Raw genomic sequence first — 123637 nt, forward strand, 5'->3', positions numbered from 1 at the left:
GACCTGTTAAACACCTTATTAAGGAGGTAAGAGCCATGGTTGGAGGTTCCCTCTTCCTGGCTGGTCCTGAGATGTCATGGATGTGTCTTCTTTCAGATGAACTTGATCCTGCAGGAGTTTTTGGTTTCTGGACAAGTGTCTGAGACGGAGCGATGCTTGCAGGAGTTGGAGGTGCCACATTTCCACCATGAGCTTGTCTATGAGGTATTGATATCTGTATCTCTGTGATGTGATGTCGTTACTCAGAAGATGCGATATGGTGAGGGTCTGGGGAAGAGGTGGTATTTCTCTTACTTTCCTCATCCCGGTGTCTCTTCATTTACAGGCTGTGGTTATGGTGCTGGAAGGCTCTGCTGAAGGCCATGTCCTGAAGGTGGTGAAGCTGCTGAAAGCTTTATGGGAGAGCGGCCTGATCACCCTGGACCAGATGAACCGGGTACTGCTCTGGTCGCTTATATGTCTGTATGTATCATATTTTGGTGCCATTCTCACTGTCCGGTGTCATCCAGGGCTTCCAGCGTGTGTACTCGGAGCTGCCGGACCTCACCCTAGATGTCCCGTTAGCCCACAACATGATGGAGAAGTTAGTAGATCTGTGCTACAAGGAGGGAGTGATTACCCAACAGCTGCTGGACCAGTGTCCCTCCAGGTGAGTGCTCCTCTTTAGAGCTGACCTGTGGACAGTTTGAGTTGTGCTTTATGGTAAAATTAGGGTAGACAACACATTAACCCTTTTGTTCTTCACTCTTGTCTACTACAGGGGCCGCAAACGCTTTGTGAGTGAGGGAGATGGCGGGCTTATTAAACAGTGACTTCACCCTGAAGTAACTGACGCTTCTGAGGGATCACAGGGCTCTCCGGGGAACATGTCATGACGATCAGTTTATCCAAAATAAAGAATGGAAAGCTGAGTACAGCCGTCTGGTGTTTGATTGTATAGAGATATTATTCAGACATTGGGGCACCTAAAGTCAAGTGTACGAGCTTATAAATGAGAGATCGCTCAAGCTCTGCCCAAAGTAGCTGCTGAGGCCTTGTAGGAGCTCATTAGAAGCTGCAGTCAGCAGAGCACTAGAGTAAGGATCGTCCAGCCGCTCTTCTGGTGTCGCTGTGTAATCATCTTTCCAGACCTGGGGAAGGGCTTGGTTGTTGATAACTCTGCTGGTTGTGGCAGGGAGGACATTAAACTGAATATTGATGGAGCACCAGGTGGTGCTCACTCACCACTAACTTCATAGACATATTATAAGAATAAACTAAATTAAAAAGGTCAGAAGTCTAGAAACATCCACCAAGTTCTGTGAGACGTCATTTCTCAACCGGTCATGGCTGTATGGGATCTAGTGACAGATCCGCCTTAAGGGCGCTGTAGACCTTTTATCCATGGAAGGGCCTACTTTGTGCAATGGGAATTCCTCACCTGGCCAGCAGAAAATGATGAAAAAGTGTAGAAAAATGTAAGGAACTGTCCTGTTTGAAATGTTCAATTCCCCAAGTTTGGAGGAAGTGCCGAAGCATTCGGACCCTTTAGATTCCTCCTTCCTATAACCAAACACCTAAGCAGAGGAAGATCAGAAATGCAGTGTCCTCTGCATCTGCACATCGCTCCACATGACATGCCTTGTGTCCTCTGCAGGTCTTCTGCCTGAATTATTGGACCCAAGATGTCTCCAGATACTGTTTTCATTAGTAGGTTTCTAGGTGCCTGCACTGTGATAACAGCTGATAATGATAGACCTTTGTTCCTTCTGTTGGTTCTGTGAAATTCCAAACCACTGGATGTGCAAACATGGTCCTCCCAGAAATAAGGCTTTCACACAAGCCTAAAAGAGTAGGGCAAGTCTCATCCTAATAAGGTTCACATAACGTGTGCAGCAAAAGAGAAGTCCTACTCCCTTCTAGTCGACAGGAGGAGGATGAGGATTATAGGTCATTAACTGAGCCGAGTACAAGAGTGGGAGATCCATGGAACAGCAATGACCAAAGGTGCGGCATTCTGGTGGACTTTGTAGACAAGTGGGAAAGTCATAAAGACAAATATGCAGAAACATGACACCTGTGGGACTGGCAGCAGAGAGCGCTAACGTCAGTACGAGCGCTGGACAGAGAGCATCCACACCAGTATGAGCGATAGTCGATGTTATGAGCGTTACAGAGCGGTGGTGTCAGTATGAGCGCTGGACAGAGATCATCGTTATGAGCGTTACAGAGCGGTGGTGTCAGTATGAGCGCTGGACAGAGATCATCGTTATGAGCGTTACAGAGCGGTGGTGTCGGTATGAGCACTGGACAGAGATCGTCATTGTTATGAGCGTTACAGAGTGGTGGTGTCGGTATGAGCACTGGACAGAGATTGTCGTTCTTATGAGCGTTACAGAGCGGTGGTGTCAGTATGAGCGCTGGACAGAGATCATCGTTATGAGCGTTACAGAGCGGTGGTGTCGGTATGAGCACTGGACAGAGATCGTCATTGTTATGAGCGTTACAGAGTGGTGGTGTCGGTATGAGCACTGGACAGAGATCGTCGTTGTTATGAGCGTTACAGAGCGGTGGTGTCGGTATGAGCACTGGATAGAGATCATCGTTATGAGCGTTACAGCGTGGTGGTGTCGGTATGAGCACTGGACAGAGATTGTCGGTTATGAGCGTTACAGAGCGGTGGTGTCGGTATGAGCACTGGACAGAGATTGTCGGTTATGAGCGTTACAGAGCTGTGGTGTCGGTATGAGCACTGGACAGAGATCGTCATTGTTATGAGCGTTACAGAGCGGTGGTGTCGGTATGAGCACTGGACAGAGATTGTCGTTGTTATGAGCGTTACAGAGCGGTGGTGTCGGTATGAGTACTGGACAGAGATCATTGTTATCAGCATTACAGAGTGGTGGTGTCGGTATGAGCACTGGACAGAGATCATCGTTGTAATGAGCGTTACAGAGTGGTGGTGTCGGTGTGAGCACTGGACAGAGATTGTCGTTGTTATGAGCGTTACAGAGTGGTGGTGTCGGTATGAGCACTGGACAGAGATTGTCGTTGTTATGAGCGTTACAGAGCGGTGGTGTCGGTATGAGCACTGACCAGAGATCATCGTTGTAATGAGCGTTACAGAGTGGTGGTGTCGGTATGAGCACTGGACAGAGATTGTCGGTTATGAGCGTTACAGAGCGGTGGTGTTGGTATGAGCACTGGACAGAGATTGTCGTTGTTATGAGCGTTACAGAGTGGTGGTGTCGGTATGAGCACTGACCAGAGATCATCGTTGTTATGAGCGTTACAGAGCGGTGGTGTCGGTATGAGCACTGGACAGAGATTGTCGGTTATGAGCGTTACAGAGCGGTGGTGTTGGTATGAGCACTGACCAGAGATCATCGTTGTTATGAGCGTTACAGAGCGGTGGTGTCGGTATGAGCACTGGACAGAGATTGTCGGTTATGAGCGTTACAGAGCGGTGGTGTTGGTATGAGCACTGGACAGAGATTGTCGTTGTTATGAGCGTTACAGAGTGGTGGTGTCGGTATGAGCACTGGACAGAGATCATCGTTATGAGCGTTACAGAGCGGTGGTGTCGGTATGAGCACTGGACAGAGATTGTCGTTGTTATGAGCGTTACAGAGCGGTGGTGTCGGTATGAGCACTGGACAGAGATTGTCGGTTATGAGCGTTACAGAGCGGTGGTGTCGGTATGAGCACTGGACAGAGATTGTCGTTGTTATGAGCTTTACAGAGTGGTGGTGTCGGTATGAGCACTGGACAGAGATTGTCGTTGTTATGAGCGTTACAGAGCGGTGGTGTCGGTATGAGCACTGACCAGAGATCATCGTTGTAATGAGCGTTACAGAGTGGTGGTGTCGGTATGAGCACTGGACAGAGATTGTCGGTTATGAGCGTTACAGAGCGGTGGTGTTGGTATGAGCACTGGACAGAGATTGTCGTTGTTATGAGCGTTACAGAGTGGTGGTGTCGGTATGAGCACTGGACAGAGATCATCGTTATGAGCGTTACAGAGCGGTGGTGTCGGTATGAGCACTGGACAGAGATTGTCGTTGTTATGAGCGTTACAGAGCGGTGGTGTCGGTATGAGCACTGGACAGAGATTGTCGGTTATGAGCGTTACAGAGCGGTGGTGTCGGTATGAGCACTGGACAGAGATTGTCGTTGTTATGAGCTTTACAGAGCGGTGGTGTCGGTATGAGCACTGGACAGAGATCGTCATTGTTATGAGCGTTACAGAGCGGTGGTGTCGGTATGAGCACTGGACAGAGATTGTCGTTGTAATGAGCGTTACAGAGGGGTGGTGTCGGTATGAGCACTGGACAGAGATTGTCGTTGTTATGAGCGTTACAGAGCGGTGGTGTCGGTATGAGCACTGGACAGAGATCGTCATTGTTATGAGCGTTACAGAGCGGTGGTGTCGGTATGAGCACTGGACAGAGATCGTCATTGTTATGAGCGTTACAGAGTGGTGGTGTCGGTATGAGTACTGGACAGAGATTGTCGGTTATGAGCGTTACAGAGCGGTGGTGTCGGTATGAGCACTGGACAGAGATTGTCGTTGTTATGAGCGTTACAGAGCTGTGGTGTCGGTATGAGCACTGGACAGAGATTGTCGTTGTTATGAGCGTTACAGAGTGGTGGTGTCGGTATGAGCACTGGACAGAGATTGTCGTTGTTATGAGCGTTACAGAGCGGTGGTGTCGGTATGAGCACTGGACAGAGATCATCGTTGTAATGAGCGTTACAGAGTGGTGGTGTCGGTATGAGCACTGGACAGAGATTGTCGGTTATGAGCGTTACAGAGCGGTGGTGTCAGTATGAGCACTGGACAGAGATTGTCGTTGTTATGAGCGTTACAGAGTGGTGGTGTCGGTATGAGCACTGGACAGAGATCATCGTTGTAATGAGCGTTACAGAGTGGTGGTGTCGGTATGAGCACTGGACAGAGATTGTCGGTTATGAGCATTACAGAGCGGTGGTGTCGGTATGAGTACTGGACAGAGATTGTCGTTGTTATGAGCGTTACAGAGCGGTGGTGTCGGTATGAGCACTGGACAGAGATCATCGTTGTAATGAGCGTTACAGAGTGGTGGTGTCGGTATGAGCACTGGACAGAGATTGTCGGTTATGAGCGTTACAGAGTGGTGGTGTCGGTATGAGCACTGGACAGAGATTGTCGGTTATGAGCGTTACAGAGCGGTGGTGTCGGTATGAGCACTGGACAGAGATTGTCGTTGTTATGAGCGTTACAGAGCGGTGGTGTCGGTATGAGCACTGGACAGAGATTGTCGGTTATGAGCGTTACAGAGTGGTGGTGTCGGTATGAGCACTGGACAGAGATTGTCGTTGTTATAAGCGTTACAGAGTGGTGGTGTCGGTATAAACACTGGACAGAGATCATCATTGTTATGAGCGTTACAGAGCGGTGGTGTCGGTATGAGCACTGGACAGAGATTGTCGGTTATGAGCGTTACAGAGCGGTGGTGTCGGTATGAGCACTGGACAGAGATTGTCGTTGTTATAAGCGTTACAGAGCGGTGGTGTCGGTATAAACACTGGACAGAGATTGTCGTTGTTATGAGCGTTACAGAGTGGTGGTGTCGGTATGAGCACTGGACAGAGATTGTCGTTGGTATGAGCACTGGACAGAGATTGTCGTTGTTATGAGCGTTACAGAGTGGTGGTGTCGGTATGAGCACTGGACAGAGATTGTCGTTGTTATGAGCGTTACAGAGTGGTGGTGTCGGTATGAGCACTGGACAGAGATTGTCGTTGTTATGAGCGTTACAGAGCGGTGGTGTCGGTATGAGCACTGGACAGAGATTGTCGTTGTTATGAGCGTTACAGAGTGGTGGTGTCGGTATGAGCACTGGACAGAGATTGTCGTTGTTATAAGCGTTACAGAGCGGTGGTGTCGGTATGAGCACTGGACAGAGATTGTCGTTGTTATGAGCGTTACAGAGTGGTGGTGTCGGTATGAGCACTGGACAGAGATCATCGTTATGAGCGTTACAGAGCGGTGGTGTCGGTATGAGCACTGGACAGAGATCATCGTTGTAATGAGCGTTACAGAGCGGTGGTGTCGGTATGAGCAGTGGACAGAGATTGTCGTTGTTATAAGCGTTACAGAGTGGTGGTGTCGGTATGAGCACTGGACAGAGATTGTCGTTGTTATGAAGTTACAGAGCGGTGGTGTCGGTATGAGCACTGGACAGAGATTGTCGTTGTTATGAGCGTTACAGAGCGGTGGTGTCGGTATGAGCACTGGACAGAGATTGTCGGTTATGAGCGTTACAGAGTGGTGGTGTCGGTATGAGCACTGGACAGAGATCATCGTTGTAATGAGCGTTACAGAGCGGTGGTGTCGGTATGAGCAGTGGACAGAGATTGTCGTTGTTATAAGCGTTACAGAGTGGTGGTGTCGGTATGAGCACTGGACAGAGATTGTCGTTGTTATGAAGTTACAGAGCGGTGGTGTCGGTATGAGCACTGGACAGAGATTGTCGTTGTTATGAGCGTTACAGAGTGGTGGTGTCGGTATGAGCACTGGACAGAGATTGTCGGTTATGAGCGTTACAGAGTGGTGGTGTCGGTATGAGCACTGGACAGAGATTGTCGTTGTTATGAGCGTTACAGAGTGGTGGTGTCGGTATGAGCACTGGACAGAGATTGTCGTTGTTATGAGCGTTACAGAGCGGTGGTGTCGGTATGAGTACTGGACAGAGATCGTCGTTGTTATGAGCGTTACAGAGCGGTGGTGTCGGTATGAGCACTGGACAGAGATCATCGTTGTTATGAGCGTTACAGAGCGGTGGTGTCGGTATGAGCACTGGACAGAGATCATCGTTGTAATGAGCGTTACAGAGCGGTGGTGTCGGTATGAGCACTGGACAGAGATCGTCATTGTTATGAGCGTTACAGAGCGGTGGTGTCGGTATGAGCACTGGACAGAGATTGTCATTGTTATGAGCGTTACAGAGCGGTGGTGTCGGTATGAGCACTGGACAGAGATTGTCATTGTTATGAGCGTTACAGAGCGGTGGTGTCGGTATGAGCACTGGACAGAGATTGTCGTTGTTATGAGCGTTACAGAGTGGTGGTGTCGGTATGAGCACTGGACAGAGATTGTCGTTGTAATGAGCGTTACAGAGCGGTGGTGTCGGTATGAGCACTGGACAGAGATTGTCGTTGTTATGAGCGTTACAGAGCGGTGGTGTCGGTATGAGCACTGGACAGAGATTGTCATTGTTATGAGCGTTACAGAGGGGTGGTGTCGGTATGAGCACTGGACAGAGATTGTCGTTGTTATGAGCGTTACAGAGTGGTGGTGTCGGTATGAGCACTGGACAGAGATTGTCGTTGTTATGAGCGTTACAGAGCGGTGGTGTCGGTATGAGCACTGGACAGAGATTGTCATTGTTATGAGCGTTACAGAGGGGTGGTGTCGGTATGAGCACTGGACAGAGATTGTCGTTGTTATGAGCGTTACAGAGTGGTGGTGTCGGTATGAGCACTGGACAGAGATCATCGTTGTAATGAGCGTTACAGAGCGGTGGTGTCGGTATGAGCAGTGGACAGAGATTGTCGTTGTTATAAGCGTTACAGAGTGGTGGTGTCGGTATGAGCACTGGACAGAGATTGTCGTTGTTATGAAGTTACAGAGCGGTGGTGTCGGTATGAGCACTGGACAGAGATTGTCGTTGTTATGAGCGTTACAGAGCGGTGGTGTCGGTATGAGCACTGACCAGAGATCATCGTTGTAATGAGCGTTACAGAGTGGTGGTGTCGGTATGAGCACTGGACAGAGATTGTCGTTGTTATGAGCGTTACAGAGTGGTGGTGTCGGTATGAGCACTGGACAGAGATCATCGTTATGAGCGTTACAGAGCGGTGGTGTCGGTATGAGCACTGGACAGAGATTGTCGTTGTTATGAGCGTTACAGAGCGGTGGTGTCGGTATGAGCACTGGACAGAGATCGTCATTGTTATGAGCGTTACAGAGCGGTGGTGTCGGTATGAGCACTGGACAGAGATTGTCGTTGTTATGAGCTTTACAGAGTGGTGGTGTCGGTATGAGCACTGGACAGAGATTGTCGTTGTTATGAGCGTTACAGAGCGGTGGTGTCGGTATGAGCACTGGACAGAGATCGTCATTGTTATGAGCGTTACAGAGCGGTGGTGTCGGTATGAGCACTGGACAGAGATCGTCATTGTTATGAGCGTTACAGAGTGGTGGTGTCGGTATGAGTACTGGACAGAGATTGTCGGTTATGAGCGTTACAGAGCGGTGGTGTCGGTATGAGCACTGGACAGAGATTGTCGTTGTTATGAGCGTTACAGAGCTGTGGTGTCGGTATGAGCACTGGACAGAGATTGTCGTTGTTATGAGCGTTACAGAGTGGTGGTGTCGGTATGAGCACTGGACAGAGATTGTCGTTGTTATGAGCGTTACAGAGCGGTGGTGTCGGTATGAGCACTGGACAGAGATCATCGTTGTAATGAGCGTTACAGAGTGGTGGTGTCGGTATGAGCACTGGACAGAGATTGTCGGTTATGAGCGTTACAGAGCGGTGGTGTCAGTATGAGCACTGGACAGAGATTGTCGTTGTTATGAGCGTTACAGAGTGGTGGTGTCGGTATGAGCACTGGACAGAGATCATCGTTGTAATGAGCGTTACAGAGTGGTGGTGTCGGTATGAGCACTGGACAGAGATTGTCGGTTATGAGCGTTACAGAGCGGTGGTGTCGGTATGAGTACTGGACGGAGATTGTCGTTGTTATGAGCGTTACAGAGCGGTGGTGTCGGTATGAGCACTGGACAGAGATTGTCGGTTATGAGCGTTACAGAGTGGTGGTGTCGGTATGAGCACTGGACAGAGATCATCGTTGTAATGAGCGTTACAGAGTGGTGGTGTCGGTATGAGCACTGGACAGAGATTGTCGGTTATGAGCGTTACAGAGTGGTGGTGTCGGTATGAGCACTGGACAGAGATTGTCGGTTATGAGCGTTACAGAGCGGTGGTGTCGGTATGAGCACTGGACAGAGATTGTCGTTGTTATGAGCGTTACAGAGTGGTGGTGTCGGTATGAGCACTGGACAGAGATTGTCGTTGTTATAAGCGTTACAGAGCGGTGGTGTCGGTATGAGCACTGGACAGAGATTGTCGGTTATGAGCGTTACAGAGCGGTGGTGTCGGTATGAGCACTGGACAGAGATTGTCGTTGTTATAAGCGTTACAGAGCGGTGGTGTCGGTATGAGCACTGGACAGAGATTGTCGTTGTTATGAGCGTTACAGAGTGGTGGTGTCGGTATGAGCACTGGACAGAGATTGTCGTTGTTATGAGCGTTACAGAGCGGTGGTGTCGGTATGAGCACTGGACAGAGATTGTCGTTGTTATGAGCGTTACAGAGTGGTGGTGTCGGTATGAGCACTGGACAGAGATTGTCGTTGTTATAAGCGTTACAGAGCGGTGGTGTCGGTATGAGCACTGGACAGAGATCATCGTTGTAATGAGCGTTACAGAGTGGTGGTGTCGGTATGAGCACTGGACAGAGATTGTCATTGTTATGAGCGTTACAGAGCGGTGGTGTTGGTATGAGCACTGGACAGAGATTGTCGTTGTTATAAGCGTTACAGAGCGGTGGTGTCGGTATGAGCACTGGACAGAGATTGTCGTTGTTATGAGCGTTACAGAGTGGTGGTGTCGGTATGAGCACTGGACAGAGATCATCGTTGTAATGAGCGTTACAGAGCGGTGGTGTCGGTATGAGCAGTGGACAGAGATTGTCGTTGTTATAAGCGTTACAGAGTGGTGGTGTCGGTATGAGCACTGGACAGAGATTGTCGTTGTTATGAGCGTTACAGAGTGGTGGTGTCGGTATGAGCACTGGACAGAGATTGTCGTTGTTATGAAGTTACAGAGCGGTGGTGTCGGTATGAGCACTGGACAGAGATTGTCATTGTTATGAGCGTTACAGAGGGGTGGTGTCGGTATGAGCACTGGACAGAGATTGTCGTTGTTATGAGCGTTACAGAGCGGTGGTGTTGGTATGAGCACTGGACAGAGATCATCGTTGTAATGAGCGTTACAGAGTGGTGGTGTCGGTATGAGCACTGGACAGAGATTGTCATTGTTATGAGCGTTACAGAGTGGTGGTGTCGGTATGAGCACTGGACAGAGATTGTCATTGTTATGAGCGTTACAGAGCGGTGGTGTCGGTATGAGCACTGGACAGAGATCATCGTTGTAATGAGCGTTACAGAGCGGTGGTGTCGGTATGAGCACTGGACAGAGATTGTCGTTGTTATAAGCGTTACAGAGCGGTGGTGTCGGTATGAGCACTGGACAGAGATTGTCGTTGTTATAAGCGTTACAGAGCGGTGGTGTCGGTATGAGCACTGGACAGAGATTGTCGTTGTTATAAGCGTTACAGAGCGGTGGTGTCGGTATGAGCACTGGACAGAGATTGTCATTGTTATGAGCGTTACAGAGGGGTGGTGTCGGTATGAGCACTGGACAGAGATTGTCGTTGTTATGAGCGTTACAGAGTGGTGGTGTCGGTATGAGCACTGGACAGAGATTGTCGTTGTTATGAAGTTACAGAGCGGTGGTGTCGGTATGAGCACTGGACAGAGATTGTCGTTGTTATGAGCGTTACAGAGCGGTGGTGTTGGTATGAGTACTGGACAGAGATTGTCGTTGTTATGAGCGTTACAGAGCGGTGGTGTCGGTATGAGCACTGGACAGAGATCATCGTTGTTATGAGCGTTACAGAGCGTTGGTGTCGGTATGAGCACTGGACAGAGATCATCGTTGTAATGAGCGTTACAGAGCGGTGGTGTCGGTATGAGCACTGGACAGAGATCGTCATTGTTATGAGCGTTACAGAGCGGTGGTGTCGGTATGAGCACTGGACAGAGATTGTCATTGTTATGAGCGTTACAGAGTGGTGGTGTCGGTATGAGCACTGGACAGAGATTGTCATTGTTATGAGCGTTACAGAGCGGTGGTGTCGGTATGAGCACTGGACAGAGATCATCGTTGTAATGAGCGTTACAGAGCGGTGGTGTCGGTATGAGCACTGGACAGAGATTGTCGTTGTTATGAGCGTTACAGAGTGGTGGTGTCGGTATGAGCACTGGACAGAGATTGTCGTTGTTATGAGCGTTACAGAGCGGTGGTGTCGGTATGAGTACTGGACAGAGATTGTCGTTGTTATGAGCGTTACAGAGCGGTGGTGTTGGTATGAGCACTGGACAGAGATTGTCGTTGTTATAAGCGTTACAGAGCGGTGGTGTCGGTATGAGTACTGGACAGAGATTGTCGTTGTTATGAGCGTTACAGAGCGGTGGTGTCGGTATGAGCACTGGACAGAGATCATCGTTGTAATGAGCGTTACAGAGTGGTGGTGTCGGTATGAGCACTGGACAGAGATTGTCGGTTATGAGCGTTACAGAGTGGTGGTGTCGGTATGAGCACTGGACAGAGATTGTCGGTTATGAGCGTTACAGAGCGGTGGTGTCGGTATGAGCACTGGACAGAGATTGTCGTTGTTATGAGCGTTACAGAGTGGTGGTGTCGGTATGAGCACTGGACAGAGATTGTCGTTGTTATAAGCGTTACAGAGCGGTGGTGTCGGTATGAGCACTGGACAGAGATTGTCGGTTATGAGCGTTACAGAGCGGTGGTGTCGGTATGAGCACTGGACAGAGATTGTCGTTGTTATAAGCGTTACAGAGCGGTGGTGTCGGTATGAGCACTGGACAGAGATTGTCGTTGTTATGAGCGTTACAGAGTGGTGGTGTCGGTATGAGCACTGGACAGAGATTGTCGTTGTTATGAGCGTTACAGAGCGGTGGTGTCGGTATGAGCACTGGACAGAGATTGTCGTTGTTATGAGCGTTACAGAGTGGTGGTGTCGGTATGAGCACTGGACAGAGATTGTCGTTGTTATAAGCGTTACAGAGCGGTGGTGTCGGTATGAGCACTGGACAGAGATCATCGTTGTAATGAGCGTTACAGAGTGGTGGTGTCGGTATGAGCACTGGACAGAGATTGTCATTGTTATGAGCGTTACAGAGCGGTGGTGTTGGTATGAGCACTGGACAGAGATTGTCGTTGTTATAAGCGTTACAGAGCGGTGGTGTCGGTATGAGCACTGGACAGAGATTGTCGTTGTTATGAGCGTTACAGAGTGGTGGTGTCGGTATGAGCACTGGACAGAGATCATCGTTGTAATGAGCGTTACAGAGCGGTGGTGTCGGTATGAGCAGTGGACAGAGATTGTCGTTGTTATAAGCGTTACAGAGTGGTGGTGTCGGTATGAGCACTGGACAGAGATTGTCGTTGTTATGAGCGTTACAGAGTGGTGGTGTCGGTATGAGCACTGGACAGAGATTGTCGTTGTTATGAAGTTACAGAGCGGTGGTGTCGGTATGAGCACTGGACAGAGATTGTCATTGTTATGAGCGTTACAGAGGGGTGGTGTCGGTATGAGCACTGGACAGAGATTGTCGTTGTTATGAGCGTTACAGAGCGGTGGTGTTGGTATGAGCACTGGACAGAGATCATCGTTGTAATGAGCGTTACAGAGTGGTGGTGTCGGTATGAGCACTGGACAGAGATTGTCATTGTTATGAGCGTTACAGAGTGGTGGTGTCGGTATGAGCACTGGACAGAGATTGTCATTGTTATGAGCGTTACAGAGCGGTGGTGTCGGTATGAGCACTGGACAGAGATCATCGTTGTAATGAGCGTTACAGAGCGGTGGTGTCGGTATGAGCACTGGACAGAGATTGTCATTGTTATGAGCGTTACAGAGGGGTGGTGTCGGTATGAGCACTGGACAGAGATTGTCGTTGTTATGAGCGTTACAGAGTGGTGGTGTCGGTATGAGCACTGGACAGAGATTGTCGTTGTTATGAGCGTTACAGAGCGGTGGTGTCGGTATGAGCACTGGACAGAGATTGTCGTTGTTATGAGCGTTACAGAGGGGTGGTGTCGGTATGAGCACTGGACAGAGATTGTCGTTGTTATGAGCGTTACAGAGCGGTGGTGTCGGTATGAGCACTGGACAGAGATTGTCGTTGTTATGAGCGTTACAGAGGGGTGGTGTCGGTATGAGCACTGGACAGAGATTGTCGTTGTTATGAGCGTTACAGAGTGGTGGTGTCGGTATGAGCACTGGACAGAGATCATCGTTGTAATGAGCGTTACAGAGCGGTGGTGTCGGTATGAGCAGTGGACAGAGATTGTCGTTGTTATAAGCGTTACAGAGTGGTGGTGTCGGTATGAGCACTGGACAGAGATTGTCGTTGTTATGAAGTTACAGAGCGGTGGTGTCGGTATGAGCACTGGACAGAGATTGTCATTATTATGAGTAGGGTTGAGCGACCTTGACCTTTTTAGAGTCGAGCCGTGTTTCGCGAAATCCGACTATCTTAGAAGTCGAGTCGAGTGGAATCGACCGATTATCGCGAAAAGTCAGGTATCGACCGAAACACGAAACCCAATGCAAGTCAATGGGGCAGCATAGTCGGCAGTGAGTGGAGGCCAGGAAAACACCTACACTGCCCATTTTAATGGCAAAAACATCCATTCTTGTTACAGAAGCTTGTCAATCGTAATTGACCTTATAATCATTGGAAGGCATTTGAAATTGGGGGTCATTTGGCTAAAGTTGTGGGGGGTAGGGCTGGTTCAAGTAATTAGTGGGCCCAGGAAATCTGGACCACGTCACGGCAGTGGAGCAGGGAGAGGTAAGTATTTCAACTTTGCAAGTGCTGTGATCCTGAGCAAGCAGGGGGGGCCCACTCGTTGGCACTGGCACAGGGCCCCTCAAAGTACAGCGGTGTGTTTGCACGGCGGGGGCGCCTCCCACTGGCAGCAACACTTTTGCGTACTATGAGAGGCCCTGTGCCAGTGATGTCGCCAACTAGTATTCCTCCCCCCACCTGATGAAGGAACCTGCACTTTCATCTGCACCTTCCTCTTTGTCCCCGTGTAAGGTGGTATGGTATGCGGGAAGAGGAACCTGACTTTCAGCAGGGTCACAATCTTGTTGTGTAGCGTGCACGGGGAATGTTGCGTTATGGGTCAATGTACCAGCAGACTCATCTATCACTGGCTGGGCAATGGGCAGGATGAGGAGGAAACACAGATATAGGCCCAAAGAATAAAGTTGGCTAAATGCAGTTCAAAATTGGTAACACAGGACTAACCAGGGGGCATTGCAGTGGAGGACAACTGGAATGAGAGGCTGACACAGAGAGTAGGCCCAAATCAGTAAGTAGTCGAAATGCAGTTCAAAATTCTCAACCGTAGTAAACAGGCGGCACAGCTTTGTTCAGTGGAGAACAGCAAGGAGTGGCAGACACCGATAGTAGGCCCCAACCCAACTAGTAGGCCAAATGCAGTCTAACATTAACAACTACTTAACGAGAGCCTGAAAATGGAATTTCAGGACAGGAAACCAGGAGAACAGCAAGGAGCGGCAGACACTGTTAGTAGGCCCCAAACCAACTAGTACGCCAAATGCAGTTGTTCCGTTTAACCACTATTTAACAAGAGCCTGAAGATAGAAGCTCAGGAAAGGCAACCTGGAGAACACCTTGGAGTGGAAGACACCGTCTCTACACCCCATACCCAATTTGTAGGCCTAATGCAGTGTAGTTTCCAACAACTACTAAACGAGAGCATTAAGATCGAAGCAATGGCGAGGAAACCTGGGGAACACCTTGGAGTTGAACACACTGTCTCTCTACACCCCATACCCAATTTGTAGGCCTAATGCAGTGTAGTTTCCAACAACTACTAAACGAGAGCATTAAGATTGAAGCAATGGAGAGGAAACCTGGGGAACACCTTGGAGTGGAAGACACCGTCTCTACACCCCATACCCAATTTGTAGGCCTAATGCAGTGTAGTTTCCAACAACTACTAAACGAGAGCATTAAGATTGAAGCAATGGAGAGGAAACCTGGGGAACACCTTGGAATTGAACACACCGTCTCTCTACACCCCATACCCAATTTGTAGGCCTAATGCAGTGTAGTTTCCAACAACTACTAAACGAGAGCATTAAGATTGAAGCAATGGAGAGGAAACCTGGGGAACACCTTGGAGTGTAACACACCGTCTCTCTACACCCTATACCCAATTTGTAGGCCTAATGCAGTGTAGTTTCCAACAACTACTAAACGAGAGCATGAAGATCGAAGCAATGGAGAGGAAACCTGGGGAACACCTTGGAGTGCAACACACCATCTCTACACCCCATACCCAATTTGTAGGCCTTATGCAGTGTAGTTTTCACCAACTACTAAACGAGAGTAGGAAGATCGAAGCAATGTGGACGAAACCTGGGGCACACCTTGTGGCGGCAGACACCGTTAGTAGGCCCTACCAAAGTTGTAGCCCCAATGCAGTTTTAAAATTCATAGAGGCTGAAAACAAGACTATTGACGCTCAGCTTTTTTCAAAGGAACACAGCTGTATTGAGTGGCGCAGACAGACACAGGTAGTAGGCCTTAAACCAAAAATGTGTCTCACTGCAGCTTAAAAAAGGTTACAGGGGTACACAAGCAGCAGTGCTCTGGGCAGTGGAGGACAATTTCAATAGTGGACCGCAGACAGACTTTGTACGCCTACTATTAAAAAAAGGATGCTCTATGCAATTAAAAATAGGTTCCAGGGGTCCACAGGCAGCAGTGGTCTGGTCAGTGGAGGAGTAGTAGAAAGAACGGGCCACAGACAGGCTTCGAAGGCCTAACATAAAAAGATATTGGGCTGTAGGCACTTTAACATTGGTTCCAGGGGTACACAGGCAGCAGTAGACAGGTCAGTGGAGGCCTAGTGGAAGAAGGGACCGCAGACAGGCTTCAAAGGCCTAACATAAAAAAATATTGGAAGAAACAACCACAGCCAATATAGAGTTACCCAAGAAAGGCTACCAGGCAGAGATAAGATACACAAATGCCTTTATTATATCTAATTGGCAAGAGAAAAAAATAATAATAATTATAAAATTCAAATTTCAACAATTGTGCGCACAACAGGACAATAGTAACTCATAAATAAAACAATGTGGGAGATGGTACAGGCTAACCCAATTTATACATGGAATCAAATATCAGGTACGTATAACCCCCAAAGAAAAACGTAAAATATATATGCCAAGGATCTATGTATGAGATATGATGTGAAATTTATATGTATATGAAACAACTATAAATATATGTGAGCATATACCCAATCCACACTATAATAAGATATGTGTTAATGTGTAATAAGTCACTTGGTAAAGTATTATTGCCAGGACTGAAAATGTGTGCAAAAACTGCAAAAAATTGCACAAAACTGCAACAAAAAAACTGCAAAAAAATAAAACACTTTTTAAAAAGAAATATATGTAGCCACTCAGGTGCTCCTCACACTATATTGTGCAAAAAATACATAAAGTGCGATGTGCAAAAATATATACGAAAAAGCAAGGAAGCTACAGCAACCATACAGGAGTGCATAGGAGAATAAGTGCAACTATTGTTAATAAAGTGCAACTGTTCATGATAATGTGCAATTAGCGCAAATAGGGAAATGCTATGAGTAGCTAAAAAGCTTCTAATAGAATTGTTCTGGCCGCAACTTGTAGTGTGCAGACTACACCAATGGGGAGAATTATAAGTAATTAGAAAGCTTCAAAATAGCACAGTGCCAGGTGCCAGAGTAATAATAGCGGATACAGAGCACTGCTCTGCAAGCCAATTATAGCCACAGTCCCACGGCAGAAGCTAGATACCAATGTGGCAATATAAAGGGGGGAGTATACGATATACCTGTGCAAATGGGTCAGCCCATTGATGAAGTATTGAAGAGTATTAAGAATTTAACATATAAAAGAACTCGCTCATGGTGGAGTAGAGCATTCTTAGAAAATTATATCCAACATAACCTTATCCCCAGGGGCCTGCGTATACATATAACCACATCCTTCCCTGTAAATGATGAAGAATTTATTAGAGACTGGGAGGGTATTTGCAATGTGGCCTCCAAACAATTAATGGAACTGTTGATTAAATATAACTCCAAAAATCTGATAGAAACTGATAAGCTACTGGACGAGACATTTGTCAAGGCCAAATCTTGCTTGTCTACTGAGCAAATGAATACACTGGATGGCCAATTAGAGAAGTTCATGGACCAGTGGATCAAAGACATTCGAAGTAATCAGACAAACAAGTTGATCAGAGACCAAAAGGACTTTTCAAATGGAAGGGTCTATAGGTGGCGAAGACCAAACCCAAGCAATGAAGGCCGTGATCGAAGCATCTCCGTCTCATCCAATCAGGCTGTGAGTGACATCTCTGGTGCCTCCTGCTCCGCCTCTGTGGTCACATCGGTTGCCTCAACACCTAAAAGGAAACGTGAACCACGATATGCACCTGCTAAACGTAATTTTGGATATTCCCCAGGGAATCCTAATCTTAAGGTGATTAATTTGAGTAACCATGTGTTATCTGATGTAGAAATCAATGTCCTTCAAAGGGGCCTTATGTTTTGTCCCACCGCCCAATTTAATAAGTTTACTGCTATCAAAGATTTACACCTTTTCGCAAGAAAGTTGATGTTCAAAAAATATTTTCATAATGAGGATACATTGCGGTTATTCCCCACAGAGGCGAAGCAGGAGGCATTGAGTGTACTTAACGAATTGGCCCAGGAGCATACGGAACAAATTGGAGGTAAGATTCCATCTTCTATCAGGCCTAAGTCACGTAAGTTTCCTCCCTTGTCGGCTTTTCCAACAATTGATGTTTTTGTGAAAACTGTGAGTAAGGATCTTGATAAAATTCCACAATTTCCATCTGGTGAAAATCTTAATAAAAGTGAGAAAAAAGCTCTGACAAGTTTACAGAATTTAAAGGATGTGATATTCAAACCGGCCGACAAGGGGGGTAATGTGGTGATATGGCCTAAACAGCTGTATGAGTGTGAGGTCTTTCGTCAGCTAGGGGATAAGGTATGCTACAAGAAGATGACTTTCAATCCACTAATCAAGTTCCAAGGGGAACTTGAAAAGATTTTGAAAACAGCCCTTGAGTGTGATGTAATCACCAAAGAATTATTTGCAGCTCTACACGTGTCCGAACCTGTGATACCAACTTTATACCTGTTACCTAAGGTTCATAAAAACCAAATTAATCCGCCTGGGAGACCTATTATCTCGGGTTGTGGTAATTATCTGGAAAAGATTAATAAATTCATAGATTCCAGACTTCAGCCAATGGTTACTGAGCTCCCCTCATATATAAAGGACACCAACGATTTTTTGAGGAAAATTGATGGCTTACATGTTGGTGTGGATACTCTCCTAGTATCATGTGATGTGGAGAGTCTCTACACCAACATCCGCCACCATGATGGTGTTTCTGCGACTAAATATTTTTTGGAGTCATCCTTCTTGCCGGAACCTATGAGGGAATTTGTTGTCCAGCTACTTGAATTTTCCCTATCAAAAATTTTTTTTCTTTTTAAGGGGTCCCTCTACCTACAGCTCCAGGGCACCGCTATGGGTGCTTCTTTTGCGCCAGCGTATGCAAATTTATTCCTGGGGCTGTGGGAGAGGGACCTTTTTATGTCTGGACTTATGCCATCGGTGGACCGCATCCCGTTGTGGGTGCGGTTCATAGATGACATATTTTTTATTTGGCAGGGTCCGGTGGACTCCCTGCGTGATTTCATGGAACAGCTGAACAGCAATTCTCGGAATCTGCGTTTAACATACAAATTTAATGCCAACGAGATGGAATTTCTGGACGTACGCATATACAGGAACAATGATGATTGCCTCTCCAGTGACATCTTTCGGAAAACAACAGCCGTCAACTCCTTGTTACACGCAACGTCTTCCCATCCCCAAGCGATGATTAACGCAATCCCGATTGGACAGTTTTTACGGCTGTGGAGAATATGCTCCAATGATGTGGACTTTGAGGAACAGTCGGCAATATTGAAGGAAAGATTTGTAGAGAGGGGTTATAGCCGCCGGTCAATTAAAAGGGGATATAACAGAGCAAAGAACACTACTCGGCACCAAGCACTTTATGGCAATAAACCGCAGAAAACAAGTCAGAAGGTGAGATTCATCACGCAGTACAACGGTCAGACAGAAATGATGAGAGCCCAACTACGGAAATCTTGGGGCATTTTAAAAGCAGACCCAGTACTGTCCCAATATGTGGGGGAGGGACCTAGTATAACATACCGGAGATCCAGAAATTTGAGTGACTACCTGATTAAGAGTCACTATAAATTTGAACCAACTATAACTTCTTTTCTGGACAATGGTAAACGTCCTTCTGGGTGCAGAGAATGCGGCAAATGCGTGGCTTGTCCAAATATAAAGAGAGCGGATACATTTGTAAATTCTAGTATGCCCATGTTCATTAATTTATGTGGGCATGACGACCAGACAATTTAAGGTGCGGGTCAGAGAACACGTGCGTGGAATACAGGCTGCACAAGATGTAGAGGATATATCGGTATTAAAGACACTTCCGAAACATTTTAAAATTCACCACAACTGCGATCCATCTGGTTTAAAATTTATAGGAATTGATACTATCATACTAGATGAGCGAGGTGGTGAAATTGGAATACCACTTGCCAAGATGGAGACCAAGTGGATTTGGACCTTGGATACGGTGTCACCTAAGGGACTGAATGAGAACTTGAGCTTTGTTCCCTTTTTATAAATTTTCTTAAATTTTCTTGAATATTTTATAAATTTTATGGAATACTCTTTTGTCAGGTTTTAACCATTGTCCATTTTATAAACATGTCTTTATTTAATTTCTTCTTAATTTTTTCTTAGTTAGTTCTTAATTATGGATACCACCAGTGTACACACAAAATTTATATGCGCATGTGCACGTAGTGACACATATGCATATATAAAGATTTTAACATTTTTTATTTGTGCTGTTGTATTTATCATGCCTTTTTATATATTTTTTATTTGTGGTTTTAACTTATACATTTTTTATCAATTTAGTGCCTACTCACCTTATCATGCTAATCACTCTTGACATTTACGCCGATACTTCAGGGACGGATGTTCGGATCTGGTTGTTTCGGCTGTGGGGTTGGAACCTTCTCCGGATCAAGCATGGACGTGCTGCATAAGAAACTATACATGTCTTTTTATATATATAAGCGTTGTGGGATATATATGACATATACATGTATTCAGACTATATTGTATACGTATTTGGGTGGACATGTATATAAAAATTTTTTTTCCTTTTTTTAGCCTGTCTCTAATTGCTATCATGCCACCATATCATCCAACACGTACTACATGTCTGTCTATATGGTGATTTCATTCCTTCCCCCCCCCCCCCCGCTTCATTCATGCCAAGCACACATACATCTTTACATTATAGTTTATATAGTTTGTACTTTTTTCATTTATACCGTGCTGTAGCACCATTTAATGGTTTATAGTTAGGAGTATCGGTATGCGGTACTTTGGGACTTTAATTACATCCATATAGGTCCCCAGTACACTACATATTAGATGCGGTAGAGCTTTTGTTTTGATAGGTGTGCGGGCTCCATTTACCTGCCTGAGACTCGGCCCTTGATGGTGCGCATGCCCGGTTGCTGTGAGGGAGCTCGGCCGCATGGCGTCTCTGTTGCTGTGGTGACGTCGGGTACTCTGCCCCGTACGTCCGGCTGCATGACGCGGGCGGCGGAAGCTCCGGATCGGTGCAACTGCGCATGCGCCGGTTACATCCGGGCCGCAGCGCTCGGTATGGGAATCGTATATAAGGCTCTTTATTTGATACAATGGCCACCCCCTGACGAAGGACTTAGATCCGAAACGCGCGTCGGGGTGCGCCATCTCGGGACCCGGGCTGACCCATTTGCACAGGTATATCGTATACTCCCCCCTTTATATTGCCACATTGGTATCTAGCTTCTGCCGTGGGACTGTGGCTATAATTGGCTTGCAGAGCAGTGCTCTGTATCCGCTATTATTACTCTGGCACCTGGCACTGTGCTATTTTGAAGCTTTCTAATTACTTATAATTCTCCCCATTGGTGTAGTCTGCACACTACAAGTTGCGGCCAGAACAATTCTATTAGAAGCTTTTTAGCTACTCATAGCATTTCCATATTTGCGCTAATTGCCCATTATCATTAACAGTTGCACTTTATTAACAATAGTTGCACTTATTCTCCTATGCACTCCTGTATGGTTGCTGTAGCTTCCTTGCTTTTTCGTATATATTTTTGCACATCGCACTTTATGTATTTTTTGCACAATATAGTGTGAGGAGCACCTGAGTGGCTACATATATTTCTTTTTAAAAAGTGTTTTATTTTTTTGCAGTTTTTTTGCAGTTTTTGCACACATTTTCAGTCCTGGCAATAATACTTTACCAAGTGACTTATTACACATTAACACATATCTTATTATAGTGTGGATTGGGTATATGCTCACATATATTTATAGTTGTTTCATATACATATAAATTTCACATCATATCTCATACATAGATCCTTGGCATATATATTTTACGTTTTTCTTTGGGGGTTATACGTACCTGATATTTGATTCCATGTATAAATTGGGTTAGCCTGTACCATCTCCAACATTGTTTTATTAATGAGTTACTATTGTCCTGTTGTGCGCACAATTGTTGAAATTTGAATTTTATAATTATTATTATTTTTTTCTCTTGCCAATTAGATATAATAAAGGCATTTGTGTATCTTATCTCTGCCTGGTAGCCTTTCTTGGGTAACTCTATATTGGCTGTGGTTGTTTCTTCCTGGATTACTAGTGGTTTCCACACTCTTTCTCCACAGTACGCTAGTCACTGGCACAAAAATATACACATATATATATATCTTTTTATGCAATCTTATTAATTATTGGTATACAGTGATTGGTACATCTGTGGTTGCTGTCTAATAAAAAAATATTGGACTGTAGGCACTTTAACATTGGTTCCAGGAGTACACGGGCAGCAGTAGACAGGTCAGTGTAGTAGTAGTAGAAAGAACGGGCCACAGACAGGCTTCGAAGGCCTAACATAATAAAATTGGACAGGCTGTAGGCACTTTATAATTGGTTCCAGGGGTACACGGGCAGCAGTGGTCTGGTCAGTGGAGGCCTAGTGGAAGGAGGGACCGCAGACAGGCTTCGAAGGCCTAACATAATAAAATTGGACAGGCTGTAGGCACTTTATAATTGGTTCCAGGGGTACACGGGCAGCAGTGGTCTGGTCAGTGGAGGCCTAGTGGAAGGAGGGACCGCAGACAGGCTTCGAAGGCCTAAAATAATAAATTGGGCTGGCTGTAGGCAATTTAAAATTGGTTCCAGGGGTACACGGGCAGCAGTGGTCTGGTCAGTGGAGGCCTAGTGGAAGGAGGGACCGCAGACAGGCTTCGAAGGCCTAACATAATAAAATTGGACAGGCTGTAGGCACTTTATAATTGGTTCCAGGGGTAGAAGGACTAGAAATAGGAAAACCCCAATGTGGCTAAACAAAGAAGTAAGACAGGCAATTAACAGTAAAAAGAAAGCATTTGCACTACTAAAGCAGGATGGCACCACTGAAGCTCTAAAAAACTATAGGGAGAAAAATACTTTATCTAAAAAACTAATTAAAGCTGCCAAAAAGGAAACAGAGAAGCACATTGCTAAGGAGAGTAAAACTAATCCCAAACTGTTCTTCAACTATATCAATAGTAAAAGAATAAAAACTGAAAATGTAGGCCCCTTAAAAAATAGTGAGGAAAGAATGGTTGTAGATGACGAGGAAAAAGCTAACATATTAAACACCTTCTTCTCCACGGTATTCACGGTGGAAAATGAAATGCTAGGTGAAATCCCAAGAAACAATGAAAACCCTATATTAAGAGTCACCAATCTAACCCAAGAAGAGGTGCGAAACCGGCTAAATAAGATTAAAATAGATAAATCTCCGGGTCCGGATGGCATACACCCACGAGTACTAAGAGAACTAAGTAATGTAATAGATAAACCATTATTTCTTATTTTTAGTGACTCTATAGCGACAGGGTCTGTTCCGCAGGACTGGCGCATAGCAAATGTGGTGCCAATATTCAAAAAGGGCTCTAAAAGTGAACCTGGAAATTATAGGCCAGTAAGTCTAACCTCTATTGTTGGTAAAATATTTGAAGGGTTTCTGAGGGATGTTATTCTGGATTATCTCAATGAGAATAACTGTTTAACTCCATATCAGCATGGGTTTATGAGAAATCGCTCCTGTCAAACCAATCTAATCAGTTTTTATGAAGAGGTAAGCTATAGACTGGACCACGGTGAGTCATTGGACGTGGTATATCTCGATTTTTCCAAAGCGTTTGATACCGTGCCGCACAAGAGGTTGGTACACAAAATGAGAATGCTTGGTCTGGGGGAAAATGTGTGTAAATGGGTTAGTAACTGGCTTAGTGATAGAAAGCAGAGGGTGGTTATAAATGGTATAGTCTCTAACTGGGTCGCTGTGACCAGTGGGGTACCGCAGGGGTCAGTATTGGGACCTGTTCTCTTCAACATATTCATTAATGATCTGGTAGAAGGTTTACACAGTAAAATATCGATATTTGCAGATGATACAAAACTATGTAAAGCAGTTAATACAAGAGAAGATAGTATTCTGCTACAGATGGATCTGGATAAGTTGGAAACTTGGGCTGAAAGGTGGCAGATGAGGTTTAACAATGATAAATGTAAGGTTATACACATGGGAAGAGGGAATCAATATCACCATTACACACTGAACGGGAAACCACTGGGTAAATCTGACAGGGAGAAGGACTTGGGGATCCTAGTTAATGATAAACTTACCTGGAGCAGCCAGTGCCAGGCAGCAGCTGCCAAGGCAAACAGGATCATGGGGTGCATTAAAAGAGGTCTGGATACACATGATGAGAGCATTATACTGCCTCTGTACAAATCCCTAGTTAGACCGCACATGGAGTACTGTGTCCAGTTTTGGGCACCGGTGCTCAGGAAGGATATAATGGAACTAGAGAGAGTACAAAGGAGGGCAACAAAATTAATAAAGGGGATGGGAGAACTACAATACCCAGATAGATTAGCGAAATTAGGATTATTTAGTCTAGAAAAAAGACGACTGAGGGGCGATCTAATAACCATGTATAAGTATATAAGGGGACAATACAAATATCTCGCTGAGGATCTGTTTATACCAAGGAAGGTGACGGGCACAAGGGGGCATTCTTTGCGTCTGGAGGAGAGAAGGTTTTTCCACCAACATAGAAGAGGATTCTTTACTGTTAGGGCAGTGAGAATCTGGAATTGCTTGCCTGAGGAGGTGGTGATGGCGAACTCAGTCGAGGGGTTCAAGAGCTAAGACGATGGTGCAAACAACAAGGATTTGGATTCCTGGACCACGGTGTGAATTACTGGTATGATGGACTCCTCGCCAGAGACGGACTACACCTCAACAAACCTGGGAAGCACACATTCGCCAGAAGACTCGCTACACTCATCAGGAGGGCGTTAAACTAGAAGAAGAGGGGACGGGAAGAAAAACATTAGACTCGAACAAAGACGACCCAGGAAAACATACTCAGAAGGGAGGTAAGAACATTTCTAAAACAATCCACAGTGAGGAGATTGGAACAAAACAAAATCCTCTAAACTGCATGCTCGCAAACGCCAGAAGCCTGACAAACAAGATGGAAGAACTAGAAGCAGAAATATCTACAGGTAACTTTGACATAGTGGGAATAACCGAGACATGGTTAGATGAAAGCTATGACTGGGCAGTTAACTTACAGGGTTACAGTCTGTTTAGAAAGGATCGTAAAAATCGGAGAGGAGGAGGGGTTTGTCTCTATGTAAAGTCTTGTCTAAAGTCCACTTTAAGGGAGGATATTAGCGAAGGGAATGAGGATGTCGAGTCCATATGGGTTGAAATTCATGGAGGGAAAAATGGTAACAAAATTCTCATTGGGGTCTGTTACAAACCCCCAAATATAACAGAAAGCATGGAAAGTCTACTTCTAAAGCAGATAGATGAAGCTGCAACCCATAATGAGGTCCTGGTTATGGGGGACTTTAACTACCCGGATATTAACTGGGAAACAGAAACCTGTGAAACCCATAAAGGCAACAGGTTTCTGCTAATAACCAAGAAAAATTATCTTTCACAATTGGTGCAGAATCCAACCAGAGGAGCAGCACTTTTAGACCTAATACTATCTAATAGACCTGACAGAATAACTAATCTGCAGGTGGTCGGGCATTTAGGAAATAGCGACCACAATATTGTGCAGTTTCACCTGTCTTTCACTAGGGGGACTTGTCAGGGAGTCACAAAAACATTGAACTTTAGGAAGGCAAAGTTTGACCAGGTTAGAGATGCCCTTAATCTGGTAGACTGGGACAATATCCTCAGAAATAAGAATACAGATAATAAATGGGAAATGTTTAAGAACATCCTAAATAGGCAGTGTAAGCGGTTTATACCTTGTGGGAATAAAAGGACTAGAAATAGGAAAAACCCAATGTGGCTAAACGAAGAAGTAAGACAGGCAATTAACAGTAAAAAGAAAGCATTTGCACTACTAAAGCAGGATGGCACCATTGAAGCTCTAAAAAACTATAGGGAGAAAAATACTTTATCTAAAAAACTAATTAAAGCTGCCAAAAAGGAAACAGAGAAGCACATTGCTAAGGAGAGTAAAACTAATCCCAAACTGTTCTTCAACTATATCAATAGTAAAAGAATAAAAACTGAAAATGTAGGCCCCTTAAAAAATAGTGAGGAAAGAATGGTTGTAGATGACGAGGAAAAAGCTAACATATTAAACACCTTCTTCTCCACGGTATTCACGGTGGAAAATGAAATGCTAGGTGAAATCCCAAGAAACAATGAAAACCCTATATTAAGGGTCACCAATCTAACCCAAGAAGAGGTGCGAAACCGGCTAAATAAGATTAAAACAGATAAATCTCCGGGTCCGGATGGCATACACCCACGAGTACTAAGAGAACTAAGTAATGTAATAGATAAACCATTATTTCTTATTTTTAGTGACTCTATAGCGACAGGGTCTGTTCCGCAGGATTGGCGCATAGCAAATGTGGTGCCAATATTCAAAAAGGGCTCTAAAAGTGAACCTGGAAATTATAGGCCAGTAAGTCTAACCTCTATTGTTGGTAAAATATTTGAAGGGTTTCTGAGGGATGTTATTCTGGATTATCTCAATGAGAATAACTGTTTAACTCCATATCAGCATGGGTTTATGAGAAATCGCTCCTGTCAAACCAATCTAATCAGTTTTTATGAAGAGGTAAGCTATAGACTGGACCACGGTGAGTCATTGGACGTGGTATATCTCGATTTTTCCAAAGCGTTTGATACCGTGCCGCACAAGAGGTTGGTACACAAAATGAGAATGCTTGGTCTGGGGGAAAATGTGTGTAAATGGGTTAGTAACTGGCTTAGTGATAGAAAGCAGAGGGTGGTTATAAATGGTATAGTCTCTAACTGGGTCGCTGTGACCAGTGGGGTACCGCAGGGGTCAGTATTGGGACCTGTTCTCTTCAACATATTCATTAATGATCTGGTAGAAGGTTTACACAGTAAAATATCGATATTTGCAGATGATATAAAACTATGTAAAGCAGTTAATACAAGAGAAGATAGTATTCTGCTACAGATGGATCTGGATAAGTTGGAAACTTGGGCTGAAAGGTGGCAGATGAGGTTTAACAATGATAAATGTAAGGTTATACACATGGGAAGAAGGAATCAATGTCACCATTACACACTGAATGGGAAACCACTGGGTAAATCTGACAGGGAGAAGGACTTGGGGATCCTAGTTAATGATAAACTTACCTGGAGCAGCCAGTGCCAGGCAGCAGCTGCCAAGGCAAACAGGATCATGGGGTGCATTAAAAGAGGTCTGGATACACATGATGAGAGCATTATACTGCCTCTGTACAAATCCCTAGTTAGACCGCACATGGAGTACTGTGTCCAGTTTTGGGCACCGGTGCTCAGGAAGGATATAATGGAACTAGAGAGAGTACAAAGGAGGGCAACAAAATTAATAAAGGGGATGGGAGAACTACAATACCCAGATAGATTAGCGAAATTAGGATTATTTAGTCTAGAAAAAAGACGACTGAGGGGCGATCTAATAACCATGTATAAGTATATAAGGGGACAATACAAATATCTCGCTGAGGATCTGTTTATACCAAGGAAGGTGACGGGCACAAGGGGGCATTCTTTGCGTCTGGAGGAGAGAAGGTTTTTCCACCAACATAGAAGAGGATTCTTTACTGTTAGGGCAGTGAGAATCTGGAATTGCTTGCCTGAGGAGGTGGTGATGGCGAACTCAGTCGAGGGGTTCAAGAGAGGCCTGGATGTCTTCCTGGAGCAGAACAATATTGTATCATACAATTATTAGGTTCTGTAGAAGGACGTAGATCTGGGGATTTATTCTGACGGAATATAGGCTGAACTGGATGGACAAATGTCTTTTTTCGGCCTTACTAACTATGTTACTATGTTACTATGTAAGAGAGGCCTGGATGTCTTCCTGGAGCAGAACAATATTGTATCATACAATTATTAGGTTCTGTAGAAGGACGTAGATCTGGGGATTTATTATGATGGAATATAGGCTGAACTGGATGGACAAATGTCTTTTTTCGGCCTTACTAACTATGTTACTATGTTACACGGGCAGCAGTGGTCTGGTCAGTGGAGGCCTAGTGGAAGGAGGGACCGCAGACAGGCTTCAAAGGCCTAACATAACAAAAGTGGGCTGTAGGCAATTTTAAATTGGTACCAGGGGTACACGGGCAGCAGTACACAGGTCAGTGGAGGCCTAGTGGAAGGAGGGACCGCAGACAGGCTTCGAAGGCCTAACATAATAAAATTGGACAGGCTGTAGGCACTTTATGATTGGTTCCAGGGGTACACGGGCAGCAGTGGTCTGGTCAGCGGAGGCCGATTGTAATGAGTGTCTGCCAGTTAGTAGTCCAAAACAATAAATAAATGTGAATGTTTCGCATTAAAACAAAACGAAAACACTAAAGGGTGCAATCATTAGGTACAGGGGTGGGATCCTCTGCGTAGTTTCAGACCTACTAATTTAGCGCAAAGTTTTTACTTTGGTAAATAGAGGACACTGCCCCTGACTATGTTAAATACCATTATACATGTCAACACAATGGTATTGTCAGTGGCAGGCATTGAAGGATGTCAGCGCATAGACTAAACATTGGTGGAAGTGTGAGAGATAACTGTGGAAGTGGTAGAGCAATGTTTGACCTGGGGGTGGGTGAACTCTCTTGTGGCCGGCGGTACAGGCCCAGGGCCCCTCATGTTACAACAGTGTGTCTGACGTTGGGTGCGCACCACCACCGCCAGAGACACTTTATTGTACTATGAGGGACCCAGTGGCAGTGCTGTCGACCAAAAGCGGGCACACCCACCTCTTCAGACAAACAGCACTCTCACGGGTGCTTGCGCCAAGTGGCGATACCACGGCCCCGTTTGGGGAGTTTGGCCATTTAGGGAGGTGTAAACATGTCGTATGCTGGACAATCAGCTGCAGCAATTACGAGATTGGAAAAGTCATTCAGAGTAGTCCACAGGCAATAGCTTTTCATAGGAAAGCTAGGTGTCGGCAGGGCAAGGTGGGGCAAAATAATTCGAAATCCAGTTGTGGTTCATTTTAATGAATGTTAGATCACCAACATTTCGGGTAGCCAGACGAGTCCTTTTTTCTGTTAGTATTGAACCTGCAGCACTGAATACTCTTTCTGATAGCACACTAGCTGCCGGGCAAGCAAGCTCCTGCAATGCATATTCTGCCAATTCTGGCCAGGTGTCTAATTTGGATGCCCAGTAATCAAATGGGAATGACGGTTGAGGGAGAACGTCGATAAGGGATGAAAAATAGTTTGTAACCATACTGGACAAATGTTGTCTCCTGTCACTTTGAATTGATGCTGCAGTACCTGTCCTGTCTGCGGTCATAGCAAAATCACTCCACAACCTGGTCAGAAAACCCCTCTGGCCAACGCCACTTCTGATTTCTGCCCCTCTAACTCCTCTGGTCTGCTGCCCCCTGGAGCTCGTGTGAGAACGATCACGGGCGCTGTGTGCTGGGAATGCCTGAAGCAAACGGTCAACAAGAGTTGATTGTTTGGTTGCTAATATTAGTTCCAAGTTCTCATGTGGCATAATATTTTGCAATTTGTCTTTATAGCGAGGATCAAGGAGGCAGGCCAACCAGTAATCGTCATCGTTCATCATTTTAGTAATGCGTGTGTCCCTTTTGAGGATACGCAAGGCATAATCCGCCATGTGGGCCAAAGTTCCAGTTCTCAAATCTGCGGTTGTGATTGGTTGAGGGGCAGTTTCAGGCAAATCTACATCACTTGTGTCCCTCAAAAAACCAGAACCCGGCCTTGCCACGCAACCAATTTCCAGTGCCCCCGGGAAAGCTTCCTCATTAAAAATATAATCATCCCCATCATCCTCCTCGTCCTCCACCTCCTCTTCGCCCGCTACCTCGTCCTGTACACTGCCCTGACCAGACAATGGCTGACTGTCATCACGGCTTTCCTCTTCCTCAGCTGCAGACGCCTGATCCTTTATGTGCGTCAAACTTTGCATCAGCAGACGCATTAGGGGGATGCTCATGCTTATTATGGCGTTGTCTGCACTAACCAGCCGTGTGCATTCCTCAAAACACTGAAGGACTTGACACATGTCTTGTATCTTCGACCACTGCACACCTGACAACTCCATGTCTGCCATCCTACTGCCTGCCCGTGTATGTGTATCCTCCCACAAAAACATAACAGCCCGCCTCTGTTCGCACAGTCTCTGAAGCATGTGCAGTGTTGAGTTCCACCTTGTTGCAACGTCTATGATTAGGCGATGCTGGGGAAGGTTCAAAGAACGCTGATAGGTCTGCATACGGCTGGAGTGTACGGGCGAACGGCGGATATGTGAGCAAAGTCCACGCACTTTGAGGAGCAGGTCGGATAACCCCGGATAACTTTTCAGGAAGCACTACACCACCAGGTTTAAGGTGTGAGCCAGGCAAGGAATGTGTTTCAGTTGGCAAAAGGGAGATGGCAGCCATGAAATTCCTTCCGTTATCACTCACTACCTTGCCTGCCTCAAGATCTACTGTGCCCAGCCACGACTGCGTTTCTTCCTGCAAGAACTCGGACAGAACTTCCGCGGTGTGTCTGTTGTCGCCCAAACACTTCATAGCCAATACAGCCTGCTGACGCTTGCCAGTAGCTGACCCATAATGGGACAACTGGTGTGCAACAGTGTCAGCTGCGGATGGAGTGGTTGTGCGACTGCGGTCTGTGGATGAGCTCTCGCTTCTGCAGGAGGAGGAGGTGGAGGAGGGGGTGCGAACGGCTACAGCCAATTGTTTCCTAGACCATGGGCTAGGCACAAATGTCCCGAAATTGATGTCCCCTGTGGACCCTGCATCCACCACATTCACCCAGTGTGCCGTGATGGACACGTAACGTCCCTGGCCATGCCTACTGGTCCATGCATCTGTAGTCAGGTGCACCTTTGTACTCACAGATTGCCTGAGTGCATGGACGATGCGCTCTTTAACATGCTGGTGCAGGGCTGGGATGGCTTTTCTGGAAAAAAAGTGTCGACTGGGTAGCTCGTAGCGTGGTACAGCGTAGTCCATCAGGGCTTTGAAAGCTTCGCTTTCAACTAACCGGTAGGGCATCATCTCTAACGAGATTAGTCTAGCTATGTGGGCGTTAAAACCCTGTGTACGCGGATGCGAGGCTAAGTACTTCCTTTTTCTAACCAGAGTCTCATGTAGGGTGAGCTGGACTGGAGAGCTGGAGATCGTGGAACTAGCAGGTGTGCCGGTGGACATGGCAGACTGAGAGACGGTTGGAGACGGTATTGTTTCCGCCGGTGCCCTAGATGCAGTGTTTCCTACTACGAAACTGGTGATTCCCTGACCCTGACGGCTTTGGCCTGGCAAAGAAACCTGCACAGATACTGCAGGTGGTGCGGGAAATGGTGGCCTTACAGTGACGGAAGGGATGTAGCGTTGCTGACTAGCTTCATTGGCCGAGGGTGCTACAACCTTAAGGGACGTTTGGTAGTTAGTCCAGGCTTGAAAATGCATGGTGGTTAAATGTCTATGCATGCAACTTGTATTGAGACTTTTCAGATTCTGACCTCTGCTTAAGGTAGTTGAACATTTTTGACAGATGACTTTGCGCTGATCAATTGGATGTTGTTTAAAAAAATGCCAGACTGCACTCTTTCTAGCATCGGATCCCTTTTCAGGGATTGCAGACTGAGCTTTAACCGGATGGCCACGCTGTCCTCCAACAGGTTTTGGCTTTGCCACGCGTTTTGGGCCAGATACGGGCCCGGCAGATGGAACCTGTTGCGATGTTGATGCCTGCTGCGGCCCCTCCTCCACCTCCACTTCAGAACTGCTGCCGCCTGCACCCTGTTCCCCCAATGGCTGCCAATCGGGGTCAAGAACTGGGTCATCTATTACCTCTTCTTGTAGCTCGTGTGCAACTTCGTCTGTGTCACCGTGTCGGTCGGTGGTATAGCGTTCGTGACGGGGCAACATAGTCTCATCAGGGTCTGATTGTGGATCAGTACCCTGAGAGGGCAATGTTGTGGTCTGAGTCAAAGGACCAGCATAGTAGTTACATAGTTACATAGTTATTAAGGTTGAAGGAAGACTATATGTCCATCTAGTTCAACCCATAGCCTAACCTAACATGCTCTAACATGTTGATCCAGAGGAAGGCAAAAAAAACCCATGTGGCAAAGAGTAAGCTCCACATTGGGGAAAAAAATTCCTTCCCGACTCCACATACGGCAATCAGACTAGTTCCCTGGATCAACGCCCTATCAAGGAATCTAGTGTATATACCCTGTAACATTATACTTTTCCAGAAAGGTATCCAGTCCCCTCTTAAATTTAAGTAATGAATCACTCATTACAACATCATACGGCAGAGAGTTCCATAGTCTCACTGCTCTTACAGTAAAGAATCCGCGTCTGTTATTATGCTTAAACCTTTTTTCCTCCAACCGCAGAGGATGCCCCCTTGTCCCTGTTTCAGGTCTATGATTAAAAAGATCATCAGAAAGGTCTTTGTACTGTCCCCTCATATATTTATACATTAAGATAAGATCACCCCTTAGTCTTCGTTTTTCCAAACTAAATAGCCCCAAGTGTAATAACCTATCTTGGTATTGCAGACCCCCCAGTCCTCTAATAACCTTGGTCGCTCTTCTCTGCACCCGCTCCAGTTCAGCTATGTCTTTCTTAAACACCGGAGACCAGAACTGTGCACAGTATTCTAAATGTGGTCGAACTAGTGACTTGTATAGAGGTAAAATTATGTTCTCCTCATGAGCATCTATGCCTCTTTTAATGCATCCCATTATTTTATTTGCCTTTGTAGCAGCTGCCTGACACTGGCCACTGAATATGAGTTTGTCATCCACCCATACACCCAGATCTTTTTCATTGACGGTTTTGCCCAGAGTTTTAGAATTAAGCACATAATTATACATCTTATTACTTCTACCCAAGTGCATGACCTTACATTTATCCCCATTAAAGCTCATTTGCCATTTATCAGCCCAAGCTTCTAGTTTACATAAATCATCCTGTAATATAAAATTGTCCTCCTCTGTATTGATTACCCTGCAGAGTTTAGTGTCATCTGCAAATATTGAAATTCTACTCTGAATGCCCCCTACAAGGTCATTAATAAATATGTTAAAAAGAAGAGGGCCCAATACTGACCCCTGTGGTACCCCACTGCTAACCGCTACCCAGTCCGAGTGTGCTCCATTAATAACCACCCTTTGTTTCCTATCCCTGAGCCAGCTCTCAACCCACTTGCACATATTTTCCCCTATCCCCATTATTCTCATTTTATGTATCAGCCTTTTGTGTGGCACCGTATCAAAAGCTTTTGAAAAGTCCATATACACTACATCCACTGGTTTCCCTTGGTCCAGTCCGGAACTTACCTCTTCATAGAAACTGATCAAATTAGTCTGACATGAACGGTCCCTAGTAAACCCGTGCTGATACTGGGTCATGAGGTTATTCCTCTTCAGATACTCCAGTATAGCGTCCCTTAGAATGCCCTCCAGGATTTTACCCACAGTAGAGGTTAAGCTTACTGGCCTATAATTTCCGAGTTCAGTTTTTGTCCCCTTTTTGAATATTGGCACCACATTTGCTATACGCCAGTCCTGTGGCACAGACCCTGTTATTATGGAGTCTTTAAAGATTAAAAATAATGGTCTATCAATGACTTACTTACTTCCTGCAGTACTCGAGGGTGTATCCCATCCGGGCCCGGAGATTTGTCAATTTTAGTGATTTTTAGACGCCGCCGCACTTCCTGCTGGATTAAGCCGGTGACATTTAATTGGGAATTTTTATCACTGATCATATTGTCGCCATGGGATTTTCTTGTGTAAATACTGATGAAAAAAGTCATTTAGCATATTGGCTTTTTCCTCATCCTCATCCACCATCTCACCCAGACTATTTTTAAGGGGGCCAACACTATCATTTTTTAGTTTCTTACTATTTATGTAGTTAAAGAATATTTTAGGATTATTTTTACTCTCTCTGGCAATGAGTCTCTCTGTCTCAATCTTTGCTGCCTTGATTTGCTTTTTACAGAATTTATTTAATTTTCTGTATTTATTTAATGCCTCCTCACTACCTACTTCCTTTAATTCTCTAAATGCTTTCTTTTTGTCACTTATTGCGCCCCTTACAGCTCTATTTAGCCATATTGGTTTCCTCCTATTTCTAGTATGTTTATTCCCATACGGTATATACTGTGCACAGGTCCTATCCAGGATGCTAATAAACGTCTCCCATTTTCTTTGTGTATTTTTGTGTCTCAGGATATCGTCCCAGTTAATTGCACCAAGATCCTCTCTCATCCGTTGGAAATTTGCCCTCCTGAAGTTTAGTGTCCTTGTAACCCCTCTACTACACATCTTTTTAAAGGATACATGAAAACTTATTATTTTGTGATCGCTATTTCCCAAGTGACCCCCAACCCTTATATTTGATATGCGGTCTGGCCTGTTGGTTAATATTAGGTCTAGCAGTGCCCCCCTCCTTGTTGGGTCCTGAACCAGTTGTGAAAGGTAATTGTCTCTCATAATTGTCAAAAACCGATTACCTTTGCTGGAACTGCAGGTTTCTATTCCCCAATCTATTTCAGGGTAGTTGAAGTCCCCCATAATAATGACTTCTCCTTGAGTCGCAGCTTCATCTATTTGCTTTACGAGGATATTCTCCATTGCTTCCATTATTTTTGGAGATTTATAACAAACCCCTATCAGTAATTTATTTATTATTTTTTCCCCCTCCACTTATCTCCACCCACAGGGATTCTACATTTTCATTAAATTCACCTATATTATCGCGCAGGATGGGTTTTAAGGATGATTTTACATATAGACACACCTCTCCCCCTCGCTTATCTGTACGGTCATTTCTGAACAGGCTATAGCCCTGCAAGTTAACAGCCCAGTCATGGCTCTCATCCAGCCACGTCTCAGATATCCCCACCATGTCATAATTATGCTCCAACAACATTAGTTCTAATTTGTCCATTTTGTTGGCGAGGCTTCTGGCATTAGTATACATGCACTTTATGTTCCTCTCTGTACTTCTATTTCTTAAATTATTAACTGTTCTGACCCCACCCCCCATGCCACCGCCACCCCCAACTTCCTTATTTGTGCCCAGGTCTCTGTCTGCACCATCTTCCCCTCCTATAAAATGAATACCCTCCCCCCCAATTCCTAGTTTAAACACTCCTCCAACCTTCTAGCCATTCTCTCCCCCAGCACAGCTGCACCCTCCCCATTGAGGTGCAGCCCGTCCCTAGCATAGAGCCTGTAGCCAACTGAGAAGTCGGCCCAGTTCTGCAGGAACCCAAACCCCTCTTTCCTACACCAATTGTTGAGCCACTTATTCACCTCCCTAATCTCCCGTTGCCTCTCTGGCGTGGCACGTGGTACCGGCAGTATTTCGGAAAATACCACATTGGAGGTCCTTGCTTTCAGCTTGCAGCCTAATTCCCTGAAATCATCTTTAAGGACCTTCCACCTACCTCTAACTTTGTCATTAGTGCCAATGTGCACCATGACCGCTGGGTTCTCACCAGCCCCTCCCAATAATCTGTCCACCCGATCAGCGATGTGTCGGACTTGAGCGCCAGGTAGGCAGCACACCGTTCGACGATCCCTGTCTTTGTGACAGATTGCCCTATCTGTTCCCCTAATAATTGAGTCCCCCACTACCAGCACCTGTCTGGCCTGCCCTGCTCTCCTATTTCCCTCCTTACTGGAGCAGTCACTCCTCCGGCTTTCAGAGGACATGCCTGGCTGCAGCAGTGCTACCCCTGTACTGGCACCCCCCTCATCTGCCAACTTAGCAAACTTATTGGGGTGTTCCAGATCAGGACTAGCCTCCCTGGCACTCTTCCCTCTACCCCGCTTCCTAACTGTCACGCAGCTTGCTGCTTCACTGTCCTGCAGCTCCATCCCACCATCCCCCCTCATCTGTCCCATTGAGCGTCTGCTCCGTGAGCAGAAGACTCCTCTCCATATTGTCTATGGATCTCAGTGTTGCCAGCTGCACATTTAGAGTCAAAATCTGGGTTTCCAAATGCACAACGTGCTCACATCTCGCACAGCAGTATGCACCCTCGATCGGCTGCTCAAGGACTGCATACATGTGGCAAGATGTGCACTGGAGGCATTAACAAGAGTGGAGCACATTTCCTAATGGGGATTGCACCAGACAGAACAGTTCAATAAAAAATAAATAAATAAATACAAAGTATTAATAAAAATCAGACAGCAATTCAGTAATTCCTCCCTTGGAAACTCCCTGACTCCAAAGTCACTGAATCACAAGTCACACTTACCGCCGTCCACACTTACGCTCAGGCCACACTCAGCTCGCTCACACTCGCTCTGCTGAAGATTTATAGATTTTTTTTTTTTTCTAGTTCCCCTCAACAGCAATCAACCTTGCTGTTCAAATGCACTTCCAGTAGTAGTCTGGCTGTGGCTGTGCATCAGTGCACTCCATGTCAGATTCAACTGGTAATGGGCATGGCCTGTTAACTGCTTCACTTTCTAAGCCAGGGACGGTATGTGTAAAGAGCTCCATGGAGTAACCCGTTGTGTCGCCTGCTGCATCCTTCTCTCTTGTTGTTGTTTTTGCTGAAGAGGACAAGGAAGCGACTTGTCCCTGACCGTGAACATCCACAAACGACGCGCTGCTTTTACATTTACCAGTTTCAGAAGAGGAGGCAAAAGAGCTAGAGGCTGAGTCAGCAAGGTAAGCCAAAACTTGCTGTTGCTGCTCCGGCTTTAAAAGCGGTTTTCCTACTCCCAGAAAAGAGAGCATTCGAGGCCTTAGGTGGAATATTTTTTTTCTCACGACCACCTGATGCTCCACTACCACTACCATCATTACCAGCTGACAATGAACGCCCACGGCCACAACCTCTTGCACCAGACTTCCTCATTGTTTTAAAAACTTAACCAAAGTAACTTTATTTGTTGCTGTCAAACAACTTACACAGTGACCTATAACTTCAGTATGATTTAGCTACCCCTTTACAGGTGGGTGAGACCACAAGGAAAATCAGGCACAATGTTACACACTCTGTTTTCTGTGGCACCAAATCACAGAGATGCCACACACGCAGGACTGTCACTCAAGCACAAATGTCAATATTAATCTCCCACTGATTTTTTTTTTTTTTCAGGGAGACTTTAGAAACAAAATAAAATAAAATGATTTTTTCAAGAAGAATTTAGAAACAAAATAAAATAAAATGATTTTTTCAGGGAAAATTTAGAAACCAAACAAAAAAAAAATGGGCTTTCTATGCCCCACTGAGTGAGTGATGATGCACACAGGAGTCAGGAGTGGCACACAAGCCCTGAGGCCAATATTTATCTCCCACTGATTGATTTATTGATTTTTTCAGGTAGAATTTAGAACCCAAATCAAGCAAAAAAATAAATAGGCTTTCTATGGCCCACTGAGTGAGAGATGACACAGACAGGGATGGCACTCTAGCAGAAATGCCAATCTTAATCTCCCACAAAAAAAAAACAAAAAAACACAGGCACTGTCCTACAGTTACTATCTCCCTGCAGTAATCTCAGCCAGGTATGGCAGGCAGCAATAAGGAGTGGACTGATGCACAAATTAAATAAAAAGTGTGGACAAACAAAAAAGATAGCTGTGCAGAAAGGAAGGAACAAGAGGATTTGTGCTTTGAAAAAAGCAGTTGGTTTGCACAGCGGCGTACACACAGCAATGCAGCTATCAGGGAGCCTTCTAGGGCAGCCCAATGAGCTACAGCGCTGAGGAAAAAAAAAAATGTAGCTTCCACTGTCCCTGCACACCGAAGGTGGTGTTGGACAGTGGAAATCGCTACAGCACAAGCGGTTTGGTGGTTAATGGACCCTGTCTAACGCTATCCCTGCTTCTGACGAAGCGGCAGCAACCTCTCCCTATGCTCAGATCAGCAGCAGTAAGATGGCGGTCGGCGGGAACGCCCCTTTATAGCCCCTGTGACGCCGAAGACAGCAAGCCAATCACTGCAATGCCCTTCTCTAAGATGGTGGGGACCAGGACCTATGTCATCACGCTGCCCACACTCTGCGTTCACCTTCATTGGCTGAGAAATGGCGCTTTTCGCGTCATTGAAACGCGACTTTGGCACGAAAGTCGCGTACCGCATGGCCGACCCCGCACAAGGGTCGGATCGGGTTTCATGAAACCCGACTTTGCCAAAAGTCGGCGACTTTTGAAAATGAACGACCCGTTTCGCTCAACCCTAGTTATGAGCATTACAGAGTGGTGGTGTCGGTATGAGCACTGGACAGAGATCGTCGTTGTTATGAGCGTTACAGAGTGGTGGTGTCGGTATGAGCACTGGACAGAGATCATCGTTGTTATGAGCGTTACAGAGCGGTGGTGTCGGTATGAGCACTGGACAGAGATTGTCATTGTTATGAGCGTTACAGAGTGGTGGTGTCGGTATGAGCACTGGATAGAGATCATCGTTGTTATGAGCGTTACAGAGTGGTGGTGTCGGTATGAGCACTGGACAGAGATTGTCGTTGTTATGAGCGTTACAGAGTGGTGGTGTCGGTATGAGCACTGGACAGAGATTGTCATTGTTATGAACGTTACAGAGCGGTGGTGTCAGTATGAGCACTGGACAAAGTTCGTCATTGTTATGAGCGTTACAGAGTGGTGGTGTCGGTATGAGCACTGGACAGAGATTGTCGTTGTTATGAGCGTTACAGAGTGGTGGTGTCAGTATGAGCACTGGATAGAGATCATCATTGTTATGAGCGTTACAGAGCGGTGGTGTCAGTATGAGCACTGGATAGAGATCATCGTTGTTATGAGCGTTACAGAGCGGTGGTGTCAGTATGAGCACTGGATAGAGATCATCGTTGTTATGAGCGTTACAGAGCGGTGGTGTCGGTATGAGCACTGGACAGAGATCGTCGTTGTTATGAGCGTTACAGAGTGGTGGTGTCGGTATGAGCACTGGACAGAGATTGTCGTTGTTATGAGCGTTACAGAGTGGTGGTGTCGGTATGAGCACTGGACAGAGATCATCGTTGTTATGAGCGTTACAGAGCGGTGGTGTCGGTATGAGCACTGGACAGAGATCATCGTTGTTATGAGCGTTACAGAGTGGTGGTGTCGTATGAGCACTGGATTGAGATCATCGTTATCAGCATTACAGAGCGGTGGTGTTGGTATGAGCACTGGATAGAGATCATCGTTGTTATCAGCATTACAGAGCGGTGGCGTCGGTATGAGCACTGGACAAAGATCGTCATTGTTATGAGCGTTACAGAGCAGTGGTGTTGGTATGAGCACTGGACAGAGATCATCATTGTTATCAGCATTACAGAGCGGTGGCGTCGGTATGAGCACTGGACAAAGATCGTCATTGTTATGAGCGTTACAGAGCGGTGGTGTCGGAATGAGCACTGTTGTGAATTCTGTTGTTGAACTCCCTCCTGTGGTCGTGAATGGTACTTCGGCGAGTTCTGTCCATGGACTCCCTCTGGTGGCTGTGAGTGAAGCTGCTGCTTCTCAGGTTCCTTACACAGGTGACGTGGTTTATCCTTTTGTTGGCTGCTCTATTTAACTCCACTCAGATCGTTACTCCATGCCAGCTGTCAATGTTCCTGTGCTGGTTCAGTTCGCTCTTGGATCTTTCTGGAGACCTGTCTCTTCCTGCAAGAAGCTAAGTCCCCGTTTGTTATTTTCTGTTCTTGGTTTTCTAGTCCAGCTTGCTTTCATGATTTTATTTTGCTAGCTGGAAGCTCTGGGATGCAGTGTGGCGCCTCCGCACCGTGAGTCGTTGCGGGGGTCTTTTTGCACACTCTGCGTGGTCTTTTGTAGTTTTTGTGCTGACCGCAAAGATACCTTTCCTATCCTCTGTCTATTTAGTTAATCTGGCCTCCCTTTGCTAAAACCTGTTTCATTTCTGTGTTTGTGACTTTCATCTTAACTCACAGTTAATATTTGTGGGGGGCTGCCTTTTCCTTTGGGGAAATTTCTCTGAGGCAAGGTAGGCTTTATTTTCTAGCTAGTTCTTAGGCTGTGCCGAGGCGTCTAGGACTGTTAGGTACGCTCCACGGCTATTTCTAGTGTGTGTGATAGGATTAGGGGTTGCGGTCAGCAGAGCTCCCACTTCCCAGAGCTTGTTCTGTGTTAGTTTAACCATCAGGTCGTTCCGGGTGCTCCTAACCACCAGGTCCATAACAGTACAGCTGGCCCAAAGTATTAATGCATCTCAATAGAGGGATAAGAGACGTTCTGAGACCATTTTTTTTTCTCTGCAGTGTGTTTTGTCTTTCTTTTCCCCTTAACCTCTGGGTGGTTCAGGACACAGGTGTAGATATGGACATACAAGGTCTGTCCTCTTGTGTGGATCATCTCACTGCAAGGGTACAAAACATTCAAGATTTTGTGGTTCAGAATCCGATGTTAGAGCCTAGAATTCCTATTCCTGATTTATTTTCTGGAAATAGATCTAAGTTTCTGAATTTCAAAAATAATTGTAAACTGTTTCTAGCTTTGATACCCGCTCCTCTGGTGACCCCGTTCAACAAGTAAAAATCATTATTTCGTTGTTGCGTGGTGACCCTCAAGACTGGGCATTTTCCCTTGCGCCAGGAGATCCTGCATTGCGTGATGTAGATTCGTTTTTTCTGGCGCTTGGATTGCCTTATGATGAACCAAATTCCGTGGATCAGGCAGAGAAAATCTTGCTGGCATTGTGTCAGGATGAAGCGGAGGTGTACTGTCAGAAGTTTAGAAAGTGGTCTGTGCTTACTCAGTGGAATGAGTGTGCCCTGGCGGCAATTTTCAGAAAGGGTCTTTCTTAAGCCCTTAAGGATGTCATGGTGGGATTTCCCACGCTTGCTGGTCTGAATGAGTCTATGTCCTTGGCCATTCAGATCGATCGGCGCTTGCGTGAGCGCAAAGCTGTGCACCATCTGGCGGTATTCTCTGAGCATAGGCCTGAGCCTATGCAGTGTGATAGGACTTTGACCAGAGCGGAACGGCAAGAACACAGATGTCGGAATGGGCTGTGTTTTTACTGTGGTGATTCCACTCATGCTCTCTCCGATTGTCCTAAGCGCACTAAGCGGTTCGCTAGGTCTGCCACCATTGGTACTGTACAGTCTAAATTTCTTTTGTCCGTTACTCTGATTTGCTCTCTGTCGTCCTATTCTGTTATGGCATTTGTGGATTCAGGCGCTGCCCTGAACTTGATGGACTTGGAGTTTGCCAGGCGCTGTGGTTTTCTCTTGGAGCCCTTGCAGTATCCTATTCCATTGAGAGGAATTGATGCTACGCCTTTGGCCAAGAATAAGCCTCAGTACTGGACTCATTTGACCATGTGCATGGCTCCTGCACATCAGGAGGATATTCGCTTTTTGGTGTTACATAATCTGCATGATGTGGTCGTTTTGGGGTTACCATGGCTACAGGTCCACACCCCAGTATTGGATTGGAAATCAATGTCTGTGTCCAGCTGGGGTTGTCAAGGGGTACATGGTGATGTTCCATTGCTGTCAATTTCGTCTTCCACTCCTTCTGAAGTCCCTGAGTTTTTGTCGGATTACCGGGATGTATTTGATGAGCCCAAATCCGGTGCCCTACCTCCTCATAGGGATTGTGATTGTGCTATTGATTTGATTCCTGGTAGTAAGTTTCCTAAGGGTCGACTGTTCAATTTATCGGTGCCAGAACACGCCGCTATGCGGAGTTATATAAAGGAATCCTTGGAGAAAGGCCATATTCGCCCGTCGTCTTCACCATTGGGAGCAGGGTTCTTTTTTGTGGCCAAGAAGGATGGCTCTTTGAGACCTTGTATTGATTACCGCCTTCTTAATAAGATCACAGTCAAATTTCAGTATCCTTTGCCGCTGCTGTCTGATTTGTTTGCTCGGATTAAGGGGGCTAGTTGGTTTACCAAGATAGATCTTCGAGGGGCGTATAATCTTGTGCGAATTAAACAGGGCGATGAATGGAAAACAGCATTTAATACGCCCAAGGGCCATTTTGAGTACCTGGTTATGCCATTCGGGCTTTCTAATGCTCCATCTGTTTCAGTCCTTTATGCATGACATCTTTCGAGAGTACCTGGATAGATTCATGATTGTATATTTGGATGACATTTTGGTCTTTTCGGATGATTGGGAGTCTCATGTGAAGCAGGTCAGAATGGTGTTCCAGGTCCTTCGTGCGAATTCCTTGTTTGTGAAGGGGTCAATGTGTCTCTTTGGAGTTCAGGTTTCATTTTTGGGTTTCATTTTTTCCCCTTCTACTATCGAGATGGACCCTGTTAAAGTTCAGGCCATTTATGATTGGACACAGCTGACATCTGTGAAGAGCCTGCAGAAGTTCCTGGGCTTTGCTAATTTTTACCGTCGCTTCATCGCTAATTTTTCTAGTATTGCTAAACCGTTGACTGATTTGACCAAGAAAGATGCTGATGTGGTCAATTGGTCCTCTGCGGCTGTAGAGGCTTTTCAGGAGTTGAAGCGTTGTTTTTCTTCTGCCCCTGTGTTGTGCCAGCCAGATGTTTCGCTCCCGTTTCGGGTCGAGGTTGATGCTTCTGAGATTGGAGCAGGGGCTGTTTTGTCGCAAAGAAGTTCTGATGGCTCGGTGATGAAACCATGTGCCTTCTTTTCTAGAAAATTCTCGCCTGCTGAGCGCAATTATGATGTTGGCAATCGAGTTGTTGGCCATGAAGTGGGCATTCGAGGAGTGGCGACATTGGCTTGAAGGAGCTAAACATCGCGTGGTGGTCTTGACGGATCACAAGAATTTGACTTATCTCGAGTCTGCTAAACGGTTGAATCCTAGACAGGCTCGTTGGTCGCTCTTTTTCTCCCGTTTTGATTTTGTGGTTTCATACCTTTCGGGATCTAAGAATGTGAAGGCTGATGCCCTGTCAAGGAGTTTTGTGCCTGACTCTCCGGGTTTTCCGGAGCCGGCGGGTATTCTTAAAGAGGGGGTAATTTTGTCTGCCATCTCCCCTGATTTGCGGCGCATGCTGCAGAAGTTTCAGGCTGATAGACCTTACCGTTGTCCAGCGGAGAGACTGTTTGTTCCTGATAGATGGACTAGTAGAGTTATCTCTGAGGTTCATTGTTCGGTGTTGGCTGGTCATCCTGGAATCTTTGGTACCAGAGATTTGGTGGCTAGATCCTTTTGGTGGCCTTCTTTGTCACGGGATGTGCGTTCTTTTGTGCAGTCCTGTGGGACTTGTGCTCGGGCTAAGCCCTGCTGTTCTCGTGCCAGTGGGTTGCTTTTGCCCTTGCCGGTCCCGAAGAGGCCCTGGACGCATATTTCCATGGATTTTATTTCTGATCTCCCTGTTTCTCAAAGGATGTCGGTCGGTCATTTGGGTGGTTTGTGATCGCTTTTCTAAGATGGTCCATTTGGTACCCTTGTCTAAATTGCCTTCCTCCTCTGATTTGGTGCCATTGTTTTTCCAGCATGTGGTTCATTTGCATGGCATTCCAGAGAACATCGTCTCGGACAGAGGTTCCCAGTTTGTTTCGAGGTTTTGGCGGTCCTTTTGTGCTAAGATGGGCATTGATTTGTCTTTTTCTTTGGCTTTCCATCCTCAGACTAATGGCCAAACCGAACAAACTAATCAGACTTTGGAGACATATCTGAGATGCTTTGTTTCTGCTGATCAGGATGATTGGGTGTCCTTCTTGCCTTTGGCTGAGTTCGCCCTTAATAATCGGGCCAGCTCGGCTACTTTAGTTTCTCCTTTTTTCTGTAATTCTGGTTTTCATCCTCGTTTCTCTTCAGGGCAGGTTGAGCCTTCGGACTGTCCTGGTGTGGATATGGTGGTGGACAGGTTGCAGCAGATTTGGACTCATGTGGTGGACAATTTGACATTGTCCCAGGAGAAGGCTCAACGTTTCGCTAACCGCCGGCGCTGTGTTGGTCCCCGACTTCGTGTTGGGGATTTGGTTTGGTTGTCATCTCGTCATGTTCCTATGAAGGTTTCCTCTCCTAAGTTTAAGCCTTGTTTCATTGGGCCATATAAGATTTCTGAAGTTCTTAATCCTGTGTCATTTCGTTTGGACCTTCCAGCTTCTTTTGCCATCCATAATGTGTTCCATAGGTCGTTGTTGCGGAGATACGTGGCGCCTATGGTTCCCTCCGTTGATCCTCCTGCCCCGGTGTTGGTCGAGGGGGAGTTGGAGTATGTGGTGGAGAAGATTTTGGATTCTCGTGTTTCGAGACGGAAACTCCAGTACCTGATCAAGTGGAAGGGTTATGGTCAGGAAGATAATTCCTGGGTTTTTGCCTCTGATGTTCATGCTGCTGATCTAGTTCGTGCCTTTCATTTGGCTCATCCTGATCGGCCTGGGGGCTCTGGTGAGGGTTCGGTGACCCCTCCTCAAGGAAGGGGTACTGTTGTGAATTCTGTTGTTGAACTCCCTCCTGTGGTCGTGAATGGTACTTCGGCGAGTTCTGTCCATGGACTCCCTCTGGTGGCTGTGAGTGAAGCTGCTGCTTCTGAGGTTCCTTACACAGGTGACGTGGTTTATCCTTTTGTTGGCTGCTCTATTTAACTCCACTCAGATCGTTACTCCATGCCAGCTGTCAATGTTCCTGTGCTGGTTCAGTTCGCTCTTGGATCTTTCTGGAGACCTATCTCTTCCTGCAAGAAGCTAAGTCCCCGTTTGTTATTTTCTGTTCTTGGTTTTCTAGTCCAGCTTGCTTTCATGATTTTGTCTTGCTAGCTGGAAGCTCTGGGATGCAGGGTGGCGCCTCCGCACCGTGAGTTGGTGCGGGGGTCTTTTTGCACACTGCGTGGTCTTTTGTAGTTTTTGTGCTGACCGCAAAGATACCTTTCCTATCCTATTTAGTTAATCTGGCCTCCCTTTGCTAAAACCTGTTTCATTTCTGTGTTTGTGACTTTCATCTTAACTCACAGTTAATATTTGTGGGGGGCTGCCTTTTCCTTTGGGGAAATTTCTCTGAGGCAAGGTAGGCTTTATTTTCTATCTCTAGGGCTAGCTAGTTCTTAGGCTGTGCCGAGGCGTCTAGGCCTGTTAGGTACGCTCCACGGCTATTTCTAGTGTGTGTGATAGGATTAGGGATTGCGGTCAGCAAAGTTCCCACTTCCCAGAGCTTGTCCTGTGAGTTTAACCATCAGGTCATTCCTGGTGCTCCTAACCACCAAGTCATAATAGAGCACTGGACAGAGATCATCGTTGTTATGAGTGTTACAGAGCGGTGGTGTCGGTATAAACACTGGACAGAGATCATCGTTGTTATGAGCGTTACAGAGCGGTGGTGTCGGTATAAACACTGGACAGAGATCATCGTTGTTATGAGCGTTACAAAGCGGTGGTGTCGGTATGAGCACTGGACAGAGATTGTCATTGTTATGAGCGTTATAGAGTGGGTGTCGGTATGAGCACTGGACAGAGATCATCGTTGTTATGAGCATTACAGAGCGGTGGTATCGGTATGAGCACTGGATAGAGATCATCATTGTTATGAGCGTTACAGAGCGGTGGTGTCGGTATGAGCACTGGACAGAGATCATTGTTATGAGCGTTACAGAGTGGTGGTGTCGGTATAAACACTGGACAGAGATCATCATTGTTATGAGCGTTACAGAGCGGTGGTGTCAGTATGAGCACTGGACAGAGATCATCATTGTTATGAGCGTTACAGAGCGGTGGTGTCGGTATAAACACTGGACAGAGATCATCATTGTTATGAGCGTTACAGAGCAGTGGTGTCAGTATGAGCACTGGACAGAGATCATTGTTATCAGCATTACAGAGCTGTGGCGTCGGTATGAGCACTGGACAGAGATTGTCATTGTTATGAGCGTTACAGAGCGGTGGTGTCGGTATGAGCACTGGACAGAGATTGTCGTTGTTATGAGCGTTACAGAGTGGTGGTGTTGGTATGAGCACTGGGCAAAGATCATCGTTGTTATGAGCGTTACAGAGCGGTGGTGTCGGTATGAGCACTGGACAGGGATCATCAATGTTAGGAGCGTTACAGAACGGTGGTGTCGGTATGAGCACTGGGCAAAGATCATCGTTGTTATGAGCGTTACAAAGTGGTGGTGTCGGTATGAGCACTGGACAGGGATCATCAATGTTAGGAGCGTTACAGAACGGTGGTGTCGGTATGAGCACTGGACAAAGATTGTCGTTGTTATGAGCGTTACAGAGTGGTGGTGTCGGTATGAGCACTGGACAAAGATTGTCGTTGTTATGAGCGTTACAGAGTGGTGGTGTCAGTATGAGCACTGGATTGAGATCATTGTTCTTATGAGCGTTACAGAGTGGTGGTGTCGGTATGAGTACTGGACAGGGATTGTCATTGTTATAAGCGTTACAGATCTGGACCTCGCGCTCATCTTCCGACGCTTCGGACCTCGCGCTCATCCTCCGACGCTCCGGACCTCGCGCTCATCCTCCGACGCTCCGGACCTTGCTCTCATCCTCCGACGCTCCGGACCTCGCTCTCATCCTCCGACGCTCCGGACCTCGCTCTCATCCTCTGACGCTCTGGACCTCTCGTCCATCCTCCGACACTCCGGACCTTGCTCTCATCCTCCGACTCTCCGGACCTCGCACTCATCCTCGGATGCACCGGACCTCGCTCTCATCCTCCGACGCTCTGGACCTCTCGTCCATCCTCCGACGCTCCGGACCTCGCTCTCATCCTCCGACGCTCCGGACCTCGTGCTCATCCTCCGACGCTCCGGACCTCGCGCTCATCCTCCGACACTCTGGACCTCTCGTCCATCCTCCGACGCTCCGGACCTTGCTCTCATCCTCCGACGCTCTGGACCTCTCGTCCATCCTCCGACGCTCCGGACCTCGCTCTCATCCTCCGACGCTCCGGACCTCGCGCCCATCCTCCGACGCTTTGGACCTCTTGTCCATCCACCGACGCTCCGGACCTCGTGCTCATCCTCCGACGCTCTGGACCTCTCGTCCATCCTCCGACGCTCCGGACCTCGCTCTCATCCTCCGACGCTCCGGACCTCGGGCTCATCCTCCGACGCTCCGGACCTCGGGCTCATCCTCCGACGCTCCGGACCTCGTGCTCATCCTCCGACGCTCCGGACCTCTCGTCCATCCTCTGACGCTCTGGACCTCTCGTCCATCCTCCGACGCTCTGGACCTCGCTCTCATCCTCCGACGCTCCGGACCTCGGGCTCATCCTCCGACGCTCCGGACCTCGCTCTCATCCTCCGACGCTCCGGACCTCGGGCTCATCCTCCGACGCTCCGGACCTCGCTCTCATCCTCCGCTGCTCTGGACCTCGCGCTCATCCTCCGACGCTCCGGACCTCGTGCTCATCCTCCGACGCACTGGACCTCTCGTCCATCCTCCGACGCTCTGGACCTCGCTCTCATCCTCCGACGCTCTGGACCTCGTGCTCATCCTCCGACGCTCTGGACCTCTCGTCCATCCTCCGATGCTCTGGACCTCGCTCTCATCCTCCGACGCTCTGGACCTCGCTCTCATCCTCCGACGCTCTGGACCTCTCGTCCATCCTCCGACGCTCTGGACCTCGCTCTGATCCTCCGACGCTCCGGACCTCGCTCTCATCCTCCGACGCTCTGGACCTCGCTCTCATCCTCCGACGCTCTGGACCTCGCTCTCATCCTCCGACGCTCCGGACCTTGCTCTCATCCTCCGACGCTCCGGACCTCGCTCTCATCCTCAGACGCTCCGGACCTCGCTCTCATCCTCTGACGCTCCGGACCTCTCGTCCATCCTCTGACGCTCCGGACCTCGCTCTCGTTCTCCGACGCTCCGGACCTCGCTCTCATCCTCCGACGCTCTGGACCTCTCGTCCATCCTCCGACGCTCCGGACCTCGTGCTCATCCTCCGACGCTCCGGACCTCTCGTCCATCCTCCGACGCTCCGGACCTCGTGCTCATCCTCAGACGCTCCGGACCTCATGCTCATCCTCCGACGCTCCGGACCTCGTGCTCATCCTCCGACGCTCCGGACCTCTCGTCCATCCTCCGACGCTCCGGACTTCGCTCTCATCCTGCGACGCTCCGGACCTCTCGTCCATCCTCCGACGCTCTGGACCTCTCGTCCATCCTCCGACGCTCCGGACCTCGTACTCATCCTCCGACGCTCCGGACCTCGCTCTCGTTCTCCGACGCTCCGGACCTCGTGCTCATCCTCCGACGCTCCGGACCTCTCGTCCATCCTCCGACGCTCCGGACCTCGTCCATCCTCCGACGCTCCGGACCTCGTGCTCATCCTCCGACGCTCCGGACCTCGTGCTCATCCTCCGACGCTCCGGACCTCGCTCTCGTTCTCCGACGCTCCGGACCTCGTGCTCATCCTCCGACGCTCTGGACCTCTCGTCCATCCTCCGACGCTCTGGACCTCTCGTCCATCCTCCGACGCTCTGGACCTCTCGTCCATCCTCCGACGCTCCGGACCTCGTGCTCATCCTCCGACGCTCCGGACCTCGAGCTCATCCTCCGACGCTCCGGACCTCGTGCTCATCCTCCGACGCTCCGGACCTCTCGTCCATCCTCCGACGCTCCGGACCTCGCATTAATCCTCTGGTAGCACGTGTCATATGACGTCACTGCCTCAGGCTTCTCCCCTCCGAGGCTGCCGCTGTGGTCATTTGGCGCCTTGTATTGGAGAAAGGGAAAAGGCGAACACTTATGCGCATGTGCAAAAGCCGACAGCGTCACGCACAGCACGCAGAGAGGTCTTCACATACGACTTCCGAGAGTACAAAAATGGCGTCCAGCACCTACTTGTTTCCGGTAACTTCTCCACGTGTCACATGTCACTTCCGACTTCCGCTCAGCCAATCAGGAAGCGCGGCGGCCGGTAAGTTACAGCTGGGCGCTGGTTACCTGGCAACAGCTCCGGTCTCTGGGGTCGCTCGCCATTGTGTCTGGTCCGATCTCTAGTGTGCAGAGGGATCGGCCGATGGAGACCGACCGACCGCAGATCTCGGCTGGTGACGGCTCCTGGTCGTGTGCGGTAGAGTAAGGTCTGCTGGGGCTTGTGGTCCTCCGCGGGTCCTCACCGTTCTGTTTTCTTGCAGGTCTCAGGATGAGCCGGGATCGGAGGCGTCATGGCGGCAGTGAGGGTCGTCCCCCGCCCCCCAGACGGGCGCCGAGACCCCCGGAGCAGAGCCGCGTGCTGCCGCTGGCCGTGCTGTCCGCGCTGCTGGCGGTCGGGGCGTTCGGGTACAGCCGGTACCGGAGGTGGAGCCTGGAGGGGAAGGTGGCGGCGCTGCACCCGGCGGCCCCGCTGCTGAGCCCGGGGAGCGGCCCGGTGTACACCGGAAACACCGACCCCGTATACACCGCCGACCCCGTATACACCGCGCTGTACTGGGGGACGTACCGGCCGCAGCTGTACCTGGGGATGAAGACGAGGAGCCGGCGGGGGGTGGTGACAGGTGACGAGTGCGGAGACCCCCATAGTATATATAATATACCGCCCCCTGTATACACCGCCGACCCCGTATACACCGCCGACCCCGTACACACCGCCGACCCCGTATACACCGCCGACCCCGTATACACCGCCGACCCCGTACACACCGTGCTGTACTGGGGGACGTACCGGCCGCAGCTGTACCTGGGGATGAAGACGAGGAGCCGGCGGGGGGTGGTGACAGGTGACGAGTGCGGAGACCCCCATAGTATATATAATACACCACCCCCCGTATACACCGACCCCGTATACACCGCCGACCCTGTATACACCGCCGACCCCGTACACACCGCGCTGTACTGGGGGACGTACCGGCCGCAGCTGTACCTGGGGATGAAGATGAGGAGCCGGCGGGGGGTGGTGACAGGTGACGAGTGCGGAGACCCCCATAGTATATATAATACACCACCCCCCGTATACACCGACCCCGTATACACCGCCGACCCTGTATACACCGCCGACCCCGTACACACCGCGCTGTACTGGGGGACGTACCGGCCGCAGCTGTACCTGGGGATGAAGACGAGGAGCCGGCGGGGGGTGGTGACAGGTGACGAGTGCGGAGACCCCCATAGTATATATAATACACCACCCCCCGTATACACCGACCCCGTATACACCGCCGACCCCGTACACACCGCGCTGTACTGGGGGACGTACCGGCCGCAGCTGTACCTGGGGATGAAGACGAGGAGCCGGCGGGGGGTGGTGACAGGTGACGAGTGTGGAGACCCCCATAGTATATATAATACACCACCCCCCGTATACACCGACCCCGTATACACCGCCGACCCCGTATACACCGCCGACCCCGTATACACCGCCGACCCCGTATACACCGCCGACCCCGTACACACCGCGCTGTACTGGGGGACGTACCGGCCGCAGCTGTACCTGGGGATGAAGACGAGGAGCCGGCGGGGGGTGGTGACAGGTGACGAGTGTGGAGACCCCCATAGTATATATAATACACCGACCCCGTATACACCGCCGACCCCGTACACACCGCGCTGTACTGGGGGACGTAGCGGCCGCAGCTGTACCTGGGGATGAAGACGAGGAGCCGGCGGGGGGTGGTGACAGGTGACGAGTGCGGAGACCCCCATAGTATATATAATACACCACCCCCCGTATACACCGACCCCGTATACACCGCCGACCCCGTATACACCGCGCTGTACTGGGGGACGTACCGGCCGCAGCTGTACCTGGGGATGAAGACGAGGAGCCGGCGGGGGGTGGTGACAGGTGACGAGTGCGGAGACCCCCATAGTATATATAATACACCGCCCCCCGTATACACCGCCGACACCGTATACACCGCCGACCCCGTACACACCGCGCTGTACTGGGGGACGTACCGGCCGCAGCTGTACCTGGGAATGAAGACGAGGAGCCGGCGGGGGGTGGTGACAGGTGACGAGTGCGGAGACCCCCATAGTATATATAATATACCGCCCCCCGTATACACCGACCCCGTATACACCGCCGACCCCGTACACACCGCCGACCCCGTACACACCGCCGACCCCGTATACACCGCCGACCCCGTACACACCGCGCTGTACTGGGGGACGTACCGGCCGCAGCTGTACCTGGGAATGAAGACGAGGAGCCGGCGGGGGGTGGTGACAGGTGACGAGTGCGGAGACCCCCATAGTATATATAATACACCACCCCCCGTATACACCGACCCCGTATACACCGCCGACCCCGTACACACCGCCGACCCCGTATACACCGCCGACCCCGTACACACCGCGCTGTACTGGGGGACGTACCGGCCGCAGCTGTACCTGGGGATGAAGACGAGGAGCCGGCGGGGGGTGGTGACAGGTGACGAGTGCGGAGACCCCCATAGTATATATAATACACCACCCCCCGTATACACCGACCCCGTATACACCGCCGACCCCGTATACACCGCCGACCCCGTACACACCGCGCTGTACTGGGGGACGTACCGGCCGCAGCTGTACCTGGGGATGAAGACGAGGAGCCGGCGGGGGGTGGTGACAGGTGACGAGTGCGGAGACCCCCATAGTATATATAATACACCACCCCGCGTATACACCGACCCCGTATACACCGCCGACCCTGTATACACCGCCGACCCCGTACACACCGCGCTGTACTGGGGGACGTACCGGCCGCAGCTGTACCTGGGGATGAAGACGAGGAGCCGGCGGGGGGTGGTGACAGGTGACGAGTGTGGAGACCCCCATAGTATATATAATACACCACCCCCCGTATACACCGACCCCGTATACACCGCCGACCCCGTATACACCGCCGACCCCGTACACACCGCGCTGTACTGGGGGACGTACCGGCCGCAGCTGTACCTGGGGATGAAGACGAGGAGCCGGCGGGGGGTGGTGACAGGTGACGAGTGTGGAGACCCCCATAGTATATATAATACACCACCCCCCGTATACACCGACCCCGTATACACCGCCGACCCCGTATACACCGCCGACCCCGTACACACCGCGCTGTACTGGGGGACGTACCGGCCGCAGCTGTACCTGGGGATGAAGACGAGGAGCCGGCGGGGGGTGGTGACAGGTGACGAGTGCGGAGACCCCCATAGTATATATAATACACCACCCCCCGTATACACCGACCCCGTATACACCGCCGACCCCGTATACACCGCGCTGTACTGGGGGACGTACCGGCCGCAGCTGTACCTGGGGATGAAGACGAGGAGCCGGCGGGGGGTGGTGACAGGTGACGAGTGCGGAGACCCCCATAGTATATATAATACACCGCCCCCCGTATACACCGCCGACACCGTATACACCGCCGACCCCGTACACACCGCGCTGTACTGGGGGACGTACCGGCCGCAGCTGTACCTGGGGATGAAGACGAGGAGCCGGCGGGGGGTGGTGACAGGTGACGAGTGCGGAGACCCCCATAGTATATATAATACACCACCCCCCGTATACACCGACCCCGTATACACCGCCGACCCCGTACACACCGCGCTGTACTGGGGGACGTACCGGCCGCAGCTGTACCTGGGGATGAAGACGAGGAGCCGGCGGGGGGTGGTGACAGGTGACGAGTGTGGAGACCCCCATAGTATATATAATACACCACCCCCCGTATACACCGACCCCGTATACACCGCCGACCCCGTATACACCGCCGACCCCGTATACACCGCCGACCCCGTATACACCGCCGACCCCGTACACACCGCGCTGTACTGGGGGACGTACCGGCCGCAGCTGTACCTGGGGATGAGGACGAGGAGCCGGCGGGGGGTGGTGACAGGTGACGAGTGTGGAGACCCCCATAGTATATATAATACACCGACCCCGTATACACCGCCGACCCCGTACACACCGCGCTGTACTGGGGGACGTAGCGGCCGCAGCTGTACCTGGGGATGAAGACGAGGAGCCGGCGGGGGGTGGTGACAGGTGACGAGTGCGGAGACCCCCATAGTATATATAATACACCACCCCCCGTATACACCGACCCCGTATACACCGCCGACCCCGTATACACCGCGCTGTACTGGGGGACGTACCGGCCGCAGCTGTACCTGGGGATGAAGACGAGGAGCCGGCGGGGGGTGGTGACAGGTGACGAGTGCGGAGACCCCCATAGTATATATAATATACCGCCCCCTGTATACACCGCCGACCCCGTATACACCGCCGACCCCGTACACACCGCCCCCCCGTACACACCGCCGACCCCGTATACACCGCCGACCCCGTATACACCGCGCTGTACTGGGGGACGTACCGGCCGCAGCTGTACCTGGGGATGAAGACGAGGAGCCGGCGGGGGGTGGTGACAGGTGACGAGTGCGGAGACCCCCATAGTATATATAATATACCGCCCCCTGTATACACCGCCGACCCCGTATACACCGCCGACCCCGTACACACCGCCGACCCCGTATACACCGCCGACCCCGTATACACCGCCGACCCCGTACACACCGTGCTGTACTGGGGGACGTACCGGCCGCAGCTGTACCTGGGGATGAAGACGAGGAGCCGGCGGGGGGTGGTGACAGGTGACGAGTGCGGAGACCCCCATAGTATATATAATACACCACCCCCCGTATACACCGACCCCGTATACACCGCCGACCCTGTATACACCGCCGACCCCGTACACACCGCGCTGTACTGGGGGACGTACCGGCCGCAGCTGTACCTGGGGATGAAGATGAGGAGCCGGCGGGGGGTGGTGACAGGTGACGAGTGCGGAGACCCCCATAGTATATATAATACACCACCCCCCGTATACACCGACCCCGTATACACCGCCGACCCTGTATACACCGCCGACCCCGTACACACCGCGCTGTACTGGGGGACGTACCGGCCGCAGCTGTACCTGGGGATGAAGACGAGGAGCCGGCGGGGGGTGGTGACAGGTGACGAGTGCGGAGACCCCCATAGTATATATAATACACCACCCCCCGTATACACCGACCCCGTATACACCGCCGACCCCGTACACACCGCGCTGTACTGGGGGACGTACCGGCCGCAGCTGTACCTGGGGATGAAGACGAGGAGCCGGCGGGGGGTGGTGACAGGTGACGAGTGTGGAGACCCCCATAGTATATATAATACACCACCCCCCGTATACACCGACCCCGTATACACCGCCGACCCCGTATACACCGCCGACCCCGTATACACCGCCGACCCCGTATACACCGCCGACCCCGTACACACCGCGCTGTACTGGGGGACGTACCGGCCGCAGCTGTACCTGGGGATGAAGACGAGGAGCCGGCGGGGGGTGGTGACAGGTGACGAGTGTGGAGACCCCCATAGTATATATAATACACCGACCCCGTATACACCGCCGACCCCGTACACACCGCGCTGTACTGGGGGACGTAGCGGCCGCAGCTGTACCTGGGGATGAAGACGAGGAGCCGGCGGGGGGTGGTGACAGGTGACGAGTGCGGAGACCCCCATAGTATATATAATACACCACCCCCCGTATACACCGACCCCGTATACACCGCCGACCCCGTATACACCGCGCTGTACTGGGGGACGTACCGGCCGCAGCTGTACCTGGGGATGAAGACGAGGAGCCGGCGGGGGGTGGTGACAGGTGACGAGTGCGGAGACCCCCATAGTATATATAATACACCGCCCCCCGTATACACCGCCGACACCGTATACACCGCCGACCCCGTACACACCGCGCTGTACTGGGGGACGTACCGGCCGCAGCTGTACCTGGGAATGAAGACGAGGAGCCGGCGGGGGGTGGTGACAGGTGACGAGTGCGGAGACCCCCATAGTATATATAATATACCGCCCCCCGTATACACCGACCCCGTATACACCGCCGACCCCGTACACACCGCCGACCCCGTACACACCGCCGACCCCGTATACACCGCCGACCCCGTACACACCGCGCTGTACTGGGGGACGTACCGGCCGCAGCTGTACCTGGGAATGAAGACGAGGAGCCGGCGGGGGGTGGTGACAGGTGACGAGTGCGGAGACCCCCATAGTATATATAATACACCACCCCCCGTATACACCGACCCCGTATACACCGCCGACCCCGTACACACCGCCGACCCCGTATACACCGCCGACCCCGTACACACCGCGCTGTACTGGGGGACGTACCGGCCGCAGCTGTACCTGGGGATGAAGACGAGGAGCCGGCGGGGGGTGGTGACAGGTGACGAGTGCGGAGACCCCCATAGTATATATAATACACCACCCCCCGTATACACCGACCCCGTATACACCGCCGACCCCGTATACACCGCCGACCCCGTACACACCGCGCTGTACTGGGGGACGTACCGGCCGCAGCTGTACCTGGGGATGAAGACGAGGAGCCGGCGGGGGGTGGTGACAGGTGACGAGTGCGGAGACCCCCATAGTATATATAATACACCACCCCGCGTATACACCGACCCCGTATACACCGCCGACCCTGTATACACCGCCGACCCCGTACACACCGCGCTGTACTGGGGGACGTACCGGCCGCAGCTGTACCTGGGGATGAAGACGAGGAGCCGGCGGGGGGTGGTGACAGGTGACGAGTGTGGAGACCCCCATAGTATATATAATACACCACCCCCCGTATACACCGACCCCGTATACACCGCCGACCCCGTATACACCGCCGACCCCGTACACACCGCGCTGTACTGGGGGACGTACCGGCCGCAGCTGTACCTGGGGATGAAGACGAGGAGCCGGCGGGGGGTGGTGACAGGTGACGAGTGTGGAGACCCCCATAGTATATATAATACACCACCCCCCGTATACACCGACCCCGTATACACCGCCGACCCCGTATACACCGCCGACCCCGTACACACCGCGCTGTACTGGGGGACGTACCGGCCGCAGCTGTACCTGGGGATGAAGACGAGGAGCCGGCGGGGGGTGGTGACAGGTGACGAGTGCGGAGACCCCCATAGTATATATAATACACCACCCCCCGTATACACCGACCCCGTATACACCGCCGACCCCGTATACACCGCGCTGTACTGGGGGACGTACCGGCCGCAGCTGTACCTGGGGATGAAGACGAGGAGCCGGCGGGGGGTGGTGACAGGTGACGAGTGCGGAGACCCCCATAGTATATATAATACACCGCCCCCCGTATACACCGCCGACACCGTATACACCGCCGACCCCGTACACACCGCGCTGTACTGGGGGACGTACCGGCCGCAGCTGTACCTGGGGATGAAGACGAGGAGCCGGCGGGGGGTGGTGACAGGTGACGAGTGCGGAGACCCCCATAGTATATATAATACACCACCCCCCGTATACACCGACCCCGTATACACCGCCGACCCCGTACACACCGCGCTGTACTGGGGGACGTACCGGCCGCAGCTGTACCTGGGGATGAAGACGAGGAGCCGGCGGGGGGTGGTGACAGGTGACGAGTGTGGAGACCCCCATAGTATATATAATACACCACCCCCCGTATACACCGACCCCGTATACACCGCCGACCCCGTATACACCGCCGACCCCGTATACACCGCCGACCCCGTATACACCGCCGACCCCGTACACACCGCGCTGTACTGGGGGACGTACCGGCCGCAGCTGTACCTGGGGATGAGGACGAGGAGCCGGCGGGGGGTGGTGACAGGTGACGAGTGTGGAGACCCCCATAGTATATATAATACACCGACCCCGTATACACCGCCGACCCCGTACACACCGCGCTGTACTGGGGGACGTAGCGGCCGCAGCTGTACCTGGGGATGAAGACGAGGAGCCGGCGGGGGGTGGTGACAGGTGACGAGTGCGGAGACCCCCATAGTATATATAATACACCACCCCCCGTATACACCGACCCCGTATACACCGCCGACCCCGTATACACCGCGCTGTACTGGGGGACGTACCGGCCGCAGCTGTACCTGGGGATGAAGACGAGGAGCCGGCGGGGGGTGGTGACAGGTGACGAGTGCGGAGACCCCCATAGTATATATAATATACCGCCCCCCGTATACACCGACCCCGTATACACCGCCGACCCCGTACACACCGCCGACCCCGTACACACCGCCGACCCCGTATACACCGCCGACCCCGTACACACCGCGCTGTACTGGGGGACGTACTGGCCGCAGCTGTACCTGGGAATGAAGACGAGGAGCCGGCGGGGGGTGGTGACAGGTGACGAGTGCGGAGACCCCCATAGTATATATAATACACCACCCCCCGTATACACCGACCCCGTATACACCGCCGACCCCGTACACACCGCCGACCCCGTATACACCGCCGACCCCGTACACACCGCGCTGTACTGGGGGACGTACCGGCCGCAGCTGTACCTGGGGATGAAGACGAGGAGCCGGCGGGGGGTGGTGACAGGTGACGAGTGCGGAGACCCCCATAGTATATATAATACACCACCCCCCGTATACACCGACCCCGTATACACCGCCGACCCCGTATACACCGCCGACCCCGTACACACCGCGCTGTACTGGGGGACGTACCGGCCGCAGCTGTACCTGGGGATGAAGACGAGGAGCCGGCGGGGGGTGGTGACAGGTGACGAGTGCGGAGACCCCCATAGTATATATAATACACCACCCCGCGTATACACCGACCCCGTATACACCGCCGACCCTGTATACACCGCCGACCCCGTACACACCGCGCTGTACTGGGGGACGTACCGGCCGCAGCTGTACCTGGGGATGAAGACGAGGAGCCGGCGGGGGGTGGTGACAGGTGACGAGTGTGGAGACCCCCATAGTATATATAATACACCACCCCCCGTATACACCGACCCCGTATACACCGCCGACCCCGTATACACCGCCGACCCCGTACACACCGCGCTGTACTGGGGGACGTACCGGCCGCAGCTGTACCTGGGGATGAAGACGAGGAGCCGGCGGGGGGTGGTGACAGGTGACGAGTGTGGAGACCCCCATAGTATATATAATACACCACCCCCCGTATACACCGACCCCGTATACACCGCCGACCCCGTATACACCGCCGACCCCGTACACACCGCGCTGTACTGGGGGACGTACCGGCCGCAGCTGTACCTGGGGATGAAGACGAGGAGCCGGCGGGGGGTGGTGACAGGTGACGAGTGCGGAGACCCCCATAGTATATATAATACACCACCCCCCGTATACACCGACCCCGTATACACCGCCGACCCCGTATACACCGCGCTGTACTGGGGGACGTACCGGCCGCAGCTGTACCTGGGGATGAAGACGAGGAGCCGGCGGGGGGTGGTGACAGGTGACGAGTGCGGAGACCCCCATAGTATATATAATACACCGCCCCCCGTATACACCGCCGACACCGTATACACCGCCGACCCCGTACACACCGCGCTGTACTGGGGGACGTACCGGCCGCAGCTGTACCTGGGAATGAAGACGAGGAGCCGGCGGGGGGTGGTGACAGGTGACGAGTGCGGAGACCCCCATAGTATATATAATATACCGCCCCCCGTATACACCGACCCCGTATACACCGCCGACCCCGTACACACCGCCGACCCCGTATACACCGCCGACCCCGTATACACCGCCGACCCCGTACACACCGCGCTGTACTGGGGGACGTACCGGCCGCAGCTGTACCTGGAAATGAAGACGAGGAGCCGGCGGGGGGTGGTGACAGGTGACGAGTGCGGAGACCCCCATAGTATATATAATACACCACCCCCCGTATACACCGACCCCGTACACACCGCCGACCCCGTACACACCGCCGACCCCGTATACACCGCCGACCCCGTATACACCGCCGACCCCGTACACACCGCGCTGTACTGGGGGACGTACCGGCCGCAGCTGTACCTGGGGATGAAGACGAGGAGCCGGCGGGGGGTGGTGACAGGTGACGAGTGCGGAGACCCTCATAGTATATATAATACACCACCCCCCGTATACACCGACCCCGTATACACCGCCGACCCCGTATACACCGCCGACCCCGTACACACCGCGCTGTACTGGGGGACGTACCGGCCGCAGCTGTACCTGGGGATGAAGACGAGGAGCCGGCGGGGGGTGGTGACAGGTGACGAGTGCGGAGACCCCCATAGTATATATAATACACCGACCCCGTATACACCGCCGACCCCATATACACCGCCGACCCCGTACACACCGCGCTGTACTGGGGGACGTACCGGCCGCAGCTGTACCTGGGGATGAAGACGAGGAGCCGGCGGGGGGTGGTGACAGGTGACGAGTGCGGAGACCCCCATAGTATATATAATACACCACCCCCCGTATACACCGACCCCGTATACACCGCCGACCCCGTATACACCGCCGACCCCGTACACACCGCGCTGTACTGGGGGACGTACCGGCCGCAGCTGTACCTGGGGATGAAGACGAGGAGCCGGCGGGGGGTGGTGACAGGTGACGAGTGCGGAGACCCCCATAGTATATATAATACACCGCCCCCTGTATACACCGACCCCCGTATACTCCGCCGACCCCGTATACACCGCGCTGTACTGGGGGACGTACCGGCCGCAGCTGTACCTGGGGATGAAGACGAGGAGCCGGCGGGGGGTGGTGACAGGTGACGAGTGCGGAGACCCCCATAGTATATACCGCCCCCCGTATACAGTATATACTGCCCCCCGTATACACCTCCCCCGTATACAGTATATACCGCCCCCCGTATACACCGACCCCGTATATACCGCCGACCCCGTATACACCGCGCTGTACTGGGGGACGTACCGGCCGCAGCTGTACCTGGGGATGAAGACGAGGAGCCGGCGGGGGGTGGTGACAGGTGACGAGTGCGGAGAGCCCCCCATAGTATATACCGCCCCCTGTATACACCGACCCCGTATACACCGCCGACCCCGTATACACCGCGCTGTACTGGGGGACCTACCGGCCGCAGCTGTACCTGGGAATGAAGACGAGGAGCCGGCGGGGGGTGGTGACAGGTGACGAGTGCGGAGACCCCCATAGTATATACCGCCCCCCGTATACACCTCCCCCGTATACAGTATATACCGCCCCCCGTATACACCGACCCCGTATACACCACCGACCCCGTATACACCGCCGACCCCGTATACACCGCGCTGTACTGGGGGACGTACCGGCCGCAGCTGTACCTGGGGATGAAGACGAGGAGCCGGCGGGGGGTGGTGACAGGTGACGAGTGTGGAGAGCCCCCCATAGTATATACCGCCCCCCGTATACACCGACCCCCGTCTACACCGCCGACCCCGTACACACCGCGCTGTACTGGGGGACGTACCGGCCGCAGCTGTACCTGGGAATGAAGACGAGGAGCCGGCGGGGGGTGGTGACAGGTGACGAGTGCGGAGACCCCCATAGTATATACCGCCCCCCGTATACAGTATATACCGCCCCCCGTATACACCTCCCCCGTATACAGTATATACCGCCCCCCGTATACACCGACCCCGTATACACCGCCGACCCCGTATACACCGCCGACCCCGTATACACCGCGCTGTACTGGGGGACGTACCGGCCGCAGCTGTACCTGGGGATGAAGACGAGGAGCCGGCGGGGGGTGGTGACAGGTGACGAGTGCGGAGAGCCCCCCATAGTATATACCGCCCCCTGTATACACCGACCCCGTATACACCGCCGACCCCGTATACACCGCGCTGTACTGGGGGACGTACCGGCCGCAGCTGTACCTGGGAATGAAGACGAGGAGCCGGCGGGGGGTGGTGACAGGTGACGAGTGCGGAGACCCCCATAGTATATACCGCCCCCCGTATACACCTCCCCCGTATACAGTATATACCGCCCCCCGTATACACCTCCCCCGTATACAGTATATACCGCCCCCCGTATACACCTCCCCCGTATACAGTATATACCGCCCCCCGTATACACCGACCCCGTATACACCACCGACCCCGTATACACCGCCGACCCCGTATACACCGCGCTGTACTGGGGGACGTACCGGCTGCAGCTGTACCTGGGGATGAAGACGAGGAGCCGGCGGGGGGTGGTGACAGGTGACGAGTGCGGAGACCCCCATAGTATATATAATATACCGCCCCCTGTATACACCGGCCCCCGTATATACCGCCCCCGTATACACCGACCCCGTATACACCGCCGACCCCGTATACACCGCGCTGTACTGGGGGACGTACCGGCTGCAGCTGTACCTGGGGATGAAGACGAGGAGCCGGCGGGGGGTGGTGACAGGTGACGAGTGCGGAGACCCCCATAGTATATATAATACACCGCCCCCTGTATACACCGCCGACCCCGTATACACCGCCGACCCCGTACACACCGCGCTGTACTGGGGGACGTACCGGCCGCAGCTGTACCTGGGGATGAAGACGAGGAGCCGGCGGGGGGTGGTGACAGGTGACGAGTGCGGAGACCCCCATAGTATATACCGCCCCCCGTATATACCGCCCCCCGTATACACCGACCCCCGTATACACCGCGCTGTACTGGGGGACGTACCGGCCGCAGCTGTACCTGGGAATGAAGACGCGGAGCCGGCGGGGGGTGGTGACAGGTGACGAGTGCGGAGACCCCCATAGTATATATAATACACCGCCCCCTGTATACACCGACCCCGTATACACCGACCCCCGTATACACCGCCGACCCCGTATACACCGCGCTGTACTGGGGGACGTACCGGCCGCAGCTGTACCTGGGGATGAAGACGAGGAGCCGGCGGGGGGTGGTGACAGGTGACGAGTGTGGAGAGCCCCCCATAGTATATACCGCCCCCCGTATACACCGACCCCCGTATACACCGCCGACCCCGTACACACCGCGCTGTACTGGGGGACGTACCGGCCGCAGCTGTACCTGGGAATGAAGACGAGGAGCCGGCGGGGGGTGGTGACAGGTGACGAGTGCGGAGACCCCCATAGTATATACCGCCCCCCGTATACAGTATATACCGCCCCCCGTATACACCTCCCCCGTATACAGTATATACCGCCCCCGTATACACCGACCCCGTATACACCGCCGACCCCGTATACACCGCGCTGTACTGGGGGACGTACCGGCCGCAGCTGTACCTGGGGATGAAGACGAGGAGCCGGCGGGGGGTGGTGACAAGTGACGAGTGCGGAGACCCCCATAGTATATATAATATACCGCCCCCTGTATACACCGGCCCCCGTATATACCGCCCCCGTATACACCGACCCCGTATACACCGCCGACCCCGTATACACCGCGCTGTACTGGGGGACGTACCGGCTGCAGCTGTACCTGGGGATGAAGACGAGGAGCCGGCGGGGGGTGGTGACAGGTGACGAGTGCGGAGACCCCCATAGTATATATAATACACCGCCCCCTGTATACACCGACCCCGTATACACCGACCCCCGTATACACCGCCGACCCCGTATACACCGCGCTGTACTGGGGGACGTACCGGCCGCAGCTGTACCTGGGGATGAAGACGAGGAGCCGGCGGGGGGTGGTGACAGGTGACGAGTGCGGAGAGCCCCCCATAGTATATATAATACACCGCCCCCCGTATACACCGACCCCGTATACACCGCCGACCCCGTATACACCGCGCTGTACTGGGGGACGTACCGGCCGCAGCTGTACCTGGGAATGAAGACGAGGAGCCGGCGGGGGGTGGTGACAGGTGACGAGTGCGGAGACCCCCATAGTATATATAATACACCGCCCCCTGTATACACCGACCCCGTATACACCGCCGACCCCGTATACACCGCGCTGTACTGGGGGACGTACCGGCCGCAGCTGTACCTGGGAATGAAGACGAGGAGCCGGCGGGGGGTGGTGACAAGTGACGAGTGCGGAGACCCCCATAGTATATATAATACACCGCCCCCTGTATACACCGCCGACCCCGTATACACCGCCGACCCCGTATACACCGCGCTGTACTGGGGGACGTACCGGCCGCAGCTGTACCTGGGGATGAAGACGAGGAGCCGGCGGAGGGTGGTGACAGGTGACGAGTGCGGAGACCCCCATAGTATATATAATATACCGCCCCCCGTATACACCGACCCCCGTATATACCGCCCCCCGTATACACCGCGCTGTACTGGGGGACGTACCGGCCGCAGCTGTACCTGGGGATGAAGACGAGGAGCCGGCGGGGGGTGGTGACAGGTGACGAGTGCGGAGACCCCCATAGTATATATAATACACCGCCCCCCGTATACACCGCCGACCCCGTATACAGTATACACCGCCCCCCGTATACAGTATACACCGACCCCGTATACACCGCGCTGTACTGGGGGACGTACCGGCCGCAGCTGTACCTGGGGATGAAGACGAGGAGCCGGCGGGGGGTGGTGACAGGTGACGAGTGCGGAGACCCCCATAGTATATACCGCCCCCCGTATACAGTATATACCGCCCCCCGTACACACCGCCGACCCCGTATACACCGCGCTGTACTGGGGGACGTACCGGCCGCAGCTGTACCTGGGGATGAAGACGAGGAGCCGGCGGGTGGTGGTGACAGGTGACGAGTGCGGAGACCCCCATAGTATATACCGCCCCCCGTATACAGTATACACTGCCCCCGTATAATATACCGCCCCCGTATACAGCACACCGCCCCCGTATACAGTATATTCAGACACCGCGCTGTACTGGGGGACGTACCGGCCGCAGCTGTACCTGGGGATGAAGACGCGGAGCCGGCGGGGGGTGGTGACAGGTGACGTGTGCAGAGACCCCCATAGTATATACCGCCCCCCGTATACAGTATATACCGCCCCCCGTATACAGTATATACCGCCCCGCGTATACAGTATATACCGCCCCCGTATACAGTATATAACGCCCCCCGTATACAGTATATACCGCCCCCGTATACAGCGCACCGCCCCCCGTATACAGTATATACCGCCCCCGTATACAGCGCACCGGCACCGTATACAGTATATACCGCCCCCGTATACAGTATATACCGAGCCCCGTATAAAGTATACACCGCCCCCCGTATACAGTATACACCGCCCCCCGTATACAGTATACACCGACCCCCGTATACAGTATACACCGACCCCCGTATACAGTATATACCTCCCCGTATACAGCGCACCGTATACAGTATATACCGCCCCCCGTATACAGTATACACCGACCCCGCGCTGTACTGGGGGACGTACCGGCCGCAGGTGTACCTGGGGATGAAGACGAGGAGCCGGCGGGGGGTTGTGACAGGTGACGAGTGCGGAGACCCCCATAGTATATACCGCCCCCCGTATACAGTATATACCGCCCCCCGTATACAGTATATACCGCCCCCCGTATACAGTATATACCGCCCCCCGTATACAGTATATACCGCCCCCCCCGAATACAGTATATACCGCCCCCGTATACAGTATATACCGCCCCCGTATACAGTATATACCGCCCCCCGTATACAGTATATACCGCCCCCCGTATACAGTATATACCGCCCCCCGTATACAGTATATACCGCCCCCGTATACAGTATATACCGCCCCCGTATACAGTATATACCGCCCCCCGTATACAGTATATACAGACCCTGCGCTGTACTGGGGGACGTACCGGCCGCAGCTGTACCTGGGGATGAAGACGCGGAGCCGGCGGGGGGTGGTGACAGGTGACGTGTGCAGAGACCCCCATAGTATATACCGCCCCCCGTATACAGTATATACCGCCCCCCGTATACAGTATATACCGCCCCGCGTATACAGTATATACCGCCCCCGTATACAGTATATAACGCCCCCCGTATACAGTATATACCGCCCCCGTATACAGTATATACCGCCCCCGTATACAGTATATACCGCCCCGTATACAGTATATACCGCCCCCGTATACAGTATATACTGCCCCCCGTATATATATACCGCCCCCGTATACAGTATATACCGCCCCCCGTATACAGTATATACCGCCCCCGTATACAGTATATACCGCCCCCGTATACAGTACATACCGCCCCCGTATACAGTATATACCGCCCCCGTATACAGTATATACCGCCCCCGTATACACCGCCCCGCCCCCGTATACAGTATATACCGCCCCCCGTATACAGTATATACCGCCCCCGTATACAGTATATACCGCCCCCGTATACAGTATATACCGCCCCCGTATACAGTATATACCGCCCCCGTATACAGTATATACCGCCCCCCGTATACAGTATATACCGCCCCCCGTATACACCGCACCGCCCCCGTATACAGTATATACCGCCCCCGTATACTGTATATACTGCCCCCGTATACAGTATATACCGCCCCCATAGTATATACCGCCCCCGTATACAGAGCATCGCCCCACGTATACTGTATATACCGCCCCCGTATACAGTATATACCGCCCCCCGTATACAGTATATACCTCCCTTCGTTTACAGTATATACCGCCCCCCGTGTACACTGCACCGCCCCCCGTATACAGAGCACCGCCCCCTGTATACAGAGCACCGCCCCGTATACAGTATATACCGCCCCCCGTATACAGTATATACCGCCCTCGTATACAGTATATACCGCCCCCGTATACAGTATATACCGCCCTCGTATACAGTATATACCGCCCCCGTATACAGTATATACCGCCCCCCGTATACAGTATATACCAACCCCCGTATACAGTATATACCGCCCCCGTATACAGTATATACCGCCCCCGTATACAGAGCACCGCCCCCCGTATACAGTATATACCGCCCCCATAGTATATACTGCCCCCATAGTATATACCGCCCCCGTATACAGAGCACCGCCCCACGTATACAGTATATACCGCCCCCGTATACAGTATATACCGCCCCCGTATACAGTATATACCGCCCCCATAGTATATACCGCCCCCGTATACTGTATATACCGCCTCCATAGTATATACCGCCCCCGTATACAGAGCACCGCCCCCCCGTATACAGTATATACCGCCCCCCGTATACAGTATATACCGACCCCGCGCTGTACTGGGGGACGTACCGGCCGCAGCTGTACCTGGGGATGAAGACGAGGAGCCGGCGGGGGGTGGTGACAGGTGACGTGTGCGGAGACCCCCATAGTATATACCGCCCCCCGTATAATATACCGCCCCCGTATACAGTATATACCGCCCCCGTATACAGTATATACCGCCCCCCCGTACACACCGACACCGTATACACCGACACCGTATACACAGACACCGCGCTGTATTGGGGGACGTACTGGCCGCAGCTGTACCTGGGGATGAAGACGAGGAGCTGGCAGGGGGTGGTGACGTGTGCGGAGAGCCCCCCCATAGTATATACCGCCCCCGTATAATGTACCGCCCCCCCGTATACAGTATACACCGACACCGTATACACCGCGCTGTACTGGGGGACGTACCGACCGCAGGTGTACCTGGGGATGAAGACGAGGAGCCGGCGGGGGAGTGGTGACGTGTGCGGAGCCCCCCATAGTATATACCGCCCCCGTATAATGTACCGCCCCCCCGTATACAGTATACACCGACCCCGTACACACCGCGTTGTACTGGGGGACGTACCGGCCGCAGCTGTACCTGGGGATGAAGACGCGGAGCCGGCGGGGGGTGGTGACAGGTGACGTGTGCGGAGACCCCCCCATAGTATATACCGCCCCCGTATACAGCGTACCGCCCCCGTATACAGCGTACCGCCCCCCGTATAATATACCGCCCCCCTTATACAGTATACACCGACCCCGCGCTGTACTGGGGGACGTACCGGCCGCAGGTGTACCTGGGGATGAAGACGCGGAGCCGGCGGGGGGTGGTGACAGGTGACGTGTGCAGGAGCCCCCCATAGTGTATACCGCCTCCCGTATACAGCGCACCGCCCCCCTTATACAGTATACACCGACACCGCGCTGTACTGGGGGACGTACCGGCTGCAGGTGTACATGGGGATGAAGACGCGGAGCCGGCGGGGGGTGGTGACAGGTGACGTGTGCAGGAGCCCCCCAGAGTATATACTGCCCCCCATATACAGCGCACCGCCCCCCGTATACAGTATGCACCGACCCTGAGCTGTACTGGGGGACGTACCGGCCGCAGCTGTACCTGGGGATGAAGACAAGGAGCCGGCGGGGGGTGATGACAGGTGACGAGTGCGGAGAGCCCCCCATAGTATATACCGCCCCCCATATACAGTATATACTGCCACCCATATATAATATACAGCCCCATCTGTGTCATATACCTCACCCTTGTCTGTATAATATACCACCCCCATATATAATACGTTGCCCCGTCTGTATAATATACCACCCCCCATATATAATACGTTGCCCCGTCTGTATAATATACCACCCCCATATATAATACGTTGCCCCGTCTGTATAATATACCACCCCCCATATATAATACGCCGCCCTGTCAGTATAATATACCACCCCCGTATATAATATACCGCCCCCTGTACACACCGCCGACCCCGTATACACCGCGCTGTACTGGGGGACGTACCGGCCGCAGCTGTACCTGGGGATGAAGACGAGGAGCCGGCGGGTGGTGGTGACAGGTGACTAGTGCGGAGACCCCCATAGTATATACCGCCCCCCGTATACAGTATACACTGCCCCCGTATAATATACCGCCCCCGTATACAGCGCACCGCCCCCGTATACAGTATATTCAGACACCGCGCTGTACTGGGGGACGTACCGGCCGCAGGTGTACCTGGGGATGAAGATGAGGAGCCGGCGGGGGGTGGTGACAGGTGACGAGTGCGGAGACCCCCATAGTATATACCGCCCCCCGTATACTGTATATACCACCGCCCCCCGTATACAGTATACACCGACCCCGCGCTGTACTGGGGGACGTACCGGCCGCAGCTGTACCTGGGGATGAAGACGCGGAGCCGGCGGGGGGTGGTGACAGGTGACGTGTGCAGGAGCCCCCCATAGTATATACCGCCCCCCGTATACTGTATATACCGCCCCCCGTATACAGTATATACCGCCCCCGTATACAGCGCACCGCCCCCCGTATACAGTATATACCGCCCCCGTATACAGCGCACCGGCACCGTATACAGTATATACCGCCCCCGTATACAGTATATACTGACCCCCGTATACAGCGCACCGACCCCCGTATACAGTATACACCGACCCCCGTATACAGTATATACCGCCCCGTATACAGCGCACCGTATACAGTATATACCGCCCCCCGTATACAGTATACACCGACCCCGCGCTGTACTGGGGGACGTACCGGCCGCAGGTGTACCTGGGGATGAAGACGAGGAGCCGGCGGGGGGTGGTGACAGGTGACGAGTGCGGAGACCCCCATAGTATATACCGCCCCCCGTATACAGTATATACCGCCCCCGTATACAGTATATACCGCCCCCCGTATACAGTATATACCGCCCCCCCGTATACAGTATATACCGCCCCCCGTATACAGTATATACCGCCCCCCGTATACAGTATATACCGCCCCCCCCGTATACAGTATATACCGCCCCCGAATACAGTATATACCGCCCCCCGTATACAGTATATACCGCCCCCCATATACAGTATATACCGCCCCCCGTATACAGTATATACCGCCCCCGTATACAGTATATACCGCCCCCCGTATACAGTATATACCGCCCCCGTATACAGTATATACCGCCCCCGTATACAGTATATACCGCCCCCCGTATACAGTATATACCGCCCCCCGTATACAGTATATACCGCCCCCCGTATACAGTATATACCGCCCCCCGTATACAGTATATACCGCCCCCCGTATACAGTATATACCGCCCCCCGTATACAGTATATACCGCCCCCGTATACAGTATATACCGCCCCCGTATACAGTATATACCGCCCCCCGTATACAGTATATACCGCCCCCGTATACAGTATATACCGCCCCCGTATACAGTATATACCGCCCCCCGTATACAGTATATACCGCCCCCCGTATACAGTATATACCGCCCCCCGTATACAGTATATACCGCCCCCGTATACAGTATATACCGCCCCCCGTATACAGTATATACCGCCCCCGTATACAGTATATACCGCCCCCGTATACAGTATATACCGCCCCCGTATACAGTATATACCGCCCCCGTATACAGTATATACCGCCCCCCGTATACAGTATATACAGACCCTGCGCTGTACTGGGGGACGTACCGGCCGCAGCTGTACCTGGGGATGAAGACGCGGAGCCGGCAGGGGGTGGTGACAGGTGACGAGTGTGGAGACCCCCATAGTATATACCGCCCCCCGTATACAGTATATACCGCCCCCCGTATACAGTATATACCGCCCCCCGTATACAGTATATACCGCCCCCCGTATACAGTATATACCGCCCCCGTATACAGTATATACCGCCCCCCGTATACAGTATATACCGCCCCCGTATACAGTATATACCGCCCCCCGTATACAGTATATACCGCCCCCGTATACAGTATATACCGCCCCCGTATACAGTATATACCGCCCCCCGTATACAGTATATACCGCCCCCGTATACAGTATATACCGCCCCCCGTATACAGTATATACCGCCCCCGTATACAGTATATACCGCCCCCGTATACAGTATATACCGCCCCCCGTATACAGTATATACCGCCCCCCGTATACAGTATATACCGCCCCCCGTATACAGTATATACCGCCCCCGTATACAGTATATACCGCCCCCCGTATACAGTATATACCGCCCCCGTATACAGTATATACCGCCCCCCGTATACAGTATATACCGCCCCCGTATACAGTATATACCCCCCGTATACAGTATATACCGCCCCCGTATACAGTATATACCGCCCCCGTATATATATATACTGCCCCCGTATACAGTATATACCGCCCCCCGTATACAGTATATACCGCCCCCTATACAGTATATACCGCCCCCGTATACAGTATATACCGCCCCCGTATACAGTATATACCGCCCCCGTATACAGTATATACCGCCCCCGTATACACCGCCCCGCCCCCGTATACAGTATATACCGCCCCCGTATACAGTATATACCGCCCCCGTATACAGTATATACCGCCCCCGTATACAGTATATACCGCCCCCGTATACAGTATATACCGCCCCCCGTATACAGTATATACCGCCCCCCGTATACACCGCACCGCCCCCGTATACAGTATATACCGCCCCCGTATACTGTATATACCGCCCCCGTATACAGTATATACCGCCCCCATAGTATATACCGCCCCCGTATACAGAGCATCGCCCCCCGTATACTGTATATACCGCCCCCGTATACAGTATATACCGCCCCCCGTATACAGTATATACTTCCCCCCGTTTACAGTATATACCGCCCCCCGTTTACAGTATATACCGCCCCCCGTATACAGAGCACCGCCCCCCGTATACAGAGCACCGCCCCCCGTATACAGAGCACCGCCCCGTATACAGTATATACCGCCCCCCGTATACAGTATATACCGCCCCCGTATACAGTATATACCGCCCTCGTATACAGTATATACCGCCCCCGTATACAGTATATACCGCCCCCCGTATACAGTATATACCGACCCCCGTATACAGTATATACCGCCCCCCGTATACAGTATATACCGCCCCCGTATACAGAGCACCGCCCCCGTATACAGTATATACCGCCCCCATAGTATATACTGCCCCCATAGTATATACCGCCCCCGTATACAGAGCACCGCCCCACGTATACAGTATATACCGCCCCCGTATACAGTATATACCCCCCCGTATACAGTATATACCGCCCCCGTATACAGTATATACCGCCCCCGTATATATATATACTGCCCCCGTATACAGTATATACCGCCCCCCGTATACAGTATATACCGCCCCCTATACAGTATATACCGCCCCCGTATACAGTATATACCGCCCCCGTATACAGTATATACCGCCCCCGTATAAAGTATATACCGCCCCCGTATACAGTATATACCGCCCCCGTATACACCGCCCCGCCCCCGTATACAGTATATACCGCCCCCGTATACAGTATATACCGCCCCCGTATACAGTATATACCGCCCCCGTATACAGTATATACCGCCCCCGTATACAGTATATACCGCCCCCCGTATACAGTATATACCGCCCCCCGTATACACCGCACCGCCCCCCGTATACAGTATATACCGCCCCCGTATACTGTATATACCGCCCCCGTATACAGTATATACCGCCCCCATAGTATATACCGCCCCCGTATACAGAGCATCGCCCCCCGTATACTGTATATACCGCCCCCGTATACAGTATATACCGCCCCCCGTATACAGTATATACTTCCCCCCGTTTACAGTATATAACGCCCCCCGTTTACAGTATATACCGCCCCCCGTATACAGAGCACCGCCCCCGTATACAGAGCACCGCCCCCCGTATACAGAGCACCGCCCCGTATACAGTATATACCGCCCCCCGTATACAGTATATACCGCCCCCGTATACAGTATATACCGCCCTCGTATACAGTATATACCGCCCCCCGTATACAGTATATACCGACCCCCGTATACAGTATATACCGCCCCCCGTATACAGTATATACCGCCCCCGTATACAGAGCACCGCCCCCGTATACAGTATATACCGCCCCCATAGTATATACTGCCCCCATAGTATATACCGCCCCCGTATACAGAGCACCGCCCCACGTATACAGTATATACCGCCCCCGTATACAGTATATACCGCCCCCGTATACAGTATATACCGCCCCCATAGTATATACCGCCCCCGTATACTGTATATACCGCCCCCATAGTATATACCGCCCCCGTATACAGAGCACCGCCCCCCCGTATACAGTATATACCGCCCCCCGTATACAGTATATACCGACCCCGCGCTGTACTGGGGGACGTACCGGCCGCAGCTGTACCTGGGGATGAAGACGAGGAGCCGGCGGGGGGTGGTGACAGGTGACGTGTGCGGAGACCCCCATAGTATATACCGCCCCCCGTATAATATACCGCCCCCGTATACAGTATATACCGCCCCCGTATACAGTATATACCGCCCCCCGTACACACCGACACCGTATACACCGACACCGTATACACAGACACCGCGCTGTACTGGGGGACGTACTGGCCGCAGCTGTACCTGGGGATGAAGACGAGGAGCTGGCAGGGGGTGGTGACGTGTGCGGAGAGCCCCCCCATAGTATATACCGCCCCCGTATAATGTACCGCCCCCCCGTATACAGTATACACCGACACCGTATACACCGCGCTGTACTGGGGGACGTACCGACCGCAGGTGTACCTGGGGATGAAGACGAGGAGCCGGCGGGGGGTGGTGACGTGTGCGGAGCCCCCCATAGTATATACCGCCCCCGTATAATGTACCGCCCCCCCGTATACAGTATACACCGACCCCGTACACACCGCGCTGTACTGGGGGACGTACCGGCCGCAGCTGTACCTGGGGATGAAGACGCGGAGCCGGCGGGGGTGGTGACAGGTGACGTGTGCGGAGACCCCCCCATAGTATATACCGCCCCCGTATACAGCGTACCGCCCCCGTATACAGCGTACCGCCCCCCGTATAATATACCGCCCCCCTTATACAGTATACACCGACCCCGCACTGTACTGGGGGACGTACCGGCCGCAGGTGTACATGGGGATGAAGACGCGGAGCCGGCGGGGGGTGGTGACAGGTGACGTGTGCAGGAGCCCCCCATAGTATATACCGCCCCCCGTATACAGCGCACCGCCCCCCTTATACAGTATACACCGACACCGCGCTGTACTGGGGGACGTACCGGCTGCAGGTGTACATGGGGATGAAGACGCGGAGCCGGCGGGGGGTGGTGACAGGTGACGTGTGCAGGAGCCCCCCAGAGTATATACTGCCCCCCATATACAGCGCACCGCCCCCCGTATACAGTATGCACCGACCCTGCGCTGTACTGGGGGACGTACCGGCTGCAGGTGTACATGGGGATGAAGACGCGGAGCCGGCGGGGGGTGGTGACAGGTGACGTGTGCAGGAGCCCCCCAGAGTATATACTGCCCCCCATATACAGCGCACCGCCCCCCGTATACAGTATGCACCGACCCTGCGCTGTACTGGGGGACGTACCGGCCGCAGCTGTACCTGGGGATGAAGACGCGGAGCCGGCGGGGGGTGATGACAGGTGACGAGTGCGGAGAGCCCCCCATAGTATATACCGCCCCCCGTATACAGCGCACCGCCCCCCATATACAGTATATACTGCCACCCATATATAATATACAGCCCCATCTGTGTCATATACCTCACCCTTGTCTGTATAATATACCACCCCCCATATATAATACGTTGCCCCGTCTGTATAATATACCACCCCCCATATATAATACGCCGCCCTGTCTGTATAATATACCACCCCCGTATATAATATACCGCCCCGCCTGTGTCATATACACCGCCCTGTCTGTATAATATACCGCCCCGCCTGTGTCATATACACCGCCCTGTCTGTATAATATACCGCCCCGTCTGTGTCATCTACGCCACCCCCCATATATAATATACCGCCCCCCATATATAATGTGCCGCCCTGTCTGTATAGTATACCGCCCCCATATATAATATGCCGCCCCGTCATATACGCCGCCCTGTCTGTATAGTATACCGCCCCCATATATAATATACCGTCCCGTCTGTGTCATATACGCCACCCTTGTCTGTATAATATACCACCCCCATATATAATATACCGCCCCGTCTGTCATATATGCCACCCTTGTCTGTATAGTATACCGCCCCGTCTGTGTCATATACGCCATCCTGTCTGTATAATATACCACCCCCTATATATAATATACCGCCCCGTCTGTCATATACGCCACCCTTGTCTGTATAGTATACCGCCCCGTTTGTGTCATATACGCCGCCCCATATATAATATACCGCCCCCCATATATAATGTGCCGCCCTGTCTGTATAATATACCGCCCCCCATATATAATGTGCCGCCCTGTCTGTATAGTATACCACCCCCTATATATAATATACCGCCCCGTCTGTCATATACGCCACCCTTGTCTGTATAGTATACCACCCCCTATATATAATATACCGCCCCGTCTGTCATATACGCCACCCTTGTCTGTATAGTATACCGCCCCGTCTGTGTCATATACGCCGCCCCCCATATATAATATACCGCCCCCCATATATAATGTGCCGCCCTGTCTGTATAATATACCACCCCCTATATATAATATACCGCCCCGTCTGTGTCATATACGCCGCCCTGTCTGTATAGTATACCGCCCCCATATATAATGTGCCGCCCTGTCTATAATATACCGCCCCCCATATATAATGTGCCGCCCTGTCTGTATAATATACCGCCCCCCATATATAATGTGCCGCCCTGTCTGTATAATATACCGCCCCCCATATATAATGTGCCGCCCCGTCTGTATAGTATACCGCCCCCCATATATAATGTGCCGCCCTGTCTGTATAGTATACCGCCCCCATATATAATGTGCCGCCCCGTCTGTATAATATACCGCCCCCCATATATAATGTGCCGCCCCGTCTGTATAATATACCGCCCCCCATATATAATGTGCCGCCCTGTCTGTATAATATACCGCCCCCATATATAATATGCCGCCCCGTCTGTATAATATACCGCCCCCCATATATAATGTGCCGCCCCGTCTGTATAGTATACCGCCCCCCATATATAATGTGCCGCCCTGTCTGTATAATATACCGCCCCCATATATAATGTGCCGCCCTGTCTGTATAATATACCGCCCCCCATATATAATGTGCCGCCCTGTCTGTATAATATACCGCCCCCATATATAATGTGCCGCCCTGTCTGTATAATATACCGCCCCCCATATATAATGTGCCGCCCTGTCTGTATAATATACCGCCCCCCATATATAATGTGCCGCCCTGTCTGTATAATATACCGCCCCCATATATAATGTGCCGCCCTGTCTGTATAATATACCGCCCCCCATATATAATGTGCCGCCCTGTCTGTATAGTATACCGCCCCCATATATAATGTGCCGCCCTGTCTGTATAGTATACCGCCCCCATATATAATGTGCCGCCCCGTCTGTATAATATACCGCCCCCCATATATAATGTGCCGCCCTGTCTGTATAGTATACCGCCCCCCATATATAATGTGCCGCCCTGTCTGTATAATATACCGCCCCCCATATATAATGTGCCGCCCTGTCTGTATAGTATACCGCCCCCATATATAATGTGCCGCCCTGTCTGTATAGTATACCGCCCCCATATATAATGTGCCGCCCTGTCTGTATAATATACCGCCCCCCATATATAATGTGCCGCCCCGTCTGTATAATATACCGCCCCCCATATATAATATGCCGCCCCGTCTGTATAATATACCGCCCCCCATATATAATGTGCCGCCCTGTCTGTATAATATACCGCCCCCCATATATAATGTGCCGCCCCGTCTGTATAGTATACCGCCCCCCATATATAATGTGCCGCCCCGTCTGTATAGTATACCGCCCCCATATATAATGTGCCGCCCCGTCTGTATAATATACCGCCCCCCATATATAATGTGCCGCCCTGTCTGTATAATATACCGCCCCCATATATAATGTGCCGCCCCGTCTGTATAGTATACCGCCCCCATATATAATGTGCCGCCCCGTCTGTATAATATACCGCCCCCCATATATAATGTGCCGCCCTGTCTGTATAATATACCGCCCCCATATATAATGTGCCGCCCCGTCTGTATAGTATACCGCCCCCATATATAATGTGCCGCCCTGTCTGTATAGTATACCGCCCCCATATATAATGTGCCGCCCTGTCTGTATAGTATACCGCCCCCATATATAATGTGCCGCCCCGTCTGTATAATATACCGCCCCCCATATATAATGTGCCGCCCTGTCTGTATAGTATACCGCCCCCATATATAATGTGCCGCCCCGTCTGTATAGTATACCGCCCCCATATATAATAGGCCGCCCCTCCCCCATCCCTGGCGCCCCTGTATAACGTCTCCTGTGCTTCTTGTAGGGCTGATGTGGCTCTCGCAGTCGGGGGCCCCGTCTCTCCGCCACACGTGTGAGCAGGGCGATGGTCTGGCACGGTACGGGTGGCTGATGCACGATGGACTCAACTTTGGCATCCAGGAGATTAAAGACTCTGGTTTCACCCTGCGGACAGAGGTCGTGAAGAGACCTGGAGGGCAACATGGCGGAGACTGGAGCTGGAGGATAGTGGGGACCCCCGATGTGAGGAAACCATTACACTGGTGACAATGGTGCTGTGCGCAGAGCAGGGTGGGACGCACTACTTACTGACCTCCTCTCCCCCATCCCAGGATGTGTCGTCCCCCGCACGGCTGGTGTCCATCCTGTTCTATGTGGCCACAGACGGTCAGGGCTCGCTGACGCCTCACATGGACGGCAGAGATCGCCTCAACCTGGTGACCGGAACATCTGAGGAACTGGGGCGTTTCCGCATCCACCTTCCCAAACCCGAAGGGGGAGCCGGGGGACAGATAAGGTGAGTGGTCCTGTATGTAGATGTGGTACTACACCACCCAGCATGCCCGCACTCCTCACATCTACAGGGTTATGTGTGCACAGTGTACACTGGCCTGACCTAACCCCCTCTACTCTGCTTATAAAAAGTCTACACACCCCTGTAAAATCCCTGGGTTCTTCCTTGTAGAACCAACATACAGGAGCGATAAAATGAAGATGATTACTCCCTGACACACAATACAGTGAATGCCAGAAATCACCTGGTGCACAAGGTCGCAAAACAAACGTTTATTACAGTACTAGATGGTGACCCGATTCTAACGCATCGGGTATTCTAGAATATGCATGTCCCCGTAGTATATGGACAATGATGATTCCAGAATTCGCGGCAGACTGTGTCCGTCGCTGATTGGTCGAGGCAACCTATATGACATCATCGTGACCATGGCAACCATTATATCATCTACATCGATACTGTGCCCGTCACTGATTGGTCGAGGCGAATTCGCGGCAGACTGTGTCCGTCGCTGATTGGTCGAGGCAACCTTTATGACATCATCGTCGCCATGCTGTGCCCGTCGCCTGGCGGCCTCGACCAATCAGCGACGCGGGATTTCCAGGACAGACAGACGGAAAAACCCTTAGACAATCTATATATATAGATGTAGTGAAGTATGTATGTACAGTATGTGTATATGTATGGGTGTGTGTATGTATGTGTATATATATGTATGTGTGTGTATGTATGCATGTATATGTATGGGTGTGTATATGTATGTTTACCCGTGTTTTTGCATATTTGTATGTCACTTTTTTATTTCCATATTTTTATACCTTTTAATGTAAGCACTGTACCTTTTCTGTTAAAGCTTAAACGTTTAATAAGTTGGAACCTTGTATGCTCTAAAGAATCCATAGCCTTACACCATGTATCAAATTATTATGCAAATTACATTTTTCCAGGACGTCCCTCCTGACAGCACCCCGGAGGACGTCCTCCTCCTCCTCGCAGGGACAGGAATCACACGAGAGTTCAAATATCCGGTTCCACCCACCGAACCCCAGTGTTTTTCCTGTCCCTGCACGGAGGGACACACGCAGAGAAGCAGCAGGCTTACCGGGCTCAGGAGGATCGGGCGGGCCCTCCAAACCTTCCTCCTGTCAAGCGGCCCAGGGTCGAAACTCCCCGGTGGGGAGTCCCTCTACCCCAAAGGCCCGGAGCGGACGAGGCTCCGGGATCGAACCGCTCCTCCCGGTGGGAGGCTCTCGGTTCAGGACGCGGCGACGATCCATCAGCGTCTCCCTTAGTCAGTGAGCGCTGCTTCGGACGCTTCGGTATCGGCACTTCCGTGTATGGGGAGTCGCGTCACTTCCGGTCTCATCGGAGCCAGCAGAACGTCATTTCCGGTGGCGTTCCACGAGCAGTAAAGCAGAACGCTCCAGCGGAGAAAGCCGACAGAGCGGTCGCTATTGCGCTAGCGTCCTGCACCTGTGGAGGAGGATTCAACTATTCTGCTACAGGCAATGGAAGAAAGAAACGCCGAGGAGGGGGTAAGCCTGCCCTGGGCAGTACACCCCTTGTATACAGGAAATCCCTCGTTCCATCTAGCCTATTCTCCCTATCTTATGTTGTCTAGGATAAGGGAAACCCCGCTGCTCCCCCGGTCACGACTAAAAAATCTGGGAAGGTCACGGTGAAAAGCTACAGATGTCCCGTATGCCATATCAAACTTCCAGATTCCCATGGCAAGACCCTCTGTGACTCCTGCACGTCTAAAATCATGAAGGATGAGCAGTCATCACTATTTACTGAGATGAGATCCCTTATCCGGGAGGAAGTACAGGCTTCTATAGCCAGCCTATCACATTCTCGGCCTTCAAGTCCCATACCTGGTCGCAAGCGGGCCAGGAAAGAGGAGGCACAGGAGGAGCCAGAGTATTCATCGGATGAAGGTTCCGAGCCTAGGGACTCTCTATCAGAGGAGGAAGGAGAGATTCCCGTAGAAAACCAGGACCGGGGCAGAAAGTACCTCTTCCGTTCTGAAGAGACAGATGAACTGGTCCAGGCGGTCAGGAGTACTATGCAGGTCGAAGACACTGCTAAGCCCCAGTCCAGACAGGACTTAATGTTCGGGGGTCTTGTGGCACGGAACCAGACTGTGTTACCCTTTTCACTATCACTCGGGCTTCAGGAGACTCCCGTACCATAATAAATTTAAAACCTTTGAACCATTGGGTGAGACACAAAAGGTTCCGCATGGAATCCATTCGCTCAGCAATCCCTCTTATAAATCAAAACGCGGTCATGTGCACTATCGACCTAAAAAGGGCCTACTACCAGGTCCCAGTACATCCTTTATCTCAGAACCTACTAAGATTTGCAGTAGCTCTGCCATCTCGGATATACCATTATCAATTTCAGGGCCTTCCCTTCGGTCTGGCTTCTGCTCGTATTTTTACCAAGCTTGTATCAGAGATGGTGGCCTTTCTAAGGAATCAAGGCATCATAATAATTCCGTATTTAGACGATTTCCTTCTCGTGGCAGATTCCGTAAAGCTGCTAGAAGATCACTCAGAGCGGACCATTGCTCTAATGAGACATCTCGGATGGGTAATAAACTGGCAGAAATCCGATCTCGTACCAGAACAGAGGAAAACCTTCCTGGGAGTGCTTTTGGACTCCAGACGCAGAATATCTTTATTACCCGACCTCAAGCGAATGATAGTCCAGACTCGAGTTCGATACCTGTTGGAACATCGAGTCACCATAAGGACGGCTATGAAGGTTCTAGGACTAATGACAGCCTGTATACCATGCGTCAGATGGGCACAGGCACATGCAAGGCAGCTACAGAAGCAGATCTTGGTCACCTGGGATCGACGTCAGTCATCACTGGAGGCTCCACTAAGGCTATCTGGTCTAACACGAAGATCCCTCACCTGGTGGATGCGATCAGAAAATCTAAAGGTGGGAGTTCTGTGGATCACTTCTCCTTACGTAATCATTACTACGGACGCCAGCGCATGGGGCTGGGGAGCTCATCTACAAGGGAAAATTTTGCAAGGCAGGTGGCCAGAAAATATAAAAAACAGATCGTCCAATTTCAGAGAACTCTACGCGGTATGGCAAGCTCTAAGACACAATCAGCGCAGTCTCTCAGATTGTCACGTAAGAATATTCTCAGACAATGTAACAACAGTCTCATTCCTGAACCATCAGGGGGGTCCAAGATTTCAACCACTGCAGGACCTAGCAGAGACAATCTTCAGCTGGGCAGAAGACACGGTGTTATCCATAACAGCGATCCATTTAGAAGGATCTCAGAACATGGTAGCGGATTATCTAAGCAGGCGGAACCTGTGCCCAACAGAGTGGGAATTGGAACAGAGCATATTTCGAAGATTGTGTCTCAGATGGGGAACTCCCAACATCGACTTATTCGCAAGCAGGAGGAACGCGAAGACTCCAAGATTCTTCTCTCTGAACCCCTCGGACTTACCAGAAGGAGTGGATGCTCTGAGCCATCGATGGGATCAACCTCTGTCATACGCATTTCCACCACTGGCGTTAATTCCCGCTGTGCTACGGAAGATCAAAGAAGATCAGGCAGTAGTCATACTGATCGTACCATATTGGCCAAGAAGGAGCTGGTTTCCAGTGCTGGGGAATCTAGCAATCGACAATCCAGTCGAATTGCCTATCAGAGGGAAGGTCATTCACCAGGGTCCAGTGTATCACCCAGACCCAAGCAAACTCCGTCTTTCAGCCTGGATCCTGAAAGGGACATCCTGAAGTCAAAAGGATTGTCAGACCAGGTCATATCCACTATCCAGGGTAGTAGGAAACCAGTTACCTCAGCCATCTACTGTAAGATCTGGAAACGCTTTTGCCTAGAGGGAGGCAGGTCTGACGTGGTATCTGACTCTCCGGACATCCCGGGTATCTTAGACTTTCTACAAAAAGGGTTTAATCTGGGTCTTCGTCCTAGCACATTGAAGGTCCAGGTGTCAGCGCTAAGTGCATTCCTGGATTACCCTTTGGCATCTCACCCATGGATTATGAGGTTCATTAGAGCCACTCAGAGAATGCGTCCCTCCATTAGACAACTGTCTCCATCTTGGGACCTTAACTTGGTTCTTAGGGCCTTATGCAAGGGCGTCTACTCTTCCGGGGAGAATATGCCTATTCCTATCCTCACTCGTAAAATAGCTTTCTTAGTGGCGATCACTACGGCTAAGAGAGTGGGAGAGATTCAGGCTCTTTGTATCAGGGATCCTTACCTACAGATCAGGGAAGACTGCCTAATCCTGAAACTAGATCCAGCCTTTATCCCGAAGGTAGCTTCTAATAAGAATAGAAACCAGGAAATTATTCTCCCTTCATTTTGTAATAATCCAGCTAATGACAAAGAAAGGGCCCTCCATTCTCTGGATGTTAGGCAAGGGGTACTAGACTACTTAAAAGCCACAGAATCTTGGCGTTTAGATTCCAACCTTTTTATTCTGTTCGGTGGAAAGAATAAGGGTAAGAAGGCCTCTAAGGCCTCCATCGCACGTTGGATCACTAATGTGATCTCAGACGCTTATAGGTCAGAAGGTATCTCTCCCCCTTCAGGTTTAAAAGCTCATTCCACCCGAGGTGTTTCTGCCTCCTGGGCGGAGCGTGCGGGAGCCTCGGTAGAACAGATCTGTAACGCCGCAACGTGGGCTAGGGCTGACACTTTCTGTAGACATTATAAGCTTGATGTAACTTCCGGTCAGCACACGGCTTTTGGGAGAAAGGTCCTCCAAGCGGTAATCCCACCCTGAGGAGGTCCTTTGGTACTCTCCGGGGTGCTGTCAGGAGGGACGTCCTGGAAAATAGGTATTAGTCATACCGGTAATTATGTTTCCAGGAGTCCATACTGACAGCACTGGTAGTTCCCCCCCATGTATGTAATAATCTCAGGTATATTCAGACTTGTGCCTATATATATTATTTGTAATGTAATTAAGTCATTAAAATTTTATTTGCATTATTCCATGTTTGGTTCTTGTTACAACACTGAGGTTCGGTGGGTGGAACCGGATATTTGAACTCTCGTGTGATTCCTGTCCCTGCGAGGAGGAGGAGGACGTCCTCCGGGGTGCTGTCAGTATGGACTCCTGGAAACATAATTACCGGTATGACTAATACCTATTTTCTCGGATTTTCCTAATGTTCGGTGCAAATGACAGTCAGTCTAATAAAAGTCATCACCCGTTAGATTATACATCGAATTTTATTGAAGAAACCTCCCAATGATAACAGTAAAATCAATCAAAATGAATAAAACCCCACAATGCACTGCTCCAAATTATTAGGCACAGTAGAATTTCTAAACATTTGATATAAAGAACTGAAAAGTCTCATTTGTGGAATTTGCAGCATTAGGAGGTCACATTCACGGAACAAAAAAGCTATTTAACTCCAAACCTCCTAACAGCCAAGTTACATGTAACATAGGACCCTTCTTTGCTGTCACCTTCACAATTCTTGCAACCATTGATCTTGTGAGTTTTCGGAGAGTTTCTTCTTGTATTTCTTCCCTCCCAGAGCCGCTGCCTTGATGTGAACGGCCTCCCACCCTCATAGATCTTTGGCTTGATGATTCTTCAAAGGTTCTCTATAGGGTTGAGGTCAGGGGAAGATGGCGGCCGCACCATGAGTTTATCTCCTTTTATGCCCATAGCAGCCAATGACTCAGAGGTTTCTTTGCAGCATGAGATGGGGCATTGTCAGCATGAAGATGATTTTGCTCCTGGTTTCTGCTTTTAGACCATGGAAGAAAGTTGTCAGTCAGAAACTCTATATACTTTGCAGCGGTCATTTTCACACCTTCAGGAACCTTAAAGGGTCCCACCAGCTGTTTCCCCATGATTCCGGCCCAAAACATGATTTCTCCACCTCCTTGCAGACGTCGCAGTCTTGTTGGGACATGGTGGCCATCCACCAACCATCCACTACTCCATCCATCTGGACCATCCGGGGTTGCTCCACAGTCATCATTAAACAAGACTGTTTGGAAATTAGTCTTCATGTATGTCTGGGCCCACTGCAACCGTTTCTGCTTGTGGCCGAATAGTAGGTTTATGCACCTCAGCAAGCCTTTGAAGGATCATGCACATTGAGGTTCAAGGGACTCCAGAGGCACCAGCAGCTTCAAATATCTGTTTGCTGCTTTGAAATGGTATTTTGGCAGTGAATTTGTCTGGCAGAAACCTTCCTTGTGAAAATAAAAACTTGGGGGCTACAATATCTTTTTTGTGGAAAAAAAATATTTTTTATTTTCACGACTCTGCATTCTAAACTTCTGTGAAGCACTTGGGCATTCAAAGTTCTCACCACACATCTAGATAAGTTCCATGGGGGGTCTAGTTTCCAAAATGGGGTCACTTGTGGGGGATTTGTACTGTTTAGGCACATCAGGGGCTCTGCAAACGTGACATGGTGTCCGATCTCAATTCCAGACAATTCTACATTGAAAAAGTAAAACGGCGCTCCTTCACTTCTAAGCTCTGCGGTGCGCCCAAACAGTGATTTACCCCCACATATTGGGTATCGACGTACTCAGGAGAAATTACACTACAACTTTTGTGGTCTAATTTCTCCTGTTACCCTTGTGAAAATAAAAATTTGGGCGCAAAAAGATCATTTTTGTAAAAAAATGCGATTTTTTTTTTTTTTTTTTTTTTTTTCTTTTTCCCCTTCACGGCTCTACGTTATAAACCTCTGTGAAGCACATGGGGGTTCAAAGTGCTCACCACACATATAGATAAGTTCCATGGGGGGGTCTAGTTTACAAAATGGTGTCACTTGTGGGGGGTTTCCACTGTTAAGGCACATCAGGGGCTCTCTAAACGTGACATGGCGTCTGATCTCAATTCCAGCCAATTCTGCATTGAAAAAGTCGAACGGCACTCCTTCAATTCCAAGTTCTTCGGTGCATCCAAACAGTGGTTTACCCCCACATATGGGGTATTGGCGTATTCAGGAGAAATTACATAACAAAATTTATGGTTACATTTCTGTTTTTACACTTGTGAAAATAAAAAAAATGGTTCTGAATTAAAATGTTTGCAAAAAAAAGTTAAATGTTCATTTTTTCCTTCCACATTGTTTCAGTTCCTGTGGAGCACATAAAGGGTTAATAAACTTCTTGAATGTGGTTTTGAGAACTTTGAGGGGTGTAGTTTTTAGAATGGTGTCACACTTCGTTATTTTCTATCATATAGACCCCTCAAAATGACTTCAAATGTGATGTGGTCCCTAAAAAAAAAAAAAAAAAAGTGTTGTAAAAATGAGAAATTGCTGGTCAACTTTTAACCCTTATAACTCCCTAACAAAAATAAATTTTGTTTCCAAAATTGTGCTGATGTAAAGTAGACATGTGGGAAATGTTATTTATTAACTATTTTTTGTGACATATCTCTCTGATTTAAGGGCATAAAAATACAAAGTTTGAAAATTGCAAAATTTTAAAAATTTTCGCCATATTTCTGTTTTTTTCATAAATAATCGCAAGTAATATCGAAGAAATGTTACAACTAACATGAAGTACAATATGTCACGAAAAAACAATCTCAGAATCAGCGGGATCCGTTGAAGCGTTCCAGAGTTATAACCTCATAAAGTGACAGTGGTCAGAATTGCAAAAATTGGCTCGGTCATTAAGTACCAAATTGGCTCTATCACTAAGGGGTTAAACGGTTTGCGTAATATCTTACAAAAACAGAACAAAGAACTTCCATGGGTTCTAGAGACTTAGAATTCAGTTCTAGCCGGTCACTTTCCACTGCAGGGATGCCGGTCGTAAATACCTTTGCTCTCTGAGCTAGAGGTAATGAACTCTTCTTCCCCCATCCCTTGGAAAGGAAAGCTCTTGACTGAGTGCAAGGGAAGGGGGGCTTTTTAGCCCGCAGCCTGCTAACAAGAGAAACTACTTATATGATATTTCATACCATATTGTGACACCTCCCCCTTTTGGTGTGCGCTAGGGAGGTAGAACCCCACGGTATGCCTCCATGCGCACCTCAGTGTGTTCACACTGGCGGGACAGTCCATCTGCATTCCCAAACGCTTTGCCCGATTTGTGTTCAATGGTGAAGTCAAACTGCTGAAGGGCAAGGCTCCAGTGTAGCAACCTGCCGTTGGTTCCACACATGGCGTTTAGCCAGCGCAGAGGGTCGTGGTCGGTCACCACAGTGAAGGGGCGACCGTACAAGTAGGGCTGCAAGCGCTGCAGGGCCCAGACTATGGCCAGGCACTCCTTCTCGATGGTGGAGTAGGCCACTTCCCTCGGCAAAAGTTTCCGGCTCAGGTATAACTGTTATGATTAGGTAATTCAGTACCACAATGGACATAGAAGTCAGAGCACATACAGTGATCTGACAATAACCCAAAAACATAGAACGAGCTCTGAGACGTGGGAACTCTGCTGACCGCAATCCCTAATCCTCTCCAACCACACTAGAGGCAGCCGTGGATTGCGCCTAACGCTCCCTATGCAACTCGGCACAGCCTGAGAAACTAGCTAGCCTGAAGATAGAAAATAAGCCTACCTTGCCTCAGAGAAATACCCCAAAGGAAAAGGCAGCCCCCCACATATAATGACTGTGAGTTAAGATGAAAAGACAAACGTAGAGATGAAATAGATTTAGCAAAGTGAGGCCCGACTTTCTGAACAGAGCGAGGATAGGAAAGGTAACTTTGCGGTCAACACAAAACCCTACAAACAACCACGCAAAGGGGGCAAAAAGACCCGTACCGACTAACGGCACGGAGGTACACCCTCTGCGTCCCAGAGCTTCCAGCAAGCAAGAAAAACCAAAAATGCAAGCTGGACAGAAAAAACAGCAAACAAAAATAACACAAGCGAAACTTAGCTATGCAGAGCAGCAGGCCACAGGAACGATCCAGGAGGAAGCAAGTCCAATACTAGAACATTGACTGGAGGCCAGGATCAAAGCACTAGGTGGAGTTAAATAGAGCAGCACCTAACGACTTCATCACATCACCTGAGGAAGAAAACTCAGAAGCCGCAGTACCACTCTCCTCCACCAACGGAAGCTCATAGAGAGAATCAGCCGAAGTACCACTTGTGACCACAGGAGGGAGCTCTGCCACAGAATTCACAACAGTACCCCCCCCTTGAGGAGGGGTCACCGAACCCTCACCAGAGCCTCCAGGACGACCAGGATGAGCCATATGAAAGGCACGAACAAGATTGGGAGCATGGACATCAGAGGCAAAGACCCAGGAATTATCTTCCTGAGCATAACCCTTCCACTTAACCAGATACTGGAGTTTCCGTCTTGAAACACGAGAATCCAAAATCTTCTCCACAATATACTCCAACTCCCCCTCCACCAAAATCGGGGCAGGAGGATCAACAGATGGAACCATAGGTGCCACGTATCTCCGCAACAATGACCTATGGAATACGTTATGGATGGAAAAAGAATCTGGAAGGGTCAAACGAAAAGACACAGGATTAAGAACCTCAGAAATCCTATACGGACCAATGAAACAAGGTTTAAACTTAGGAGAGGAAACCTTCATAGGAATATGACGAGAAGACAACCAAACCAAATCCCCAACACGAAGTCGGGGACCCACACAGCGTCTGCGATTAGCAAAACGTTGAGCCTTCTCCTGGGACAAAGTCAAATTGTCCACTACATGAGTCCAAATCTGCTGCAACCTGTCCACCACAGTATCCACACCAGGACAGTCCGAAGACTCAACCTGCCCTGAAGAGAAACGAGGATGGAACCCAGAGTTGCAGAAAAACGGCGAAACAAAGGTAGCCGAGCTGGCCCGATTATTAAGGGCGAACTCAGCCAAAGGCAAAAAGGACACCCAGTCATCCTGATCAGCAGAAACAAAGCATCTCAGATATGTTTCCAAGGTCTGATTGGTTCGTTCGGTCTGGCCATTAGTCTGAGGATGGAAAGCCGAGGAAAAAGACAAGTCAATGCCCATCCTTGCACAAAAGGCTCGCCAAAACCTCGAAACAAACTGGGAACCTCTGTCAGAAACGATATTCTCTGGAATGCCATGTAAACGAACCACATGCTGGAAGAACAATGGCACCAAATCAGAGGAGGAAGGTAATTTAGACAAGGGTACCAAATGGACCATCTTAGAAAAGCGGTCACAAACTACCCAAATGACTGACATTTTTTGAGAGACCGGAAGATCTGAAATAAAATCCATAGAGATATGTGTCCAAGGCCTCTTCGGGACCGGCAAGGGCAAAAGCAACCCACTGGCACGAGAACAGCAGGGCTTAGCCCGAGCACAAATCCCACAGGACTGCACAAACGAACGCACATCCCGCGACAGAGAAGGCCACCAAAAGGATCTAGCCACTAACTCTCTGGTACCAAAGATTCCAGGATGACCAGCCAACACCGAACAATGAACCTCAGAGATAACTTTATTCGTCCACCTATCAGGGACAAATAGTTTCTCCGCTGGGCAACGATCAGGTTTATTAGCCTGAAATTTTTGCAGCACCCGCCGCAAATCAGGGGAGATGGCAGACACAATTACTCCCTCTTTGAGAATACCCGCCGGCTCAGACAAGCCCGGAGAGTCGGGCACAAAACTCCTAGACAGGGCATCCGCCTTCACATTTTTAGAGCCCGGAAGGTACGAAATCACAAAGTCAAAACAGGCGAAAAACAGCGACCAACGAGCCTGTCTAGGATTCAACCGCTTGGCAGACTCGAGATAAGTCAAGTTCTTATGATCAGTCAAGACCACCACGCGATGCTTAGCTCCCTCAAGCCAATGACTCCACTCCTCGAATGCCCACTTCATGGCCAGCAACTCTCGATTGCCAACATCATAATTTCGCTCAGCAGGCGAAAACTTCCTGGAAAAGAAGGCGCATGGTTTCATCACCGAGCAATCAGAACTTCTCTGCGACAAAACAGCCCCCGCTCCAATCTCAGAAGCATCAACCTCGACCTGGAACGGAAGCGAAACATCTGGCTGACACAACACAGGGGCAGAAGAAAAACGACACTTCAACTCTTGAAAAGCTTCCACAGCAGCAGAAGACCAATTGACCACATCAGCACCCTTCTTGGTCAAATCGGTCAATGGTTTAGCAATACTAGAAAAATTGCAGATGAAGCGACGATAAAAATTAGCAAAGCCCAGGAACTTTTGCAGACTTTTCAGAGATGTCGGCTGAGTCCAATCATGGATGGCCTGGACCTTAACAGGGTCCATCTCGATAGTAGAAGGGGAAAAAATGAACCCCAAAAATGAAACCTTCTGAACACCAAAGAGACACTTTGATCCCTTCACAAACAAAGAATTAGCACGCAGGACCTGAAACACCGTTCTGACCTGCTTCACATGAGACTCCCAATCATCCGAGAAGACCAAAATATCATCCAAGTATACAATCAGGAATTTATCCAGGTACTCTCGGAAGATGTCATGCATAAAGGACTGAAACACTGATGGAGCATTGGCAAGTCCGAATGGCATTACCAGGTACTCAAAATGGCCCTCGGGCGTATTAAATGCAGTTTTCCATTCATCGCCTCGCTTAATACGCACAAGATTATATGCACCACGAAGATCTATCTTGGTGAACCAACTAGCCCCCTTAATCCGAGCAAACAAATCAGATAACAGCGGCAAGGGGTACTGAAATTTAACCGTGATCTTATTTAGAAGGCGGTAATCTATACAAGGTCTCAGCGAACCATCCTTCTTGGCCACAAAAAAGAACCCTGCTCCCAATGGCGACGATGACGGGCGAATATGCCCCTTCTCCAAGGACTCCTTCACGTAACTCCGCATAGCGGCGTGCTCAGGCACAGATAAATTAAACAGTCGACCTTTTGGGAATTTACTACCAGGAATCAAATCGATAGCACAATCACAATCCCTATGCGGAGGTAGGGTATCGGACTTGGGCTCATCAAATACATCCCGGTAATCAGACAAGAATTCTGGGACCTCAGAAGGGGTGGATGACGAAATAGACAGAAATGGGACATCATCATGTACCCCCTGACAACCCCAGCTGGACACAGACATGGATTTCCAATCTAATACTTGATTATGGACTTGTAGCCATGGCAACCCCAACACGACCACATCATGCAGATTATGCAACACCAGAAAGCGAATAACCTCCTGATGTGCAGGAGCCATGCACATGGTCAGCTGGGTCCAGTACTGAGGCTTATTCTTGGCCAAAGGCGTAGGCATCAATTCCTCTCAATGGAATAGGACACTGCAAGGGCTCCAAGAAAAACCCACAACGCCTAGCATACTCCAAGTCCATCAAATTCAGGGCAGCGCCTGAATCCACAAATGCCATGACAGAATAAGATGACAAAGAGCAGATCAAGGTAACGGACAGAAGAAATTTTGACTGTACCGTACCAATGGTGGCAGACCTAGCGAACCGCTTAGTGCGCTTAGGACAATCAGAGATAGCATGAGAGGAATCACCACAATAGAAACACAGCCCATTCTGACGTCTGTGTTCTTTCCGTTCAACTCTGGTCAAAGTCCTATCACACTGCATAGGCTCAGGTTTATGCTCAGATAATACCGCCAAATGGTGCACAGATTTACGCTCACGCAAGCGTCGACCGATCTGAATGGCCAAAGATATAGACTCATTCAGACCAGCAGGCATAGGAAATCCCACCATGACATCTTTAAGGGCTTCAGAGAGACCCTTTCTGAAAATAGCTGCGAGCGCACCTTCATTCCATTGAGTGAGCACGGACCACTTTCTAAATTTCTGACAATATACCTCTATCTCATCCTGACCCTGACACAGAGTCAGTAAATTTTTCTCTGCCTGATCCACTGAATTAGGTTCATCGTACAGCAATCCGAGCGCCAGGAAAAACGCATCAATATTACATAATGCAGGATCTCCTGGCGCAAGAGAAAATGCCCAGTCCTGAGGGTCGCCACGTAAAAAAGAAATAATGATCCTGACTTGTTGAACTGGGTCACCAGAGGAGCGAGGTTTCAAAGCCAGAAATAGTTTACAATTATTTTTGAAACTCAGAAATTTAGTTCTATCTCCAAAAAACAAATCAGGAATAGGAATTCTTGGTTCTAACATAGAATTCTGAACCACAAAGTCTTGAATATTTTGTACTCTTGCCGTGAGCTGATCCACACATGAAGACAGACCTTTAATGTCCATCACTACACCTGTGTCCTGAACCACCCAAATGTCTAGGGGAAAAAAAGGCAAAACACAGTGCAGAGAAAAAAAATGGTCTCAGAACTTTTTTTCCCTCTATTGAGAATCATTAGTACTTTGGGCCTCCAGTACTGTTATGATTAGGTAATTCAGTACCACAATGGACATAGAAGTCAGAGCACATGCAGTGACCTGACAATAACCCAAAAACATAGAACGAGCTCTGAGACGTGGGAACTCTGCTGACTGCAATCCCTAATCCTCTCCAACCACACTAGAGGCAGCCGTGGATTGCGCCTAACGCTCCCTATGCAACTCGGCACAGCCTGAGAAACTAGCTAGCCTGAAGATAGAAAATAAGCCTACCTTGCCTCAGAGAAATACCCCAAAGGAAAAGGCAGCCCCCCACATATAATGACTGTGAGTTAAGACGAAAAGACAAACGTAGAGATGAAATAGATTTAGCAAAGTGAGGCCCGACTTTCTGAACAGAGCGAGGATAGGAAAGGTAACTTTGCGGTCAACACAAAACCCTACAAACAACCACGCAAAGGGGGCAAAAAGACCCTCCGTACCGACTAACGGCATGGAGGTACACCCTCTGCGTCCCAGAGCTTCCAGCAAGCAAGAAAAACCAAATAAACAAGCTGGACAGAAAAAACAGCAAACAAATATAACACAAGAGCAACTTAGCTATGCAGAGCAGCAGGCCACAGGAACGATCCAGGAGGAAGCAAGTCCAATACTAGAACATTGACTGGAGGCCAGGATCAAAGCACTAGGTGGAGTTAAATAGAGCAGCACCTAATGACTTCACCACATCACCTGAGGAAGGAAACTCAGAAGCCGCAGTACCACTTTCCTCCACCAACGGAAGCTCATAGAGAGAATCAGCCGAAGTACCACTTGTGACCACAGGAGGGAGCTCTGCCACAGAATTCACAACACTTACCTCCACGTCCTCGATGGACCCATTGGCCTTGGCTTGGGCCAGCATGTCCAGGAGGGTGTCTTCCTCCCCGTCTTCGGGCATGCTGCAGACCGGTAGGGAGAAAGGTTCACGTTCGTGATGAGCCTTCATCATGTTGACGTGAAAGGCCTTTCGCCTACCCTGAGCGTGGTCATGCGTGACCACGTAGGTGACCGGGTTGAGCTGTTGGTGGGTGACGTACGGGCCCTCCCAGGCTGCCTGAAGCTTATCCTTTGGTACGGGGACCAGCACCCACACCTTTTGACCCACGTGGTAGGTCCGCTCCCGGGCATTCTGGTCGTACCAGTGCTTCTGGTCAGCCTGAACCTGCGTCATGTTGTCATGCACCAACTGCGTCAAGGTCTGCATCTTGTCACGGAAGCGCATGACATACTCCACTATGGACACTTCAGAAGGGTTCGGCTCCTCTTCCCAGGATTCTCTTACCAACCCAAGGGGTCCCCGGACTCACCTGCCGTACAGGAGCTTGAAGGGGGAGAACCCCGTCGAGGCCTGCGGAACCTCTCGGTAAGCAAATAGCAGGTGTGGGAGGTACCGCTCCCAGTCGCACCCTTGGGTCTCAACCAGCATGCGTAGCATCTGTTTGAGGGTACCATTGAAGCGTTCACACAAGCCATTGGTCTGTGGGTGATACGCACTCGATACCAGGTGCTTCACCTGCATTCTCTTACAGAGAGCCTCCATTAGGTGAGACATAAATTGGGTCCCTTGATCAGTAAGCATTTCCCTGGGAAATCCTACACGTGAAAAGATGGCCAACAAGGCATCCGCCACCTTATCTGCCCTAGTTGACGACAGAGCTACTGCCTCTGGGTACCGGGTAGCATAGTCTACCACAGTAAAGATGTATTGCTTTCCAGAGCTGCTGGAGACGGCCAGCGGGCCCACAATGTCCACCGCAATTCTCTGGAAAGGCTCCTCTATCACTGGCAAAGGGATCAGGGGAGCCTTAAGAACAGGCCCCGTCTTCCCCACTCTTTGACAAGTGATACAGGAGCGGCAGTAGTTTGATACATCTGTCCCCATCTTAGGCCAATAGAAGTGTTGAGACAGCCGGGCCTTAGTTTTGCTGATCCCCAAGTGTCCAGCTAGCGGGATCTCATGGGCAATCCGTAACAATTCACCCCGGAATTGCTGCGGGACGACCAGCTGTCTTTCCCTCAACCACTCCATTTGCGATTCTCCGGGTATGGTCTCCCGGTATAACCTTCCTCGTTCCCAGAACACCCTTTCCTTATCAGTCTCGGAGGTGGGCATCTCGGCGAGTTTTCTCAAACTCTCTAGGCTCGCATCTGTGCGCAGAGCGGCCTGAAACTCCTGGCTAGGGGAAGCCAGAAGCGATGTCAGGGTCCCTTCCCCCCGGGAACCCTTTTGGACTTGCTCTGGGTCTACCTCTGGTTCGGTCACACTGATGACTGAGGAGGGTCCGGAAGGCTGACAGTTATCTGTGTTCCGGGCACTCTGACTGCGGGTGAGAGCAGCTACGTAGGCTGTCTCCCCGGGGGTTTCTACAGACCCATCAGCTGGCGCTGCTATGGGGTCTACCTCCCCATCCACCCCCAACACTCCAGGGGCAGTGCTACTTATGGGCCAGTTACCTTCCTCGGTGGCACTGGTCACTTTCATGGCATCACCTTCCTCACGGTTCCCATGCATCTCCCCATTTCCTGTAGCACCGCCACTTGCCCCTGTTAGGGGTTCCTCAGCCGTCTCACTCCGCAGAGCGACGTGGCTGGGCACGCCTGCACCTATGGACACATTAACCTTCACAGAAAAATCATTATCAGGTTCAGTTGGCACAGGTACAACATTTTCACCATCAATCTTAGGACAAAAATGGTTAACAGATGCATCATTACAAGATAAAGCATGGTCAGGTAACACATGCGATTTCCCATCATCATCATCATCATCAGGGTTAACTTTATCCTTATTAGTAGATTGGGGAGGGGTGTCAGGGACGTAGTATGCAACCATCCTCCCCAAATCAGTCCCCAACAAAACATCAGTGGGCAAATTATCAGACAGCCCCACTTCCTTCACCCCGCTCCCGACACCCCAATCAATAAAAACCCGGGCCATCGGTAAGGGACAGCTGATGCCCCCAATCCCAGTGACAGTTAGGGTTTTCCCCGGAATGATTTCTTCAGGGGCTGCCAGTTCGGGTCGGATGAGGGTTTGTTCAGCCCCGGTGTCCTTGAGGCCTGTAGCAACATGGCCTCCCACAGTGACGTGCTGTACGTTGTCACACACCCTCCCAACCACACCACCCACCAAAAGAACTGCTGCATTAGGCCCTGGGGCCTTGGCTGGGAGGTTCTTCTGCATGTCTGGACAGTGGGTACTGATATGACCAGGCTGATTGCAAAAGTAACACTTGCAGGGTTCGGTGGTAGGTCTGTTGTTGTTGGCCACAGGGCCAGGACCTCTGGTGTGTTGGCTGGCAGGGGTATTGGCGTTGGATGCAGGCTTACCCCCTCTCCAGCTGGTGGTGACTGGCTTCCGCGCTTCCGATCTACGGTTGGCCTCGTAGGCATCGGCAATCTGCGCTGCTTTCGTCACGTCTTTGGGTTCTCTGTCCATCACGAACTGTCGCACCTCAGCTGGGCAAAGATGAAAGAACTGGTCTTTTATCATCAGGTCTCGCATCTGTGCAAAGGTGGTCACTGAGAGTCCTTGGGTCCACTGGTCAAAGTGGGTCCCCAGTCCATGCACCACATCACTGTAACTGTCGTGTGGGCCACGTTGGAGGGTCCGGAACTTTCTACGGTACACCTCGGGCATAAGCTGGTACTTTGCTATCAGGGCCTGCTTGATGGCCTCATAGTCTCCATCTTGTTCTTGAGGGAGGGCAGCAAACGCCTCCAGAGCTTTGCCTCTCAGCCCTGGTGTCAGGTATCATGCCCATTCATCTGTAGGCAGCCGGTACTGTCTGCAGGCTTTCTCAAAGGCCCGCAGAAACGTGTCCAAGTCCCCGTCCTTCTCCATAACAGGAAAGTGATCGGGCTGGGGCTTAGGTATCTGAGCGCTTCTGGGCTCACGGCTCTGGGAGGTAGAGGGCATCCCCCTCTGCCGGAGCATCTCCAGTTCGTGTTCTCGCTGGGCTTGGCGCTCGGCTCTCTCAGCCTCCCACTCGGCTCTCTCAGCCTCCCGCTCGGCTCTCTCAGCCTCCCGCTCGGCTCGGGCCTCTCGCTCGGCTTGCTCGGCCGGTATTGCTGAATCAGCTGCCGACGTCCCTCATGGTCGTCAGTGGGGAATTCTTTCAAGGCCGCCTGCAGGTGGGGGTCCAATTCGCCCGGATTGCTAACAGGGCCAGCATTCAGTGGTTGGACCTCTGCTGCAGCACCATGTTCGCTTGTGCTGGCTTCTGCGGCCTCTGAGCTCTGAGAGTGGTCTAGAGCGGCTTCCCATTGCACCAGATCTGCGACCAGTTGGGCTTTGTTTTTGCTTGCAAAGTCAATGTGCTGTGACTTGCATAAGGCAACAAGGGTGTCTCTGGTCTGCTCATAAAAGACTTCTCCCAGCACAACCATGGTTGCCAAATAAAAGATAGGACAGAAAAACAAAGAGAAGGGTAGGGGATAATTACCAGTACACACAATTGTCTCAGGACTAATAAACACTGAGTTCGTTCTCCAAACTTATTTGCGCAGAGTCCTCGCAAGAACTTTCTGCAAGTTTTTAGTGAGGGGAATGATTGCTCAAACCCAATCACTAATGCTCTAATATATCCCACCGCCTTGCCACCAATTTGTCACGATTCACACCGTGACCGTCACCCTTACGTCCCGGGTCGGGGTGACTTTAGGCCAACAGACGGCTATCACATGTGCAGGGGGCTTATCTTAGTTATCCCTCCACTCCACAATGTGATGAAAAAAACACACACAAGGCTATTGACCTCTTAGTTTACAGCAGGGGCTTATTCTAGGTATCCCACTGCTCTTCAATATACCACGAACTGCAGGGATTTATGTATATCCCGCTTACAGTTCCACTTAAAACTTGCAGCTCTCTGGCGCCCCCCTTACTCTCAGGTCAGATGAGGTACTGCACCTGGGGTAATTAGTCGCCAGAAAGGCTGCCTGCTATGTACTGGCTATTGGGCACGCTGCGGCGACGCGATTGACTACTCCCACTCAGGCAGGAATAATAATTATCAACGCCGCAGTCGCTACAACATCACCCAAAAGCCTGCACACAGTATCGCTGCCACCAGCTTCGATTTAAACGGGTCCGAAGCTAACCCAACACAACAGTAGCGTAATTCCCTTCAGGAGACTTAGGGTACGGTTTAGAACAGGATGAACGAACTAGTATTAAATAATATACCCCATCAAAAGTTTCAGGCAGTGTTTATATAAAAAGATGTTACAAATGAGACAATTGCAAATATGTACAGGGTAATTATAAAAAAAAAAACAAGGATTACATGAGAATAACACTTACATGTGTTCAAAGCATTGCAGGCAACCAGGCTAGTGGAGTTTCCATACGTCCCAGTTCATTGAACGTGCTCAGGGCTCTCCAGGAAAAAGACAAGAAGACTGTGCTGGGCTCTGGGCAGACAGTTATAGCTGCAGCCTGTAACATCCCAGAAAGGGGTTGGATCCCCTCGTCCCTCCTACCTCTTCAGTTAACTAATTTTACCCTAACCTTTATTTAATTTCTATAACTCCGCTACAAAACATGTCATAGTCATAACAAACCCAGCATTCATCTCGGATTAACGTGGGCATTTTACGGAGATCAAATACAGTATGTCCTATCTGGGATACATATTTACAGAGAAATCCCTACTTCTTTACCAGACGGAGTTAGAAGCTCGTGTTTAGAGTGATGGGTAGATCCACCGAGGGAGATTAAGAATATATATTTTCGTGTTCTTAACTTAAACGGTTTGCGTAATATCTTACAAAAACAGAACAAAGAACTTCCATGGGTTCTAGAGACTTAGAATCCAGTTCTAGCCGGTCACTTTCCACTGCAGGGATGCCGGTTGTAAATACCTTTGCTCTCCGAGCTAGAGGTAATAAACTCTTCTTCCCCCATCCCTTGGAAAGGAAAGCTCTTGACTGAGTGCAAGGGAAGGGGGGCTTTTTAGCCCGCAGCCTGCTAACAAGAGAAACTAGTTATATGATATTTCATACCATATCGTGACATGTATGTGCAGTATTACCCCCAGATACCCTGCTCTGTCCTCACCTCTATATGGTCTTGTATATGTGCAGTATTACCCCCGGGATACCCTGCTCTGTCCTCTCCTCTATATGGTCTTGTATATGTGCAGTATTACCCCCGGGATACCCTGCTCTGTCCTCACCTCTATTGTCATGTAAATGTGTAGTATTACCCCCGGGATACCCTCCTCTGTCCTCTCCTCTATATGGTCTTGTATATGTGCAGTATTACCCCGGGATACTCTGCTCTCTTCTCCTCACCTCTATATGGTCATGTATATGTGTAGTATTACCCCCGGGATACCCTGCTCTGTCCTCTCCTCTATATGGTCTTGCATATGTGCAGTATTACCCCCGGGATACCCTGCTCTGTCCTCACCTCTATATGGTCTTGTATATGTGCAGTATTACCCCCGGATACCCTGCTCCGTCCTCGCCTCTATATGGTCTTGTATATGTGCAGTATTACCCCCGGATACCCTGCTCCGTCCTCGCCCCTATATGGTCTTGTATATGTGCAGTATTACCCCCGGGATACCCTGCTCCATCCTCACCCCTATATGGTCTTGTATATGTGCAGTATTACCCCTGGGATACCCTGCTCTGTCCTCACCTCTATATGGTCTTGTATATGTGCAGTATTACCCCGATACCCTGCTCTGTCCTCACCTCTATATGGTCTTGTATATGTGTAGTATTACCCAGGATAACTCACTCTCCTTTCTTCACAGTTATAATCACCTGGTGACAGTTTGCCCCGGTCTCCACCACATCACGGACGTTGTGCGGAGTAGTATGAGGGATCGCTTTACTCACCCTGCTGCCGATTCCAGCAATATGCAGCGTTACTTCGGCCTCGATACCTATCATCCTCCACCTCAGCCTGGCTCGGACCACTCCCACATCATCATTCACCAGGTCACTTTGTATCTCCCCGCTCAGGTGGAGATTCTGTTCGAGTCGGACAGCTTCACCCAGCGGCCAGGATTGCTTTCTGGCACATCTTTCTCTATGGAGCTGGAGATGCACAAGAGGCGTATGGAGGATCGCTTCCGGGAACTCTTCCACCTAGAGGAGAAAGGCTTCATCCCGGAGCAGGTGTCCTTTGCTCACGCTGCCCTTTCCAACATGCTGGGGGGCATGGGCTACTTCTATGGAAGCTCGCTGGTGCAGTCACGGTTCAATCCAGAACCTGTGTCCTACCCTCAGGCTCCTCTCTATACCGCTGTCCCGTCCCGCTCCTTCTTTCCCCGAGGCTTCCTGTGGGACGAGGGTTTCCATTTACTGCTCATTGGTCGGTGGAACCCTACCTTGGCCTGGCAGTCGCTGGCACACTGGCTGGACCTGATGAATGCAGATGGCTGGATCCCCCGGGAGCAGATACTGGGAGCTGAGGCTCGCAGTAAAGTACCTGCTGAGTTTGTGGTTCAGTGGGATGAGAATGCCAATCCTCCTACTCTGTTCCTGGCCCTGCAACAGCTGCTGGCGGATGGGTCGGTGTCTGCTGAAGGCCTGCAGTTTCTTCGCAGGGCCCTTCCTCGCTTGCAGACCTGGTACGAATGGTTCAATAGCACACAAAGTGGCCCTCTCCCATATACGTATCGTTGGCGCGGACGGGACAGGGACACCCTACGCTTCCTGAACCCAAAAACGCTGACATCCGGCTTGGACGATTACCCTCGCTCATCACACCCATCAGATGATGAGCGCCATGTGGACCTGCGGTGCTGGATGACTCTGGCATCTGAAGTCATGGCCACCATTTGTCGCCTACTTGGAGAAGATGGTCGGCGGTACGATGAGTCTCACATGGCGCTTGCAGACAATGCTTTACTGGACAAGCTGCACTGGTCTGAGAGACTGGGAGCGTATGCCGATTATGGTAATCACACACAGAACGTGGCCCTGGAATGGGAGCGACCTAGACCTGTTCCCGGACAAGACCCTCGTAGTGTCCCACCCCCAAGATTTATCAGAGTAGTAAGAAAATCCCCAAAATTGCAGTTTGTCGGTGCCCTGGGCTACGTCTCCCTCTTTCCCTTCATTCTGCAGATTTTATCTCCAGATTCCCCGAAGCTTGGTCGCCTCCTGGATCTTCTGCGAGATGCCGACAGGTTGTGGACCCCGTATGGTATCCGATCCTTGTCCAAGAGCAGTCCTTTATTTATGCAGCGTAACACTGAGCATGACCCCCCATACTGGAGGGGCCCTATATGGATTAATATTAACTACCTCGTGGTCAGGGCCCTGCACAGGTACAGTCACATGGACGGCCCATACCGGGAGCGGGCGCTGGGCCTGTATCGAGAGCTGCGGATCAATCTCATTTCTAATCTATACCGACAATACAAAGAAAGCGGCTTTTTATGGGAACAGTATAATGACCAGACCGGCCGTGGCCAAGGCTGTCACCCCTTCACGGGCTGGAGCTCTCTAGTTGTATTGGTAATGGCGGAAGAATACTGACCCAATACATCAGGGTGAGGCCTCAGATATCCGCCATGTTTCCTTACATCTCCGTAATGCTCTGGAGCTGTCCTATTCTGTGGTGATCCAGCTATTCCACACGGCCTTACTGGGGGTGGGCACTGGGGTGGCCCTCTCCCATGGTGGAATAAAGCCTAACTGGACCTAGAACTAGGTGGAGTGGATGATCTGGTTCATACTGTGGTCGTGTGCACGATCCCTCACTCAGGACAGACACATCCGCACATGTCCTGCTGGGCAGGCGCCATCTCTGCCATGTCTTATTAAAAGTCCTTTTGCCATCCGCCCTGTTGTATCTTGTTTATTCACCTGCTAAGAAATGGCGTTCACATGCGAGAAGTGACACTGAGCGAAACATTCAGCGTAAGCTCGACCTGGAACCAGAATGTTGGCTACAAACCAGAGCTTTACATGTGTCATGTCAGATGAGAGCCGTGAAGGCAGGACAAAGCCGGGACGGTCTCTAAATGATCCCCTGCTTTATAGTATAGGGTGTGATACGTCAGCTTAGATACAGCATAGGAAGACACTTTAGGGTGTACGGCCACAAGCTGGAAGGCTCCAGGTCTACGTGCTCTTATCATTGGTATAAGAGATTTATACATTACAATGGTTAAGTCTCCATGCGCGGATCGTCAGCCGAGTGTGGGGTATACACAGTGCAGAGACCACTATGATGGGAGGATGGAGGAGCAGCAGGCTCCAGTGATGAGGCCGGTGGGGTCTCTGTGTGCGGATCGTCAGCCGAGTGTGGGGTATACACAGTGCAGAGACCACTATGATGGGAGGATGGAGGAGCAGCAGGCTCCAGTGATGAGGCCGGTGGGGTCTCTGTGTGCGGATCGTCAGCCGAGTGTGGGGTATACACAGTGCAGAGACCACTATGATGGGAGGATGGAGGAGCAGCAGGCTCCAGTGATGAGGCCGGTGGGGTCTCTGTGTGCGGACCATCAGCCGAGTGTGGGATACCTGTATACACAGTGCAGAGACCACTATGATGGGAGGATGGAGGAGCAGCAGGCTCCAGTGATGAGGCCGGTGGGGTCTCTGTGTGCGGACCATCAGCCGAGTGTGGGATATTTGTATACACAGTGCAGAGACCACTATGATGGGAGGACGGAGGAGCAGCAGGCTCCAGTGATGAGGCCAGTGGGGTCTCTGTGCGCGGACCATCAGCCGAGTGTGGGATACCTGTATACACAGTGCAGAGACCACTATGATGGGAGGACGGAGGAGCAGCAGGCTCCAGTGATGAGGCCAGTGGGGTCTCTGTGCGCGGACCATCAGCCGAGTGTGGGATATCTGTATACACAGTGCAGAGACCACTATGATGGGAGGACGGAGGAGCAGCAGGCTCCAGTGATGAGGCCGGTGGGGTCTCTGTGTGCGGACCATCAGCCGAGTGTGGGGTATCTGTATGCACAGTGCAGAGACCACTATGATGGGAGGACGGAGGAGCAGCAGGCTCCAGTGATGAGGCCGGTGGGGTCTCTGTGTGCGGACCATCAGCAGAGTGTGGGATATCTGTATACACAGTGCAGAGACCACTGTGATGGGAGGACGGAGGAGCAGCAGGCTCCAGTGATGAGGCCGGTGGGGTCTCTGTGTGCGGACCATCAGCCGAGTGTGGGATACTTGTATACACAGTGCAGAGACCACTATGATGGGAGGACGGAGGAGCAGCAGGCTCCAGTGATGAGGCCGGTGGGGTCTCTGTGTGCGGACCATCAGCCGAGTGTGGGATATCTGTATACACAGTGCAAAGACCACTATGAGGGGGGAGGACAGAGCAGCAGCTAGATCCAGTGATGAAGTCTTTGTGCCCACTTTATGTTCTGTCAGGGTCAGAGAGCTGAGCTTTTTGTGCATGTTGTAACATCAGTACATGCAACAGACACAGAAGTTCACAAAACCTATAAGAAACAAAATAAGTAAAAAGTGCATTTAAATAACTCGGGGTTCATAGTAATACTGTTTTTGATCAAAACTAGCATAAAAGCCATCCCAGCGTCGTCAAGGTGACTGTGATCGAGACAGAACCTACACTGTCTAATATTAAACACCTTACCATGTGTCAGTGTTGACCTCAGTGTGTGAATAAGGGCAGAGAAAAGGACCGGGTCCCAATCTATGGACACCAGTCTGAGGAAGCTTTTAAATGTAATTTCCATCTCGGGAAAGGGAGGCCACACCCCAGGTTGCACAGAATACAAAAATTCAAAGAAAAAAAACACAAAAATTGAGCTTGGATTAAGTTGCTATACATGCATCACAAATGCATGTTCACATTGGCCATAAAGCGCATAAAACCTACAAGAAACAAAATTTGCAAAAACCCTGCTGTAACTAAATAAGTAAAAAAGCAAAAGTTCATTTAAATAACTCAGGGTCCTTAGTAATATTGTTTGTAATCAAAAATAACATAAAAGCCATCCCACCATCGAGAAGGTGACGGTCCTACTCTGTCTAATATTAAAAACCTTACCATGTGTCAGAGTTTACCTCAGTGTGTGAATAAGGGCAGAGAAAAGGGCCGAGTCCCAATCTGGTAAGGTTTTTAATATTAGACAGTGTAAGATCCGTCCTGATCAGTCACCTTGTCGATGGTGAGACGGCTTTATGTTATTTTTTTTATCAAAAACAGTATTATTAAGAACACGGAGTTATTTACATGCACTTCTGCTTTTTACTTAGTTACAGCAGGGTTTTTACTAATTTTGTTTCTTGTAGGTTTTGTGGGCTTTATGGCCAATGTGAACATGCGTTTATGTGCTGCATGTATACCAACTGAATCCAAGCTCAATTTTTGTGTTTTTTTTTTTAGACACAGTTTAGTCTGATGAAAGCGCTGGAAGTGACAGGATGGCAAGTGCAGTACAGTGCGGCTCTACAAAAGAGTGAAGGATTTGGAGCTTCGTTCCGTGATTACATTTCACATAAAAGAAGCCAAGTCTCATTCATGATGTCAAAGGTCAGTTGCGTGTGGGTACCAAAACATGTCGCCAGCAATTCAGCCAAGAGAATGTAGACCAGCCTGGAGAAACTCCAGGAGACTTCTATTCTTGAATTACTGATGACGATACATGTGTCCATCACCATGATACCGAGACCAAACAAGAGCCCATGCAATGGAGGCACAAGGTGACTACTCCAAAGAAATGTCATACCCAGCAGACAGCTGGAAAGATCATGGAACAGTTTATTGGATACAGAAGGCATTTTATATGTTGAACTCGTGACACCGAATACTGGAGACATCTAGGCTTCAACAATGAAGGCATTGCGTGATGCATAGAGAAATGCTGAGGGAAGTAGTCGGCAGGCGTGTTGGCGCTTCGAGACAATGTGCCAGCTCACAAGTATCGCAAAGCGCAAACTGCTCTGTGGGAATGTGGCATCATGGAGTTTCATCATCCATCGTTCGTTCCAGTCCGGGCTTCCAGTCGTCACATTCTATCATGTGGGCAACGATTGCCTGATGATAATGGAGTCACAGATGCAAGAACAAGGTCCTCCTGGCATCAAATCTCCTATTCTGAGGGCATCTGATCACTGGAGGCAAGTGGAATAATTGTGTTGGTCAAAGAGGATTACCGTGAAAAGTAGCAAGTTGAGTTTTCTCAGAAAATGTCTTTTTCGTATTCCGGTAAATTACTGAACACCTCATACATGCAGAGCAGATTATGGTGGGGTAGGATGGAGTGGGATCCAATGATGAGGGCGGCGGGGTCTGTGTGCTCGGATCATCTGCCCTGACTGCTGAAGCCAAACTTTAGTCACAAACCGCTGCTCCAAACGTATGAGAAGCGTCAAAGACAACGGCCTACATGGCCGAAATGACGTGCAGCTGATGTGCGTCAGCCGGGCGCTTCATGGCAACGTTTACATGTAATAAATGAGCTGTGGAAACTCTGCCTCCTTATAGGACTGGCTTAGTGTGGACGTGCAGCGCCCCAGGGTCCGGGTCGTTGCAGTAATATCATTCTCCTCTAGGGGGAAGTGATGTTACGTTTGAAGGCAATAAAGGAGATCTCTTTACCAGGTATCACAAGCATGCAACACATTTCATACTCCAGTCCACCAGGGGGAGCCATGCTCCTATCTTTTAGGAAAATTAGGTAAAACTGGTGGTCTGGATAGGAAGTTTGAGCGAAGCCCCGTCAGCTTCTGACTGTGAGTTCCTGTCAGGCAGACAGAGAGGAAGGAGGAACATCTAGCAGTTGCCGACAGAGTGGTCCCTGACAGGGGTGGGATCCTGTCAGAGGCCTAGACAGAAGGTCACGGAGCTGCGCCTGCCCCACGTGCGGCAGCATCCTAAGAAAGAGACACGAACAGCGAATTGTACTGGTGAGAAACGAAGTCAAAGCAAAAGGAGAGGAAACCAGGAGTTCTGCCCTATACAGGCTGCCTCCTTCTGAGGCACAGCATCCGGTAGCCAGAACACCGAGGGAGTCATCGTCTCCAAGCCTTGCTCCATTGACTGGCAGGACAGCCAATTCCACGTTACCTGCCCAACCTATACCCAGGAGGCACGGTGGCAACTTGTGGGGGCTGGGGCATGCTAGAGTCCCTGTAAAAAGCCTCAGGCCATCAGTCATACGGGTTATTCCTATCCATCTGGGGGACAGAGAGAAAGACATAACATCTAGAACACCAGTAACAGTTGTGAGGAGCTTATGAGAGGTTCAGCAGTAAGGTACTACAACACCCAGGCGCTAGAGGAAGGCTACTGATTTCCACCTGGATAAGGGGACTCTGGATTTGCCTTCAGACCGGCTGGACTCTGCCTGCCCTGTGGTCTGTGCTCTGGACTGTGGATGCTGAAGTCTTCAGTAAAGGTAAAGAGACTGCAACCTTGTGTCCTCGTTATTCACTGCGCCTTACATCATCCACCATCTTACACTCTGGGAAGCCCTGGGGATATACTTCACCTGTGGGAGCAGCGTCGGTCACCCTGACAGAATACCACAGGTGGCGTCATGAACATTATCCCTTTAAAGACCTTTCCCCTTTTATCAACGGACCTCCCGAGGGCCACGGACTGGGTCAGCAACCATGACATCCCCCTTGAGAACCGAAGGGCCCGGTACAGAGTACCCCACGGCCCTACGGGGGCGATCCAGATGCGGCCTTACCACCTTATCATAAATGCACAGAACCATGCGGCTGCATGTTATATTGGATTGGAATTAAAGGTGGGAGATGACAGAAAGCTCTGGTGTCGAGATTTACAACCTTAAAAAAATCTGACACCACCTAGTGCCGTCAGAATTAGGGGACATTGCTGTTCACCCTGTAGAACATGGTCCCACAGATGCGGGCGGCAATAAATAGAAAGCATCCGGTGAACAAAGAAAACCCAGCAATGGGCTCCGAAAATACATACACAGGAAGGACGAGATGTGAATGATTGTGAGAACACGCGCGCCTTCCTTGGGTAACGCAGGTCTGTCATTACTTCTCATTAATGATGTCATAAATCTGAGCAGAAAGGACATAGGACTGATGTGACAACTCCATCCTTTCATTAGGACACAACTATTAATCATGGAGCTCAGTCACTGCAGGGATTCGCATACAACGCCTGAGTCCAGCGGCTGGCCGGCCGGCAGACGCCTCCCGAGCAGAGAGGCCAGCCAGTGGACGACTCCCGAGCAGAGGAGGCCAGCCAGTGGACGACTCCCGAGCAGAGAGGCCAGCCAGTGGATACCTCCCATGCCCAGCCAGAGGACACCTCCCATGCCCAGCCAGTGGACAACTCCCGAGCAGAGAAGGCCAGTGGACGACTCCCAAGCAGAGAGGCCAGCCAGTGGACGACTCCCGAGCAGAGAGGCCAGCCAGTAGATACCTCCCATGCCCAGCCAGAGGACACCTCCCATGCCCAGCCAGTGGACAACTCCCGAGCAGAGAAGGCCAGTGGACGACTCCCAAGCAGAGAGGCCAGCCAGTGGACGACTCCCGAGCAGAGAGGCCAGCCAGTAGATACCTCCCATGCCCAGCCAGAGGACACCTCCCATGCCCAGCCAGTGGACAACTCCCGAGCAGAGAAGGCCAGTGGACGACTCCCAAGCAGAGGCCAGCCAGTGGACGACTCCCGAGCAGAGGAGGCCAGCCAGTGACACCTCCCATGCCCAGCCAGTGGACGCCTCCCGAGCAGAGGCCAGCCAGTGGACGACTCCCGAGCAGAGGCCAGTGGACGACTCCCAAGCAGAGAGGCCAGTCAGTGGACGACTCCCGAGCAGAGGAGGCCAGCCAGTGGACGACTTCCGAGCAGAGGAGGCCAGCCAGTGGACACCTCCCATGCCCAGCCAGTGGACGCCTCCCGAGCAGAGGCCAGCCAGTGGACGCCTCCCGAGCAGAGGAGACCAGCCAGTGGACGCCTCCCGAGCAGAGGAGACCAGCCAGTGGACGCCTCCCGAGCAGAGGAGGCCAGCCAGTGGACGACTCCCGAGCAGAGGAGGCCAGCCAGTGGACGACTCCCGAGCAGAGGAGGCCAGCCAGTGGACGACTCCCGAGCAGAGGAGGCCAGCCAGTGGACGACTCCCGAGCAGAGGAGGCCAGCCAGTGGACGACTCCCGAGCAGAGGAGGCCAGCCAGTGGACGACTTCCGAGCAGAGAGGCCAGCCAGTGGACGACTCCCATGCCCAGTGGACGACTCCAGAGCCCAGCAGCCAGCCGGCAGACACCTCCCGCGGCTGGCCAGTGGACAACTCCCAAGCAGAGAGGCCAGCTGGAGGACAAATCTCGAGCCCAACAGCCAGCAGACTACTCCCGGGCATAGAGGCCAGCCAGCGGACCCTTCAACATACATAATATACAATATGCTGCACTGAGCATCTGGCCGATACGTCACACCCAGCCTACAAATCCACAGAGGCACCATGGATTCCAGCAGGCAGGTTTGCATGGTTCCTGTGCACCACTCACAGACTACGGATCTGGCCCCTAGACCAGTAATTACTCATGTATTCAATCGCATCAAAGATAAAGAGCTACCGTGACTGCCTTCATCTTCACCCCTTTCCGACAGGCGGTTTACAGTTTTTTTCCTTCTTTTTCCGCTGTCATGGCTGTATGAGGACTTGTTTGTTTGTGGAACAAGTTGTGCTTTTGAATGACACCATTCATTTTATGTGATGTACTGGAAAGCGGGAAAAAAAAAAATCAAGTGCGGTGAAATAGTGAAAGTGCAATTCTGCAATGTTTTTGTTTTGACAGCGTTGATTTTACAGTAAAACTGAGCTGGCAGTAGGATCCTCCAGGTCAGTACAACTATGCAGATACCAAATGTGGAGTTATGATTTCATTTAAACGGTGAAAAAAAAAAATTATAAAAAAGGAACATTTCTGCTTTTGTCACCTTTTACCGAGACACATTACGTTTTCAATTCTCATGATCTGGGGCTGGTGAGGGCTGATTGCTTTGCGCCCTCAGACGACATTTTTTATTATTCCATATTGGGATAGAGCCGATATTTTGATCGACTTATTTTATTGCAGGGTTACAGTGACCAAAAAAACCCACAATTTGTGTTTTAATTATTTTTCTTGTTACGCTTAGGTGACTGGAAGCTGCGATCGTCAGATCGCTCGGGCTGTTTATAGCAGGCGGGCTTTCACAGGACTATCGTGACAGGCACAGGGGTCTTCAGCAGACCCCCGCTGTTATGACCACCTATCAGTGCTCCGTGATCATGTCACAGGCGCGTGGGGGGGTATTATCTATTGCTGTCAGAGATAGCCAACAGCCACAGGGGTAGCTCCGGTCCACCCATGCTATTAAGCAGATGATGGCTAAATAACAGCCATCATCTGCCAGGAAAGATTCAAGCTCGGCCTGCATCACAGAGGTTGTCACCGATTCACAGAGCAGCCCGCCGCTCCAGGAGGACAGATGTAGCTCAGATAGATGGTTGCCTCTATCATACAAGGGTGGGATTGACCAGAACGGGTTCACAGCGGAGGACTATAATCAGGCACCTGTCATCAATGACGTCCATACAGTGACTTGTGCAAGTATTCACTCCTTTGGCATGTTTTGTACCTCACAACCTGGAATTCCACAATTTGTTTGAGGGTTTGCATCAGTTCATGTAGAGAACATGCCAACAACTGTGGATTTCTTTTTTTAATGTGAAGCAAACAACAAATAGAACAAAATAACAAACCTTCAGTGTGCATAACTATTCACCCCCCTAAAGTCGGTACTTTGTAGAGCCTCCTTTTGTGGCAGTTACAGCTGCAGCCGTCTCTATGAGTTTTACACATCTGGCCACTGGAATTTTTGTCCATTTCTTGAGGCAGAACTGCTTCAGGTTCGATGGTTTCCCTCTGGTGAACATCAATCTTCACGTCTGACCACAGATTCTCCATTGGATGAAGGTCTGTGCTGTGACTCGGCCGCTCCGGAACATTTACACATTTCTCCTTACACCTCTCGAGTGTTGCTTCAGCAGTATGCTTTGGGTCATTGTCTTGTTGGAAGATGAACCTCCATCCCAGCCTCACATCACTGACCGACTGACAGGTTTTGCTAAAAAATATTTCTGTATTTCACACCATCCATGTTCTCCTTAACTCGACCATTTTCTCTGTCCCTGCTGCCGAAAACCATCTCCACAGCATGATGCTGCCACCACATTTCACTGTGTGGATGGTGCTCTTGGGGTGATGAGCTGTGTTGGTTTGACGCCATACATAGCATTTACCTTAGTGAACAGAAAAAAGTTACATTTTGGTCCCATCTGACCCCAGCACCTTCCTCCATACATTTGGGGAGTCTCCTACATGTCTTTTGGCAAACTCAAAATGAGCCGTACAATTTGTGTAAATTAAGGCCCAATTTTTCTGCCCACTCTTCCATAAAGATCCCCTGTATGGAGTGTGCAGCTTATTGTGGTTGTATGGACAGATATTCCAGTCTTTGCTTGGAAACTGTACTTCTCAATAACTTTGTCCCTGACTTATGTAAAGACCTCCTTGGTCTTCTTGGTGGTGTTTGGAGACCTCAGTCCCTCGGTCTGCTGTTTGGAGACCTCAGTCCCTCGGTCTGCTGTTTGGAGACCTCAGTCCCTCGGTCTGCTGTTTGGAGACCTCAGTCCCTCGGTCTGCTGTTTGGAGACCTCAGTCCCTCGGTCTGCTGTTTGGAGACCTCAGTCCCTCGGTCTGCTGTTTGGAGACCTCAGTCCCTCGGTCTGCTGTTTGGAGACCTCCCCGGTCTGCTGTTTGGAGACCTCCCCGGTCTGCTGGGTGCTGTTTGGCGATCTCAGTCCCTCGGTCTGCTGTTTGGCGACCTCCCCGGTCTGCGGGGTGCTGTTTGGCGACCTCCCCGGTCTGCGGGGTGCTGTTTGGCGACCTCCCCGGTCTGCGGGGTGCTGTTTGGAGACCTCAGTCCCTCGGTCTGCTGTTTGGAGACCTCCCCGGTCTGCTGTTTGGAGACCTCCCCGGTCTGCGGGGTGGTTTGGCGATCTCAGTCCCTCGGTCTGCAGTGTGCTGTTTGGAGACCTCCCCGGTCTGCGGGGTGCTGTTTGTAGACTTGCCCGGTCTCCGGGGAGTTTGGTTAGTGGTGCCTCTTGTTAATGGTGTTGCAGCCTCTGTATCCTTAGAGAAGGCAAAGTGTATATACTAACCGACGTAACACTTCGATTGCAGACAGGGAGACATCCCGTCACTAAGGCCTCTTTCACACTTCCGTCTTTTTTTCCGCAATCTGTCATTTTGGGCAAAAAACGGATCCTGCAAATGTGCTCGCAGGATGTGTTTTTTTCCCATAGACTTGTATTAGCGACGGGTTGCCACACGTCGCATACATCGTGCGACGGATCCGTCGTGTTTTGGCGGACGCGATGGACAAAAAACCGTTCAATGTAACTTTTTTTGCCCGTCGCGTCCGCCATTTTCGACTGCGCATGGGTGGCCGAAACCCCGCCCCCTCCTCCCCGGACTTCAGATTGGGCGGCGGATGCGTTGAAAAACTGCCTCCGCTGCCCACGTCGGACACAAATTTCACAACGTCCGTCGGTACGATGCATAGCGACGGACCCGTACTGACGGAAATGTGAAAGAGGCCTAAGCATGTGACTTATGGAGGGAATTGCTGGCACCAGAACTTTATGGGCGCTTCATTGCAGAAAGGGTGAATTCATATGCAAATGGACATTTTTACTTATTTCATCCCATAACTTTATGCCAATATTTTTCTCCACCAACTTGGATTGGTGTGTGATGCATTAGCACTAAGTAGTCGGATTACAACCTGTGTTTAAATATTTGTGTAATTTCACAAAATGGGTAAAAAGCCAATGAGGGTGAATACTTTTCCAAGCCAATGTATGTCCTATCAGGAATACAGATGGGGCGGTAACATCCAGAGAACCCCCATATTAACCTCATTATCACATATGCATTGGAAGCAGACACCAAAGACACACGGAAAGGAAATTTAGAATGTGAGCCCCATTGGGGACAGAGCTGATAATGTGTGTAATAAATACTGCTGGTCAGACTGTCCCAACAAACCCAGAAGAACGCGTCACGGGGTGAGCAGTGATTACAAGTGCAATGTTACCCTCTGTAACCCCCCCAACACCACCCCCGGGGGCATCACTGTTCCTTGTCCTGGGGACCCTACAGCGCTGCTCCGGTCACTACTCACGGTAAACAGCTTTATTTGGTGTTAACGCACAATGCATCGTATACGACTGTATATATATGTATATATATACCGCCACGCACTGCTCGGCCTCATTACTGGCCGTAAGAACGTACTGGGGTGGATCTACCAGAAAGCTCATAGCAGAGATCCCAAGTGGGGCGCAGCCCAACAGTGGCAGCTCCTGGCAGTCCCCCGCCTGTAGGGCAGGTCCGTTACATGATAGGAACACTAGTGAAGCCAGCTGAGCAGCATCAAATACCTGTCCAGTGTCCTCCCCGCTGCTGGCGGGTACTGGGCACCGCTACATGAAAGCCTCGTTACACCGGTCACATAGTCCTACCTGTGATTATATACGCTACAGGTCCTTCTCAAAAAATTAGCATATAGTGTTAAATTTCATTATTTCCCATAATGTAATGATTACAATTAAACTTTCCTATATTATAGATTCATTATCCACCAACTGAAATTTGTCAGGTCTTTTATTGTTTTAATACTGATGATTTTGGCATACAACTCCTGATAACCCAAAAAACCTGTCTCAATAAATTAGCATATTTCACCCATCCAATCAAATAAAAGTGTTTTTTAACAACAAACAAAAAAACCATCAAATAATAATGTTCAGTTATGCCCTCAATACTTGGTGGGGAATCCTTTGGCAGAAATGACTGCTTCAATGCGGCGTGGCATGGAGGCAATCAGCCTGTGACACTGCTGAGAGGTTATGGAGGCCCAGGATGCTTCAATAGCGGCCTTAAGCTCATCCAGAGTGTTGGGTCTTGCGTCTCTCAACTTTCTCTTCACAATATCCCACAGATTCTCTATGGGGTTCAGGTCAGGAGAGTTGGCAGGCCAATTGAGCACAGTAATACCATGGTCAGTAAACCATTTACCAGTGGTTTTGGCACTGTGAGCAGGTGCCAGGTCGTGCTGAAAAATGAAATCTTCATCTCCATAAAGCATTTCAGCCGATGGAAGCATGAAGTGCTCCAAAATCTCCTGATAGCTAGCTGCATTGACCCTGCCCTTGATGAAACACAGTGGACCAACACCAGCAGCTGACATGGCACCCCACACCATCACTGACTGTGGGTACTTGACACTGGACTTCAGGCATTTTGGCATTTCCTTCTCCCCAGTCTTCCTCCAGACTCTGGCACCTTGATTTCCGAATGACATGCAAAATTTGCTTTCATCAGAAAAAAGTACTTGGGACCACTTAGCAACAGTCCAGTGCTGCTTCTCTGTAGCCCAGGTCAGGCGCCTCTGCCGCTGTTTATGGTTCAAAAGTGGCTTTACCTGGGGAATGCGGCACCTGTAGCCCATTTCCTGCACACGCCTGTGCACGGTGGCTCTGGATGTTTCCACACCAGACTCAGTCCACTGCTTCCTCAGGTTCCCCAAGGTCTGGAATCGGTCCTTCTCCACAATCTTCCTCAGGGTCCGGTCTCCTCTTCTCGTTGTACAGCGTTTTCTGCCACATTGTTTCCTTCCAACAGACTTACCATTGAGGTGCCTTGATACAGCACTCTGGGAACAGCCTATTTGTTGAGAAATTTCTTTCTGGGTCTTACCCTCTTGCTTGAGGGTGTCAATGATGGCCTTCTTGACATCTGTCAGGTCGCTAGTCTTACCCATGATGGGGGTTTTGAGTAATGAACCAGGCAGGGAGTTTATAAAAGCCTCAGGTATCTTTTGCATGTGTTTAGAGTTAATTAGTTGATTCAGAAGATTAGGGTAATAGGTCGTTTAGAGAACCTTTTCCTGATATGCTAATTTATTGAGACAGGTTTTTTGGGTTATCAGGAGTTGTATGCCAAAATCATCAGTATTAAAACAATAAAAGACCTGACAAATTTCAGTTGGTGGATAATGAATCTATAATATATGAAAGTTTAATTGTAATCATTACATTATGGTAAATAATGAAATTTAACACTATATGCTAATTTTTTGAGAAGGACCTGTACAACATAGACCACACACTCGGGATGGTCCGTGTCCAGCAATACCCCCCACCCCGCCATGAGATGATCCATATCAAGAAACACCCCCTACCGAGCTGGTCCGTGTAGACCTCTCCCACACTGAGGCTGGTCCGTATAGAGCAGAAGCCTCCCACCCGCTAGCTGGTCCATGTTGAGCAGAACTCCCCCCACCATCTAGATGGTCCATTTAGACCTCCCCCCATACCCAGGCTGGTCCGAATAGAGCAGCACGCGCCAGCTGGTCCATGTAGACCCCGCACACTCAGGCTGGTCCGTATAGAGCAGAACCCCCCAGCTGGTCCATGTAGACCTCCCCCCATACCCAGGCTGGTCCGTATAGAGTAGAACCCCCCAGCTGGTCCATGTAGACCTCCCCCCATACCCAGGCTGGTCCGTATAGAGCAGAACCCCCCAGCTGGTCCATGTAGACCTCCCCCCATACCCAGGCTGGTCCGTATAGAGTAGAACCCCCCACGCTCGGGCTGATCCACGTGGAGCAGACCTCCCCCCACCATCTAGCTGGCCATATAGGACCCTTCCCCTAGGAGGCTGTATTAGTGGCACTCCACGGTCTGGGTCCTGGCGTTACACAGATTGGATGGGAGAGTTTGGTTCTGTGTCTCCCTTCTCCGCAGGTGATTCTGTGGATTTCCTCCTCTGTGCACAGGCAGGATCATCGTGCAGCTGCCCACCATCATCCTCCTCACCCTGCACCTGGCAGAGGCAGACCTCGATCCCAGAGTCTCCAGTCAGCCTCCTCTGCCGGTAATGCTCCTCTTCAGCCTCCTCATCCTCCTCCTCAATGTCCCAACAATGGTGAGAATCAAAGAAATCCACGTAGGAGGAGAAAGCAGTCTGCTTGTGAAAAGAGCGCTCGGGGCCACAAGCCCCCTGCTGGTCCTCCTCCTCCTCCGGTGTGTGATCCCAGCTCCGGCCGTCGCTGGCTGCGCTCCCCAGGCTGGTGCCGGTCTCATCCGTCACCTGGACGGAGAAGGAGCTGCTTCCCGATAACATACAGCCGGAGGTACAGGAGCAGCTGCTGGAGTGGTCCGAGCTCGGCGAGAAGGATGGAGGGTCCGACGGAGGCACCGAAGACGACGGGAGGCCCAGCGGGGTGAGGGCTGAGCTGTATGGAGGGGGAGGGGTGGTGGGCCGGCACGCCACCTCCTCGTAGGCCGGGAGCTTAAAGGACGACAACACCCCTACAAGAGAAAACGGACATTAGTACCAGATCCCCCGAATATTAACACACAGGATCCACACTAGATAATACTACTATACACCCCGAGTAACCACACTACAGAGAGAAAAGACACGGACATTAGTACCAGATCCCCCGAGTATTAATACTGAACACACAGGATCCACACTAGATAATACTACTATACACCCCGAGTAACCACACTACAGAGACCAAAGACACGGACATTAGTACCAGATCCCCCGAGTATTAATACTGAACACACAGGATCCACACTAGATAATACTACTATACACCCCGAGTAACCACACTACAGAGAGAAAAGACACGGACATTAGTACCAGATCCCCCGAGTATTAATACTGAACACACGGGATCCACACTAGATAATACTACTATACACCCCGAGTAACCACACTACAGAGAGAAAAGACACGGATATTAGTACCAGATCCCCCGAGTATTAATACTGAACACAGGATCCACACTAGATAATACTACTATACACCCCGAGTAACCACACTACAGAGAGAAAAGACACGGACATTAGTACCAGATCCCCGAGTATTAATACTGAACACACGAGATCCACACTAGATCCACTACTATACACCCCGAGTAACCACACTACAGAGAGAAAAGACACGGATATTAGTACCAGATCCCCCGAGTATTAATACTGAACACACAGGATCCACACTAGATCCACTACTATACACCCCGAGTAACCACACTACAGAGAGAAAAGACACGGATATTAGTACCAGATCCCCCGAATATTAACACACAGGATCCACACTAGATCCACTACTATACACCCCGAGTAACCACACTACAGAGAGAAAAGACACGGACATTAGTACCAGATCCCCGAGTATTAATACTGAACACAAGGGATCCACACTAGATAATACTACTATACACCCAGAGTAACCACACTACAGAGAGAAAAGACACGGACATTAGTACCAGATCCCCCGAGTATTAATACTGAACACACGGGATCCACACTAGATAATACTACTATACACCCCGAGTAACCACACTACAGAGAGAAAAGACACGGACATTAGTACCAGATCCCCCGAGTATTAATACTGAACACACAGGATCCACACTAGATCCACTACTATACACCCCGAGTAACCACACTACAGAGAGAAAAGACACGGACATTAGTACCAGATCCTCCGAGTATTAATACTGAACACACGGGATCCACACTAGATAATACTACTATACACCCCGAGTAACCACACTACAGAGACCAAAGACACGGACATTAGTACCAGATCCTCCGAGTATTAATACTGAACACACGGGATCCACACTAGATAATACTACTATACACCCCGAGTAACCACACTACAGAGAGAAAAGACACGGACATTAGTACCAGATCCCCCGAGTATTAATACTGAACACACGAGATCCACACTAGATCCACTACTATACACCCCGAGTAACCAAACTACAGAGAGAAAAGACACGGACATTAGTACCAGATCCCCCGAGTATTAATACTGAACACAAGGGATCCACACTAGATAATACTACTATACACCCCGAGTAACCACACTACAGAGAGAAAAGACACGGACATTAGTACCAGATCCCCGAGTATTAATACTGAACACACAGGATCCACACTAGATAATACTACTATACACCCCGAGTAACCACACTACAGAGAGAAAAGACACGGACATTAGTACCAGATCCTCCGAGTATTAATACTGAACACACGGGATCCACACTAGATAATACTACTATACACCCCGAGTAACCACACTACAGAGAGAAAAGACACGGACATTAGTACCAGATCCCCCGAGTATTAATACTGAACACACGGGATCCACACTAGATAATACTACTATACACCCCGAGTAACCACACTACAGAGAGAAAAGACACGGACATTAGTACCAGATCCCCCGAGTATTAATACTGAACACACGGGATCCACACTAGATAATACTACTATACACCCCGAGTAACCACACTACAGAGACCAAAGACACGGACATTAGTACCAGATCCTCCGAGTATTAATACTGAACACACAGGATCCACACTAGATAATACTACTATACACCCCGAGTAACCACACTACAGAGACCAAAGACACGGACATTAGTACCAGATCCCCGAGTATTAATACTGAACACACAGGATCCACACTAGATCCACTACTATACACCCCGAGTAACCACACTACAGAGAGAAAAGACACGGACATTAGTACCAGATCCCCCGAGTATTAATACTGAACACAAGGGATCCACACTAGATAATACTACTATACACCCAGAGTAACCACACTACAGAGAGAAAAGACACGGACATTAGTACCAGATCCCCCGAGTATTAATACTGAACACACAGGATCCACACTAGATAATACTACTATACACCCCGAGTAACCACACTACAGAGAGAAAAGACACGGACATTAGTACCAGATCCCCCGAGTATTAATACTGAACACACAGGATCCACACTAGATAATACTACTATACACCCCGAGTAACCACACTACAGAGAGAAAAGACACGGATATTAGTACCAGATCCCCCGAGTATTAATACTGAACACACGGGATCCACACTAGATAATACTACTATACACCCAGAGTAACCACACTACAGAGACCAAAGACACGGACATTAGTACCAGATCCCCCGAATATTAACACACAGGATCCACACTAGATCCACTACTATACACCCCGAGTAACCACACTACAGAGAGAAAAGACACGGACATTAGTACCAGATCCCCCGAGTATTAATACTGAACACAGGATCCACACTAGATCCACTACTATACACCCCGAGTAACCAAACTACAGAGAGAAAAGACACGGATATTAGTACCAGATCCCCCGAGTATTAATACTGAACACACAGGATCCACACTAGATAATACTACTATACACCCCGAGTAACCACACTACAGAGAAAAAAGACACGGACATTAGTACCAGATCCCCGAGTATTAATACTGAACACACGGGATCCACACTAGATAATACTACTATACACCCCGAGTAACCACACTACAGAGAAAAAAGACACGGACATTAGTACCAGATCCCCGAGTATTAATACTGAACACAAGGGATCCACACTAGATAATACTACTATACACCCCGAGTAACCACACTACAGAGACCAAAGACACGGATATTAGTACCAGATCCCCCGAGTATTAATACTGAACACACGAGATCCACACTAGATCCACTACTATACACCCCGAGTAACCACACTACAGAGACCAAAGACACGGACATTAGTACCAGATCCCCCGAGTATTAATACTGAACACACGAGATCCACACTAGATCCACTACTATACACCCCGAGTAACCACACTACAGAGACCAAAGACACGGACATTAGTACCAGATCCCCCGAATATTAATACTGAACACACGAGATCCACACTAGATCCACTACTATACACCCCGAGTAACCACACTACAGAGACCAAAGACACGGACATTAGTACCAGATCCCCCGAGTATTAATACTGAACACACGAGATCCACACTAGATCCACTACTATACACCCCGAGTAACCACACTACAGAGACCAAAGACACGGACATTAGTACCAGATCCCCCGAGTATTAATACTGAACACACGAGATCCACACTAGATCCACTACTATACACCCCGAGTAACCACACTACAGAGACCAAAGACACGGATATTAGTACCAGATCCTCCGAGTATTAATACTACGGTACAACACAACATAAGGGCAGAGCAGATCCCACGCGTGGCCGTGCCATCATGGGGCAGAGCAGATCCCACGCGTGGCCGTGCCATCATGGGGCAGAGCAGATCCCACGCGTGGCCGTGCCATCATGGGGCAGAGCAGATCCCACGCGTGGCCGTGCCATCATGGGGCAGAGCAGATCCCACGCGTGGCCGTGCCATCATGGGGCAGAGCAGATCCCACGCGTGGCCGTGCCATCATGGGGCAGAGCAGATCCCACGCGTGGCCGTGCCATCATGGGGCAGAGCAGATCCCACGCGTGGCCGTGCCATCATGGGGCAGAGCAGATCCCACGCGTGGCCGTGCCATCATGGGGCAGGGCAGATCCCACGCGTGACCGTGCCATCATGGGGCAGAGCAGATCCCACGCGTGGCCGTGCCATCATGGGGCAGAGCAGATCCCACGCGTGACCGTGCCATCATGGGGCAGAGCAGATCCCATGCATGGCCGTGCTATCCTGGAGCAGGGCAGATCCTATGCGTGGCCGTGCCATCATGGGGCAGAGCAGATCCCACGTGTGGCCGTGCTATCATGGGGCAGAGCAGATCCCACGTGTGGCCGTGCTATCCTGGGGCAGAGCAGATCCCACGTGTGGCCGTGCTATCCTGGGGCAGAGCAGATCCCATGAGTACTGTGAACACAATGCTGATATTTGGGGGGGGGGGTGAGAGGCTCAGCTGCCACTTACTCAGGTCCAGCATGGATGGCGGGTAGTGACAGGCACGGTGGTAGGCAATGAGGTTGATCTCCCGCTGCCGCTGCTGATGCTGAAGGCGGAGCTTGGCGCGGCGATGGCGATAGGCACAGCAGCAACTCAGGAGAATGAGAACCGTCCAGAGAAGCCAGAACCCTGCAGAGGAAACACCAGGTGAGGGATGATGGGGGACACAAGGGTGGCGACCGAGGGGGATGGGGTGCAGGACGAGGCAGGACAGAGGGAATGGGGTTGGGGCAACGAGGCAGACAACAGGTGGGGGAGGGGAGAGTGGGATGAGGAAGGAGGAGGCCGAGCTGGGCGGGGACCACAAGGCTGGCATGAGGACAAGGTGGGTGATGGAGGGTGGGGTGTAGGACGAGTCGGATAATGGAGGGATGGGGGTAGGATGAGGCAGGTGACGGATGACAGTGGTAGGGGTGCAGGCCGAGGCAGATGGCGGGGTGGGGTGTAGGACGAAGCAGGTGACGGAGGGTTGGGAGTGAAGGACAAAGCGGGTGACGGATGGTGGGGGGTGAAGGACAAAGCAGAAGACGGATGGTGGGGGTTGAAGGACAAAGCGGGTGACGGAGGATCGGGGGGTGTAGGACAAAGCGGGTGACGGAGGATGGGGAGTGAAGGACAAAGCGGGTGACGGAGGATGGGGAGTGAAGGACAAAGCGGGTGACGGAGGATGGGGAGTGAAGGACAAAGCGGGTGACGGAGGATGGGGAGTGAAGGACAAAGCGGGTGACGGAGGGTGGGGGGTTAGGATGAGGCGAATGACTGAGGGTGGGGGGTTAGGATGAAGCGGGTGACTGAGGGGGGGGGGGGATTAGGATGAAGCGGGTGACTGAGGGGGGGGGGGATTAGGATGAAGCGGGTGACTGAAGGGGGGATAGGATGAAGCGGGTGACTGAAGGGGGGATAGGATGAAGCGGGTGACGGAGTGTGGGCGGTTAGGATGAAGCGGGTGACTGAGGGTGGGGGGGGGTTAGGATGAAGCAGGTGACGGAGGGTGGGGGGTTAGGATGAAGCGGGTGACTGAGGGGGGGGGTTAGGATGAAGCGGGTGACTGAGGGGGGGGGTTAGGATGAAGCAGGTGACGGAGGGTGGGGGGTTAGGATGAAGCAGGTGACTGAGGGGGGGGGTTAGGATGAAGCGGGTGACAGAGGGGGGGTTAGGATGAAGCGGGTGACTGAGGGGAGGGGTTAGGATGAAGCGGGTGACTGAGGGTGGGTGATAGGATGAAGCGGGTGACTGAGGGCGGGGGGGGTTAGGATGAAGCGGGTGACGGAGGGTGGGGGGTTAGGATGAGGCGGGTGACGGAGGGTGGGGGGTTAGGATGAAGTGGGTGACGGAGGGTGGGGGGTTAGGATGAAGCGGGTGACTGAGGGCGGGGGGGGTTAGGATGAAGCGGGTGACTGAGGGCGGGGGGGGTTAGGATGAAGCGGGTGACGGAGGGTGGGGGGTTAGGATGAGGCGGGTGACGGAGGGTGGGGGGTTAGGATGAAGCGGGTGACGGAGGGTGGGGGGTTAGGATGAAGCGGGTGACTGAGGGGGGGGGGGTTAGGATGAAGCGGGTGACGGAGGGTGGGGGGGTGTAGGACACAGCTCTGGATTACTTACACCACAGCTCGTAGTAGTAGGTGCAGCACCCGCTCTCCCCGCAGCAGTGGCCGCTGTCACACACGTACGGCTTGTTGTTGACCCCCGGACAGTGCTCCCGAGCCTGAGGAGAGGATACAGGGGTTACAGAGCGTCTGGCCGTGCACACAATGCACGCCGCTCTACATCTGCTAGCCCACCCTGGATGCCCCCCATCTCTTACCAGTGCAGGCGGCAGGACAGTGTCAGCAGGCCAGCGGGGAGCCTCGTACATGTCTGTCCCTGGTGAGATCTGCCGTGTTATGTCACAGAGGAATGACCCCGGCCCGTGTGTACACACAACAAAAAGTAACAGCCCGAGCCCAACAGGACCGGCCGGAACCGACCAGGAGCAGGACCCGCAGGAAGCAGGCCGAGCCCCCGCACAGAGGCGGCTGCACTGAGCTCCGGACCTCACCGGACATCAACGCCCAAGACGCCGAGATGGAGAATCAGCCACCAGGACCCCCATATATACAGTCACCACCCCCGGACCCCCATATATACATGGGGCGTCACAACCCCGGGACATATATATATATATATATATAATTGTCTAAGGGTCACTTCCGTCTGTCTGTCCTTCTGTCACGGTTATTCGTTCGCTGATTGATCTCGCCAGCTGCCCATCATGGCTTCCGCGACCAATCAGCGACGGCCACAGTCCGATTAGTCCGTCCCCTACTCCCTACAGTCACTGCCCGGCGCCCGCTCCGTAATCCCCTCCGATCACACAGGGTTAATGGCAGCGGTAACGGCCTGCGGTGTAACGGGGGCTGGGCAATATACTACGTGGCTGGGCAATATACTACGTGGCTGGGCAATATACTACGTGGCTGGGCAATATACTACATGGCTGGGCAATATACTACGTGGCTGGGCAATATACTACGTGGCTGGGCAATATACTACGTGGCTGGGCAATATACTACGTGGCTGGGCAATATACTACGTGGCTGGGCAATATACTACGTGGCTGGGCAATATACTACGTGGCTGGGCAATATACTACGTGGCTGGGCAATATACTACGTGGCTGGGCAATATACTACGTGGCTGGGCAATATACTACGTGGCTGGGCAATATACTACGTGGCTGGGCAATATACTACGTGGCTGGGCAATATACTACGTGGCTGGGCAATATACTACGTGGCTGGGCAATATACTACGTGGCTGGGCAATATACTACGTGGCTGGGCAATATACTACGTGGCTGGGCAATATACTACGTGGCTGGGCAATATACTACGTGGCTGGGCAATATACTACGTGGCTGGGCAATATACTACGTGGCTGGGCAATATACTACGTGGCTGGTCAATATACTACGTGGCTGTGCTATATACTGCGTGGCTGGGCAATATACTACGTGGCTGTGCTATATACTGCGTGGCTGGGCAATATACTACGTCACTGGGCAATACGTGGCTGGGCAATATACTACGTGACTGGGCAATATACTACGTGGCTGAGCAATATACTACGTGGCTGAGCAATATACTACGTGGCTGAGCAATATACTACGTGGCTGGGCAATATACTACGTGACTGGGCAATATACTACATGGCTGGGCAATATACTACGGGACTGGGCAATATACTACGTGACTGGGCAATATACTACGGGACTGGGCAATATACTACGGGACTGGGCAATATACTACGGGACTGGGCAATATACTACGGGACTGGGCAATATACTACGTGGCTGAGCAATATACTACGTGGCTGGGCAATATACTACGTGACTGGGCAATATACTACATGGCTGGGCAATATACTACGGGACTGGGCAATATACTACGTGACTGGGCAATATACTACGGGACTGGGCAATATACTACGGGACTGGGCAATATACTACGGGACTGGGCAATATACTACGTGACTGGGCAACATACTACGTGACTGGGCAACATACTACGTGACTGGGCAACATACTACGTGACTGGGCAATATACTACGTGACTGGGCAATATACTACGTGACTGGGCAATATACTACGTGACTGGGCAATATACTACGTGACTGGGCAATATACTACGTGGCTGGGCAATATACTACGTGGCTGGGCAATATACTACGTGGCTGGGCAATATACTACGTGGCTGGGCAATATACTACGTGACTGTGCAATATACTACGTGGCTGGGCAATATACTACGTGACTGGGCAATATACTACGTGACTGGGCAATATACTACGTGACTGGGCAATATACTACGTGACTGGCAATATACTACGTGACTGGGCAATATACTACGTGACTGGGCAACATACTACGTGACTGGGCAACATACTACGTGACTGGGCAACATACTACGTGACTGGGCAATATACTACGTGACTGGGCAATATACTACGTGACTGGGCAATATACTACGTGACTGGGCAATATACTACGTGACTGGGCAATATACTACGTGACTGGGCAACATACTACGTGACTGGGCAACATACTACGTGACTGGGCAATATACTACGTGACTGGGCAACATACTACGTGACTGGGCAATATACTACGTGACTGGGCAATATACTACGTGACTGGGCAACATACTACGTGACTGGGCAACATACTACGTGACTGGGCAACATACTACGTGACTGGGCAATATACTACGTGACTGGGCAACATACTACGTGACTGGGCAATATACTACGTGACTGGGCAATATACTACGTGACTGGGCAATATACTACGTGACTGGGCAATATACTACGTGACTGGGCAATATACTACGTGACTGGGCAATATACTACGTGGCTGGGCAATATACTACGTGGCTGGGCAATATACTACGTGGCTGGGCAATATACTACGTGGCTGGGCAATATACTACGTGGCTGGGCAATATACTACGTGGCTGGGCAATATACTACGTGGCTGGGCAATATACTACGTGGCTGGGCAATATACTACGTGGCTGGGCAATATACTACGTGGCTGGGCAATATACTACGTGACTGGGCAATATACTACGTGACTGGGCAATATACTACGTGACTGGGCAATATACTACGTGGAGATACATATTCTATAATACCCGATGCGTTAGAATCTTGCCACCCTCTAGTGTATATATATATACAGTCACCACCCCGGACCCCCATATATCCGCGGCCTTTGACCTTAGGCCCCTCCGGCGACGTCTCCGCTCTTGCTCGGTCTCTCATACACAGCACTCGCTGATTACCGGATGTCCCGGGCTGTCCCTCCTCTCCCACAGGCCGGCGCTGCTCCCGGCCTCCTCCATGCCGTCACACCCGCAGCTCCCGGCTCCTCTCCCCGGTCCCCGGCTCCACGGCCGCCATTTTCTCCAACCCGGCAGCCGATCTCATAGCAACAGCTGTAACTCCGCCCACAGAGGGTCACTAACCAATCAGCATCTAGAGATGGAAAACATGCTCGCTGATTGGATACACATCGTCCAGACAGATCAAGTTCCAAAAGGAAGTGGGCGGACTTATCACTAAAAGGAAGTGAAAATAATATTGTCCAATCAGATTACAGCATCTAAACCTTAGCTCTGCAATGAGGGACGATGATCGCCACCAATTAGAGTAGGAAGAATCATAAAGCTGAGCAGTGATTGGTGGAGAGACCAGAAGAGGCGGGCGTTACCGTAAGTATAAAAAAGGGCGAGCCAGCCACATAACTCGGAGATTGGGAGTCGGGACCGGATCCTGAGGAAAAATCTGAGAGAAACGACAATGATGGCGCCGGCTGCCTGTCATATATATTGTAATATACGCGACTCCTCCATGTCAGCTCTGTCCTGTGTATATATATATATATATATATAATGTAATAGATGAGACTCCTCCATGTCAGCTCTGTCCTGTATATATATATATATAATGTAATAGATGAGACTCCTCCATGTCAGCTCTGTCCTGTATATATATATATAATGTAATAGATGAGACTCCTCCATGTCAGCTCTGTCCTGTGTATATATATATATATAATGTAATAGATGAGACTCCTCCATGTCAGCTCTGTCCTGTGTATATATATATATATATATAATGTAATAGATGAGACTCCTCCATGTCAGCTCTGTCCTGTATATATATATATATATAATGTAATAGATGAGACTCCTCCATGTCAGCTCTGTCCTGTGTATATATATATATATAATGTAATAGATGAGACTCCTCCATGTCAGCTCTGTCCTGTATATATATATATAATGTAATAGATGAGACTCCTCCATGTCAGCTCTGTCCTGTGTATATATATATATATAATGTAATAGATGAGACTCCTCCATGTCAGCTCTGTCCTGTGTATATATATATATATATATAATGTAATAGATGAGACTCCTCCATGTCAGCTCTGTCCTGTATATATATATATATATAATGTAATAGATGAGACTCCTCCATGTCAGCTCTGTCCTGTATATATATATATATATATAATGTAATAGATGAGACTCCTCCATGTCAGCTCTGTCCTGTATATATATATATATATATAATGTAATAGATGAGGCTCCTCCATGTCAGCTCTGTCCTGTGTATATATATATATATAATGTAATAGATGAGGCTCCTCCATGTCAGCTCTGTCCTGTATATATATATATATATAATGTAATAGATGAGGCTCCTCCATGTCAGCTCTGTCCTGTGTATATATATATAATGTAATAGATGAGGCTCCTCCATGTCAGCTCTGTCCTGTATGTATATATATATATATATATAATGTAATAGATGAGGCTCCTCCATGTCAGCTCTGTCCTGTGTATATATATATATATAATGTAATAGATGAGGCTCCTCCATGTCAGCTCTGTCCTGTGTATATATATATATATAATGTAATAGATGAGGCTCCTCCATGTCAGCTCTGTCCTGTGTATATATATATATATAATGTAATAGATGAGGCTCCTCCATGTCAGCTCTGTCCTGTATATATATATATATATAATGTAATAGATGAGGCTCCTCCATGTCAGCTCTGTCCTGTGTATATATATATATATATATATATAATGTAATAGATGAGACTCCTCCATGTCAGCTCTGTCCTGTATATATATATATATATATATAATGTAATAGATGAGGCTCCTCCATGTCAGCTCTGTCCTGTGTATATATATATATATATATAATGTAATAGATGAGGCTCCTCCATGTCAGCTCTGTCCTGTATATATATATATATATAATGTAATAGATGAGGCTCCTCCATGTCAGCTCTGTCCTGTGTATATATATATATATAATGTAATAGATGAGGCTCCTCCATGTCAGCTCTGTCCTGTATATATATATATATATAATGTAATAGATGAGGCTCCTCCATGTCGGCTCTGTCCTGTGTATATATATATATATATAATGTAATAGATGAGACTCCTCCATGTCAGCTCTGTCCTGTATATATATATATATATAATGTAATAGATGAGACTCCTCCATGTCAGCTCTGTCCTGTGTATATATATATATATATAATGTAATAGATGAGACTCCTCCATGTCAGCTCTGTCCTGTATATATATATATAATGTAATAGATGAGACTCCTCCATGTCAGCTC

General features: G+C 50.5%; 3 protein-coding genes across 11 annotated transcripts in view; 2 read left to right on the forward strand and 1 right to left on the reverse strand.

Annotated features, from left to right (window-relative positions):
- LOC138657303 (programmed cell death protein 4-like) overlaps positions 1–911 on the forward strand; it is a 10604-nt gene extending 9693 nt beyond the window's left edge. For both annotated transcript variants that reach the window (XM_069744998.1, XM_069744999.1), the window contains exons 7-11: positions 1–26; positions 97–204; positions 326–436; positions 510–649; positions 761–911. The exon at positions 1–26 is cut by the window's left edge and continues 89 nt beyond it. In XM_069744998.1, coding sequence (XP_069601099.1) covers positions 1–26; positions 97–204; positions 326–436; positions 510–649; positions 761–812 — 437 coding nt within the window. In that variant the 3' untranslated portion in view covers positions 813–911. The remainder of the gene's footprint in view (positions 27–96; positions 205–325; positions 437–509; positions 650–760) is intronic.
- A 47594-nt stretch (positions 912–48505) lies between these two features.
- Positions 48506–98371, forward strand: MOGS (mannosyl-oligosaccharide glucosidase). Of its 8 annotated transcripts, XM_069745000.1 has the most exons (5): positions 48506–48562; positions 48783–49142; positions 75738–75955; positions 76045–76229; positions 96333–98371. In XM_069745000.1, the coding sequence occupies exons 2-5, from the start codon at positions 48791–48793 to the stop codon at positions 98065–98067; spliced, it is 2490 nt and encodes an 829-aa protein (XP_069601101.1). In that variant the 5' UTR covers positions 48506–48562; positions 48783–48790; the 3' UTR covers positions 98068–98371. The 8 variants fall into 8 exon arrangements, with proteins under 8 accessions (XP_069601101.1, XP_069601109.1, XP_069601106.1 ...); XM_069745008.1 differs by lacking the exons at positions 48506–48562; positions 48783–49142 and adding an exon at positions 48596–48728; XM_069745005.1 differs by lacking the exons at positions 48506–48562; positions 48783–49142 and adding an exon at positions 60946–61064.
- A 2896-nt stretch (positions 98372–101267) lies between these two features.
- On the reverse strand, positions 101268–121436 carry WBP1 (WW domain binding protein 1). Its single transcript, XM_069745009.1, has 4 exons — positions 121267–121436; positions 118049–118151; positions 116414–116575; positions 101268–111935 (listed from the first exon to the last, which is right to left on the reverse strand). The coding sequence occupies exons 1-4, from the start codon at positions 121324–121326 to the stop codon at positions 111319–111321; spliced, it is 942 nt and encodes a 313-aa protein (XP_069601110.1). The 5' UTR covers positions 121327–121436; the 3' UTR covers positions 101268–111318.
- Positions 121437–123637: the final 2201 nt, after the last annotated feature.

Source organism: Ranitomeya imitator, chromosome 1 (genome assembly GCF_032444005.1).
Source record: "Ranitomeya imitator isolate aRanImi1 chromosome 1, aRanImi1.pri, whole genome shotgun sequence".
Taxonomy (NCBI): Eukaryota; Metazoa; Chordata; class Amphibia; order Anura; family Dendrobatidae; genus Ranitomeya; species Ranitomeya imitator.

What these genes read in the sequence shown, in the direction of transcription:
- MOGS (XM_069745000.1), top strand. Translation starts at nt 48,791, where the DNA reads ATGAGCCGGGATCGGAGGCGTCATGGCGGCAGTGAGGGTCGTCCCCCG. An exon ending in GGATAGTGGGGACCCCCGAT is followed by an intron (nt 75,956 to 76,044) that starts GTGAGGAAACCA and finishes CCCCCATCCCAG; the next exon opens with GATGTGTCGTCCCCCGCACG. An exon ending in GGAGCCGGGGGACAGATAAG is followed by an intron (nt 76,230 to 96,332) that starts GTGAGTGGTCCT and finishes CTTTCTTCACAG; the next exon opens with TTATAATCACCTGGTGACAG.
- WBP1 (XM_069745009.1), bottom strand. Translation starts at nt 121,326, where the DNA reads ATGGAGGAGGCCGGGAGCAGCGCCGGCCTGTGGGAGAGGAGGGACAGC. An exon ending in GGGACAGCCCGGGACATCCG is followed by an intron (nt 118,152 to 121,266) that starts GTAATCAGCGAG and finishes TCCTCTCCTCAG; the next exon opens with GCTCGGGAGCACTGTCCGGG. An exon ending in CTACTACTACGAGCTGTGGT is followed by an intron (nt 116,576 to 118,048) that starts GTAAGTAATCCA and finishes TTTCCTCTGCAG; the next exon opens with GGTTCTGGCTTCTCTGGACG.